Source organism: Moschus berezovskii, chromosome 12 (assembly GCF_049115385.1).
Source record: "Moschus berezovskii isolate FMDL1 chromosome 12, NW_MosBer_1.0, whole genome shotgun sequence".
Classification (NCBI taxonomy): domain Eukaryota; kingdom Metazoa; phylum Chordata; class Mammalia; order Artiodactyla; family Moschidae; genus Moschus; species Moschus berezovskii.
Genome location: NC_142471.1, coordinates 15565408 through 15687303, shown reverse-complemented (window position 1 = coordinate 15687303; position 121896 = coordinate 15565408). Strand labels below are relative to the sequence as shown.

General features: G+C 41.6%; 1 protein-coding gene and 1 pseudogene across 5 annotated transcripts; one reads left to right on the top strand and one right to left on the bottom strand.

Annotated features, from left to right (window-relative positions):
• The first annotated feature begins 4783 nt into the window (after positions 1 to 4783).
• On the top strand, positions 4784 to 85207 carry SLC16A9 (solute carrier family 16 member 9). 5 transcript variants are annotated; one of them, XM_055425673.2, is made up of 7 exons: positions 4784 to 5353; positions 11606 to 11797; positions 38324 to 38556; positions 55318 to 55461; positions 76111 to 76206; positions 81519 to 82436; positions 83082 to 85207. In XM_055425673.2, exons 3-7 carry the CDS (start codon positions 38361 to 38363, stop codon positions 83267 to 83269), a joined length of 1542 nt encoding a protein of 513 aa, XP_055281648.2. In that variant the 5' UTR covers positions 4784 to 5353; positions 11606 to 11797; positions 38324 to 38360; the 3' UTR covers positions 83270 to 85207. The 5 variants fall into 5 exon arrangements, with proteins under 5 accessions (XP_055281648.2, XP_055281650.2, XP_055281646.2 ...); XM_055425671.2 differs by lacking the exon at positions 11606 to 11797 and having other exon boundaries at positions 4785 to 5353; XM_055425672.2 differs by lacking the exon at positions 4784 to 5353 and having other exon boundaries at positions 5362 to 11797.
• A 15344-nt stretch (positions 85208 to 100551) lies between these two features.
• Positions 100552 to 101602, bottom strand: LOC129563339 (large ribosomal subunit protein uL18 pseudogene; annotated as a pseudogene).
• Positions 101603 to 121896: the final 20294 nt, after the last annotated feature.

The following is a 121896-nucleotide window of genomic DNA, read 5'->3' as shown; positions in this document are numbered from 1 at the left end:
GTGGTAAATAATCCACCTGCAATGCAGGAGCTGCAGGAGATGTGGGTTTGATCCCCAGTCTCGAAGATCCCCTGGAGGAGGGGATGGCAACCCACTCTAGTATTCTTGCCTGGAGAATCCCAAGGACAGAGGAGCCTGGTGGGTTACAGTCCATAGGGTCACAAAGAGTCAGACATGACTGAAGTGACTGAGGACTCACACATGCACTACCTATCATTAACTGTGTGATTGGGGGCAAGTTATTTAACTGCTCTCTAGTTCATTTTGATCATGGAGAAAATGTGGGTAATAATAAGAGCACTTCCTTTTTAGGTTTATTGTGAGCCTCAGATGAGTTATTAGCATTGAGAAGGCAGTCCTCCATTAGCTCATCCAAGCCTTGATGCATTTTTCTAAGGTAGATTGAGGAGCGCACAGGCTTAACCATCAGCCAGACCAGGGCTTGAATCTGACTCCATCATTTACCTACTGAGTGAGACTCAGCAAGTAACTTAACAGCTCTGAATTCCAGTTTCCTCAGCTACAAAGTGAAGATAGTGATACAAGACTACAGTAGATTGCTTTGAGGCGTCACTGAGATAGCATAGTTCTTGACAATTACCAGGCACTTAAAGAACAGTATTCACCTCTCTTCCCTCCTTCCTCTAAGATTAAAAATTGTTTAAGACAGATAAAATGATAAAAGAAAAGGCAAGAAAAAGATGAAACAGTACTCTGGAGGATTGCAAGAAAAAAGTGACATAGTATGTTCTTCAGGTAATTTTTGACATTTGAAATTGTGTCCTTTTCTGTAAAAGCATGAGGGGAAGGATTTATCCACTTCTATCTATTCTTTTCTGATCTTTTATCAGTTAGAGCATCAGTCCTCAACCTTCTTGGCACCAGGGACCAGTTTCGTGGAAGACATTTTGTCTACAGACCCTGGGGTGGGGGCATGGTTTCGGGACCTGGTTTCCCAGATCATCAAGCATTAGATTAGATCCTGTTAGAGGGTGAGTGAGTGAAAGGGAATTAATAGAAAGATCTTTAGATCTCTGAGCTATAAAAACACTAAAGTCTATTTGTGTGAGTGTGTTATTTTTATGTCAAAGTGTAGTATCTATGTAGCTGTGCTAAGTTGCTCTGTCGTGTCTGACTCTTTGCGACCCTATGGACTGTAGCCTGCCAGGCTCCTCTGTCCATGGGATTCTCCAAGCAAGAATGCTGAAGTGGGTTCCGACCCAAGTATTGAAACCATGACCCTGTGTCTTTTACGTCTCCTGCGCTGGCATGCAGGTTCATTACAGCTAGCACCACCTGGGAAGCCCTTTGTAGCTGTGCTGTCATTCATAAATGGGGATGAACAAGACGTACAAAAGAGAAGAAACTTGCCCTAATGTATTAACATAAGTCAGTAATGGAAGTCCGGTCAGCCAGGCAGGCGGTAGACCTGAGTCTCAGGGGCTGCCCTTGTTCTAACCCTTCCCCACCCACTGATGCCTGCCTCTGCCCTTTGTATTTCCATCTCCCTTGCTGGGCTGATTTTAGGTTAATTTCTCTATCTTACCCTCCAAAGGCTTAAGGCAACAGATAGTCTAAGAACTGGGGAACTTAGAATATTACACCAACCACAGACTTCTTAACAAATGCTCCATAAGGACAGGACAAGACAACAAACGTCTTCCTTCAGGGTACCATCTCTGTATAATTTTTCCTTAAATGCTTTCCCTTAGGTCTCTTTCTTCCCAAGGGAGGCTCATTTAAATCCAATTTATTTCATGATGTGCCTTTTTCTCTCACTCCATCATGTTGAAAGTACATCAACTTCTAGGCCCAAGAGAGACTCAAAGGGCAGGGGCTACACAGAGCTGCAATATCGAACTTGTCTGACCCTCACCTCTCAAGCAGATCTTGCATCTTTACTTCACTGGGAATAAAAACTCTGGGTGGTCAGGAGGTCATTTTGGTCTTTACTGACTGAAAATTTTAGCAAGTAACATCATTTGTAAAATGGAGCTAACATACTCGACCACTTGAGATTGCTTTGAGGAGCAAAGGTGATAGCACTGTCTCTGTCTGCCAGACCTGGTCCCCACCCCACCACTCTGACCTGAGGTTGATCAGGAACTCATCCCTGGCTTCTCTGGGTCAAATTCCATTCATAGGCAAAGTGTCAGGTTTGGACTAGATTTTTGAGTTCTCCAGTATGTCTAAATGCTCTGCTGAGGTATGACTGAATAATAAACCTTCATCAGTGGCAATTTTCACATTCCAGCCAGGCAATAATCCCCTAAACCAGGTGGCTCCTCCTCCTCCCCCCCCGCACCCCCATCCCCTGGAGCCAGCTTCCATGCTCCCAGTCTGCATTCTGCCCACTTCATTCACAACATTATGAGTCTGGACCCTCAACCATTTGAGTTTTTGACTCCTGGGATTTGGTTCTTAGGTAATAGGTGTGGACTAGCTGAGCCGATAGGAGAATGCTGATTCCATCCTCCCTTTAAAAGAAATCTGGGAACTTGGTGAAGATGAGAACAGGGACAGGGCAACTTCAGAAGCCAGTTGGTGAACAAAGAAATATTTTTCAAGCAGAAAATAGAATTTTCAAATAGAATTTCATACACATTGATTGGGCTTCCCTGGTCGCCTAACAACAAAATACATTGATTGGTTCAACCAACTGTCAAGATGACATTTGCTCTAGTGGTTAGGGGGTATTTGAATCAAAGAAAATACTTTCTAAAAATACCTTTTATTGAAATGTATAGAGAAAAGTACAAAATTATCAGTGTACAGGTCAACACATTATTACAAAGTGAATGCACTTGAGTGTGGCTGCAAATCAGGTCAAAAATAGAAGAGGATGAGAAGTCCCTACTGGATCCCCTCTCCTTAGAAATAAATTTTTGATGGTGTTGACATCACCACCTGTCCATTTTTCCTTCCAGAAACTTTCTGGGACCACCTTCCTATTATTGTTGGTGTTACTCTCCCACTTCCCCCCTCAATCTTTCTTCATCTTTAAAGTGAAAGTGAAAGTCTCTCAGTCATGTCTGACTCATGGTGACCCCATAGACTGTAGCCCACCAGGCTCCTCTGTCCGTGGAATTCTCCAGGCAATAATACCGGTGTGGATAGCTGTTCCCTTCTCCAAGGGATCTTCCCCACCCAGAAATCAAACCCAGGCCTCCCACAATGCAGGTGGATTCTTTACCATCTAAGCCACCAGGGAAGCCCAAGAATACTGGAGTGGGTAGCCTATCCCTTTTCCAGGGGATCTTCCCGACCCAGGAATCAAACCAGGGTCTCCTGCATTGCAAGCTGATTCTTTACCAGCTGACCTACCAAGGAGGACAAAACAAAGTAATAATCAACCATTAACTACTAACTGGTCATTCTCTTCCCCATTGGGGCTTCCCTTGGTAGCTCGGCTGATAAAGAATCTGCCTGCAATGCATGAGACACAGAAGACCTGGGTTCCATCCCTGGATTTGGAAGATCCCCTGGAGGAGGCCATGGCAACCCACTCCAGTATTCCTGCTTGGAGAATCCCATGGATAGAAGAACCTGGCGGGCTACAGTCCATGGGGTCACAAAGAGTAGGACAGGACTGAAGCAACTTAGCAAGCAGGCATGCGCTCTTCTCCATGACCTGAATGAAAGTCAGTAAATTGCAGGGAAACCAATGGTGTGAGGCAAGTAGATGTACTACTATTTTCCTATCTGTAAGAACACTCAACAATGTGGCCAAGGTCCACAGGTTTTTTTGTTGGAACTTTCATCTCATATAGAATCCTTGATGTGGAAAAGATGAAACAGGGAGACTGAGAAAGCTTATGCAGCTTCATTTGGACTTCAGAAACCAACCCTTGGCAAGGTGTAGAGTCTTTGTCTGGGAGAAGGCAATGGCAACCCACTCCAGTACTCTTGCCTGGAAAATCCCATGGGTGGAGGAGCCTGGTAGGCTGTAGTCCATGGGGTCGCGAAGAGTCGGATACGACTGAGCGACTTCACTTTCACGCATTGGCGAAGGAAATGGCAGCCCACTCCAGTGTTCTTGCCTGGAGAATCCCAGAGACGGCGGAGCCTGGTGGGCTACCGTCTATGGGGTCGCACAGAGTCGGACATGACTGAAGTGACTTAGCAGCAGCAGCAGCAGAGTCTTTGTCTAGGTCAGAACTAGAGGAGGTTCAGTGTATAAAGGAAATTCGCATCTCAGTGTTGGATGGTCACAGCCCTCTTTGAGAAGCTAGTAGGATGTATGGTGTCCCTTCTCAAAACTACCCATATACACAGGAACACAAAAGTTGCATATCGCTTTAGGAGGTTGCCACACCTGATAAGCACTAGATACCTACCTATGGACCGGCCTCAGTCTGCTGCGGCGACTGTGGAAATCTCAGTGCCACGCCTGTTACCTTTTAACTGAAGACAGGAGTGTATCTTTAGAGCAGCGCACCTGCCTTAGAGACAGAACGTGCTCAGACGCAGCCTCTCTGCTTCAGCACACTTTGTGCACCACAGGGGCGCCTGCCCGCCTTTTCCCTGGAACTGTCACAAAGGACAGCACTTGGCATCCTCACTCCTCACTGCACAGGAGCAGCGACTCCTCAAACTTCTGGTGCCCGTTTCTCTGGGATGGCTGCCAGCTCCGGCTAGCAGGAGCCTGGGAGCCCCGGCGGGCACTCGCACTCATCTCCACACTCGGGTCGCTCCCAGCGCGCGCGGCCCTGGAGCGGCCGGCGCGGGCCCGCGGTGGGCGGCGGGGGCGCGCGGCGCCGGGGGTCGCGCGAGCGCGCGCAGCGGCCGGGCGCCTGGCCGGCGGCGCCCCGCTCTCCCGCGGCCTCAGTGCCTGCGGGCCGGGCCGGGGCCGCGGCCCCCACAGTGCCCTCCCTCCGGGAGCCGCGAGAGCAAGAGCAGCGCCCCTACCGCCCGCTTTTCCACCTCCATCGCCTCTGCCTCCTCCTCCTTCCCCCAGCCACCCGCTCAGTCACAACCGGTTCAGACTGGCCAGGGCGCCCCGCAAAAGAGAGAGCCCGGGGGGAACAACACGGGAAATAACTTCCCACGGAGAAGGAGGCCGAGAAGGTGGAGCCCACTGGAGGCGCCGGCTCCCTCCCTCCATGTGGCCGCCGCCGCCGCTGCCGCGGGGCTCGGCGCGGGCAGAGGGCGGCGGCTCCCGGGGCAGCCTGTAGCGGGACGAATTGCCCAATACTCCGGCAGGGGCCGGGGCCGGGCCCCCGGATAAATAGCCGCCCGGCAGGCCCGGAGCCGCCGGGGAGAGCGGCGGCCGCGGTTCTCCCCGCACCACCCGGCCGGGCAGTGCGCCCTGAGCTGCGCCCCGGAGACGCCGCTCGCTGCGGCCGGTGCCCAGGTAAAACGCTGGCGCTCGCGGGGAGGGTCCCGGGGTCGGCGGGCCCCCGTCTGCCTCCCGGAGGCTGGGAGAAACTCCTCGGTCTCCGAGCGGCCGGAGGAGGCGGGCGCGACGCTGTCATCCGCGGCCAAGCAGCTCGGAGCCGGTTTCGTGTTTGGAGCGTGTGCGGGGGAGCCGAGAGCGTCTTCGGGGTGTTCGCGCCCTCCGCGTGACAGCTCCCAACCCTTCGGTGGGGTGCTGCCCTGCAGTGGGCCAGTTTCCCCAGCGCTCTGAGGGCGGTATTGTGCACGGAGCTGGACGGGAGAGAGGGAGAAGGGAGGTGCTGGAGAGAGGACTGTGCCCTCGGATTGAGCTCGGGTTAGAGATCTGCGCCGGGACTGCCGGTGGCAGAACAGGATTGGGGTTGGGGGGGAAGCGACTCAGGTGAGCCCCCGTTTCCCAGAGGACACGAGGCCTCCAAGTGCCCTGGTTGGGAGCTGGTGCACGCAGGTGACCCCGGGAGGGTCGCACTGGGGCGCCCAAGGGTTCCAGGCGCGGCGCCAGCTTCAGCACCGCGGGGTCAACTCGGGCGAGCGCAGGAGGCACGGGCGCCTCGGCCGCCTGGACACAGAGCCGGAACTTGCGAGGACTTGGTGCTTCGCGCTCCATCTGTGGCTCCCTCTAGGTAGCCACCTCTAGCTTCAGGAGCTCCTAGAGGGTTCGGAAAGAAATAATACACGCTTAAAAACTTGGTCATCAGAAGTAGATCAATGCTTCTTAGGTTGCCGTGTCTAATCCAGCCCAAAGCAATCAATATATCCTGGAGGTTAGGTAGGATTTACACTAAATAGACATACTACTTACACAGTAAGTTATTTAATATCTTGTGTTTTTGGATCAGTGTCTTGGGGCACAGTTAGTTTGGATGTATTTTTTTAATCTTGAATTACCTGGATAGTAGCTCAGGTTGCAGGTGAGTTCCTCCCCTTCCCCGCGGAGTAGGATATTCAGTTCCAGCAAATCCTGTTAATTTGGTATGTCCTAACAGTTTCTCAGATTTGAGTTGGTTTCAGCTGTGAGAAATTGTTCTGGCAGGTTCAGGCAGAGGACTGAGGAAGCTAGACAAGATTCTGAAGTGAAAGCACCAATTATTCATTTGTAGGATTACACCTTCTTTTAAATACCTTGTGGATCATAACAGGGTTATCCATGTCATTGCTAGAAATCAATTTCTTTCTTTTCAGGCCTTAGGAAGTGGAAATTACATAATAAAATAGCTTAACCTGAAATTTTGCAATAACTCATACTTGTAGCAGCACTGACTGCCTAAGAACACACTTCTCTGTTTCTTCCCTTTTGTGTGTAGGCAAGAGGGGGTAACAAGGACCCTTTTTCTCTCTGGGATGCCTATAGGAAAAGACAAAAGATATGTAGCGGTAGATCAGGACACTGCGAAGTCTTCTCTAATTTCTGACTGAGACTCTGAAAAGATGGTGGTGATATGTACATTGATTGGTGTCTGAATCTGTATCAAGGCAGATCTTGGTGCTTTGGATGTGGTTCTGGTCATAAAACTAGAGCAAGAGAATAACAATTAGATGTAGTTAGCTTTTCAAGCTTTATTTTCTCACCTGATCTTTTGAGCCTGCAATTTTTTTAGTCTTTTTCTTGAGCAAGTCATTACTTGGAACTTATACAATGCAGTTGGGTATAGAAAGCCCGTGGGTAGATACAAAAGAAACAATGTCTTGCTTGTTTAATTATTGCTTTACAAGAAAGTATCACCTAATGACTTTACTTTTAATTAAAGTTGGCAGGAATGCATATATTTTGAGCTAGTTGGCCTTTTCTTTGGGAGGTTCTTTGTAGACATCCGAGTATTCCCTGCAGATAATGAGATTGAAGTGTGACGTAAAACTGAGTTCAAGGAAAGAACACATGACCCCTGCCTTCAAAGCGTTTAGTCTGGTGGGAAAGATAGGCATGTTTATAAATATCTATAATACATGATAGTAAAAATGTAATCATATGGCAGTGACATCAATAGTGTACGATTGAATGGCAGAGAGGTTCATTCAAGGTTAAGAAATGAGAAAAGTTATGTGGTGAGCGTAGCATCTGAGCCGAGACTTGAAGAAGGAAGAGGATTTCCTTGATGCAAATGAGGTCTGCTGGAACAAGCGTGTTGTGTGGAGGTGTACAAGTCTGGTGTGTTCAAAGGTAGCAGAGCAGTTTGGAGTGGCTGGAGTCTGGAATTGAAGATAGATAAGACTGGGAGGTAGGACGGGGCTAGATTATTTAGATGACAAGTCATGCTAAGAAATTAAAGTGTGACTGAGCATTATTATTGTATTTATACCAACAGTGTTAACATCCTTCACTGTAGTTTATTCCTTGAAGTTCAATTTTGTGAGCTTCCCCTAATAAATAAATGAATAAGATCGTAATAGCATTTACTTTCTATAAATGTGAAAGAGTAATGTGTTTTCAAGTAGATTTCAATGCTTTGTTCAAATCCAACAATTATTTCCCCTGAATTTGCAATCTTGTGATACAACAACTTTTAGTTTGATTAAAACTTTGGATAAGAAAATACCTCCACTTTCCTGGGTCAATATGCAGAGTAAAGTCACTTTCTGCTCACTGTTTCAATTATTGACAATAATAATAATTATTATTAGTCTTTATTAAACATATTAAGTGAGCTGCATACCTTCTTTTATCTAGGGAGGCATAATTTTAAACTTACTCTGAGAATTTCTTTGTGGCCTCATTGTACAGCATGTGGTATCTTAGTTTTTTGACCAGGGATCAGTCTGAAGCCCCTGGCATTGGAAGTGCAGAGTCTTAACCACTGGACCACCAGGGAAGTCACCTTGATCTCTTGATCTTGAGAATTTTAATAAGGTCACTCAACTAAGTAAATGGTAGAACCAAGTATTGAACCCAGGAAGTTTGTCTTGACAGCCCATTCTTTGGGCAGGGGCATAATATATGATAACTGTTATTCACAGTAATTAGAAATTGGGCCTTCTACCTGTAGAAGTTTTTCTCTGTTTTTCCTTTGCATCCTCATTTCTATCATTTTAATTTTATTTTTAATTTATATAATTGCCATATAAAATATTACATTTAGGTGTACAATATGATGATTCTAAATATATATATACTGCAAAATGGTGACACAGTAAGTTTAATTAACATGCACCACCATAGTTCTAATTTTTTCATGTGTCTGATGAGAACTTTAGGATTTCCCTGTAGCACAAATGGTAAAGAATCTGCCTGCCCAGGGTTTGATCCCTGGGTCGGAAAGATCCTCTGGAGACGGGAACGGCAATCCATTCCAGTGTTCTTGCCTGGAGAATCCCATGGACAGAGAAGCCTGGCGGTTTACAGTCCCCTCGAGGGGTTGCAAAGGGTTGGACACTGACACACACACAACACAATGAGAACTTTTAAAATCTACTCTTTTGGCGACTTTCAAATATATACCCCAGTATGTCACAGTCACCGTACTGTACATTATCTGATTATTTTTACTTTATGGGTTCAGTGATGACCTGTATTTCAGTGTTTTAACACATCTTCAAACTTGTTTCTTAAATTAATCAGTCTATTTTTGGCTGTGCTGGGTCTTCATTGCTGCGTGGGCTTTCTCTAGTTGGAGCAAGCAGGGACTACTCTCTCATTGCAGTGTGCAGGCTTCTCATTGTTGTGGCTTTTTTGTTTTTCCTTATTGCAGAGAAATGGGCAACAGGGGCTTCAGTAGTTGCAGCTTCCCAGGCTCTAGGGTACAGGCTCAATAGTTGTGGCGCATGGGCTTAGTTGCTCTGAAGCATGTGAGATCTTCCAGGATCAGGGATCAAACCTGTGTCTCCTGCATTGGCAGGCAGATTCTTTACCTCTGAGCCACCAAGGAAGCCTTATCTTCAAACTATTATATGATCTTGGGCTTTTATGACCCACTCAAAAGAAACTCTTAAGCTCTTTGAGAAGAGATGGGATATGAGATGAGAAAAACATCAGTGAATCTCACAGCCTTAAATACAAAGACTAGACCTCCCAGATTCCTTGGAAGAGCATCAATTTCATGTATTCTTTTCACTCTTCCCAGCAAATCCCCCACATGCACCAGACATTTTGGTATTTCAGCATCCCATATATATTACCATGTGTCTTCAGAGTTTTTACTATGAAAATTTTATAGGAAATCTACTAGTTTGTAGATGACATGCTAAAGTATGTATTCAGGCAAAAGACTGGATTCTATATAATCATGTGCAAGTTATACAAAACACATACTAAGCAAAATGACACACCATTGGAGACAGCGTCATCAGAGATTTCTTCACCAGAACTTCACTGCTACTGTTAATACTGGGACCCAGTTTTATGGGATATGGGTTGTATGGAATCAAGATAAGCTGAAACAAAAGCCTGGTAGCATAGGGAGCGTGATAAATGCCTGTGATAAATGAAATGATGGTACCAACTCACGTGTAAGTCTCTGGTCCTCACTTTGACTATAATGACTCTGTTAAATCTCTAGATCTATCTTTTTGTTTGTTCTCAGACTCTGAATGATTTATGAACTCTGCTATTTCCTCTTCTGTTCCTGAGAGCAGGACTGGAAATAGGTGGCTTTTCGCTGGATGGGTCTGTGAGGGGTCTTGAGATGCCTCTCTCTCCTAACAAAATATCTCTAAACCTCAGTTTCCTCGTGCTGTGCTGTGCTTAGTCGCTCAGTCGTTTCCAACTCTTTGCGACTCCGTGGACAGAGGAGCCTGGCTCCTGGATTCTCCAGGCAAGAATACTGGAGTGGGTTATCATGCCCTCTTCCAGAGGATCTCCCCAACCCAGGGATCAAACCCAGGTCTCCGGCGTTGCAGACGGATTCTTTACCTGCTGAGCTATCGGGAAGCCCCAGTTTCCTCATACAGAGGAGGAAATTGAGGAATTGTTAAGGATTGGGGGCAGTAAGTTCTGTAGGTTCGCCCAGGGCTGACTGGCCTCATAGAGCAGCAGACCGGGGTTGGAGGTGGGGAGAGCACAGGTGAAACTCCAAGGCAAGTCAGCCTTGGTCCTGTGAAAGGGAGAGGAGGCAGTGGAAGGAGCTGGGGAGAACATGCCCATTCACGAGGGCCAGAGTTGCTCAGTTCCAGCCAATTATTACGTAAGAACAAGAGCCCAGTGTTGCCAGATCTTCAAGAGAATCCGGAAATTCAGATTTTGATGGGAAAACATTGGCAATTCATTCAACATGGCTAAAAAGAAAATAAGAACTGGGCAGGCCAAATAAAACACCTCTAGGGATCAGATTTGGCTTTTTTGCCGCTAATTTGCTAGATGACTTCCAGGCTTTCTTCTGGCTTCAGATTTCCATGATCTTGCACTCAGTCCATCTGATCTCTAACCCACTTCTTTACTGACACATATTCCAGTACTCACGGGATCTAAAGCATGATAGCTTTGGAAGATCTCTTTGGCGAGTGCTGGACCATGATAGATTTATAAGGCCTTTAAGATCAAAGAATGCCCTTTTTCGATGGTCATGCTGTTGACATAATTCAGAGGCCCCAGCAGTTAATTGCTTGTGTTAATTATCCCTTTCAGGGACAGTTAGTTCGGTTTAATTCCAGGACCCAGAGCTGTTTCTCTAAATATTTTCCTTCCTGTTCTTTCTTCTCACTCAAATGTAAGAAGATAATGACAGCTGGAAAATAGATCCTGGTTTCCACTTGGACAAGGTGTATTTATAAGCTTAGTTCTTTGTTTGCTTTATTTTTTTGCCATGCTACTCAGCTTGCAGGATCTTAGTTCCCTGATTAGGGATGGAACCCAGATCCCTGGCCTTGGAAGCTTGAAGTCCAAACCACTGGATCGCCAGGGAATTCCCCATAGGCTTGTCTTACAGTGCTTAGACAAATCTTCATCATCTTTACCTGAGCAAGATTTTGCCCTGTAGTCTGTTTCTCTTCTTAATCTGGGGATGTTCTTCAGTTGCAACAAGGTGAATAAGTTAAGAGTTTGGCTCTTATGTGTTAATATGGAAGTTTAGGGGTGTTTTAAAAAGCATATTTAAAAAATAAAAATGAGAACAAAAGTAGTGGGCTTGCACGTGATTCCAATCTCCAGTTCTTTTGAATAACTCGTTCCTGGGGAACAGTACAGTTAAATTCCGTAATATAATATTTTTAAAGCAGAGTTTCATGAATGTGATGAGCTAGGATGTGTTCTTTGCTTTATGGTAATGAGCTATTTTACAAACAGGTGGGCCTGCTTCTACCTGAAAAGCTCAGAGCAGATATTGACAACAGGAAGGAGGCATCTGAGTAAATAAAAGAAGCGTGGAGTTTTCAGAGAAATCACAGACCTTACTGTGACTGAGCTGTCAGGGAGGACCAGTGGAAGGCTGTCAATGACAGTCCTGAGCTACGCGTTGCCCTTGTCCCTGCTCCAGCGGTGAGTTGACCCTCCCTTGCACCTATGGGACTTTGTCAGCCAACCCTGGATGTTTAACATTTAAAACAAACCTGAAAGAATCAGGTAATTGTCTGATCATTTAAGACATACCATTTGATCTTCTACTGGTAACAACTTTGAATTTAAAAAGTCAGCTCTGTGTTTACCCATGTATTTCAGCCTTTCAGGTTTAATGATGCAGGCAGGCTCTAAGCCCTTTGGAAGAAGGAACCGCTCACCTTCAGTCCACAGCACCTTCCAAATACATTCATTTTCTTCCAAATACACAAATACCTCCCAAATGTACTCAATTCTTTCTGCTGAATGAAAGCTATGTGGTTAATCATTTTGATATTCAGGAGATTTCGGTCAGTAGGCTTTCTGTGCATTCACTTATTCATTCATTTCATAAAGACCTGTTGAGTATTTACTATGTGCCAAGCGCAATTCTTAGTGCGAGGGATGCAGGATCATCTGATTCTTGTTGTTTAGATACCTTAAGGAATAATGACATATTGTGATAAATGTTGTAAGAATAAGATTGCCCAAATTATTGTGAGACCTTAGAGAGGGAATGACTAACTGTTGAAGGGTTTGGATGGCATCAAATAAGAGGAGACATTCAGGCCAAGTCAGGAATTGATGCTTTTGAACCGTGGCGTTGGAGAAGACTCTTGAGAGTCCCTTGGACTGCAAGGAGATCCAACCAGTCAATAAAGGAAATCAGTGCTGAATATTCATTGGAAGAACTGATGCTAAAACTGAAGCTCCAATACTTTGGCCTCCTGATGTGAAGAGCTGACTTATTGGAAAAGACCCTGATACTGGGAAAGATTAAAGGCAGGAGGAGAAGGGGATGACAGAGGATGAGATGGTTGCATGGCATCACCGACTCAATGGACATGAGTTTGAGCAAACTCTGGGAGATGGTGAAGGGCAGGGAAGCCTGATGTGCTGCAGTCCATGGGGTCGCAAAGAGTTGGACACACCTGAGCGACTGAACAGCAACTTGAAGCAGGAGTTGCAGAAAGAATTACAGCCTCTCCAGCAGCTGGTGGGGAGTGAAGAGTCTAAGGCGTGCAGGAGGAGAGGAGCATGGTTTAAGGGATGAATTGTGACAGTGGTTTGGAGAGCCCAGGTTTTGGTAATCCTGCAGAGGTAGTTGGGGCTGAATTGTTGCAAATCTTTAGAGAAAATAGAATCAGGTAGCTCGCTGGGTATTGAAAGATCTAAACACCAAATGTCATATGAACAAAATAAGGATTTGTAAAACCAGTTTTTATTTTTTATTTATAATTTTTTATAATTAACTTAAAATTTTTTATTTATTTATTTTTGGTTGTGCTGAGTCTTTGTTGCTGCATGGGCTTTTCTCTGCAACTATGCAGAGATCAGGGGCTACTCTCTAGTTGTGGTGTTCGGGCTTCTCATTGTGGTGGCTTCTCTTGATGCAGAGCGCAAGCTGTAGGGCACATGGGCTTCAGTAGCTCCGGCTCCCAGGCTCTAGGGCACAGGCTCGATAGTTATGGCACAAAGGATTAGTTGCTCCACGGCATGTGGGATCTTCCCAGATCAGGAATTGAACCTGTGTCTCCTGCATTGGCAGGTGGCTTCTTTACCACTGAGCCTCCGGGGAAACCCTATTTATCATTTTTGGATCACACTGTTCATTGATGCCTGGCTTGAATCTCCATGAGGGCAGGAATAATCATCTTTGATTTTCTTTTGCACTTAAAGATCATAGTAAGGACATTTTTCTTGTCTGGATGAATAGAAGCCAGAAAACATTGAGTTGAGGAATGATTAGGAAATGAGAAAGTGGAGGGGAGGGAGGTACTCATTCAAGTTTTTCTAAGAAAACCTTTAGAACATGCCACAGCAGCCTAACAGTATTGGTAAACATTTGCTCTTGTGCCAAGTATCAACACCTAGTATTCCATAGAGATTATTTCGTATGTTCCTCATAAAATTCTATGACGAAGGAGTTCTTCCTATCCTATTTTCATTTTATAGATGAAGAAACTGAGGTTTTTTAACTTGCTTAAATTCACATGACTAATGCTCTGCTATTAATTGTGGTCTCACCTCAACTGGGTACCCAGGTTGAACATGGACCCTTCTGGACTAGGGGCTTTCAGTGTTTTTGACTGTGACCCATAGTGAGATTTGTTTTACAGCCTGATCCTCCTAGCAAACACAGGCTCACATCCAAGTCTCTCAGAGTAACGCTCAACCCTTAGCAGTGTGCTGCTGCTGCTAAGTCGCGTCAGTCGTGTCCAACTCTGTGCGACCCCATAGATGGCAGCCCACCAGGCTCCCCCGTCCGTGGGATTCTCCAGTGTGCAGGAGGGCTTATATTTGCTACTCTAATCGATTTTATTATCTTCTAAGTTTCAGTTTTTAAACATTGCTGCTCACAATGTGTGATTGATTTGATGACCGACGATGTACCAGAGTTTGGACCATACCCCTCTAGCCTGCTAGCTACTTTACATTGCTCCCTGAACTATAGCTTAATATCTTTTTCTATTAATATCAGCAAACATTTATTCAGTGCCTGCTATATGCAGAGATGTGGAAGGAACATAAAGAACATATGGTATACCTTGACCCCAGGGAATTTTCAGTGTAGTGAAGGGAAAAACAAGTAATGGCTAATTATAATGCAGACCAGCAAAAAAAAAAAAAAAAAGAGGAGAGGCACAAGCCACGTAGAATGGCTTGTGGAACATAGGAATGGATCAGATACTGGTAGTGTTGAGTAGTTGTGTGTGTGTGTGAGCTGCAAGAATGTTAAAAGACTTTTATGAAATAAATAGAAATGTCTTTGGTAAAGACTTTTAGGACTTAGGGCCAAAGGAGATCTGAAGACCACAGTATTCTGTGTATTATTCTCAAAGGTCCTTGAAATGGTCAAGCTATCATTATTATTATGTAGACATTAGTTTGTCCACTATAAGCTCCTGAAGGATGCTAGCATGTTCAGTTATGTTAAAGAGTATCCATTAAAAAAAAGTTTAAGATAACTTCCCAAAGTAAAAGAATGCAAACCTGTGAACCATTTATGAACCTCCATTAGGTGATAAATCCTAGGGTTAAATGGAGAGAGAGAGCCCTAAGTAGAATCTAGCAAAAATTCTATGGACATTGGAGGTAGAAGGAGGGTTATTAGTACTTTTCTAATTTATCTTATGTAGATTAAAAAGATAACATTTGAAAATCCTGGCACTGTGTCTGATACATAGAAAGTGTTCAGTTCAGTTCAGTCGCTCAGTCGTGTCCGACTCTGTGACCCCATGAATCACAGCACGCCAGGCCTCCCTGTCCATCAACAACTCCCGGAGTTCACTCAAACTCATAGAAAGTGTTAGATCAGTTTAAATAACTAAAATCAGTCAAGTCTTTCAATTTAGGCTTGTCCGGCAAGAGGAGCAGTTATGTAAGCTAGTGCAGTGGTCCACTCCTTTCTGTTAGAAGCTTCACATTGAGATCACCTGGAGCCCTTTAACAATCTGGCCTCAAGCCCAGAGAAGTCTAGAGAAGTTTCCGGAGAAGGCAATGGCACCCCACTCCAGTACTCTTGCCTGGAAAATCCCATGGACAGAGGAGCCTGGTGGGCTGCAGTCCATGGGGTTGCTAAGAGTCGGACATGACTGAGCGACTTCACTTTCACTTTTCACTTTCATGCATTGGAGAAGGAAATGGCAGCCCACTCCAGTGTTCTTGCCTGGAGAATCCCAGGGACGGGGGAGCCTGGTGGGCTGCCGTCTATGGGGTCGCACAGAGTCGGACATGACTGAAGCGACTTAGCAGCAGCAGCAGAGAAGTCTCAGACATTGGTCATTTTTAAGCCCCTAAGGTACTTTGCCAACAAAGGTCCGTCTAGTCAAGGCTATGGTTTTTCCCATGGTCATGTGTGGATGTGAGAGTTGGACTGTGAAGAAAGCTGATCGCCGGAGAATTGATGCTTTTGAACTGTGGTGTTGGAGAAGGCTCTTGAGAGTCCCTTGTACTGCAAGGAGATCCAACCAGTCCATTCTAAGAGAGATCAATCCTGGGTGTTCATTGGAAGGACTGATGCTAAAGCTGAAACTGCAATACTTTGGCCAGCTCATGCGACGAGTTGACTCACTGGAAAAGACTCTATTGCTGGGAAAGGTTGGGGGCGGGAGGAGAAGGGGACGACCGAGAATGAGATGGCTGGATGGCATCACCGACTCTGTGGACATGAGTTTGAGTGTACTCCAGGAGTTGGTGATGGACAGGGAGGCCTGGCGTGCTGTGATTCATGGAGTCGCGGAGAGTTGGACACGACTGAGCGACTGAACTGAACTGAAGGTACAGCCAGGTTTGAAATGAAAAGTGTTAGTTGCTCAGTTGTGTCTGACTCTTTGTGACCCCATGGACTGTAGCCCACCAGGCTCCTCTGTTCTTGAGATTCTCCAGGCAAGAATACTGGAGTGGGTAGCCATTCCCTTCTCCAGGGGATCCTCCTGACCCAGGGATCAAACCCTGGTCTCCTGCATTGCAAGCAGATTCTTTACTGTCTGAGCCACAGCCAGGTTTGAAATCCCCTGAAAAGTATACGCTTTTATGTGTGTATCTCCACACATGTGTGGAGATACAACCTTAAAATTGGGTCCTTTGTTTGCTTTTTTGATGCCCACAGAGTCATTACCTTTTCTTAAGAACTAGTTTAGAAAACAAGATCTTAGCTATCTTTATGGTCACACCTCATGGCTTTCGGGATGTTAGTTCCCTGACTAGGAACTGAACCCTCACCCTTGGCAGTGAAAGTATGGAATCCTCACCACTGAACAACCAGGGTATCCTCAAGCTCTTTGGTATATTTGAAGTCAGGAAGGGGTATCTTTGAACTGGGGAAGAGTAGAAAACTGGGGTGTGAAGACTGTCAAGGCGAACTTGACTTCCTGTGGTGCTCAGGAGACAAAGGAATTGATTTTGTCCTATTATGTTTGAGGATTCATCTTCACCTCCATTCTGCCTACAAGTACCCTGGTAACTGTGGAGTAGCATGCGGCAAAGAGGCGTGCGTTAAGTTGCATAGCTCCCTGAGTTGAGAGGAAAAGGAAGGAAGGAAATGAAAGAAAGGAATGAAAGTAAGCCTCTCTTGGACTTCAGTGCCCCTTTGTTTTGTCTTCTTGGGGCTGTGGGTGACCTGATGGCTCTTTGGGGCCTAAGAGCAGACTGTCATTGTCACTGGGGTCTTTCCTAACTGAGACTTCTCTCTTCCCTTTTTTTTTTTAAGTTTATTTAATTGAAATATTGTGATGTACAGTGTTGTGTTCCTTTCTGTTATACAGCAAAGTGATTCAATTATACATATATATCTATTTTAATTTTGATTTTTGTATTGGTCCATGGAGTCACGAAGAGTCGTACATGACTGAGAATGTGCGCGCGCGCACACACACACACACACACACACATTTATTTTTGGCTGCACTGGGTCTTTGTTGTGGTGCTCGAGCTTCTCATGGTTGTGGCTTCTCTTGTTGCAGAGCCTGGGCTCTAGGCATGTGGGCTTCAGCAGTTGGGGCACAAAGGCTCAGTAGTTGCAGCTCCCAGGCTCTCCAGCACAGGCTCAGTAGTTGTGACACAATGGCTTAGTTGTTTCATGGCACGTGGGATCTTCCCGGGTCAGGGATTGAACCCGTGTCTCCTGCATTGGCAGGTGGATTCTTTACCACTGAGCTACCAGGGAAGCCCCTGCCTGGAAATTCTTGAAGCTGCTCCTCCCAGGTCTTTACCTGCACTGCTCTGCAGCAGCAGAATGGCATTATGGGTGGTGAAATGATGTGCTAGAGGCAGCGCACCCAGACTTGGCCCTCTGGGACAGTGGCAGAGATGGGAAAAGATTTTTCCCTCTTCTGTCTGGCACTGTGTGTGTTTGCCCTCTCTGGAGCCATCAGGATGAAATTGCTCCTTCTCTGGCCAGAAACTAGCCCACAGATTTTGGGCACTTGCCACATCAAAGGGTGGGGTTAATAGCATTGCCACCACCAGTGGGGACAGCACCAGATGTCACAAGTGAAAAGGGAGCAGGCAACCATCCATTCCTTTTTTTTTTTTTTCCTTCTTCTATACTCCAGGGGGCTTTAGAAAAATAACAGTCATGCTGTCCTGAGATGGTCCAATTATTCTGCTCTCTTGTTTGGTAAACTTTTGATTCTTTGGAGAGAGATGCTGACTTTTCTATAACCTTCAAATCACGTAGGTGCATTAGCATGGTAGAGGTGTTTATTTATTTTTTTGCATTGTTTGATATACTTTCTTTTACCACTTTCTCCTCTTTTCATTAAAAAAGCAGGTAAATGAATGTAATCATCTTTTAAATTTTGTATTATAGACAGTGATCCTCTTCTGCATTTTTTCTGCAAGCATTTATAGAAAATCAAGAAACTAACTTTTGCCGTGGTTATCACTGCTGTAAGAATTTTTGCTTTTGTTTCTATTTGAAACCAGCGTAGGTGTGGTGATCAGTAGAGATTTAGGTGTGGGGCTGAGTAAGCTTTGTCTTTGACAGGGTAAATGACAGAGTAGAGTCAAAGGACAGCCAAGTGCTGGCTGCTGCGTTGGGGTGGTGGGCTCCAGGCAGAGTTTCCACTTGCTCAGGTCACTATTGCCAACTGCTTATCTTCTTCTCTGCCTTCCTCACCTGTGTCGTTCTTCACTGGGGTGGAAGATGGGACAGTTGGTCAGAAGGTGCTATATCCTCTAGGCCAGTGATGCTCAGTCTAGCTACACATTAGAGTGTCTGGAAGTGTTAGGCTCTACCCCAGAGCAGGCTGGTGGTGGGACCTGGCATTGAAAGTGAAAATGAAGTCGCTCTTTGTGACCCCATGGACTGTAGTCTACTAGGCTCCTCTGTCCTTGGGATTTTCCAGGCAATAGTACTGGAGTGGATTGCCATTTCCTTCTCCAGGGGACCTGGCATTGGGGATATTTAAAAGCTTCCCAGATGATTCTAGTGCAGTCATGGTCGAGAATCACTGTGGTTGGGCAGCAGTTTTCAGAGTGCATCTGTGGATGATCTGTATCAGAATCATTGGGTGATTTTTTTTTTTTTTTGGCTGCGCTTCAAGGCTTGCAAGATCTTGGTTCCCTGTCCAGGAATTTAATCTGGGGCCATGGCTTTGAAAACTCTAAGTCCTAACCATTGGACTGCCTGGGAGTTCCCCATAGGCTGACTTTTTAAAAATGCAAATTCTGGAATTCCTAAACTTGAAACCAAATCAAGTTTTAACAGTAGTAAACACGAGTTAGAATCATTTTGTATGCAACATGCCAGTATCCAGATCTTGGTTTAAATGTCCTTAGTATTAAGAAATACTTCAAAAAGTCTTAGAAGCCCTAGAGTGAGAAATGATTCAGTAACTAGTTGATTTCGAATTCTGGTGTGAGTAACTAAGAACTACTTCTGAGAAAGTGGCTATCAAGTCCCCAGAAATCCTTTATAGGTATAAAATCATAGCTAATATTTAGTAAAATGTTTTATTGTGTGCCAGGAACTGAGATTTGAACTGAAAATTTTTTTTATTGGCATATAGTTGATTTAAAATGTTGTGTTAGTTTCAGGTGTTCAGTACGGTGAATCAGTTATACATGTAGCTACTCTTGTTTTAGATACTGTTCCCATATAGGCTATTACAGAGTATTGAGTAGAGTTCCCTGTGCTATATAATAGGTCCTTATTTTTTATCTGTTTTATATATAATATTGTCTATATGTCAATCCCAGTCTCCCAATTCATTCCTTCCCCTCTTCTCCCTGGTAACCTTAAGTTTATTTTCTACATCTGTAGCTCTATTTCTGTTTTGTGGATAAGTTCATTTTTACTCTTTTTTAACATTCCGCATATAAGTGAACTTTGTACTTTAAACTCATTATTTACCATTTTCAGTTCAGTCACTCAGTCGTGTCCAACTCTTTGCAACCCCATGGACTGCAGCACGCCAGGCCTCCCTGTCCATCACCAACTCCCGGAGTTTACTCAAACTCATGTCCATTGAGTCAATGATGCCATCCAACCATCTCATCCTCTGTCGTCCCCTTCTCCTCCCGCCTTTAGTCTTTCCCAGCATCAGGGTCTTTTCAGATGAGTCAGTTCTTTGAATCAGGTGGCCACAGTATTGGAGCTTCAGCTTCAGCATTTTGCAGATGGGGAAAACTGAGGCTTATAGACATTAAGTACTTAGCTCAAAAACATATGGTAAGTAGTGTAGACTGGATCAGAACCAGATATACATGTGATAACAAAGCTCATGTATGGCATCATGGATGACATCACCGATTCGAAGGACTTGAGTTTGAGCAAGCTCAGGGAGTTGGTGATGGACAAGGAAGCCTGGCGTGCTGCAGTCCATGGGGTCGCAAAGAGTTGAACACGACTGAGTGACTGAACTGAACTGAATAAAGCTCATGACCTTAACCATTACTCAGTTCCTTGTGCTGTGGAATCAGATACTGGCAAAACCTCTCTTCCTCTCTACCCCGTCTTTATGGTGAAACCAAGAGGAAAAAAAGGAAGCTATCAAACAACTGAAAGTATTAACTTGCTCCTTATCATTTTCCGTACATTCTTCTATACATATATAAAGCAGCCAGAGATCACGGGTGTTTGCTTTAGAAGCCCTGAACTTACATTTTATTTTCATTGCTTAGATTCTTCTTTTGTGATGTGTAATCATTCCTGCACTTGAACTGGAGCCTTGTTACTGCTTTATTTGAGGAGCTACAATGCAAACAGAATAAGCAAAGCATAATCTCCTGATTTATTGCCCTTGTTTAAACCTGTTCCTAGGTTAGCAATCTGGGTGTGATCAGGAGTGAACTTGATGCTCTGACTTAGGAGGTGACTGTGTCTGCATTAGTTCAGTTACATGAAAGAATCATGAACTGGAGGGGTCATTACAGAAAAAAGAAATCTGTGTGTGTGTGTGTTGGGAGGTGTGTGGGAGGGGAGGGAACCTCACATTTATGAAAGACCTTAAACAGATATTGTTGATTTTATCTCCAAATCAGGTCATAGAGCAGTCATTGGAACTGTATGTGTGTTTATAGCATTAATAATTTTTCTTTATAAAGTCAACTTTACTGAGGTATACTTTATGTACAATAAAATCCAACAGGTCTAAGTATACAATATGGTGAATTTTGATAAATATATTCAATTGGGGTTTGCATTAATTTTTTGACAGCTTTATTAAAACATAATTCACAAACCTTATAATTCACCTATTCAAAATGTACAATTTGATGGTTTTCAGTGTATTCACAGAAATGTACAACTATCACTATAATCAATTCTAAAATATTTTCATCAGCCCCCAAAAGGAACCTTATAACTGTCAGTAGTCATTTCTCTTCTTCTCCCAACTCTTTTAGCCCTAGGCAATGGCTCACCTACTTTCTGTAGACTTGCCTGTTCTGGAAGGTTCATAGAAATGGGAACCATGTAATATGTAGTCTTTGGCGATTGGCGGCTCTCCCTTAGTACTTAGTGCAGTGTTTTTAAGGTTCCTACATGTTGTGGCATGTGTAATACTTCATTCCCTTCTGTTGCTGAATAATATCATTGTGTGTGGAAGTATACTCACAGAAATGGAGAACTTGTGTTGCCAAGGGTAGGGATGGGGAAGGGATGGATTGGGAGTTTGGGCCTATCTGATGCAAACTATTATGCACAGGATGGTAAACAACAAGGTCCTATTGTATAGCATAGGGAACTATATTCAATACCCTGTAATAACAATAATGGCAAAGAGTATGAAAAAGAATTACATATATACAGAAATGCTTCATTGTAAAACACTTCATTGTACAATAGAAACACTTCATTGTAAACCAATGATAAATAAAAATGATAAAAAAGTCAATAAAATGATTTTTTTAAAGTGAAAGAATAAAGCAACCCACCTCCTCAGTTAACTTGGAGACCGAAAGCTAAATACAATTTATAATAAAGGAAAAGTTCCATTGTGTAGATATACCACATTTTATTTATTATCAGTTGTTGGATATTTGGGTTGTTTCTACTTTTTTGGCTGTTAGCATTGATTTCTTTTAAGATTTTTTTTTATAAGGACCATTTTTAAAGTCTGTTGTATTTGTTACAATATTCTTCTGCTTTATGTTTTGGTGTTTGGCCGCAAGGCATGTGGAATCTTAGCTCCTGACCAGGAATTGAACTCAGATTGTCTGCATTGGAAGATGAAGTCTAAATCACTAGACCATCAGGGAAGTCCCCTGGCAATGATTTTTAAAGAGTAATCTTTTAATAGATATGTTGATTTTTAAATCCTCATTTAGGCTTTTTTTTTTTTCTTCACTAATATGCCAGGAGCATAAAGTAGCTTGGACTTCCCAGGTGGTGCTTGTGTTGAAGAACCTGCCTGCCAATGCAGGACACACAGGGACCCCTGGGTTGGGAAAATCCCCCATGGCAACTCACTCCAGTATTCTTGTTTGGAGAATTCATGGATAGAGGAGCCCTGGCGGGCCACAGTCCATAGGGTCACAAAAAGATACAACCGAAGCAACTGAGCACGCACGCGTGAAGTGTCTTAGTTCTCCCTTGACTACTGAGACAGTCTGATTAAGGTCACAACAGCTGGATTTACAGTTGTACTAAAATCCTTGTTTGGAGTTAATTCTCCTTTATAGCTATTTAATATTGTGGAAAATGCATATAGAGTTGTAGATATGGAAACATACATACATATACATATGTATATATATGCATGTGCGTGCTCAGTCTCTCAGTTGTGTCTGACTCTGGGACCCTATGGATTGTAGCCCACCAGACTCCTCTGTCCATGGGCTTCTCCAGGCAAGAATACTACTCTAGGGGATTTTTCTACCCGGGGATCGAACCCATGTCTCCTTCGCCTTGCACTGCAGGCAGATTCTTTACTGCTGAGCCATCGGGGAAGCCCTAATATATATGTGTGTGTATATGTATAAAATAAGGATAACTCATATGGTTTTACAAGGAGTTTTAAAGTTAATTTACAAAGACAACATGTGGTTTCTTTTTCTTTTAAAAAATAACATTGATCTATAGCAAATTATTTTACTTTAGAAATCATAAACTGTGCTGGTTATGAAATGTCATTGGTAAGTATCAAAATTGATCCAATGACTATTACTTTTGAAGGATTAACATTGGTGTTCAGTTCAGTTGCTCAGTCATGTCCAACTCTTTGCGACCCCATGAATTGCAGCACGCTAGGCCTCCCTGTCCATCACCAACTCCCAGAGTCTACTCAAACTCATGTCCATCAAGTCGGTGATGCCATCCAGCCATCTCATCTTCTGTCGTCCCCTTCTCCTCCTGCCCCCAATCCCTCCTAGCATCAGGGTCTTTTTCAATGTGTCAATTCTTCACATGAGGTGGCCAAAGTATTGGAATTTCACCTTTAGCATCAGTCCTTCCAATGAACATAGGGTTATTCTATTCGAAAATATATAAGTCAATACATAGAAAGTTTACCTTTTTGACCCAGAAGAAACTTACATTATTTTAAAACTTTATGCTACTCATAAATTATCAAAAATCAGTCATAATAGTCTTGACACTCTTGTAACTGCAGATGTTACACCTCTCACCCCTAAAATACATCATAGAACTGAAATGCTTGAGAAATAGGAATCTGAAAGTTGATATGAAATGATGGGAGAAGTTAAGAACTAGGTACAAGCATCATTACTTACACATCTTTTTAAAAATTTTTAGCAAAATTTTTAAAAATGGAGACAGGGCAGAGATGATGAAGGACAGGGAAGCCTGGCATGCTGCAGTCCACATGGTTGCAAAGAGTTGGACACAACTGAACAACTGAACTACAGCAAATAGTTGATTTACAATGTTGTATTGGTTTCAGTTGTACAGAAAAATGATTCTGTTTTATACTGTATATATAATATATATGAATAAAATGTATATATATACACACATAAATATATATGGAGCATTCATAATCAACAAAAGAGTCTGAAATGCAGTGCTTGGGTACAATCTCAAAAACAACAGAATGATCTGGGTTCCTTTCCAAGGCAAACCCTTTATCATTATAGTAATCCAAGTCTATGCCCCAACCAGTAATGCTGAAGAAGCTGAAGTTGAACGTCTCTATGAAGACCTACAACACTTTCATGGACTAACACCAAAAAACAGTTGTCCATTTCATCATAGGGGATTAGAATGCAAAAGTAGGATGTCAAGAGATACCTGGAGTAAAAGGCAAGTTTGGCCTTGAAATACAAAATGAAGCATGACACAGGCTAACAGAGTTTTGTCAAGAGAACACACTGGTCATATCGAACACTGTCTCCCAACAACACAAGAAACGACTCTGCACATGGACATCACCAGATGGTCAATACCAAAATCAGATTGATTATATTTTTGCAGCCAATGATGGAGAAACTTTATACAGTCAGCAAAACACAAGACCCAGAACTGACTGTAACTCTGATCTTGACTCCTTAGCAAATTCAGGCTTAAATTGAAGGAGAGAAAGCCACTAGGCCATTCAGATATGACCTAAATCAGATCCCTTATGATTATACAGTGGAAGTGGCAAATAGATTCAAGGATTAGATCTTCTAGACAGAGTGCCTGAAGAACTAGTCAGGTGGCAGTGACAAAAACCATCCCAAGGAAAAAGAAATTCAAGAAGACAAAGTGGTTGTGTGAGGAGGCTTTACAAATAGCCAAGGAAAGAAGAGAAGTGAAAGGCATGGGGGAAAGGGAAAGATATGCCCAACTGAATGCAGAGTTCCAGAGAATAGCAAGAAGGGATAAGAAGGCCTTGTTAAATGAACAATGCAAAGAAATAGAGGAAAATAATAGAATGGAAAGACTAGAGATCTCTTCAATAAAATTGGCGATATCAAGGAAACATTTTCACGCGAGGATGGTCATGAAAATGGACAGAAATGGTGAAGACTTAACAGAAGCCGAGGAGATTAAGAAGTGGCAGGAATACACTGAAGAACTACAAAAAAGGTCTTAATGACCCAAGTAACCATGGACGAGTTGACTCACTGGAAAAGACTCTGATGCTGGGAAAGGTTGGGGGCGGGAGGAGAAGGGGACGACGGAGAATGAGATGGCTGGATGGCATCACCGACTCTGTGGACATGAGTTTGAGTGTACTCCGGGAGTTGGTGATGGACAGGGAGGCCTGGCGTGCTGTGATTCATGGGGTCGCGGAGAGTCGGACACGACTGAGCGACTGAACTGAACTGAACCATGATGGTGTGGTCACTTACCTAGAGCTGGATATCCTGGAGTGTGAAGTCAGGTGGGTCTTAGGAAACATTACTACGAACAAAGCTAGTGGAAGTGATGGAATTCCAGCTGAGCTATTTCAAGTCCTTAAAAATGATGTGTTGAAGTGCTGCACTCAATATGCCAGCAAATTTGGAAAACTCAGCAGTGGCCACTGTAAAAGATCAGTTTTCATTCCAGTCCCAAAGAAGGGCAATGCCAGAGAATGTTCCAACTATTGTACAATTGTGCTCATTTCACATGCTAGCAAGGTTATGCTCAAAATCCTTCAAGCTAGGCTTCAGCAGTATGTGAACTTAAAATTTCCAGGTATACAAGCTGGGTTTAGAAAAGGCAGAGACGCCAGAGATCAAATTACCAACATTGATTGGATCATGGAGAAAGCAAGGAAGTTCCGGAAAAACATTTATTTCTTCTTCATTGACTATGTGAAAGGCTTTGACTATGTAAATCATAGCAAATTGTGCAAAATTTTTAAAGGGACTGAAATAAAACCAGACCACCTTACCTGTCTCCTGAGAAACCTGTATTCAGGTCAAGAAGCAATGGTTAGAACCCCACATTGAACAACAGACTGGTTCAAAACTGGGAAAGGAGTATACATCAAGGCTATATATTGGCACCCTGCTTATTTAACTTATATGCAGAGTACATCATGCGAAATGCCAGGCAGAATGAATCCCAAGCTGGAATCAAGATTGCCACAAGAAATATCAACAACATCAGATATGCAGATGATGTCTCTCTGATATCTAAAAGTGAAAAGGAACTAAAGATCCTTTTGATGAAAGTGAAAAAGGAGATTGAAAAAGCTGGCTTAAACGTCAACATTCAAAAAATTAAGATGATGGCATCTAGTCCCATTTCTTCATGGCAAATTGATGGGGAAAAAGTGGAAGCAGTGACAGATTTTATTTTCTTGGCTCAAAAATCACTTTGGATGATGACTGCAGCCATGAAATTAAAAGATACTTGCTCTTTGGAAGGAAAACTATGATAAACCCAGATAGCATGTGACAAAGCAGAGACATCACTTTGCTGACAAATGTCCATCTAGTCAAAGCTATGGTTTTTCCAGTAGTCATGTATGGATGGAAAGTTGGGCCATAAAGAAGGCTGAGCATGGAGGAATGGATGCTTTAGAACTGTGGTGCTGGAGAAGACTCTTGAGAGTCCCTTGGACAGCAAGGCGATCAAACCAGTCAATCCTAAAGGAAATCAACCCTGAATATTCATTGGAAGGACTGATACTGAAGCTGAAGCTCCAATAGTTCGCCCAACTGATGGGAACAGCCAACGTATTGGAAAAGACACTGTTGTTGGGAAAGATTGAAGGCAAAAGGAGAAATATGAGATGTTTAGATAGCTTCACTGACTCTGTGGACATGCATTTGAGCAAACTCTGAGAGAGAGTGAAGGACAGGGTATCCTGATGTACTGCAGTCCATAGGGTCACAAAGAGTCGAACATGACTTAGTGACCGAACAACAACAATGAACTTTAGTGTGTATTAGTATATATTTCTTTATATTTTAATAAGCATAATTCACAATAATTCACAAAGAATTATTTGCTTACCTTCTTTTTTATCACAGCACCCAAAGACTGATTTGTTTACCTACAATTTTATTAGAATTCCCAGTTTTCAGAATCCCTTTCTCCCAAACTGTGGTAGCAGGCAATAAATGATGTATGTTTGGAGGGGCAAAGGCACAATGGGGAAAGAGCAATACTAACACGAGAACAGCTCTGGCAGAGCAGGTCTGCGCTTTAGTTTATGAAACTTGTTACCTGTATTGGAGTCAGAACTAAAACATAATTTCTAGGGACTTATAAAAATTTAATTTTTATTGGAGTGTGGTTGCTTTACAATGTTGTGTTAGTTTTTGCTGTGCAGCAAAATGAACCAGTTATACTCTGCTGCTGCTGCTAAGTCGCTTCAGCCCATCAGGCTTCCCTATCCCTAGGATTCTCCAGGCAGGAACACTGGAGTGGGCTGCCATTTCCTTCTCCAATGCATGAAAGTGAAAAGTGAAAGTGAAGTCGCTCAGTTGTGTCCGACTCATAGCGACCCCATGGACTGCAGCCAACCAGGCTCCTCTGTCCATGGGATTTTCCAGGCAAGAGTACTGGAGTGGGGTGCCATTGCCTTCTCCGAGTTATACGTAGGAGCTTTTGAATGTGTTTTCTTTTGACAGATAATATTCACATGTGATAAAATTCACCCACCTACTGTGTACTGTTGAGTGGATCTTATTCAAGAGTTGTGCATACTATACCAAAATCTAATTTTAAAACATTTAAAAATAATTGTAGGACTACGCTGGTGGTTCAGTGGTTAAGACTTTGAGCCCCAACTGTAGGGATACGGGTTTGATCCCCGGTCAGGGAAGTTCCACATGCTGAAAGGTTCAGCCAATGAATAAATAAAAATAATTTTGAAACATTTTCATCACTCCAAAGAAACCTTGTCCTTTTAACAGTCATTCTCCATTTCTACTCCTCCAACGTTACCAGAGTGGCCACTGCCTTTGCATCCCTACCAGCAACACGGAACCTCCTTGCCCATACTTAAGAGCTGCCCACATGACTATGGCATTAATGTGACTGAGGAAAGGTCATGAAACCCAGGCTGATTCAGACTTTTGACACTCCGCACGGATGGATGCCTCGATCAAGATAAAATCAACCTGGAAAAAACTGTTTTCCCCCTGGATGTAGCCCATGATTGTAGGCTCTCAATTAAAATAAAGTAATAATTCAACACCACATAATTTGGTAGTGATTGAGATTCAAATAAAAATTTGCTGTTTTTGCCTACTTTTGTATTTCAAGTAGAAAATGTATTTAGGAATCCTTAGAGAGGTAAGGATTAAAGGTAACATTAAAAAAGGAGTTACTCAAGAAAAATTACTGAGGCAGCTATGACTGAAAATAAGACCAAACAGTTGTAAATCGCTCTGTATTTGACAAAAAATAGTGTAGAACATTTGTATACATTTCAGGGACAGGACGCTTCTGTGTCAACGTTAAATGTTTATGAATGTCAAATACGCAATTCTGACATCCCATCCTATATCCGGGAGAATAGAAATTTTCAGCCAGTGTAGAGTTGAGGAAATAACAAAAACTTGGCATCACTTGAACAGAACTGAATGTCTTTTAAGATGTTAGAGCTTAAAAGTTTTCCCTACGTGTAACGTAGACTTTCATCAACAGTCCTTTTCATTTTCTGAAGGAAATGTCTTGAAATTTACCTAACTCTTCTTTTCCTTTAACAGAACAAATTGCAACTTTAGGAGTACATGCTATCCTTTATACTAATGATAATCTAATTTTGTTGAATAGTGCGACTTTATTATGGTTCATTTTATTTATTGTTCTTTCTTGTCCAGGGGAGATGTATAATAATATGTGGGATAGATATATTTTTAAATATTTTTTTACTTCATCAGGCATTTTATTTAAAATTTTAAAAAATCTCATATAATTTTTAAGGATACTTTACATTTACAGTTATTACAAAATATTGATTATATTCCCTGTGGTGTACAATACATCCTTGAGCCTATCTAATACCCAGTTGTTTGTTGCTCCTCTCCCCCACCCCTATATGGCCCTTCCTCCCCACTGGTAACCACTATTAATAGTTCTCTATAAGTCTGCTTCTTTTTGTTGTATTCACTAGGTGTATTTTTAGATTCCACATGTGAGTGGTATCATATAGTATTTTTCTTTCTCTGTCTGACTTATTTCACTAAAACATAACACCCTCCAAGTCTATTCATGTCACTGCAAATGGTAAAATTTGGCAGTTTTTCGTGGCTGGATAGTATCTCATTGTATATGTACTCCACATCTTCTTTATCCAATTATCTGTTGACGAATCTTAATTAGATTACTTTCATACCTTGGCAATTGTGAGTAACGCTGCTCTGAACGTTGGGATGCATGTATCTTTTCAAATTAGTGTTTTTGTCTTTTTTGGATATATACCCAATAGTAGAAATGCTGACTCACATGCTAATCTTATTTTTATTTTTTTGAGAAACCTCAATACTGTTTTCCACACTGTCTGCACCAATTTATGTTCCCACCAACAGTGTACAAGGTTTCCTTTTCTCCACATCCTTGTCAACATTGTTATTTGCGTTCTTTTTGATGACAGCTGTTCTGAGGTACATGAGGTGATGTTTAATTGTGGTTTTGATTTGCATTTCCCTGATGATTAACAATATTGAGCACCTCTTCATGTGCCTGTATTTCCTCTTTGGAAAAATATTTAGTCCTTCTATTTTTTAATTGGGTTGTTTTGTGTTTTTTGATGTTGAATTGTATGAGCTGTTTATATATGTTGAATACTAATCCCTGATCTGTCGTATCATTTGTAGATATCTTCTCCCATTCATAGGTTGATGGCTATCTTTAGTGTTATGTTTGGATTCCTTTTTCTTTTTTGTATGTATATCTATTACAGAGTTTTGGTTTGTGGTTACCAGGAAGTTTTTAATATAGAAGTCTGTATTTATATGTGCTGGTTTTAAGTTACTGATCTCTTAGTTTCAAATTCATTGTAAAAACCCTGCATTTTTACTCTCCTCTCTTTATAATTACTGTTTTTGATATCATATTTTACTTTTAATTTTTTGTGTATCCCTTAACTGTTTATTGTGAATATAGATGATTTTTTTACTACTTTTGTCTTTTAACCTCTCTTCTAGCTTGTAATGTGTAGATGATTTCCTGCCTTTACTGTGTATTTTCCTTCAGTGAGCTTTTTCATTTTGTAATTTTCTTGTTTCTAGTTGAGGCCTTTTCTTTTTCACCTAGAGAAGTTCTATGAACATATGTTGTAAAGCTGGTTTGGTGGTTCTACACTCTTCTAGCTTTTTCTTGTCTGTAAAATCTTTGATTTCCCTATCAAGTCTCTTCAAATTGTCTTTCAAAATAGCTTCTAATTTTGAGTTTTATAAGATATCTTGTCATGCAGAGTCTGAATTTAACACAGGTTAAAAGATTCCAAATTCTCAAGGAGTGTACTAGAATACACAATACATGTAGTATATAGAAGCATATTTTCATACAGTTATATGAACAAGGGTCCCAAACTTTGAATATACTCATGGACCACTAGTCCAAATAAAACAAAATGTTCTGGTACTTATTGATCTTTTTTTTTTTTTAATTTGGCTGCACTAAGTCTTAGTTGGGGCATGCAAGCTCTTAGTTGCAGCATGTAGGGTCTAGTTCCCTCACCAGGGATTGAACCCCAGGCTCCCTGCATTGGGAGTGGGGAGTCTTAGCCTCTGGGAGACTAGGTAAGTCTTGATCTTGCTATATTTTGGGGGGGAAAATCCACCTTTTAGCTTATATAATGGGTTATTAATGCCAGGATTTATTACAAAAAGTGTGATAAGAATCCTTTCTTGGGGCTATAAACTCAAGCTTCCTGGGATACGTTGCTCTTAAATTTCAGTGGAAACTGCTGTCTTTCTAATATTTTCCTCTGTGAGCCGTTGAAGATCCACCCTTTTCGCTTTACACCAGACTTGCTAAGCCTGTTCCTGATTCCAGACCCGTATTTGTCTTGATCCTCTTGCTGAGCCACCCTTTAATGAGTCTCTGCATTATTTTTTAAAACTGATCTGCTTTCAGACTTCCCTGGTTAAGACTCCACTGTCCAATGCAGGGAGTGCGGGTTTGATCCCTGGTCCAGAAACTAAATTCCCACATGCCATGCTTCACCCTATGCTGCTGCGGCTCAGTTGTATCCAACTCTTTGCGACCCCATGGACTGTAGCCCCCCAGGCTCCTCTGCCCATGGAATATTCCAGGAAAGAATACTGAAATGGGTTGCCATTTCCTACTCCAGGGGATCTTCCTGGCCTAGGGATTGAACCCACATCTCTTGCACCTCCTGCAGGTTGTTTTGGCAGGTGGGTTCTGTACCACTAGCGTCACCCTGTGGCCATGCCATGGAGTATGACCAAAAATTAAAAAAAGAACCAACCTGCTTCATGAGGCCTTCCACTCCTGCTTCTGCCTTGATTGCCTGCATTTCCCTGTGACTCCTAATCATTTACTTTCCACTCAACCTCTGTGGCACTTCACCACATACTGTTGTGCATTCATCTCACCTTCCTAATGGGATTATAAGCTCCTAGGTGGCAAGCGCTACGCCTTTTATTTCTTCTGAGGTCCCTTGGTATCTATTGCAATATAATTTAAATTGAAAGTGATCAAAAAGTTTCTGGAACGAGGATCCCATTTTTATAACACAGCAGTTCTGTAAATATTAGGATAAACAGGCTTAGTGGAAATTTCAGTTAATTAATTTTTGATTGCCTTTTTTTGGAATATAGTTGCTTTACAATGTTGTGATAGTTTCTGCTGTACAGCAAAGTGAATCCACCATATGTATACATAGATTCCCTCCTTTTTGGATTTTCTTCTCATTTAGTTGCTCCCAGAAAGCACTGAGTAGAGTTCCCTGAGCTATACCATGGGTTCTGATTAGTAATCTATTTTGTACATAGTAAAAATAGTGTATATATGACAGTCTCAATCTCCGAATTCATCCCACCTCCCCTTTCCCTCTCTTGATGGCCATATGTTTGTTCTGTATATCCATGTCTCTATTTCTGTTTTGCAAATAAAGTTCATCTATACCATTTTTCTAGGTTCCATATGTATGTGTTAATATATAATATTTCAATTAATTTAAGCTCTTTATTCACAAGAATACCAGGAAAGACATTTTATCATATTTTGGATCATAAGCTATGAAGAAGGAGAATTAATAAGATGAAATTTTCAGAAAAAAATGGTAACTCATCTGTATTTCCTTATTTTGTGGTCATAGACTGTACACTTAAGCTTAACCTTTGACCCAAACAGGATCAAGCTGGGTGTGGATAGTTAAAATAATCACTTGAAATTACTGCACACTCACAACATGTTTATTCTGTTGCACTTAAAAGAAACAAATGCCAGCTAACTTAAAATAATTTACTCGTTTAGTTCTGAGAATGAAATGGAAGACTGGAGGAACCAGGCCTGTGTATCCTTTGGGAGTCAAGATAGTAGGATTTGACAGAGGGTTTCTTTAATGCACTGCCACTGGGATCAATAAATCCCAAATATTTTTCTTTTATTAGAACATTGCACTCAAGTTCAGGATCCTGGGGATGAGGTCCTACTGGCCTTGCTTGGTTCAGGTTCTACTTTATAGGTCAAGATCAAAGACCTCTTGATTAACAGTCCCACCAACCATCTATCCGTGGGGAAAGACCCAAGTGCTCCAAAGAAAATTGGCTACCATTACAACAAGGAGGAAAGCCTAGTCTAGTTGTGAAGTCACCTTATGGAATATAGAAAATCAGAAAAAGCAGGAGAGAGACATCTAAAGGATAGCAGATTACAGGAGAAAGATGTTGCCCTGACAGAAAAAAAGAAATCACTAAATGGTATTTTTCACCATGTTCTGTTCAGACTACCTGTGTCTCAAATTCTGAAACAATGAAAGGTCAGAAGCTCTTAGCCAACTCTTTAAAAAAAAACTCGTCATTCTAGTCCCAGTTGATACATATGGGAGCTTTGTATTTCAAAGATTTGCTCTCCCAAACATTTACTGTGAGAAGAATTTCTCTGGCTCCTGTCCTATGTGTTGAAATGTCACTCAAGGCAAGGCAAAGCAAAGCAAGGCATGGCCAAAGGTATTTGCTGTATAAAGGCATTTCTGTCTACTTCAGTTTGAAAACTTGCAAGGGAGATACTCCTTACCTTTTCACTCCCCTTCCCTTTCCCTCCAGAAAACTCTGACGTTTTTTAAGATCGTGGTGCTTTGCCTTTGTAAATGTGTACTTTTCCTGGACAGCTATATTTTGAAGATTTAAATGAAGGATAATCTCTTATACATTAAAAAACTGTATTTATTTATTTATTTATGACTGTACTGGGTCTTCATGGCTGCATGTGCTTTTCTCTAGTTGCAGCCAGCGAGGACTACTCTCAAGTCGTAATGTGCAGGCTTCTCATTGCAGTGGCTTGTCTTGTTTTGGAGCAGGGGCTCTAGGCTGCATGGGCTTCAGTAGTTGTGGCTCCCAGGTCCAAGAGCACAGGCTCAGTACTTTTGGCCCACAGGTTTAGTTGTCCTTGGCACATGAAATCTTCCAGGATCAGGGATCAAACCTGTGTCTCCAGCATTGGCAGGCAGATTATTTACCACTGAGACGCCAGGGATGCCCTGCATTTGGTTTTTTATACAACCTTTTGGCCTCATTAGGTATTTGGGTATTGAAGTCATTCATTATCTGGTTTAGGGAATTAAGACTATCTTTTGTACTCTAAATAGGAATTGCAGAGTACCACATTGTTGTCTCTAGAAGGAACAGAATTTATTATTTACTTTTACAATAGAGTCGGTACTGGAGCGGAGAAGGCAATGGCAAGCTACTCCAGTACTCTTGCCTAGAAAATCTCATGGATGGAGGAGCCTGGTAGGCTGCAGTCCGTGGGGTCACTAGGGGTCAGACACAACTCAGCGACTTTACTTTCACTTTTCACTTTCACACATTGGAGAAGGAAATGGCAACCCACTCCAGTGTTCTTGCCTGGAGAATCCCAGGGACGGGGGAGCCTGGTGGGCTTCTGTCTATGGGGTCACACAGAGTCGGACACGACTGAAGTGACTTAGCAGCAGCAGCAGCAGCATGTACTGGAGAGAATAGACTTCTCAGGAAGGGCATATCTGAATACTTTAAAGCATTTTTATATTTGAAAGTATTCTGTCTGCTAACACAGTCATGTGGTCTGAGAGACTAAATTTTAGACTCTACAATTTTGTGCACAAATTGTAATATTTCTTGGCTTTCAGTTATGAAATATTGGAAGTTAATTTGTACAAAAAGCTGTGGCAGGTGGTGACACGATTTTGCCCAGTACTTTGAATGTCAAAGTGAAGAAGTTCACCGAGTCGCAGGTAAATGGATGGGTATAGCTATGGCTCTCTTGAAAAAGTGAAAGTGAAGTCGCTCAGTCGTGTCCGACTCTTTGCGACCCCATGGATTATAGCCTACCAGGCTCCTCTGTCCATAAGATTTTCCAGGCAAGAGTACTGGAGTGGGTTGCCATTTTCTTCTCCAGGGAATCTTCCTGACTCAGGGATCAAACCCAGTTCTCCTGCATTGTAGGCAGATGCTTTATTGTCTGAGCCACCAGGGAAGTCTCTCTTAAGGTAGCCAAATTCCTCACCATCTAATTAGGGACATGCATGAATGGAAGAATGATATTCCTACTCTCTTCACCTATTTTCTGATGAAACTGCAGCCAAGAGAATGGTTTGGCCAAATCTGTGGATGAAGAAGACTCTGCTGAACCCTGTGAGCCTGGCATGGTGGAGGGAGACAAGGTAAAGATGACTGGGAGGCCCTGTTGAGGGCAGGAAGTTCAGGCCTTGGGCCTCCAAATCCATTGCCATATAGACTGCTTCAGAATTTATAAAGAGTGAATGTTTTCAAATTCTTTTAAAATATCATTTTGATACCAAAACCCAGTCAAAATTAAAAACAAAAGAGACAAGAGACTGACATAATTAAAACAGCATGAACCAGGAAAGTTTTCGTCTACTAATTCAAGGATGATTCAATAGTAGAAAATAGAGATTTTATTAAATTTAAAAAGAGAAAAAAATCACAATCATCTCCATATGCACTGGAAATGCATTTGAGAAAAACATAATACACATTCTTTATAATAACACTTGAAAGTAGAAACTTTTGTCCTTAAGTTTGTGGAATATATCTATTTGAGCCTCAGAACCAATACCATGGCACTTAAAAGCTTTTCCATTAAAGTTAGAAACTAGACAAAGATATATACTCTGATTATTTAACATTATTCTGTATGCCTTGTCTCATACAAAGGCAAAAAAAAAGATTAGACATACGAGAATCCAAAGTAAGGGGTTTGTAAATGGCTATATGACTATATTGTATTATCAGTTGTATATAACCAAGAAAATCATCGAAGAGTCTAATTCAAACAAGAGATTTTATAGTAAGGTAGTAGAATCCAAAATTAACATATCATATTAATAGCTTTTATGCATACAAACAGAGGTAAAGAAATAAGCCTAATTATAATGTTAGCAAAAAGAATAAACTATGCTGGGATGAACCAGAGGGATGGGATGGGGAGGGAGGTGGGAAGGGGGTTCAAGATGAGGAACACATGTACACCTGGGGCAGATTCATGTCAATGTATGGCAGAACCAATACAATAATATAAAAAAATAAATAAAATAAAAAGAAACATCAAGGAAAACTTTAAACACCAGAACACAAAATAGATTGAACAAATGCAAAGATGTGAAATGGAAAGTAGACTCAACATCAAAAAAGGAATTTTCCTCATTAAATCAATTTATAATTTAACTCAGTCATAATGAAAGCACTATCAGATTTTAGAGTCAAACTGATTCAGAAGTTCATATAAAAAAGTGAACAAACAAGTGAAAATCACTCAGTCGTGTCCAACTCTTTGCAACCCCATAGACTATACAGTCCATGGAATTCTCCAGGCCAGAATACTAGATTGGGTAGCCTTTCTCTTCTCTAGGGGATCTTCCCAACTCAGGGATCAAACCCAGGTCTCCCGCATTGCAGGCAGATTCTCTACCAGCTGAGCCACAAGGGAAGGCCAAGAATACTGGAGTGGGTAGCCTATCTCTTCTCCAACAGATCTTCCTGACCCAGGAATCAAATTGGTGTCTCCTGGATTGCAGGCGGATTCTTTGCCAATTGAGCTATCAAGGAAGCCCAAACAAACAAGAAGAGCCAAGAAAATATTGAAAAGGTGTGCAGTGATAGAGAGGAAAGAAAGTATTTGCACTGAAACTTGAAATATATTAAAAATGCTTAAGGAATAATTCTCTGGTGGTCAAGTGGTTAATTCTTTGCACTGTTACTGCTGTGGGTGCGGGTTCAAGCCCTGGTCAGGAAACTAAGATCCTGCAAGCCACATGGGTTGTCCAAAAGAAAAAGAAATACTTAATAGTTAAATAAATTTGGTAATGATGGGTGACTAGACAGATCATTGGAACAGAAAGAAAAATCCAGAAACACCCATATATACCCAATAATTACATACGAATTACAAATGACTTTTCACCTATGAAACAACACATATCATTCAGAGAATGCTGAGAAATGCAAGTTAAAGCCAACAAATTGGCAAAAATCCAAAAGTTTCACAACACACCCAAAGTTGCTGGGGCTCAGATTGGTTTAATCCCTTGAAGTCAATTTGCTAATACTAATTACAATTACAAATGTATATTTGTAGTTGACTCAGCAATTCTTTTCAGGTATGTAGAAAGATATATGTGAATATGAGGTTATTCATTACAGCATTGTTTTTCATTGGGAGCAGTGGTTAAAGAATTAAGAATTACTGGAACACAATGTAGCCGAAAGAAAGGAGTGAGGATGGTTATTATGCATTGATGTGAAAGATCTTCAAGGTATTTTTCAAGTGAGAAAAAGCAAGACACATATCAATATATGTATAGCATGCTATTTTTTCATGTCTAAAAAAATTTAGAGGGAATCTGTATTTGAGTTAGGTTATGTATTTATAAGTTAATTCTGTGTGAGTGTGTGCTAAGTTGCTTCAGTTCTAGAAAGATACAAGAGAAACAAGAAGCGTTGGTTACCTTTGAAGGGTATGGCAATTAGACAGGAACTAGGTAGAGGGAGACTGTATATCTTTTGTCATTTTTTTTCCATTTTGAACCAAATGAATGTTTTGTTGAAAAAAGGATATCTAAGACTATTCGTTTGTTTTTGCTTGTTATATTCATAAAGAAACTCTTGAAGGGGACTTCCCTAGTAGTCTAGTGGTTAAGAATCCACCTGCCAACGCGGGGGACATGGATTCCATCCCTGATCTGGGAAGATCCCACATGCCGTGGAGCAACTATACCCGTGTGCCATAACTACTAAGCCTGTGCTCTAGAGCCCGGGAGAGGGAGCCACAATTACTGCAACCCAAGCCTCTAGCCTGTCCTCTGCAGCAAGAGAAGCCCCTGCGGTGAGAAGCGTGCACATAGCACAAGGAAGACCCAGTGCAAAAAAAAATATATTCTTTTGAAAAAAAAAAGAAACTCTTTTGAAAAAAAAAGAGATACTTGAGTTGGTGAACATTGTGACATGCTGCCTACCCTCCCTCCAGACCCCCTTTAGGAATGAAAGGGGTTTCTTGCCCCCCAAACTGAAGCTGAAGGGCTGCTGGCAGATGGCTTCAGGTAACAGCCCCAGGGGTAATGGTTGCCCCTTTTGAATAGAGTCACCTCACCCAAGGTCACACCCCCTTCCCGGGTGGGCTGCAATTGGTGTGTTATCAACATGGGGCTGTGAAGGGCCAGCTCCCTTTGCCCCACTCAGGGCAACTCTGAGGGGTCAGCCAGCTTTGGAAATCTCCTTAGCCCTTAACTCTGATGGTGGCTTGCCGTCTCTTGCTGCTGTCTGTTCTTTTCCAAGGAGAGCACTGTTAAGAAACCTGCTCTTGTTAAGAGTCTTCTTCATGGGGAACTCAAAATGCAACGAGAATCCAAAATAGTCATTTCCTGTGGTTGGCTTTGCGTGGGAACCTGGTGAATGGGGATAAATTTGGGAAGGAGACTTTTCACTCTATGCCTTTTTTAAAAAATTGGAAGTGTAGTTGATTTACACTGCCATGTTAGTTACTGGTGTACAGCACCGTGATTGAGTTGTACATGTATTATGTGTGTGTGTGTGTATACAACTATATATGTATATACATACACACATAGATATATATATTCTTTTTAGAGTCTTTCCCTTATAGGTTATTACAAAATATTGATTATAGTTCTCCATGCTATACAGTAGGTACCTGTTGGTTATCTGTTTTATATATAGTAGTGCATATATGTTAATTCCAAACTGCTAATGTATCCTCTTTATAATATAAAAAAACATTTTTTGGAAGCATGTGGATATAGTACTTAGTCAAATCAGAAATAAAAAATTTAAAGTTAACTCGATATGTCGGTGATCTCTTATCCTTTTCCTTGGGTATTTTTAGGGAACTTTTTAATATTTTAATTTAGGAGGGGCTATTTTAAATCTAGAATATCATGCTTTGTCATACTCTAAATATGTTTTTTCTTTTTCTTTTTTGCTTAGGACCCACTGAGAGACGCCTCCTTGACCTCACATTACAATGGAATTCAAAAAATCACCTGATGGTGGCTGGGGCTGGGTGATTGTGGTTGTCTCCTTCTTTACTCAGTTTTTGTGTTATGGATCGCCGTTAGCTGTTGGTGTCTTGTACATAGAATGGCTGGACGCCTTTGGGGAAGGGAAAGGGAAAACGGCCTGGATTGGATCCCTTGCAAGTGGAGTCGGCTTGCTTGCAAGTAAGTGGATAACTTTGTGCTTCTCCTCACTCATTAATCGTTTAATTGCATAATTGTTTCCTGCCTCATTAGCACTGAACAAGGCGTAGGAGGCTATAATTTTTTTTTTAAGTATAATACCTACTTTTCTGCTTTCACTGAGATTGTAAACCTCTCCTTCACTGTAATAGTGTGTCTGACAGTCATGTCTGACTTTTTGTGACTCTATGAACTGTAACCCACCAGGCTCCCCTGTCCATGGGAATTTCCAGGCCAGAATAGTACAGTGGGTTGCCATTTCCTTCTCCAGGAGATCTTCCTGACCCAGGGACCAAACCCAAGTCTCTCGCATTGCAGACAGGTTCTTTACCATCTGAGCTACCAGGGAAGCCCTCACTGTACTAAATCGTGTGAAAATACAGAAATTCCATAAGATATTGAAGAATTTATATCTTTATTCATTTATTTGCTGCTGTGTACTAGGCCTTGATGCTGGATATGAAAGGACGAATGGCTAACACATCATTTATTTCTGCCTTTAAGAGGTTCAGTCTAGTGAGACACAAATATTTCCACAAGTAAGAAAGATACAAGGGCATGAGGACAGTGGTCCACGTATGTCCGATGAATGCTGGTGACCAAAAGGCCAAATGTTTTGCATCAGTCCTGGAAACAGTTCCTCTGTGATTCATAGTTACTTCTCTCTGATTCAGATATACTGTGATCAAATTGCATGTCCTACGTTTGTGTCACCTTCTTAAGAAAAATTTGACGTGGCAAAGGGTAGTCCCCTCTCAAAACGATGCCATTAAGGATTTAAATGTAGTGTTATGTATGTGATGCGTTTTGTGTGACCTTTGTATAATGTATCCAGAAGTAATATTCTTGATTAGCACTTATCAAGTATGATATAGTAGTGATTCTTAACATCTTTAGAGAGCATAGTGGAGGGGCCTTTTTTTTTTTTAAGGATTATATGCACTTCAATTTCTAGAGTTGTAGTTTGAACTCTTCAGTATGTTTAGTGATTGTCAGTCTAACTTACTTGGAACTGGTTAAGAACAGACGTGCTAAAACATAGTCCTGGAGTCTCTTTCTGTGCTTTGAACTTGACATGATGATTCATTGAGCAAATCACAATCTCTGTTCTTATGGGAAAATAAGGACAATGCATGTGGTGATTTATAAGATCTTTTTGCAGCTCTAAAATGATTTCCAAAGAAAATGCAATGGCCATTCCTTCTTTTAAATTTGTTGTGTTTCCTGATCACTAAAGGGGACTTCTTAGAACAAAATAAAACATAAACAGTTGCTTCCAACTGATGCATTACCTTGTTAAATTAAAAACAAGACTTGAAAAACAATGCTGGATCATCTGGCTATGTCAGATAAGATAACTAAGCATAAGTAAACAAATGAAAATAACACTGGCATTATAAGCTTAAGAAAAACAGGAAACATTTGCCAAGATTTGTTTGAAAGAATTTTTCAAAATGTGGGCTGTTTATAAAGCTATCAGAGTACAAGTGAATGATGGTTGATATGTTTGAGAGTATAACTTTTAGAGAATGATCTGGTGAGAAGAGAATTTTTAAATGCTGTCCAATTAGTCATCATTTCTATTCGCAAATTCAAAGTTAAATAGGAATGCAATTGCTTGCCTTCCAGCAAGAGTCAAAGGGTAATTGAAATACTACCTCCATTAGCACATACCTGGAGAACAGAGCTCTTTTTCATGAAGTTTGTCCAGATAGGACTTGAGGGTTTGAGGGTTCAGGGAAGCTAAGATCATCTTAGGGATGGGTAGGGTGGTCAGAGCTGACGCAGAGACTCTCAACTGTGGCTCTCCACTTTCTGCAGGTTCCCAGGTGAATGTTTAGTTTGTCTCAGGGCCACAAGCAGCCCTCTTCACTTATAGGCAGAACCAGATATGTAATTTACAAGCTCATGTGCGAAATGAAAATGCAGGACCTTCTGTTAAAAAAGTTAAGAATTTCCAGATAGCAAGAGCAGGGCAGCAGACCAAGTGCATGCCCTTTTTTTAGAGCCAAGTCCTGTCCCGCTGGTTGGGCTGGACAGAGAGCATCCCGCTGAATGTCCAGGGAGTGAACAAGTATTGAGGGAAATGTTGGGCTGAAGTCAGAGTTAGTCTGAGCCCTGGCTCCACTACCCTGTAGCTGAGGGACCACTAGCAGGTCACTTATCTTCAGTGTCTACAGCTAGATGAGAAGACACTTAGACCAGCTAATCAAAACTTTTGAAGATAAGCATAGACTATGGAGACAGAGGGTTCCAGAATAAGGAAGCAGTGAGAAGAAAATGCTGACAGGAGACCTAAGACTTATGGGTGTGTGTGTGTGTGTGTGCGCGCGTGCGTGTGTGTATGTGTGTGTGCGCACGCGTGTGTGTGTGCGTGTGTGCATGCGCACGTGCCTGTGTGCACTTTACTTAGTGGCCACTGAATATCCGTGTGTTGTTGGCCTCTCTTGGCTCTTCATAGCATAAATTAGGGGACAAATCCTGGGAGCTGTGGTAATACAATGTTAGCAAGAGGTGTTGAGCAGTGTTTGAGCCACATTCAGCTTCTGCTTTGTCGACCACTTTGTCCTACACAGAAACAAACAGATCGGTACTACCTTGGAAACAGGAAAAGTACACCTCACGATGTTTATCAGTGATTCTTTTCCTTTTAACTCTGTTAACTGACTTACTCTTGGCTGTGCTGTGTCTTCGCTGCTGCACATGAGCTTTCTCTAGCTGGTGGAGAGTGGAGACTACTTTCTGACTTCCCATTGCAGTAGCTTCTCTTGTTGTGGAGCTCGGGCTCAGTAGCTGGGGTGCACGGGCTTAGTTGTCCCGTGGAATATGAGATCTTCCTGGAACGGGGATAGAACCCGTGTCCCTTGCCTTGGCAGATGGATTCTGGACCAGTGGACCGCCAGGGAAGTCCTATCAGTGATTCTAAAACAGGGAGATAATCAGAATCATTTGCAGAAAATTTCAGCATATAAATGCCTAGATTAGACCTTAGGTATTCTAATTCAGTTTATAATGGGGCCCACATACATGAATTTTTTTCAAGAAGCTTCCAAAGGGATTTTCAAGTTGGAACTACCACTGACTTAAGCCCTCTCTACTTAGATTTCATTCTGGCACTTTTTGATATTTTTCAAATGTATGATTGCTGTTGACTTGTTTAGAAAGAGAAATTCTGTAGGTTTCTGCTTGAACGTGTCACTGTGCTCAGTCTGTCTAAATCATGACAAATAAATTGTGTCCAGTGGCTCCAGTCTGGTGTTTGCATCCTTTCTGATAAAAACTAATATAATTTGTACATATATATATATATCTGTGTGTGCGTATATGTATTTATATAAGTACATCTTTGATCGTTGTTCTTCAATTTAGGAGTATATATGAATTACTTGAGCTTTACAAAGCCCATTTCTTACTCATCAGTGCTGTGAGGGTGGGGATGATCCCAAGAATCTTCATTTTTTTATCGTTAAAATTATATATATATATATATTTATTTATTTGGCTGTTCAAGTCTTAGTTGTGGCACGCTGGATCTCTGATCTTTGTTGCTACACGTGGGATCTGGTTCCCTGACCAGGGATCAGGCCCAGGCTCCCTACATTGGGAGTGCACAGTCTTAACCACTAGACCACTAGGGAAGTCCTAGGAATCTTCATTTTAACTAGCTCCCCAGATGATTCTTCTGCAGCAAGCTATATCTTAGCCGAGAAACACGAGTTGTTGTCTTTTCCTAGTTTTGTCCAGAGAAGGTCGGGTAGGTGTCATCCTTGACCAATTTTGTGATCCAACCTCTGGAGATTGATAGCTGAGCAAGTATATCTACACACAGACATCACCAGATGGCCAACACTGAAATCAGACTGATTATATTCTTTGTAGTCAAACATGGAGAAGCTCTATACAGTCAGCAAAAACAAGACCGGGAGCTGACTGTGGCTCAGATCATGAACTCTTTATTACCAAATTCAGACTGAAATTGAAGAAAGTGGGGAAAACCACTAGACCATTCAGGTATGACCTAAATCAAATCCCTTATGACTATACAGTGGAAGTGAGAAATAGATTTAAGGGACTAGATCTGATAGAGTGCCTGATGAACTATGGACAGAGGTTCGTGACATTGTACAGGAGACAGGGATCAAGACCATCCCCAAGAAAAAGAAATGCAAAAAAGCAAAATGGCTGTCTGAGAAGGCATTACAAATAGCTGTCAAAAGAAGAGAAGTGAAAAGCAAAGGAGAAAAGGAAAGATATAAGCATCTGAATGCAGAGTTCCAAAGAATACCAAGATAAGACAGCCTTCCTCGGTGATCAATGCAAAGAAATAGAGGAAAACAATAGAATGGGAAACACTAGAGATCTCTTCAAGAAAATTAGAGATACCAAGGGAACATTTAATGCATAGATGGACTCAGTAAAGGACAGAAATGGTATGGACCTAACAGAAGCAGAAGATATTAAGAAGAGGTGGCAAGAATACACAGGAGAACTGTACAAAAAAATCATCATGACCCAGGTAATCATGGTGCTGTGATCACTCACCTAGAGCCAGACATCCAGAATGTGAAGTCAAGTGGGCCTTAGGAAGCATCACTACAAACAAAGGTAGTGGAGGTGATGGAATTCCAGTTGAGCTGTTTCAAATCCTAAAAGATGATGCTGTGAAAGTGCTGCACTCAATATGCCAGCAAATTTGGAAAACTCAGCAGTGGCCACAGGACTGGAAAAGGTCAGTTTTCATTCCAATCCCAAAGAAAGGCAATGCCAAGAATGCTCTATCGCATAATTGCACTCATCTCACATGCTAGTAAAATGATGCTCAAAATTCTCCAAGCCAGGCTTCAGCAATACATGAACTGTGAACTTCCAGATGTTCAAGCTGGTTTTAGAAAAGGCAGAGGAACCAGAGATCAAATTGCTAAAATCCACTGGATCATGGAAAAAGCAAGAGAGTTCCAGAAAAACATCTATTTCTGCTTTATTGACTATGCCAAAGCCTTTGTCTGTGTGGATCACAATAAACTGTGGAAAATTCTCTAAGAGATGGGAATCCCAGACCACCTGACCTGCCTCTTGAGAAACCTGTATGTAGTTCAGGAAGCAACAGTTAGAACTGGACATGGAACAACAGACTGGTTCCAAATAGGAAAAGGAGTCTGTCAAGGCTGTATATTGTCACCCTGCTTATTGAACTTATACGCAGAGTACATCATGAGAAATGCTGGGCTGGAGGAAGCACAAGCTGGGATCAGGATTGCGTGAGAAAAATCAATAACCTCAGATATGCAGATGACACCACCCTTATGGCAGAAAGTGAAGAGGAACTAAAGAGCCTGTTGATGAAAGTGAAAGAGGAGAGTGAAAAAGTTGGCTTAAAGCTCAACATTCAGAAAACTAAGATCATAGCATCCGGTCCCATCACTTCATGGCAAATAGATGGGAAAACAGTGGAAACAGTGGCTGATTTTATTTTTTGGGGCTCCAAAATCACTGCAGATGGTGACTGCAGCCATGAAATTAAAAGCCGCTTCTTCCTTGGAAGGAAAGTTATGACCAACCTAGACAGCATATTAAAAAGCAGAGACATTACTTTGTCAAGAAAGGTCTATCTAGTCAAGGCTATGGTTTTTCTAGTAGTCATGTATGGATGTGAGATTTGGACTATAAAGAAAGCTGACCACCGAAGAATTGATACTTTTGAGCTGTGGTGTTGGAGAAGACTCTTGAGAGTCCCTTGGACTGCAAGAAGATCCAACCAGTTAATCCTAAAGATCAGTCCTGGGTGTTTATTGGACGGACTGATGTTGAAGCTGAAGCTCCAATACTTTGGCCAGCTGATGCTAAGAGCTGACTCCTTTTAAAAGACCCTGATGCTGGGAAAGATTGAGGGCAGGAGGAGAAGGGGATGACAGAGGATGAGATGGTTGGATGGCATCACTGACTCAATGGACATGGATTTGGGTGGACTCTGGGAGTTGATGATGAACAGGGAGGCCTGGCGTGCTGTGATTCATGGGATCACAAAGAGTCGGACACGACTGAGCAACTGAACTGAACTAAACTGAAGTATAGCAAGAGTACCTTTGCCAAGAAACATACAAATTCTACTTTTTAAAAAATATTTGTTTAACTGTGTTTATCTGGCTGCACCGAGTGTTAACAGTGGCATGTGGAATCTTTAGTTGTAGCATGTGAACTCTTAGCTTGGCATGTGGGATCTAGTTCCATCACCAAGGATCAAACCTTGGCCCCCCAGTATTGGGAGCATGGAGTCTTAGCCACTGAACCACCAGGGAAGTCCCACAAATTTTGTTTTTCATCTGTTTGTCACTTTAGTTTGAAAAGTGTCGCTTGTGTGTCTGGCAGTCACCTTTGGTTACTTGATCCTCATAACAATACAGTGTGTGTGTGTGTGTGTAAAAGTTGCTCAGTCATGTCTGACTCTTTGTGACCCCATGGACTATACAGTCCATGGGATTCTCTAGGCCAGAATACTGGAGTGGGTAGCCTTCGCCTTCTCCAGGGGATCTTCCCAGCCCAGGGATCGAACCCAGGTACAATACAATGAAGTAGGCGTTATTGTCCTTAGGGTTTAGTGACCTGCCCAAGATGAAGTACACTGTCTAAGGGTTTTTTCTGACCTGTTAAGTCTGTTTCTTCATCTTTAAATGGGAGATAATGAAAGTACCTACTTCATAGGATTGCTTTGTAGAAAAACAGAGATGGTGCTTGGCATATGGTAAGTACTCAACACTATTACTAAGTAGAGAACAGCAGTTCCCCAGAAATAAAATTACTCTCCCAGGCAGTTCCAACCATGCTATAGAATCTGCAAAAGAAAGGGAACATTCAGTATGAAAGATAAAGACACATCTAGGGCAATGGGCAGGCGGGAGAGCTGTCAAGATTGTACCTGCCTGTGAGCTAAGTTGTTTCAGTTGTGTCTGACTCTTTCCAACCCTGAGGACTGTTAGCCTGCCAGGCTCCTCTGTCCATGGGATTCTCCAGGCAAGAATACTGGAGTGGGTTGCCATTTCGTTCTCCAGGGTATCTTCCCGACCCAAGGATCAGACCTGGGTCTCTTATGTCTCCTGCATTAACAGGCAGGTTCTTCACCACTAGCACTAGCTGGGAAGCCTGAAGATTGTACCTAAGCATATGGAATTTAAAGCACACCAATTTTCTTTAAGAAACCTAGATTTGACCAGTAGCTCAGAATAGTGGAAAGACATGCAATTCTTATCTTCACACTGTTTATAATCTTAATTCTTTCCCTTTGAAACTTGAGTAACTAAGAAATACTAAGAAGTAGACCTCGCATCTGGATTGTTTTTCCAGATGATCTTTGGAATGAATAAAGCTGAACATTAAGGATTTGGTCTCCCTAGGTTACACATCGTCATTACAGACACTTAGAGAGCCTGGTCTCTATGTTAGGGATGCCCAGATAGACGACATCTTCTCTGCTATGAGTAGTTTATAATCTCAGGAAAGAGACAGGGAAAAAGGGTAGTGATCTTTTGAGACATCACTGCAAATACCAAGAATAGCAAGAACAAGGCAGTCTGTATGGGCTGGGCAAGGCCGATGGGCAGGGAGAGGGCAGTCCATGCAGAGTCCATGTATGCAGAGCCCTGGTGTCTGCCCTGCAGGTGATGTGGTCCGGTAGAGTAAATTTGGCTGGAGAAGGAGAGAGTGTGTTAGATGTGACACAGGTGTGTTAGGTATATAACATTGTGTTCGGTATAGCCAACAGGTGTGCCAGTTGGTGTCAACTTGGCTAGGCTACATTCTATGGCTACACTCATGGAGGTGTGGCTGTGAAGGTGTTTTATAGATGTGCTCTAAGTCCATAGTCAGTTGACTCTTAAGTCAGACAGATTATCCTGAATAAACTAGATGGATCTGATTCAATTTGTTGAAAGACTTTATGAGCAGAAGGGAGCTTTTCAGAAGAAGAAATTCTGCCTGCGGGCTGTGGCTTCATCCTGTGGGAGAGAGTCCCAACCTGCCCTTACTGATGCCTGCCAAGCCCCACAACCGCATAAGCCAGTTCCTTGCAGTAAACCTCCTAAGGTACGTCTACTTCTGGTTCAGTATCTTTGGTCAGAATCTGAAGGATACAGAAGGAATGGAAGGTCACTGAACTAAAGGGCCATCATGGTCTTGTGTATACATATTTTGTTGTTCTTGTTGCACTGGATCTTCATTGCTGCACACAGGCTTTCTCTAGTTGTGGAGACTGGGGCTACTCTAGTCGCCGTGCATAGGCTTCTCACTGCAGTGACTTCTTTCGCTGTGGAGCAAAGGCTCTAGGCGTGTGGGCTTCAATAGTTGTGGTTCGTGGGCTCTAGAGCTCAAGGGCTCCAGTAGTTGTGGCGCATGGACTTCGTTGCTGCACCGTGTGTGGAATGTTCCCAGACCAGGGATCAACCCTGTGTCCGCTGCATTGGCAGGCTAATTCTTATCCACTGTACCACTGGGGAGGAAGCCCCTTTATTAATTTTTATTGGAGTATATTTGTGTTACAATATTGTGTTAATTTCTGCTCTACGTATATACAGTGGAATATTACTCAATCTTTTATTAAATTGAGAGAAAGCACTCTTTGGTTAGATGTACTTCTTCAAATTCAAGGAGAAGGGTGGGGCCATTTTTCCAACAACAGAGATGCTGATGGAGCAGAGAGATCTTTTGTCCTGCAGTTTTGTACTCCAGATAGATTGAATAGTTCCTTCCCTCTCATGTTTTGTCCTTAATTCCTTTAAAGGTCTTCAAATCGCTAAGGAATCAGTACATCTATCCCTGGGTTATATGAGTCAGTATAGCCAACAGATTTGCTGCCTGAGTTGCAAGTGCTGGCAGAACTGAGTTTGAGTGTATCCATACAATTTGACCCACAAGTACCGTAGACTCCTTTGTGTAGGGCTGAATTTCTGCCTCCTGTCACATTGGCCTGCTCCCAGTGTGCTAGGTGTGTCTACAGTTGATTGGTGCGAATCACGTAGGTTTTGCTAACTTGAAGAAAGCAAATGTGTGTAATATGCCACACCAACCCACAAGCAAAGGTGATCAGTATACTTGAGAGCAAGGATTTGAGTGGGTGCAGCTCCATAGTGCCTTTCTCTTCCTCAGGAAGATAAACTTAAAATTTCTGGATTCAGCAAGAGTGAGGAATGGGGAACCTGCATTGTTGGGCTCCCTGCATTGTAAGTGGAGGGATGGGAGTCCTGAACCCAATCAGTCTACTCTGTTAGGGAACCTTTACAGCACTGTGAGCACACAGCCTGATTATAATTTCATTACACACACACACAATGTGTATGCTCAGTTGATTCAGTCGTGTTCCACTTGTTGTGATCCCATGGACTGTAGCCTGCCAGGCTTCTTTGTCCATGGTATTTTCCTGGCAAGAATACTGGAGTGGATTGCCATGCCCTCCTGCAGGGGATCCTCCTGACCTAGGAATCGAATCCACATCTCCTCCGTTGTAGGCAGATTCTTTATTGCTGAGCTACCCAGGGAGCTCCATGTATATGTATGTCAAATTTCAACCTGCTATAATTTCATTCTTTTTTTTAAGATTCTTTTTTGATGTGGATCATTTTAAAAGTCTTTACTGAATTTGTTTCTGTTGTTTGTTGAAGCAAGAATAATATTGCTTCTGTTGTTTATGTTCTGGATTTTTAGCCTGGAGGCCTGGGGATCTTAGCTCTCTAACCAGGGATCAAGCCTTCACCCCCTGCATTGGAAGCACAGAACCTTAACCACTGGACCACCAGGGAAGGCCCTATAATTTATTTCTCCCTCTAATATGAATAGAGTGAGATATTCTACACCCTGCGGCAGGCCAGGCCATCCTACCACTCTGGGGACTCTCTGAATCTTTTTGGGAGAGAGAAGTGCATGGAAGTTGATTTATTTTTCAAAGGAGATAATTTCTTTCCCAAAGCTTTCTTACAAAATTTATAAATTGGAAAACTGCATTATGGTTCTGTTGCCTCCATTGAGAATGTTTCTCATTCCCTTTGTCAATATAACCGTACTTCACAGCCCAGTTCAAGGCTCAGTTCTTTGGCCCATGATGATTTCCCTTTTCTGAAATTCCCAAACACATGATCTGAACCTCTCTTTTGGGACTTAATCACCCATGGCCTTAGGTTTGGACCTTTGTTTGTTTTGCCTTTTGGCCTAGCTTGGAAACTGTGTGTGTTCTTCTCTGTGTCCTTTTCTACCATGATACGAGACCAGGTGCCATGAGACCACACACCAGGGCTGTGTGGTCCAGAACAATAACTAGCCATATGTGGCTGTTGGGTACTTAAAATGTGGTTATTTCAAGATGAGATGTGATATAAGTGTCACAAATACATACTGGATTCCAAAGACTTAGTACAAAATAAAGGAGTATAAAATATCTCTAATGATATTGAAATGTTGAAGTGATAATGTTTTCGATACAGTCAGTTAGGTAAAATGTATTATTGACATCAATTTTACCTCTTTTTCTTTTTCTCATGGAGCTACTAGAAACTTTAACATTCCATGTGTGACTTCTTATTTTTCTGTTTTGCAGCAGTGCTTCTCTAACGGATGCTTGGTAAATAGTGGGAGAATGTTAATGGTCAAATATTCACTTTTTTGTTTGCTTAATGCAGACTTAAATTTATGTTACTATTCATAGCAAAATTTTAAATTTTAATCGGTGTATTCTTCCTCCTTGCTAATCTCAACCACCAGCAAAAACTTAATACTCTTTCTTCCCACATCACCCTGAGGGGCTAAAGGAAACATTTTCATCCCTTACTAGTACTTCATTCTGACTTCCTTAAAACAACCCATCCTTCTCATTTTCTAATTTAGCCTTGATCATAACAAAACACTTTTTCCACTGGAGTTTTCATTTTCATTTCCCTCATTAACTGAGAATAATATCAATCAGTCTGATTTGCAGATGGCTATGAACAAATGGTTTTATATTTTTGTTTCATTTTGTATTTAAGAGGTTGTAGGGCTTCCCTTTCATGCATTGGAGAAGGAAATGGCAACCCACTCCAGTATTCTTGCCTGGAGAATCCCAGGGATGGGGGAGCCTGGTGGGCTGCCGTCTATGGGGTCACACAGAGTCAGACACGACTGAAGCCACTTAGCAGCAGCAGCAGGGCTTCCCTGGTGGCTTAGATGGTAAAGAATCTCCCCACAATGCAGGAGACCTGGGTTTGATTCCTGGGTTGGGAAGATCCCCTGGAGGACGACGTGGCAACCCACTCCAGTTTTCTTGCCTGGAGAATCCCATGGACAGAGGAGCCTGGCGGGCCACAGTCCATGGGGTCACAAAGAGTTAGACATGACTGAGTGACTAAGCACAGCTGTCTTAAAACTCATCTGTATCCTTCTTTCATTCTTCATTGCTCACTTTGGTTTATAGGGTTACTCCCTAACATGTAAGTTCTTACCTCTTTTGATAAATTTATTTATTTTTCAGTTCAGTCGCTCAGTCGTGTCCGACTCTCCGCGACCCCATGAATCACAGCACGCCAGGCCTCCCTGTCCATCACCAACTCCCGGAGTACACCCAAACTCATGTCCACAGAGTCGGTGATGCCATCCAGCCATCTCATTCTCTGTCGTCCCCGTCTCCTCCCGCCCCCAACCTTTCCCAGCATCAGAGTCTTTTCCAGTGAGTCAACTCGTTGCATGAGGTGGCCAAAGTATTGCAGTTTCAGCTTTAGCATCAGTCCTTCCAATGAACATCCAGGATTGATCTCCTTTAGAATGGACTGGTTGGATCTCCTTGCAGTATAAGGGACTCTCAAGAGTCTTCTCCAACACCACAGTTCAAAAGCATCGATTCTTCGGCGATCAGCTTTCTTCACAGTCCAACTCTCACATCCATACATGACCACAGGAAAAACCATTGCCTTGACTAGACGGACCTTGGTTGGCAAAGTAATGTCTCTGCTTTTTAATATACTATCAAGGTTGGTCATAACTTTCCTTCCAAGGAGCAAGCGTCTTTTAATTTCATGGCTGCAATCAGCATCTGCAGTGATTTTGGAGCCCAAAAAAACAAAGTCTGACACTGTTTCCACTGTTTCTCCATCTATTTCCCATGAAGTGATGGGACCAGATGCCATGATCTTTGTTTTCTGAATGTTGAGCTTCAAACCAACCTTTTCACTCTCCTCTTTCACTTAATTAGAGGATAATCGCTTTACAATATTGCGTTGGTTTCTGCCATACATCAGCATGAATCAACCAAAGGCATACACATGTCCCCTTCCTTTTGAACCTTTTCCCCACCTGCCACCCCTCTAAGTAGTCACAGAGCCCTGGTTTTGAGCTCCCTCTGTCATACAGCAAATTCTTACCTTTTTTGGAGGGAAAGTGTCAGCATTGTGCCAAAGATGTTGCCAGACCACTATGCAGAAAAGTGGAATGTCTTTTAGGACCCTGCCTACTTCTTACCAAGGAAGACATGGAAACCCACTGCAGTATTCTTGCTTGGAGAATCCCATGGACAGAGGAGCCTGGTGGGCTACAGTCCATGGGGTTGCAGAGTCAGACACGACTAAACAACTGGGCATGCATACATGCATACCTCTTACCGCCCCGCCTGTCACCTGCTATCCTCAAACCATTCCTCTGTGCTGACTGCCAGCCCTGCTACTGAGCATTTTCAGTTCATCTAAAAATCAAGATTAATTACCCAAACAGAAGGTAGTAATAGTAATAATGGCTCCTAAACCCCAATACACATAAAACTATGAGTTCAAGAAAACTTTTCATGGGGTCTTCCATAGTGGCCCAGTGGTTAGACTCTGAGCTTCCAATGCAAGAGGCATGGGTTTGATCCTTGGTAGAAGGCAATGGCAAGCCACTCCAGTACTCTTGCCTAGAAAATCCCATGGATGGAGGAGCCTGGTAGGCTGCAGTCCGTGGGGTCGCTAAGGGTCAGACACCACTGAGCGACTTTACTTTCACTTTTCACTTTCACACATTGGAGAAGGAAATGGCAACTCACTCCAGTGTTCTTGCCTGGAGAATCCCAGGGAAGGGGGAGCCTGGTGCGCTTCTGTCTATGGGGTCACACAGAGTCAGACACGACTGAAGTGACTTAGCAGCAGCAGCAGGGAAACTAAGATCCCATATGCTACACAGTGGCCAAAAACAAAAAACAAAACCGAAAAAAGAAAACTTTTCACAAAAGACAAAACGAATATGAAGACAGTGATACATTGTATGTGTGTGTGTTTCCCACTATCGTACTGGCTTCCATTTTACTCTGAAATTATATCCTTCTCACTATTTCCTTATTAAAATATTCCTTCTTCTGCTTTAAAGAAGAGGCAATGAAAATAGATGGTTATTACATTTAAAAAATGTTTTTATTTGTCAAAGTAAAAAAATCAACAACCCAATGATGATGTTCCTCCCTCCCTTTTTTCTAAAATTTTACAGATCCCACGCAGTGGAGTCACTGGTTCACATTACAAGTTAACCAACTTTTGTTCCAAAGATTCCTTCTGCAAAATAAAACACCTGAAGCCTCATCAATCTCCCCTGAGAGTAGTCGTTTGATTTATTTAGTCTCTTGAATAGAAACTAGTCCAATGCTGAGGAGTAATCTATGGTTTATCGTTTGATTTATTTAGTCTCTTGAATAGAAACTAGTCCAATGCTGAGGAGTAATCTATGGTTTATCGTTTGATTTATTTAGTCTCTTGAATAGAAACTAGTCCAATGCTGAGGAGTAATCTATGGTTTATCGTTTGATTTATTTAGTCTCTTGAATAGAAACTAGTCCAATGCTGAGGAGTAATCTATGGTTTATCATCTTGGAGAACTTGCCTGTTACTGTTAAGAGCCGAACGTGTAAATATGTCAGGTTTTGTGGATGTGACTTACTGGTCGCTTCCAGTTGTACTTTGCCCTAATTGTTATTGATGAAACCTGGGGCTGTTGTGGTTTAAAGCTATGTAAATCAAGTCTAGAAATACCCTGGTTCTGAGAATGAGAATAAAATAATTTGTTCTAAACCTTTAAGCACCAAAATGAGCATAAATATCATGTTTTCATCTTCCATAAATTCATTAAACTACTTAAACTGTGAGATAATACAAAAGTATGTAGGTGTTTTTTAAACATATTTCTAGGAAAACATTAAGGTGCCATTGGAAACACTTCTCAGTTGGGAAGAATGTTGGGCTGACTTTGGCCTTAGCTCTGTCATTGATTAGCTATGGATTCTTGGTCAAATTACATGATCCTTCTAAGCTCTAATTTCATCATTTCACCTTTGGACTCTTTCCAAGGCCTCTTTCAGCTCTAAAATTCTTTGTCTTTAACCTCTGACATCAAGATTTTTTTCACTTCAGTTAGCAGCAGTTGATGGTGTGAAAGTAGAGAATTTTTTTTCTGCTAGTTTTATTCAGGAATAATTGACATAAAGTGCTGTATAAGTTTAAGGTGTATAGCATAATGATTTAACTTACATGTATCATGAAACGATTACCACAGTAAGTTTAGTGAACATCCATCGTTTCATATACGCACAGCATTAAAGAGATAGAAAACATTTTTCCCCCTATCATTATGTTTTAGTTCAGTGAACATTCAACATTTTATATATGGACAGCTTTAAAGAAGTAGAAAAAATTTTTTCCTTGTGATGCGAACTGTGAGGATTTACTCTCTTAACAACTTTCATATATAAATACAACAGTGTTAATTATATTTATCATGTTGTACATTTCAACCCTAGTGCTTATTTATCTTATAACTGAAAGTTTGGACCTTTTGACCACTGTCCTCCAGTTCTTCCTCCCTCTACCCTCTACCTCTGGTAACCGCATTCTTGATTTCTTTTCCTATGAGCTTTTTTGTTGACTTGTTTTTGAAGCATAACCGACTTACAGCACCATGTTAGTTCTAATACACAGCATAGTGATTTGATATTTCAGTGTGTTTTTAAGTGAGCTTCCCTGGTGGCTCAGACAGTAAAGAATCCACCTACAATGCAGGAGACCTGGGTTTGATCCCTGGGTTGGGGCGATCCTCTGGAGGAGGGCATGGCAACCCACTCCAGTATTCTTGCCTGGAGAATCCCCATGGACGGAGGAGCCTGGTGGGTCACAATGCATGAGGTCTGAAAGAGTAGGATACAACTGAGCAACTAAGCACAGCACAGCACATGTTTTTAAATGATCGCCATACTAAGTGTAATTAAAGACTCTGATGCTGGGAGGGATTGGGGGCGGGAGGAGACGGGGGCGACAGAGAATGAGATGGCTGGATGGCATCACCAGCTCGATGGACATGAGTTTGAGTGAACTCCGGGAGTTGGTGATGGACAGGGAGGCCTGGCGTGCTGTGATTCATGGAGTCGCAGAGAGTCGGACATGACTGAGCGACTGAACTGAACTGAACTGAATGGATGTTCCGCTTCAGAAGATCTGTCAGCACTCTGGGAGCTGTGATTGCTCTACATTCTTGCTGATACTTACCGTTGTTTATAGTAAGCCATCCCGATGAGTCTGTGTTTTAAAAATTGGGGATAGTAGGTTGTACCTTGAAAGGTTGTTGTGAATTCAGTTAAGGTGTTTCTCTTTGCTATCCAATATTGGACTCTTTCTTTGAACCATGGCCACGGACAGCCCTTCTGGGCTTCAGTTACCTTGAGTGTAAATGAGACTATTGAGCTATAAATAAGCCTTCATGTCCTTTTATTTCTAATAGTGCTAAGCTCCTTAGTTGTAGATACTTTGAAGGTACGGCACTAGTGAGAACAGATTTCACTGTCACTTAAATCTTAGTACATGAGCAGTTGCCCACCCCTGCATAGGATTGGTCCAAGTGATGATCCCCTTGCCTGTCAGTGAACAGTGCACTTCCTCCCCAAATACCAGGTTGCACGTGGTATGTAGGACATGGTACTGACAAACTCATGCCTGGGTGAGTAGGGTCGAAGCATTGCCACCCGCCCCCCTACCCAACCCCTGCCAGAATAATCTCTAGGAAGGGAGTAACCTCACTCCTCACTTCGTCTCTCTATAGGGTTGCTATTGACTGCATTGAATCAATCATCAGGTTTATTTTTGTCATCAGTTATATGACTGGTCTTGTGCTGGATAGGAGCTTTGGATAGAAAAGATGTATGGCCTGTCTAGGAGACCAAAATCCTCAGAAGAGTGTGATGGTTAAGATGATGGGCTCAAGGGACTTCCCTGGTGGTCCAGTGGTTAAGACTCTGTGCTCCCAGTGAGGGGGCGCAGGTTGGATCCCTGGTCAGGGAACTAAGATCTCACATGCCATATGGCATGCTACAAAGAAAAAAACAAAAACTGGTGGACTCAAAGAGTCAGTCTGGGTTTTTATTTCTTTATTGCTACTCTGTGGCTGCTGCTGTTACCCTCATTGAGAGTTTAATAAAGTCTGACTCCAGAACCCCAATTTCTTAACTATGTGACCTTACTCTTCTGCAAGTTTAATTTCCTTATCCAAAAAAAAAAAAAAAAGAAAAAATGAGGATAACAAAAACATCTAGCTCCCAGGAATGCAGTGAAGTGAGATTGTTTATGTGAAGTAGCAGGGTGTCCAACCCATAGTGAATATGCAGTGGCTTATTGTTATTTTGTTGTTTTACGATGGAAAGAATCATTTTAAACTTCCCATGGGATGGATAATAGGACTGTGGAGAGGAGGTTGCTGTTAAATAAGTGAAGGTTTCATTTATGATTTTAGGTCCTGTCTGCAGCGTGTGTGTCTCATCTTTTGGAGCGAGAGCCGTGACAATCTTCAGTGGCTTCCTGGTGGCAGGAGGCCTGATGTTGAGCAGTTTTGCCCCCAATATCTACTTTCTGTTTTTTTCCTATGGCATTGTTGTAGGTAAGAAATCTGGTCACTATGATGCTTTTCTAAGCTTTGAGAGTTAAATGTCGTTTTAATGAATGACGTTAATGTAAGGAGTGAAAATGCTCAGGAATAATTCACTTTCAACCACCACTTCACCAAAAATTGTTGCTTTAATGAAATGCCCACCCAGTGAATTACAGTATTTCAAGGGATAAGTGTGTTTTAACAACGCACATTATGTTTTCTTGCAAGGCATGGGTAGGGTTTTTTTAATTTTAGTACTTGTCTCTCAAGGAAAAGGGAAAGGGAAGAGTGAAACTTAGATATCACTGACACCTGCCACTTCTCACTGATGTAGGAAGTGGTCCCTTTCATATCGGTTGGTTGAACAGGGCTGTGTTGAACCATTTGTGTTCTAAACATCCTGCTGTTCTGCAGTAGCTGTCACCAGGGCCTCAATCACAAGGTCATAGCAGAAGCAAAAAGTAGATTTTAAAGCACATCATAATAATGGTTGTTTTTGTGAAAGATAAGGCATGAACAGACAAAACTGAGTGGTTAATGATGATCTTGGTTATAGGAGAGGAAAGGGTACAGGACTCAGGGCCTGAGAACACTGATAGTTTTGGGGGGAATACTTTCGTGATGTATTGTACTTGTTGTATTCTGTGTTAAACATCACCAGACTCATGATTCCTAGGAGCTGTTGGCAGGGAAATTTTTTAAAACACCAGCTTTCAAAGTTTCTTCTGAATGTCTGAAAGACTTAATTATTTTTCCTTCTAAATATTAAAAATGTATTTCGTAAATCAGATAGTCACTTTCAAATGTGTCGTCTCTGTAAATTCAAATGTTCAGCTATTAGATTTTTTAGAAACAATACACCAGTGTTATATAAATTGGAGGGGAATCACAGTTGAAATAAAGTGTAGGCAGAAGTTGTTCTAGTTTTTCATATGCAGTTTGAACAAATAGAAATGTGTATTAGTCACGTAGAAATATTTTATTGTTCATTTATTTCTTATTTTTGGCCACGCCACTCAGCCTTCAGGTTCTTAGTCTCCTGACCAGGGATGGAACCTGGGTTCTCACCAGAGAAAGCACAGAGTCCCAACCACTGGACCACCAGGGAATTCCTTAAATATTATATTTTAGATTGTAAAAATATTGTGCCCACTCTTATTATCTAGTAAAATGTAATTGAATATTTGTTTAAGTAATGAAATGGTCAAGAAATAATTTGAGTTATAATCAGAGGAACATAAGTTGTTTATCTGTAGGAAGATTGACATTTTCCAAATGAAATTCCAATAAAAGGCTGCTGCTGCTGTTGCTGCTGCTAAGTTGCTTCAGTCGTGTCCGACTCTGTGCGACCCCATAGACGGCAGCCCACCAGGCTCCCCCGTCCCTGGGATTTTCCAGGCAAGAATACTGGAGTGGGTTGCCATTTCCTTCTCCAATACATGAAAGTGAAAAGTGAAAGTGAAGTTGCTCAGTCGTGTCCGACTCTTGCGACCCCATGGATTGTAGCCCACCAGGCTCCTCCGTCCATGGGATTTTCCAGGCAAGAGTACTGGAGTGGGGTGCCATTGCCTTCTCTGAATAAAAGGCTAAACAACCTCAAACATTTGATGTAAAGAATGGGTTATTCCTGATTAACATGTTTTTGCTTTACTGTCAGAAAAGTTACGACACATTTGATAAATGTATGTTGAAAGCCTATTTTCTAGACAGGAGATCTGTAGTACCATCTATATGACTTTGGTTCAGAAGTGGTGCCAGAATTCTTAGAACACAGCATATTTGGGTGGAGGAAGACGTGCTGCCAATGCTGACACAGCTAATTAATAGGAGGAGAGACTGCAAGGGAATAGACTGGAACAGGGGGAAGATCTCATCACTGCATGTGGCAGCAGAGGAAAGAACACAGCTGAGCCGGACATGGCCCAGACAGGGACTATAGTTAAGGATTTTGGTGTTTAAAGACTTCAGAGACAAACTCCAGCAAAATGGCTGGTTTGAGTCAAACCTGAAAGAACCTAATTCTGTTGACCACCAATATCCTTCTTTTTCACATAGGACTATTTCCCTAATAATAAATGATGGAAATAATCACCTCTAATGTTTGAGTTCATACTGTGTGTTCAGCTTTGTGCTTTATATGCTTCCCTGGTGACTCAGTGGTAATGAATCTGCCTGCCAGCAGGAGATAGGGTTAGATCCCTGGGTCAGGAAGATGCCCTGGAGAAGGAAATGGCAACCCACTCCAGTATTCTTGCCTGGGAAATCCCATGAACAGAGGAACCTGGCAGGCTCCATGGGGTCACAGAGAGTCAGACATGACTTAGTGACAAACAACAACACCAAGAACTGTACACTAAGCTCTGTGCTTTATATGATCTCTTTCAGTCTTCATATGAACACATTTTACAGAGAGGGAAAGTGAAGCTCAATGAAGTGAGATTACTAACTAAAGCTACAAAGCTGGGAGACTTGGGGTTAAATCCATTCAGTCTGACATGAGGTCCTGACCTCTTTTGCTGCTGCTGCTGCTAAGTCACTTCAGTCATGTCTGACTCTGTGCGACCCCATAGATGGCAGCCCACCAGGCTCCCCCGTCCCTGGGATTCCAGGCAAGAACACTGGAGTGGGTTGCCATTTCCTTCTCCAATGCATGAAAGTGAACAGTGAAAGTGAAGTAGCTCAGTCATGTCCGACCCTCAGTGACCCCATGGACTGCAGCCTTCCAGGCTCCTCCATCCATGGGATTTTCCAGGCAAGAGTACTGGAGTGGGGTGCCATTGCCTTATCCGTGACCTCTTTCACGTGTTTATAATTGTTTTTAATGCTTTTAGAACTCTTAAAGTTTAATTTGGATTTAACTCCATACTCAGATTCTACTCAGATCATAATCTAAATAAGCAGGTTAATTGTTAGTTCTTTGAGAACAGGTTATATATGTGATATTTTATATTACCTATTCACTATAGTGTTTATTCGGAGAAGTTGTTGGCACCCCACTCCAGTACTCTTGCCTGGAAAATCCCATGGGTGGAGGAGCCTGGTGGGCTGCAGTCCATGGGGTCGCGAAGAGTCGGACACGACTGAGCAACTTCACTTTCACTTTTCACTTTCATGTATTGGAGAAGGAAATGGCAACCCACTCCAGTGTTCTTGCCTGAAGAATCCCAGGGACGGGGGATCCTGGTGGGCTGCCGTCTATGGGGTCGCACAGAGTCGGACACGACTGAAGCGACTTAGCAGCAGCAGCAGCATAGTGTTTATTACAGTTTAAACCTGTACATGCAAATATGATCATCTCTAATGTAAAATTTGAAAGTATTCATTGAATAGTCATCTTGAATTCTTTTCTAAAATCATGAAAATAAAAATATTGCTATTTGTGCATGAACATTAGATTACTCCTTGTAGGACAAACCCTTTTAACATAGAAAATCAAATCATTATGTTATTGGTATGATTTGGGCATTTTCTCCAAAATTTTGGACTAAGCGTTTAAAATTTCGTGGGGTTTTACTGTCTCACATGATTTCAGAGTTAAGGTATAGCCTTTTGTGAGTACATATCCAAAGTTGTCACTGACTTAAAAAATGATCTAAAGTGGGTGATACCACAGTATTTGTATTACCATAGATAAAAATGAATTTTTAAAAAGAAAAAATGTGAGTGTAGGTTGTCCAAGATTCTATGTGCATTATATTGTTGGAAGCACATCTAAGGGTATATAGAAAGACAGAGACAAAATTAACTAACCCCTATAATTAAATTTCAAATTTTCTGTGGCAATGGAAAGGGCTTTATCAGCCAGTACAACTGATTTTGATTTGGCTAATGGTGTTGTAACCTTTCACTAGCTAATCCTGTCCCCTCTTCTCTGTGAATCCATGATATTCTATTCATTCGATAGGATTTGATACTTTTCTTGATTTACTCTGGGATTCTCGGGTGGCTCAGACGGTAAAGAGTCTGTCTGTAATGCAGGAGACCCAGGTTTGATCGCTAAGTCAGGAAGATCCCTTGGAGAAGGAAGTGGCATCCCACTCCAGTATTCTTGCCTGGAAAATCCCATGGACAGAGCAGCCTGGCCAACTACAGTCCATGGGTCGCAAAGAGTCGGACACGACTGAGCGACTCACTTTCACTTTTTGATTTACTCTACTGGCTGCTGCTGGTGGTGGAGTTGCAGATCTTCCACGTGGCTTTCTCCACTATGGTAACTTTTATTCCCCTGGGCAAAGAGCAATGTAGAAAGAAGGTTATGCCAAATATCATGTACATGGGCTTCTCACATGGCACCAGTGGCAAAGGGCCACCTGCCAATGCGGGAAACACGAGAGACTCAGTTTTGATCCCTGGGTCAGGAAGTTCCCCCAGAGTAGGAAATGGCAACCCACTCCAGTATTCTTGCCTGGAGAATTCCAGTGACAGAGGAGCTTGGCGGGCTGCAGTTCATAGGCTTGCAGAGTCAAACATGACTGAGCACCCTCAAGTGCTCACACTGCTGTTGAACCTGTAAGCACCTTAGTGCTCCAATTAAATATTAAGAACTGGGTAAATAACTGTATGATGTGCCCATGGACTCAGTGGACTCACTGTGAGCAAGACCAGCCCCATGTTCCCATATATTCCCTGGCTCCCATGAGATCCCACTCTAAGGGGAGGCCATGTAAGTGTCTCAGGCCCCTGGCTAACAGTGCCAGTTCATTTCCTGTGTCCTACCCTGCTCAAAGGCATCCCACTTTCTCTAGTGTATGATATCTAAATAAGTGATTGTAGTTCTCTTCGGGGAATGATCCAAGATGTTATTATCTATATATTTGTCATAGTGTTTTTTGCAGTGTCTTTCCTTCTGGAATCCTGGCCTCTCCTTCACATCATGGAACCTGGGGCAGAAAACAGGTTTATGGGGACTTCTCTGGCACTTCAGGGGTTAAGACTCTGCGCTTCCATTGCAGAAGTACAGAGTTCAATCCCTGGTCGGGAAACTAAGATCCTACATGCAGCATGGTCAAAACATAAAAATATAGTCACAATTCTGATTAAAACAAGAGCAGAACAAGCTATGTCTGGAGATTGCATATGACTCTGATTTGGCAACAGATTCCGAATCTCTGTGGCTAGGAGAAAATTATAAGTTCAGGGAGAGAGCACTGAGCTTCGGGTCAGGAGATACAGGTTCTGTGCATTTGTGCAAAGCCCTTGATCTCCAATGGTGACTGTCTCCTCATCTGTGAAGGCAAACTAAGAAACCTACATCACACAGGTCTTGTAAGGACTAGGTGAAATCAAGCAAAATAAAAATAAGATATATAAGAGTGTTGAGTTGGATTTCAACAGCAAAAAGTCAGTTGAATTTTCATTTCAATAATTATTTTGTAATTTCCAATCATTTTAAATAATTAAATTTTTTTCAAGTTTTAATTTCAATAATTAAAAAGTCACCCACTGTACTAATAATTGGACCTCTTTGCTAGCAGATTATTAACAGTTCTTATCATGGTTGACTTCTTTGTGGTTTTGTCAGTAGGCTCAGAGTATAGGGCTCATAGAATATTCGTGGGATAAAGAAATGGGAATTTAATGAACAATGACAGTTTGATCTGTTCCCATTGAAAGCAGAGTATCCAGTTGAAAAGGAAGTGACAGGAAATTATAACACAGTCTAAACTTACAAGTTGAGACTGTGTATTATGAACTCCTTTTAAAAAAAACAAGAAAGATTCAGTCTAACGATAACATATATTGAGCACCCATTCTGTGCAGTATTCTAAGCATTTTCCTTCACCTGGAATGAACTAGATGGTCTCTTAAGAAAGGCAGTGTGGCATACACAGGAGCAAGCACTAACAAGCAGGCTCTGGGGTTGGACCATGTGGATTAATCTTATCTTACTCACTTGCTAGCCGCATGGACTACAGACAACTTACATACTGTTTTCTCATTTTTTGAACTGAACATACCAATGGTATCTACCTTAGAAGGTTTTCTGGATGGATGAGTATTTTGCTGAAAGTTTTCACTTTTGTCTCCGGTTCAAAGGATTTGTTAACAAATAAGCTACTCGTTATATACAAATAAATAATACAAATATTTATTAGAATTATCAAGCTTACTTTCAATATTCTAACATTAAAAGAAAAGAGGAATAGAGCAGAGGATACATCACCAAATTTAGTTTTGACCAACATCCAGAGTTAATCCGTGCTGAGAAGTCCCGTGTCACCGCACATCTGGAATCCCACTGGGAAAGGGTCCCAGGCAGTGCATCCACTTCGTGGTTAAGACTTCAAAGACTGCATTTCAGGCTTCCTGCTTATAATCCCAGGATGGTAGCAAACTGATATCATCGTCAATCTGTGACCAAATTGGAGCTCTGGTTTCCTGTTAATGCTGTTTGTTTTGCTGTGTGAAACTTGGAATGTAGGTGAGCCTGGGGCTTGGCTGGCCAGGCCCTCTCCAGGGGCTCAACAAGCACAAGATTCCTCCCCATCTTATCTAGTGCTGCAAGTCTTGCAGTCACAGCAGGCAGTCACTCACAGTCACTCCCAGGTAGGACAGTGTCCAGGCAGGTTAGAAGCAAGGTCAGAGGCCTGCTCTGCTTTGTCTCTGAAACCTAAACAAGACTATTTTTTAAATTTCCCTAACAATGAGTTAATGAAATAAGTATTGGTTAGCATAACCATCATTGTCAGTTTTGTGACCTTAGAAAATTATTTAACCTCTCTGTGTGGTTCCATTTTTATTTCTTAAGAAATGAGACTAGTAAGACTTCACGGAGATATTGTGACTATTCATGAAATAAGGTGTGTGGAGAGACAAAAAGGTGTTTAATTCTTACTTGTTCCCTTCTCCTTATATTCCTTTCTAGGGAAAGACCTTTCTTAGACCTCTTAGTTTAAGACCACAGCAGTAGCTTTTTGCAACTGAAGAAGCTCTGTTGAATCAGAACTATTTGTATAACAGATTAAATAATATGAAGAAATTAAAGTTATGTAGTATGTTTATAATGTAAAACATCAAAAATAATACTGATGTGTATTAGTTGGCATAATTCTGTTTCACCGTTTTAAAAAAATACCATTTTGAAAATAGAAGATTATCTTGTTTGGTGTTTGTAGCTGGAATAAAATAACAGCTTTCTTAGTTTTCAAGTAGGTCTGTGTCACACTGCCAACAAACCCAGTAATTCAGGCTCCTGCTTTCTCAATAACTTTCCTAAAATCAGGAAAATCAGGGACTTCCTGGAGGCACTCCATGCTTCCAGCGCAGGGGATGCAGGTTCCATCCGTGGCTGGGGAGCTAAGATCCCACAGGCCGTGCAGCCAAAAAACATAAAACAGAAGCAGTACTGTAAGAAATTCATTTAAGACTTTAAAAATGGTCCACATTAAAAAAAAATTAGAAAAAAGAAAGTGTGTGGGAGATGGGGAGGAGTGGGAGCAGGGACTGCAATATTCCATTAATGAATTGTTCAAGCTTCTTCCTAATTACTTTTCATTGCTTTTCTGAAAAGCATAACTCAAAAAATCAATTTCTTGAGTCTCTTTTCTTCATATTATACTGATACTTGGCTATCCGATTACTGTTTTCTTAATAATGGCTTCTCGATTTTGGAAAAATTCCATTTTCTCTTCCTTCATTTTCTTGGTCGTATCTTCATAGTCCATTGAGCTTGAGGAGGGCGTAGCCCACATTCGTAGACAATCTCATTCTCCTCTAGTAATGGCAAATTAGGTAAAGGTCATTTTCTGGATATTCACTTTAGCAGAGTTTTATAAGCCTTTTTTGGTTTGTTTGTAATGGTTATGCCATTAAAGATCTCCTTTTGTCGCTCATGGATATTCAGTTATAATAAGAAACTCTGATTTTCTAACTAGTCTGAAGCTGTATAGCTATGTATTTCCATAATACTCAGGTGAAAACTGAAAAAATAAATCAGCATAATGTCTATTTCAGGATACTTTATTATAGTCCAAACTAAAATATTTTACATTTTTTAAATGTCTCTTAATCTTTGCAACTATCCTGTGAGATTGTTTTAAAAATAAGGAAACTGAAAGTCACAGCCAGTAAGTGTTAAGAGTTGAGATTTGAATCCATACCTGCTTGATCTCAAACCTGTGCTTTTGACCAGCTAATGTTATGTTCAGAGTACTTGTAAAATTTGTGCTTTAATCAAGCCAGTGTCAAAATGATATGCCTGTATAAAACCATGCCAGTCAGAAAGCTAGCCAGTTGCTTAAACTTTTAAACTTTTTCCATGCAGATGTTTTAGGCTAGAAGCAAAACCAGTAATTGCATTTGGATGCTCTAAATTTATTTATCTTTTTTAGCATCTGAAGTTCCATTCTCACAAATTCATTTCTAGAAGTACGTATTTCTGGAATACTATATGCAATTGCCTACCTTAACCTTTGATCAAGATGATAAATCCTACTGGCTCAGCTATTTTAAGAGGTGCTCAAATGCTTGTTTCAGAACATGGAGAGGGGGCATTCTCCCAAATGACCAAGAGACAAGTCCTTACACATGGTGACCATCTGTTCTAGTTTGCCAAGGATGAAGGGTTTTCCAGGGTATCAGACTTCTAGTGGTCAAACTGAGAAAGTCCTAGGTGCTACCCCTGACCCTTATTTCACACGTAGAATCCGGATTCTGTAACTTGACCCTCATCACTTTTGAAGGTTGCTGTATTAAAATGAACTATTACTAAACCATTTCCTTTTTGTAAAGATAATACTGCAGGGAGAAATTTTCATATGTAAATACAGGGGCTTGATAGATGTCCGTTAAGTTGGGTATATACAAAGATATGTATATAATGAAAGAATATTTTAAAATAATTCATAGACAATTTTCAAAATGTGTGCACAGTTTCCAATATTTTGTTGCTTGTCCTCCTAAAATAAATGAAAATTCCGTTCAGTTATATAGTCTTCTGATATACATATCTCTTATCAGTTTAATTGGTCTGGGTGTTTTTTAGTTGTAGATAAGGACTAAGAAAACTGAAGGGGACTTCCCTGGTGGTGCAGTGGGCAAGACTCTGTGCTCCCAATGCAAGGAGACAAGATTTGATCCCTGGTCAAAGATCTAGATCCTAAGTGCTGCAACTAAGACCCAGCACAACTAAATAAATAAAGATAAACTTTTTTTAATTTAAGAAAAATGAGAAAATGAGGCTGTTTAGTATGATTTGCCCAGACCATCACCCCATAATGCATGCAAATTGTAAATTCTTTTTTCAAACCATATAATTCTAATTCTATATTTCTAATGATTCTATCCTGTTACATGAATTATTGTGAAATAAAATTATCTTTAATATTTTTGAAGCTAAGATGTATTTTCTGGCCTAACTTTAGAAAATCAGCACGATTTAGTTGGAAAGCAAACATAAGATACTTTTTAAAATATATATATTCACACACAAGCATGCATGTATGTAGTTTGTGTATGTTTGTTATATGAATAGAGAAAATGAGACAAAGAGAGGAAGAGAAAAATGCAAGAAAGACTCACAGCCAGAGTAAGAATAGATAGAAATGGTTGAAATTAGCCAGTGTGACTTCAAATTGGGAATTCAAATGAAGTTGATGGGAAAAAGAAGAAGAATAACTTTAACACTCTGTGCCAGGGTCAGCCCTGGAACCAGGATGCTCAAATAAATAAGACACAGACTGCCCTCAGGTAGTGGCTTGGCTCATTGTCTAGTTAGGGGAAGAGGCTTGTAAATATGTAACTTGTAACACAGTAAAATAAGTGCAGTAATAAAAGCAACATTCAGTGCAGATATAGTACGTCAGGGGGTGGGGGCATGGAAGAAGGCTTCATGCAGGAATTGGTGCTTGAGCTAAGTCTTCAAGGGCAGGTGGGATGTGATAAGGTGGGCACAGGTTGGAGGAGTGAGGATGGTGGGAGGACATTCCAGGAGCTCAAATGCTCAGGGGCATGAGACATAGTGGATAATAGGGCTCTTTTTCCGGATATTTGTTTAAGGAACACACAAATCATGAGTGGACTTGCAAATATGTCAAAGCTTTGTTTGCTTTATAAATAAGATCGTCTATACCAATTTTTTCAGATTCCATATAGATCCATTAATATACAGTATTTGTATTTCCCTTTCTGACTTTAGTCTGTATGACAATATCGAGGTCTATCCACATCTCTTCAAATGACAGAAATAAAGAGACAGACATAACGAACAAGCATAGAGATACCAAAGTGGGAAGGGGGAGTGGGGTGAATTGAGAGACTGGGATTGACATATATACATTACTATGAATAAAATAGGTAGCAAATGGGAACCTACTTTATAGCACGGGAAGCTCTACTCATTGCTTTGTGGTGACCTAAATGGGAAGGAAATCCAAAAAAGAGGGGATATATGTATATGTATAGCTGATTCACTTTGCTATACAGCAGAAACTAACGCAGGCTTCCCTGGTGGCTTAAACAGTAAAGAATCTGCCTGCAGTGCTGGAGACATTGGTTCAATCCCTGGGTCCGGAAGATCCCCTGGAGAATATTCCAATTCTAAAACATAAAATCTAAAATAAAAATCTAAAAAATAAATTAAGAAAAAGCTTGATTTGCAACAGACACCTGATGATGAAGGGTCTTAATGCAGGAAAGTGATGTGATAAGAACTGTATGATAATTAGAAGATAGATTGATGGACAAAGTACTGGAGGCTGAGACAGCAATGAGGAGGCCATTTGTTCAGAACAGAAAAGATCTGGAGGAGATGAATTGAGGCAGTGGCAGTCCACAGAGTGGCAGGTTGATAATTTAGGCAGTGGGTGTGATAAAGAGCTTGATGTCTGGGGAGGAGATGAAGGAAAAAAGGCCTCTGAGGTTATGGCCTACCCAGAAATATGTGAAATGAAACATAAGGTATGGAAAAGAAATGTAAGAACATGTAAATATGTTTCAGTTCAGTTCAGTTCAGTCACTCGGTTGTGTCCGACTCTTTGCAGCCCCATGGACTACAGCACACTAGGCTTCCCTGTCTATCACCAACTCCTAGAACTTGCTCACACTCATGCACATCGAGTCGGTGATGCCATCCAACCATCTCATCCTCTTTCATCCCCTTCTCCTCCTGCCTTAAATCTTTCCCAGCATCAGGGTCTTCTCCAAGGAGTCTGTTTTTCACATCAGGTGGCCAAAGTATTGGAGCTTCAGCTTCAGCATCAGTCCTTCCAGTGAATATTCAGGACTGATTTCCTTTATGATTGACTGGTTGGATCTCCTTGCAGTGCATGGGACTCTCAAGAGTCTTCTCCAACACTGCAGTTCAAAAGCATCAATTCTTTTGTTCTCAGCTTGCTTTATGGTCCAACTCTCACATCCATCCGTGACTACTGGAAAAACCATGGCTTTGACTAGATGGACTTTTGTTGGCAAAGTAATGTCTCTGCTTTTTAATATGCTGTCTAGGTTGGTCATAGCTTTTCTTCCAAGGAGCAAGCGTCTTTTAATTTCATGTCTGCAGTCACCATCTGCAGTGATTTTGGAGCCCCCCAAAATAAAGTCTCTCACTGTTTCCATTGTTTCCCCATCTATTTGCCATGAAGTGATGGGACTGGATGTCATGATCTTAGTTTTCTGAATGTTGAGTTTTAAACCTACTTTTCCTCTCTCCTCTTTCACTTTGATCAAGAGGCTCTTTAGTTCTTCTTCACTTTCTGCCGTAGGGGTGGTATAATCTGCATATCTGAAGTTATTGATATTTTCCCTGGCAGTCTTGATTCCAGCTTGTGCTTCATCCAGCCTGCCATTTCGCATGATGTACTCTGCGTATAAGTTAAATAAGCAGGGTGACAATATACAGCCTTGATGTACTCCTTTCCCAATTTGGAACCAGTGTGTTGTTTCATGTCGGGTTCTAACTGTGGTTTCTTGACCTGCAGACAGATTTCTCAGGAGGCAGGTAAGATGGTTTGGTATTCCCATCTCTTGAAGAATTTTCCACAGTTTTTTGTGATCCACACAGTCAAAGGCTTTGGCATAGTGAATAAAGCAGAAGTAGGTGTTTTTGTAGAACTCTCTTGCTTTTTTGACGATCCAACAGATGTTGGCATTTTGATCCCTGGTTCCTCTGCCTTTTTAAAATCCAGCTTGAACATCTAGAAGTTCATGGTTCATGGACTGTTGAAACCTTGCTTGGAGAATTTGAGCATTATTTTGCTAGCATGTGAGATGAGTGCAATTGAGCAATAGTTTGAACATTCTTTGCCATTGCCTTTCTTTGGGTTTGGAATGAAAACTGACCTTTCCAGTCCTGTGGCCACTGCTGAGTTTTCCGAATTTGCTGGCATATTAAATGCAGGGTTTTAATAGCATCATCTTTTAGGATCTGAAATAGCTCAACTGGAGCTATTCCATCACTTCCTCTACCTTTGTTCATAGTGATGCTTCCTAAGGCCCACTTGACTTCACCTGGGTTATGAAGATCATTTTTGTATAGTTCTTCTGTGTGTACTTGCCACCTATGTGTATGGTTAGTTTCACCTATATAAGTAATAGATAGCAATTATATTTTACTAATGATTATGCTTTGAATTGTTAGTAGTATAGATATTTCATTAAAAAAATTATTATGGTATACTGGAGGTTGATGTTCAAAATTTTTTCACTGGTCGCAGTCTAATCAGAAATGATTTGAGGCCAAAAAAGGCTTTATCTTTATGTATTTACTCTTTTCATTAGCGTATAGTTGATTTATAATGTTGTGTTAGTTTCAGATATACAGCAAAGTGAATCAGTTATACATATACATATATCCACTCTTTTTTAGATTCTGTTCCCATATAGGCCATTACAGAATACTGAGTAGTGTTCCCTGTGCTATACAGGAGATCCTTATAAGTTATCTATTTTATATATAGTAGTGTGTATATGTCAATATTGATTTCCCAATTTATCCCTCACTCCCCAAGGAAAGCTTTACGTCAGTGGTTTCCAAATTTTCTATTCTTCAGACTCTTTACATTCTTTTATTTAGAACCCCAGATCAGTTCAGTTCAGTTCAGTCGCTCAGTCACGTCTGACTCTTTGCAACCCCATGAACCACAGCACGCCAGGCCTCCCTGTCCATCACCAACTGCCGGAGTCTACCCAAACCCAAGGAACCTTTAATTATGTGGATTATACTTATTTAGACTTACTTTTTTACTGTATTAACAGTTGAGAAATTTAAAAGTATTTGTTTAGTAATTCAATTAAAGATAATAATAACAAATCCAGTACATTTTAGCATAAATAACATGTGCTATGCTATGTTCAGTCGCTTCAGTCATGTCTGACTCTTTGTGACCTTATGGACTATAGCTTGCCAGGTTCCCTTGTCCATGGAATTCTCCAGGCAAGAATGCTGGAGTGGGTTGCCATGCCCTCTTCCAGGGGATCTTTCCTACCCGGGGACTGAACCCGCATTGCCTGTGTCTCCTGCATTGCAAGTGGATTCTTTATTCACTGGGAATTCTTTACCTGGGAAAAGTGAGGTTCTTTACCTGGGAAAGGCAGATTCTTTACCTGGGAAAGGCATTAATAACATACTTATTACGAAAACCAATTCTATTTTCCAAAACAAAACAAAGTTTAATGAGGAGAATGGCATTGTTTTACATTTTTGCAAATATCTTTAACATCTGGTTTCATGGAAGGAATCTGGATGGATTCTCTGATCTGTTCAGTACTCAAAGCTGTTGTAATATGTTTTGTTTTGTTTTTTTTGATTGAAGTGTGTGAAGAAAATCTCACACAAAGGTGTAATTGGAAAAGGGAGAGGTTTATAATACTCTCCTCACATCACTGTAGATACTTTTCTTTGATCCTATTCAAAAACTTGATATATGATAGTTTTCCAAAGGTTAATTACAATATGGAAATTGAAACCACATCAGTATACTTTTCATGCTCTGTAATATTAAATCAATTTTTTAAATCTGTAACTTTGACTAGGTCAGCATTCAAGTCTGATTTTGTAACCTTGTGAATTGGATATGTGAAAAATATTGGTTCTCTGAGTTAGGCGGGAACTTTAAAATGTTGACACATTTTATTAAACAACAGCTAAAAAAATCACTTCTGTTGGTATCACCAATAGGCTTGTCAGGCAAGTGTATGCTCCTCGGTTCTGTCTCGTCACAACAAAGATTTGGAGTGATGGACATTAAAGCCCTCGACGTGTCACAGCTCTAGGGTCTTGGACAGACCATGTTATAGCTCTCAGGTCTCGAATGGACCATGTTATAGCTCTTAGACAAATCAGTGTTACAGCTCTATTTTATTTAGATAATAGCAGGGAAATCCATCCTCCAGGCGTGAGGGCATGTCTACCCAAAGACTCGAAGAAAAGAGCGCCCCAGCACGTGGGAGAGAGAGAGACCCCCAGCCCTTTGGCTCATCTTTTTATATGTTTTTTCTGCCCCTGGGCCTGCCCTATGTAAATTGGGCTAGCCAGGAGTGTTGTTTGTTCTACCTGAGGTCCTCACTCCAGTCCTCGGATTTTCCTTTGTTCTATTTTCGCGGGCTTTTCTCTTCCTTGTCTTTTAGCCACTGCCATTCTGGACTCCTGTTTCCTATTCTAACTACCTAACAGGCTCATCAGAAAATATTTATGTTTTGGGAAACTGTCAAATCATGGTGTTGGATACAAGTTTCCAAAAATTCTAATTTTTACTGGAAAACTCTTAATTTTGTCATTGGTAATCATTATTGTCAGTTATTTTCCTTGCTTGTTTTCAAGAAAATGTCTGCCCAACATATAAGTCTGAGTAACCATAGTTTGTCTGTCAGACATTCTTTCAAATACATGCAGGGTTCTGTGGAAAATTTGACTACTTTAGCTGGCTACTAAAACAGTTGAGTAAGTGCTTTTTCTTGCCTCAAGTGTTGCAATTCAGATGAAGCATTTAAAAAAAATTTATTTGTTTTTACTGTGAATGAGTGGTAATGAAGCATATAAGATAAAAAGCTGGCTGCTGAAACTCCAATACTTTGGCCACCTCATGAGACGAGTTGACTCACTGGAAAAGACTCTGATGCTGGGAAAGGTTGGGGGCGGGAGGAGAAGGGGACGACGGAGAATGAGATGGCTGGATGGCATCACCGATTCTGTGGACATGAGTTTGAGTGAACTCCGGGAGTTGGTGATGGACAGGGAGGCCTGGCGTGCTGTGATTCATGGGGTCGCGGAGAGTCGGACACGACTGAGCGACTGAACTGACTGACTGACTGACCAATACCTCGATTTGTATTAAGGCTCTTCCAGTTTTACTCACCATCTCTTTTGTACCAATAGCATAAATGTGAACAGAGTGAAAAAAAAGCCAAAAATATGTTAGTATCATTATGAAAATAGTTCTGACTTAATACACTCCAAGAAAGACCTTTAGGGCTATCTTCTTAATAACTGATGGTTTAAGGTCATCCTAATACTGATCTGGGAAAGTGTCATGTCACCTTCTGTGTTTTGAAAAGTTTAGAGAAAAAGCATTTAAAATTTCTGCTACATTTAAAAAAAAGTGAGGTGATCTTATCTGAAACCCATGCCCTTGAAATAATTTTTTAAAATTTCTTTCTTTTTAGTCTAAAGGAAAACATTTAAAAGTTACTGTTTTAACTTTTCTGGCATTGGCAAACAGAAATGTCCTTTTTATGGAACCCTGACAATCAAATTACCCAAAAGTAAATTCATTCCGTCTCCAAAACTTTTTGAATTACAATTTTAATTAAGGGTGGCATTTTTTTGGTTTCACAAAATTGACTGTTCAGGAACAGGTCTTATTTTATTGAAGTATATTATATGTGGTAATGATAAGTATATAAGTCAATCCAACTCATGTTTTAGTTTATGAGATATAGTATCTCTTCCCTTAAATCATACAAAAGGGTGCTGTATTTGAAATATTTAATAATATTTAAAGTGTAATTATTTTAATCTACCTTGTTTCTTTAAGAGTACTTTTTAATACAATCACGGATGATCATCTGAGTCTTGAGTTGTCTTAAGTGCTAATTTCGTAAAATGTTTATGCAGCATATTTGTTAAACCCATGTATTCTAATCATAGTCCAGGTGGCAATTGAAAGTAATGAAAATGATTTTAATAACTCACCTAATGAGTCATGGGCTTCCCTGGTGGCTCAGATGGTAAAGCGTGAGAAGGGAATGGCAAACCACTTCAGTATACTTGCCTTGAGAACCCCATGAACAGTATCAAAAGGCAAAATGATAGGATACTGAATGAGGAATTCCCCAGGTCGGTAGGTGCCCAGTATGCTACTGGAGATCAGTGGAGAAAGAACTCCAGAAAGAATGAAGGGATGGAGCCAAAGCGAAACAAATACCCAGTTGTGGATGTGACTGGTGATAGAAGCAAGGTCCGATGCTGTAAAGAGTAATATTGCATAGGAACCTGTAATGTTAGGTCCATGAATCAAGGCAAATTGGAAGTGGTCAAACAGGAGATGGCAAGAGTGAACGTAGACATTCTACGAATCAGTGAACTAAATTGGACTGGAATGGGTGAATTTAACTCAGATGACCATTATATCTACTACTGTGGGCAGGAATCCCTTAGAAGAAATGGAGTAGGAATCATGGTCAACAAAAGAGTCCGAAATGCAGTTCTTGGATGCAATCTTAAAAACGACAGAATGATTTCTGTTTGTTTCCAAGGCAAACCATTCAGTATTACAGTAATCCAAGCCTATGCCCCAACCAGTAATGCTGAAGAAGCCGAAGTTGAACGGTTCTATGAGGACCTACAAGACCTTTTAGAACTAACACCCCACAAAGATGTCCTTTTCATTATAGGGGACTGGGATGCAAAAGTAGGAAGTCAAGAAACACCTGGAGTAACAGGCAAATTTGGCCTTGGAGCATGAAATGAAGCAGGGCAAAGGCTAATAGAGTTTTCCCAAGAGAATGAACTGGTCATAGCAAACACCCTCTTCCAACAACACAAGAGAAGACTCTACACATGGACATCACCAGATGGTCAACACCGAAATCAGATTGATTATATTCTTTGCAGCCAAAGATGGAGAAGCTGTATACAGTTAGCAAAAACAAGACCAGGAGCTGACTGTGGCTCAGATCATGAACTCCTTATTGCCAAATTCAGACTGAAATTGAAGAAAGTAGGGAAAACCACTAGACCTTTCAGATATGATCTAAATCAAATTCCTTATGATTATTCAGTGGAAGTGAGAAATAGATTTAAAGGACTAGGTCTGATCGATAGAGTGCCTGATGAACTCTGGATGGAGGTTCGTGACATTGTACAGGAGACAGGGACCAAGACCATCCCCACAGAAAAGAAATGCAAAAAAGCAAAATGGCTGTCTGAGGAGGCCTTACAAATAGCTGTGAAAAGAAGAGAAGAGAAAAGCAAAGGAGAAAAGGAAAGATATAAGCATCTGAATGCAGAGTCCCAAAGAATACCAAGGAGAGATAAGAAAGCCTTCCTCAGCGATCAATGCAAAGAAATAGAGGAAAACAACAGAATAGGAAAAACAAGAGATCTTTTCAAGAAAATTAAAGATATCAAGGGAACATTTCATGCAAAGATGGGCTCAATAAAGGACAGAAATGGTATGAACCTAACAGAAGCAGAAGATATTAAGAGGTGGCAAGAATACACAGAAGAACTGTACAAAAAAGATTTTCATGACGAAGATAATCACGATGGTGTGATCACTCACCTGGAGCCAGACATCTTGGAATGTGAAGTCAAGTGGGCCTTAGAGAGCATCACGACGAACAAAGCTAGTGGAGGTGATGGAATTCCAATTGAGCTATTTCAAATTCTGAAAGATGATGCTGTGAAAGTGCTGCACTCAATATGCCAGCAAATTTGGAAAACTCAGCAATGGCCACAAGACTGGAAAAGGTCAGTCTTCATCCCAATCCCAAAGAAAGGCAATGCCAAAGAATGCTCAAATTACCGCACAATTGCACTCATCTCACATGCTAGTAAAGTCATGCTCAAAATTCTCCAAGCCAGGCTTCAGCAATATGTGAACCGTGAACTTCCAGATGTTCAAGCAGGTTTTAGAAAAGGTAGAGGCACCAGAGATCAAATGGCCAACATCTGCTGGATCATGGAGAAAGCAAGAGAGTTCCAGAAAAACATCTATTTCTGCTTCATTGACTATGCCAAAGCCTTTGACTGTGTGGATCACAATAAACTGTGGAACATTCTGAAAGAGATGGGAATCCCAGACCACCTGACCTGCCTCTTGAGAAACCTGTATGCAGGTCAGGAAGCAACAGTTAGAACTGGTCATGGAACCACAGACTGGTTCCAAATAGGAAAAGGAGTATGTCAAGGTTATATATTGTCACCCTGCTTATTTTACCTGTATGCAGAGTACATCATGAGGAACACTGGGCTGGAAGAAGCACAAGCTGGAATCAAGATTGCCGGGAGAAATATCAATAACCTCAGATATGCAGATGACACCACCCTTATGGCAGAAAGTGAAGAGGAACTCAAAGGCCTCTTGATGAAAGTGAAAGAGAAGAGTGAAAAGGTTGGCTTGAAGCTCAACATTCAGAAAACGAAGATCAGGGCATCTGGTCCTATCACTTCTTGGGAAATAGATGGAGAAACAGTGGAAACAGTGTCAGACTATTTTTGGGGGCTCCAAAATCACTGCAGATGCTGATTGCAGCCATGAAATTAAAAGACACTTACTCCTTGGAAGGAAAGTTATGACCAACCTGGATGACATATTGAAAAGCAGAGACATTACTTTGCCAACCAAGGTCCGTCTAGTCAAGGCAATGGTTTTTCCCGTGGTCATGTATGGATGTGCGAGTTGGACTGTGAAGAAAGCTGATCACCGAAGAATTGATGCTCTTGAACTGTGGTGTTGGAGAAGACTCTTGAGAGTCCCTTGGACTGCAAGGAGATCCAACCAGTCCATTCTAAAGGAGATCAATCCTGGGTGTTCATTGGAAGGACTGATGCTAAAGCTGAACTCCAATACTTTGGCCACCTCATGCGACGAGTTGACTCACTGGAAAAGACTCTGATGCTGAGAGGGATTGGGGGTGGGAAGAGACAGGGACGACACAATATGAGACAGCTGGATGGCATCACCGACTCGATGGAGATGAGTTTGAGTGAACTCTGGGAGTTGGTGATAGACAGGGAGGCCTGGCGTGCTGTGATTCATGGGGTTGCAGGGAGTCGGACACGACTGAGCGACTAAACTGAACTGAATGAGTCATGGTTTAAATTAATTTTTAGACAGTGGCTTTTATGTTGTTTATAGAGTGATCCTCAAGAACAGATGATATTGCAGAAATAGGGCACATGTTATAAGTTAGAAGTCAGAGGAAAACTTTATGGAAACAAAAACTGGGGTTATTAGATCCTTAATAGGGAGAAAAAGATTAAGCTAACAGACCAGAGCCTTAAATATTGCCCTGGGGTCTAAAGAAAGGGATATTGGGTATTTTTTTCCTAATCATAAAAGAATTTCAAATTCACAGAGAAATAATAGTATAGCAAGCAACCATAGGATCACTACTTAAAATGTAACTGTTGTTAATATATTATTATATTTTCTTCCTCTTTTTTCAAAGAGATTTTAAACTAAAGACATGACATTTTATTCCTATATAAAACAATTTACATCTGTAAAAGATTAAAACTTACAAATACACATTTTATTGTGATGGGATGATCTGAGAGCCCCAGAAGGCCTTTGTTTTGTAGACTGGATGTGCCAGGCTGTGAAGTCTAGCGAAAGAGTTTGGAATGATGAAGGGGATTTTATAAAATTGTTTAGAGGACTTAGAGGAGTAAGAACACTGAGCTGAGGGTAAATATGTGGAAGAGAGCCAGAGAGAGATAGTTAATGGAGAATTTTGGTTAAATTTTGCTATTTGGTGTGTGATTTAACCATTTTCTCTGTCTCTCCATAATATCTTAATTTAAATTTACATTACTCCTCTGTGCTGTAGAAATTGGATATTTTTTTGACCCTGACCTTAAGGGTAGGTGGGAGTGAAAACCAAGGCTGGCCAAAATGTGTTCACTGGAGCTGCACCACTACCGTCAGAGGGATCTAGGAACACATACTTCGAAGAGTTTTAGCCAATCAGTAACAGAATGTCCTATTAGAGTTATTTATTTATTTTACAAATACATTTTTTTATTGGAGTATAATTGCTTTACAATGTTGTATTAGTTTTTGCTATACAACAGTGTGAGTCAGCTGTATGTATACATCCCCCCTCACTTAAGATATATATAATTACATATATATATATCTCCTCCTCTTAAGCCTCCCCGCCACCCCCACATCCTACCCATCATCGCAGAACACTGAGCTGAGCTCCTGTGCTATGTAACAGCTTCCCATTAGCTATCTATTGGTAGTGTATATACATCAATACTGATCTATCCATTTATCCCACCCTCCCACCCCTTGTCCACAGGTCTGTTCTTTACATCTCCATCCCTTTTCCCTCCCTGCACATTGGTTCATCGGTACCAATTTTCTAGATTCCATATATATGCGTTAATGTACAATGCTCGTTTCTCTCAGAGTTATTTAATTACCCCTCTTTGTTTCTTGCATTGAAATAATATCATCTGCCTTAATTTATGCAATGTCTTCTTGTGTGTAGGTCTCGGATGTGGTTTATTATACACTGCAACGGTGACCATCACGTGCCAGTATTTTGACAGCCGTCGTGGCCTTGCCCTTGGCCTGATTTCAACAGGTACATTTTCAATGTAAATACAGCACTGCCACTCCTCAGCCTTATAATCAAAGTTAAAAGCTACCAAGCACAGATAGGTTTAACCAACCACCCCCCAGCTACCACTCAGGAACACAGCATTTTTTGGTTTTTTTTTTTTACTCTGATCCTAGAAGGAAATTATTTTCCACTGTAAATATGGGTGTAGCTTTCAAAACACCCTAAAGATACATGTATAAAAAAAGCTGGGGCATTAGATGTCCAATATAACATAGAAAAATAAAACTTATGGGTCCAATAATTTGAGAATCACATCCTGGTGAGAGCCTTGCTAAAAGAAGCAGAGAGCACTTAAGTAAAGCACCTGAACCCTGAGAAAGACAGGAGAAATGAAAGGAAAATGGAGATCCTTCAGGCCACTGTCAAGAAGAAGACCAATGCTGATACCTCTCCGACTCCATTTATTGTGGAACTGAGTTTTTCTGAAGTACTGATTTATGAATACATCTGACTAGTGTGTGTGCATCTCCAAATGACAGACTCTTTATCCTTATTATTCCTCTAATAAGGAAGACCATCACTGGGCAGGGGGCAGAGTGTAAGTATAAAACCTTTTGGACTTCAAGTCTCTGATATTTTTAAGTGGTGTTTTATTTTTCAGATGTATTTTTTTCCTAAGCTATTTAGAGAACTTATCAAAATTTCCGTGGCCAATATTTTATGAATTTGTTCAGGAGATAAAGTGTCCAGGCTTACTGAAACGTGTGCGTTTACATTGCTACTTGCTAATGGGTGGCTATTCCTGAGAGGTCAGACTTTCCGATAAGCTGAATTACTTTAGTAGTGTATCTGGCAGCAGGATCCAAACTAATGTTTTGTTCCTGAGGCCAGTGCAGCACAGTGACTCCAGATCAGATTAAATTAAGCTGGATATTTACCTGAGGTGGTTTAAGAAAGCTTTACCAGGTAAGAAACGTGAATCATGGCCCAGGAGGAGAGAGGACCAGGGTCTGAGGGCATGGTTAAGGTAGAACTGAGAGAAGAAAGAGAAAAAACAAAAAGATGGAGAATCCAGAGCAGTTCAGTAGCAGTTTAAAGAACTGACAGCATCTTCCACAAGTGTGGGAAGGACTGTGAGACAGGCATTGCAACTTAAAGGACAATAGGTCTTACGTATACTGTATTTTTTTTTTGGCCATGCAGCATGCGGGATCTTTCCTAACTAGGGATCAAACCTGTGCCCCCCAGCATTGGGAGTTTGGACTCTTAACCACTGGACCACCAGGGAAGTCCCTCCCACCTATACTGTGTTTTTCTTTTTTTTTTTTGTAAAGCCACTGTAATGTAGTGACAAACCCAGACTCTGAAGCCATATCACCTGGATTTGAATCCTCTGTCACTTAGTAGCTGCCTGTTGACAGACAAGTTACCTAACTGTTCTGTGAAATTAACTGATAATCCTCTAAAGTGAGGATAATAGTTCCCATCTATTGGACTCCACCCTGTACAGCCTGTATTTGCCCAGCTTCATGACTGAAGAAAGAACCCAGTGACGTGTGAGTAGATATAAGTGAAGCAGGCACTGGTCAAGCAAGGGATGTGCAGAGAGCAAGAGAACAGCCACTTTGAGTGACCTGAGCATACACCATCCCACTGGGGTATTGGGACTATTAAAGGAACATATGCATAAGGCACATGGCCAGGGCTGTAAAAGTGCTAGCTGTTAAAACTGTCACCTAGGTTTCCCTTGACATCCAGATTTATCTGGGATGAAGGTGTTAGAAATTGTATGCTGAGAGAGTTGCTCCTGCTTTCCATTCAGTTTAAAGAGGAAACCATAAGGGCCTGGACCTTGGCACACTGAACCAAAATGGACTGGTTGTGGACAGTCCAGATTTGGCAGAATCAGGGAATTTTCAGTTGCAACACACAGGAAGCCAGGTGAGGCAGAAATCAGGGAGCAGTATGAATCCACTGTCTTGGTCTGTTCAGGCTGCTCTAAAGTATCTTAGACTGAGTGGTTTATAGACAACAGAAATGTGTGTCTCAGAGTTGAGACTGGCAGTCTGAGATCAGGGTGTCATGGTTAGCTGGGTTGGGTTCTGGTGAGAGCCTTCTCCTAAGTTGCAGACTGTTATCTTCCTTTGTCCTCATATTACAGAACAGAAGAGGAAGCTCTCTGGGGTTCTCTTTAATAAGTGCATTTTTTCCATTCATGGGGGCTCCCCCTTTGACCTAATCACCTCCAAAAGGCCATACCTACTAATTCCATCATGTTGGGGGTTAAGATTTCAACTTACAAATTTTGGAGAGACACAAACATTCAGTCTATAGTATCTACCATCAGGGAAAGAGGTGACAAGAAAAATAAAACTCACAGTGGAAATTTTTAAAAATTGAAAAAGAACCCAAAATCAAAATAACTGGTAATGTGACTTAGTTTAAATATTGTGACCGAGATGAAAGAAAGAAACATGGGCATAAAATGGAAGTTTTGGGAATAGTCTTGCTCCCTGGTGAACAGGGATTGATAAACTAATGCCCATGGACCCAGTCTGATCTACTAAGTGTCTTTTGGACAGCTCATGCATAAAGAATGGTTTTTACATTTTTGATTCGTTGACAAAAATCAAAAGAATATTTCATGGCACATGAAAATTATGTAAAATTAAAATTTCAGTGTCTATAAATAAAGCTTTATTGAAACACAGTCATACTCATTCCTTCATGATTCTTCTCTGGCTGCTTTCATGTTTCAAGGGCAGAGTTGAGCATTTGTGACAGAGCTTGGATGGCCCACTGTGAGTTAATTATTTCCTCTCTAACCCTTTTATAGAAAAAGTCTATTGACCCTTGGTCTTGAAGAAGAGTTCATCAAGATGACCGTGTATATCTTACCATTTCAGGTTCCCTGAACATCAAATTCATGTTTGCCCTCTTTGTGATCATGTATATTATAGACATGCATGGAAGCATAAGTAGTGCTTTATTTCACTTTTTCCTTTACATTGATGACTTTAAACTTGGGATTTTCTTTTTAAAGATTAAAAATCTTTTACAGTTTACACAGTTCCACAAGAGACCTCTAATTACTCTTCATTGCCCTGAAAGAATTTCTGCATTTTGTTTTTTGGCTGTGCCACATGGCTTGTGAGATCTTAGTTCCCCGACGAAGGATTGAATCCAGGCCCTTGGCAGTGAGAGCATGGAGTCCTAACCACTGGACCACCAGAGTATTCCCTGCCATATCTTCCTAAGCCATGACTACATTCTCATGGCATGTGGGCTGAAAACACTAGTATCCAAAGTGGAATTTTATTTTGGTGCCCTGTCATACACTTAGCATATCATAGGTTTTTGATAAACCACCTATTGAAGTGACTTGATATGTTTCCCTTAATATTTCATAATGTTGATAGATAAACTTAGTTGGTGAGCAATGGGGAATTGTTTACTTTCTCAGGATCAAAATATTTAACTTTCAAGACATCGAGAATATTTTAAAGTAATTATATGACACTTTGTTAGAACTTCTACAAAGAAATGGTGTTAGAGAAAATATGAATTAATAGTAAATGGATGCTAATGCTCTATGGAAGTGCATGAAATATAGTCCTCTTCAGTTCTTTCCATTTGTTTTCTGAAGTGCTTTTAACTTTTGAAGTATGTGCCACTTTTAAAAAGATAAGGAAGGATTTGGCTTGTCTACTTTTATTACTTAATAGTCAGCACGGGGATACTTCCTAAGTAGCCACAAAAAGATACTGTATTAACCGCCATTACACTAATGTGAACTATTGATTAATGTTTGTAAGCAAAGTTATTTTCTTTGGGGATAAAAGAGTTAATTTTAAATATGTTAGGAAGGGACAACTGTGGTACCAATATTTTTTTTTTTTAATAATTCTAAGAGTCATTTGGTTATTTGTAATTTTTACAATAAGCTTGACATCCTGTTGGGATTATGATGTAATTTGGTATAGACCATTTAAAAAGTATGATTAACCTCTTTAGACTATTTTTTTAAAATTACAGAGCACTTTCTTTTCTACTTTTTTTTGAGTTGACATTTCTCAATGATATTTAAATTTTAAAATACTCAATTAACAACTTGAAATCCGAACGAGATAAGGACACTTCAAATTAGTTGGGCTGATGTAATTTGCCATTCCAGTGTGGTTCGTGTGATCTACTAAAAAATGGTATATTTACAGTGTTGCACAAATGTGCAAGCAGGCATACTTTGTAATTTTAATATCCTATCAAAGTTCACTTTACTTTCTCATAGTTTATTAATAATATCAATCATTCATTCTGATGATTAGCAATGGATTTGAGCTTTCCTTGTGTCTCAGATGGTAAAGAATTAGTCTGCAATGCAGGAGACCCAGGTTTGATCCCTGGGTTGGGAAGATCCCTTCGAGAAGGAAATGGCAACCCACTCCAGTATTCTTGCCTCAAGAATGCCATGGACAGAGGAGCCTGGCAGGCTGCAGTCCACGGGTTCGCAAAGAGTCAGACACGACTGAGTGACTAACACACTTGAGTTATCAAACCACTATAAATATCCTACAACTAAAATATTAATATATTCTTCATCTCAAAAAATAAAATATGAAAACTTTTCTTTTCCAAAAGGAATACATATAAAGCATGGAGCCTGTAAGTACTAAAAATGTAGTTGTGTAAGGTATTTGTTAAGAACATAGGTTCCTGGGTGGGAACTGAATGTGAATCCTACTTATGCCACTTGTAGCTTTCTGATCTGTGGCAAATTTCTCAACCTTTCTAGCCCTCGGTCACTTCAAGTGTACACTGGGAATAATAATAGGACATACCCAATAGGAGGGGCTTCCCAGGTGGCGCTGGAGGTAAAGAACCCACCTGACAGTGCGGGAGACACAGGAGATGTGGGTTTGATCCCTGGGTGGGAAGATCCCCTGGAGAAGGAAATGACAACCCACTCCAGTATTCTTGGCTGAAAACTTCCATGGACAGAAGAGCCTGACTACAGTTTATAGTCACAGAGAGTCAGACGTGACTGAGCAAGCACACGCACTCACATGCACGCAATAGGATTATTGTAAGGAAACATTATTGTGCCATGTAAAGTAACTAACACAGTGTCTGAACTGCAGATGCTAATTTTAAAAATAGATCTATCCGTGTTACTGTTGTTGAGGTCATCATTGTCATCATCTTTAGTTTCCTTGTTGTGATTTTAATATGAATGCCAGTGTGAAAAAGAGATTGAACTGTAGTACTAATAATGCTTGTTCGGAGAGTCCTAATGGTAAGAGGTTAAGATTAAACAGTTCCCATTTCCTTTTTAGGTTCAAGTGTTGGACTTTTTATATATGCTGCTTTGCAGAGACTGTTGATTGAGTTCTATGGACTGGATGGATGCCTGCTGATTGTGGGTGCTCTAGCTTTAAATATATTAGCCTGTGGCAGTCTGATGAGACCCCTCCAGTCCTCTGATTTCCCTTTACCTGAGAAAACAGCTCTGGAAAATGTACCAGATAGGTACTCGTTTTACAAAGAAAAAGAAAAGGACCCAGAAGAAAACATAAACATGCTTGAAAAGAGCTACAGTGGGGAGGAAACATGCAAGAGCACCTTAGCCAACGGTGACTGGAAATCAGAGAGTCTGCTTCGTAAAAACCCAACAACAACGGCACACACAACAGAGACCGAAACGTACAAGAAGAAAGTTGCAGAACGGACATATTTTTGCAAACAGCTTGCCAAGAGGAAATGGCAGTTATATAAAAACTATTGTGGAGAAACTGTGGCTCTTTTTAAAAACAAAGTATTTTCAGCACTCTTCATCGCCATCTTTCTCTTTGACATTGGAGGGTTTCCACCTTCGTTACTTATGGAAGATGTGGCAAGAAGTTCAAATGTGAAAGAAGAGGAGTTTATTATGCCTCTTATTTCTATTATTGGCATTATGACAGCAGTTGGTAAACTCATTTTAGGGATACTGGCTGACTTCAAGTGGATTAATACCTTATATCTTTATGTAGCTACCTTAATAATCATGAGCCTGGCCTTGTGTGCAATTCCATTTGCCAAAAGTTATGTTACGTTGGCACTACTTTCTGGGATCCTAGGGTTTCTCACTGGTAATTGGTCCATCTTTCCTTATGTGACCACGAAGACAGTGGGAATTGAAAAATTAGCCCATGCCTATGGGATATTAATGTTCTTTGCTGGACTTGGAAATAGCCTTGGACCACCAATTGTTGGTAAGATATTTATCTTATAGTAAGCCCATTTTACTGTTCTTCTTTGCAATGCTGAATACAGGAATTGCTTTTGTAATAATAGCACAGATTTATACAAAATAAATCTGCTTGGAATGCCTCTTGATCATGATTTATTCAGAATCACTTTGCTATAGTTGGAAAAGCCAATACACTTGCTCAGGAATTTGTGTTAATTCTTCATTTGGGAGAAACCCGAAATGCCTGCTTAGTCTTGTCCAATTATTTAAGAAATTCTCCTCCAACTCCCATTAGGCCACTTTGGAAGTAGAACTGGGTAATTTATATCCTAATCCAAATTGTATATAGATTTTTTAATTAACTTTTTTATTAGGTTATAGTTGATTTACAGTGTTGTGTTAGTTTCTGCTGTACAGCAGAGTGAGTCAGTTATACATATATATACATATATCTACTTCTTTTTTAGATTCTTTTCCCATGTAAGTCATTACAGAGTATTGAATAGAGTTCCCTGTGCTATTAAGTAGGTTCTTATTAGGTATCTGTTCTACATATATAGTAGTGTGTATGTGTCAGTTCCACGAACTGTATATAAACTGATGAGATTAGAGTATTCCTATACATACTATGTCTATCAAACTCACTTTTTTCTTACTTTCTTTTCAGGTTGGTTTTATGACTGGACCCAGACCTATGACATTGCATTTTATTTTAGTGGCCTCTGCGTCCTCCTGGGAGGTTTTATTCTGCTGCTGGCAGCCTTGCCTTCCTGGGATACATGCAAAAAGCAACTCCCTAAGCCAGCTCCGACAACCTTTTTATACAAAGTTGCCTCTAATTCCTCTAATGTTTAGAGGAATATTGGAAGGCGCTAAAGACTGTTTTCACACAGCGAAATGTCACTGTGTCCAATCTGAATGATTTTTTTTACATATCCTTTTATGTACTGTATATGTAGACTCGATCTATATTTTTTCCTCCCCCTCCTTTTCCAAAAAGTTGGACTACTCTGTTTTACTATTATTCATGAGTTCTGGACATTGTGAACATTTTGGCCAGCCTCAGAAGGCTTTCTCTGTGTAAAGAAATATCATTTCTCTGCCGACTCCATTAGTTTCCTTACAGGGCAGCCAGAGGAGACTCTGGCTATTTTAAAACTGATGCAAGCAGCATGATGAGTTATGTGTGAAGGCCGCCAGGGACTAAACCACTCTCTTCTCTCTGTTAGACTCACTAGTACATAGAAGACTTCGAGCCAGTCAGGAAATGAAAGTGGTTCGTAAAACAGCGTTAAGAATTGCCATGACACAAACTGGTGATTTTTTAAAAACATGATTTTTAAATTACCATCCCCCATTTTCATGATTCTGTTTACCTTGATGAAGCACCCGCATGTTTGGTGCCCACCAAGGACACATCCTTTCAATTCCTAAGGTGTTTGCTGAGATCCAGGCAGTCACCAAACAAAGGGATAGTCACCATCGCCTTTCTTCCTGGTTGGTCGCTGGAACCTCGCTCACTTTTGTCAGCATTTACTCAGTCATGTTTCCCAAGAAGTGCTGACTTTACCTGTTTCCAAATTGGAGATGCATATTTAAAGCATTCCATTCTGGCAAATGGGAAACATCCATTTGCTTCGGGCACAGTGGGGATGAATTGCCAGTCTTTGCATATCTTCTCAGTGAAGCATTTATTTGCAACTATCAGATTTTACTGCTATCCTATTTTAATCCAAGGGCAGAACTAAAAAGCGTGTGGGTGGTGTGTGTGCGCATGCACGTGAGCATTCTGCTCTGTGTCTGTGTGCTCTATGGAAAGGGAAAGGGGCGATAAGAAATTGATGCCCTCACCCAACCTTATTCAACTGTAAGAAAAATATTCTAGGAAGAAAATCAACATTTAATGAATTGACTTTTTTCTAAAGAAATGTTTTTTTTTTTTTTGCTATGCATCTGAGTCTTCTATAGATCCTTTTTAAAATGTAGTTGTCTGAGTACCACTGGTAGAGATTTTAATTATGGACATCTAGGCTGTGGGCTAAGCATCTATATTTTTAATGAACTCTTCAAGTGATTCTAAGAGCACAGCCTGAATTGAGAATGACTGTTATAAGACTGGCAATAGAGAAACATTTTTTTCTCTTAAAAAAATAAAACCAATAAACCACTGAGGTGAGGGTTTTTTTAATAAACAGCCAAGTTTGGTTCTTTAAATAGGAGGCACTCTCCCACTGTGCCAAAATTGTGTTTTCATTTCTTTTGAAATAGGTAAGGTTATTTTATACGTCTGTGTTGCCTTTCTTCGAAGGCGCCTGAAGCACTTTATGAGCTTGAATCCCCACAAAACCTCAGTGAGGTCGGTAAATAGTGCTTTTCTAGGCAGGAAACCTGGAGTTGTGGGGAACTTCATACCTGAGTGAATCCTACTCAGTAACCCAATCTTTGGGCTCCAAAGCGCCTTGGACTTCTGCTCCATATTCCGACTTCTGGAAAGTTTTCTGTACCTCATTCTTTCATCACTGTCAGGGTAGTAAGTAAAATAAGCAACATTCAAAAAAAAATTAACTGAAATGTTTTTGTGATAAAAGTTCTTTTTTGCCAATATCATGTTCAGGAAATCCTATAACCTTTTTTTATTTTTTTAAACTTTTATGCCGTCCCCACATTCATCAATGTTGATACCTGTCCAAATGCATCTTCACCGTGTCTACTAATATCATCCAAGGTATGCATTATCCATTGTCTTGGGAATAAATTTTAAGTTACAATAAAATTTTTTTTGTTTGTTTTTCATCAGTGTGGTTGCTTTTTCTCTTCTTAGCCGCCATACCCCCAGCACTGAATTACAGTCACACTTTACTTGAATGTAAAAATATGAATTCTCTGATATCACTTCGGATCCAGAATCTGGTGATTTAGACATTAGCATATTCAAAATCACTTCATGGCTAATAGATGGGGAAAAAGTTGAAACAGTGCAGACTTTATTTTCATGAGCTCCAAAATCACTGCGGACAGTGACTGCAGCCATGAGATTAAAAGATGCTTGCTCCTTGGAAGAAAAGCTATGACAAACCTAGACAGTGTATCAAAAAGCAGAGAGGTCACTTTGCCAAAAATGGTCCGTCTAGTCAAAGCATGATTTTTCCAGTAGTCATGTACAGATATGAGATTTGGACCATAAAGAAGGGTGTGTGCTGAAGAATTGATGCTTTTGAACTGTGGTTCTAGAGAAGACTCTTGAGAGTCCCTTGGACTGCAAGGAGATCAAACTAGTCAATCCTAAAGGACATCAACGCTGAATATTCATTGCAAGGACTGATGCTGAAGCTGAAGCTCCAGTACTCTGGCCACCTGATGGGAAGAGCTGACTCATTGGAAAAGATCCTGATGCTAGGGAAGACTGAGGGCAGGAGAAGAAGGGGATACAGAGGATGAGATGGTTGGATGGCATCACTGACTCAGTGGACATGAGTTTGAGCAAACTCCAGGAGTAGTAAAGGACAAGGAAGCCTGGCGTGCTGCAGTCCATGGGGTTGCAAAGAGCTGGACATGATTTAGCAACTGAACAACAAAATTATTTTGACCATTAGTTTCCAAAAAAGCTAAAATGTCATTCATACAGAATCCTTTTGAGGAAAGGGGGATGGACTCCCCTTTGGAATTCTTAATATTGATCTTGCTAATCCTTAATGGAATTCTTTATGTTCCAAGCACATTATGTTATTCATCCCTCATAATACCCCTGTGAGATGAGGATTCTGACCCTCTTTGTATGGTATAAAACATAGTTGTCATGGTACAAACAATGTACAGAAGTCATTTCCAAAAGCAAAATGAGAAATATTTCTAGCAAGCCCTTTGATTTCTAATATGGCTAGGAAATAGGACCTAGCTGGGAAGATTGCTGCAAAGCCCGTCCTGTAGTGAATAGACGAATCATGTTTATGAAGATAATTATTCATGACTTGCCTATTTCCCAAGTATTTAAAAACACCATTTAATAAAATTTTATTGATTAGAATATGATCTTTTGTGACTCAGAAGATATTTCCTGACATTCCAAGTGCCGAGGGTTGATTTTGGGAAATGTACGAAATAAGAAAGTTTGTTAGGGACCCTCTTCCCTGACTTGAACAGCTCCTCATTCTCCTTTCTGCTTTCTGCCTCTCTCCCTCTCTCTCATGAGCCTCCTAGGAGCCCGTTGGTGATCTAATTTTCTCTGGGGTGACTATGTCTTCAGAGGAAAGTTTCAGCCACCAACTTTTAAAGGCCTCATGAGGAACAAGCCCAAGAATCAGGAGTTCCTGCTCTGGGAGGTCATGATCGAGCAGGATGGCAGTTTTCTTGTGCTGGCTGAAAAGTCCTGTGACCTGAGATAGCCTCAACTTCTAGCAATCATCATAGGATTATCTCAACCCAGGATGTTACGGGAAATGAAGAACTTTGTTTTGAATAAAAGAATGGCTCCTTTTTTCTTTGACTTGGACAGAGTATTACATTGAACACGTAAAATACACAATTTACATGAATAGTGCTGTACAATTTCTCTTTTGTTAGTAACAATCTTGGGACCTTTTATGCTACTGTCAATTGTGTCTGAAGAATGTCAGTTAGTAAGATGCCTCTTTGAGTAAAGAGTTTAACCACAATCAGGTAAAGATCTGAGATCTATGGATAATATTTGGAAAGATGATGTACATACTTATTAAGGTTGTGATTCCAGTTCCTGTGGCTGGGTGATTCTGAGCAAATTATTTAACTTCTGAAAGCCCATCTCCTCATTTGTCATACACATCATAGATCTATTGTGGAAATTAAATAAAATAACCTATATGTGTAACTGGCCTATGTTCATAAATATTAGCTATTATTATTTTTGTTATAGTCCTTACTCTTGAGTGTGTGGGTTCTAAGTACTGGGGCAAGTATCAAGTATTCCCAGGCATAGGAATGGGGTAAATGTTTGTATCGAAGGGTCTCTTTTAGGAGAATAAGCCTTCTGTTATCTACAACTTGTACAACTGTCACAGTTCTTGCCCTCCCTCAAGCATGTTCTTAAAATCTTTCATCCTTAGGGATTCATGACTCAGCACATTTTTGTGAAATTGCCATTCAGAAGCTTTGACACAAAACAGAACAAAACACACGCTGTTCTTGCACAAATCACATAGAATCCACTTTGTAAACTGGGAATTTGAACTTTTTTTTTCCCTTAAGAACTCATCACCCAAGCTGCTTGGAAGGCGGGACTGAAATTGGGCAGAAAGCAAAAGGCTCCCGTTTGTTTATTGAGCACTAATTGGCTTCAGCTCAGGGCCTTCACCTCGCTGCCTGCCCAGGATGCCTTTGAGATTCGCCCTTGAGGGAGTGTAATTCCTTGCCAGGTCCTCTGGGATTCTGTTCCTAGCAGGTCCCAATCTCATTAGTAGCTTTTGCTACATACATTCCTTGTTTCATAAAATTATTTACTTTTGTCTCCCTTCAAAAATAAACGTACTTTTAAAAATTTTGTCAGTTTTCTCTAAGTGATAGTCTAAAACTTTTGGTTAACAGCACGTTTTCAAAAACGAATAATGAACTGTGGTTAAAGTGTTGAACTGTCGTCAGTTCAGTTCAGTTCAGTCGCTCAGTTGTGTCTCTTTGCGACCCCATGAATCGCAGCACGCCAGGCCTCCCTGTCCATCACCAACTCCCAGAGTTCACTCAAACTCATGTCCATCGAGTTGGTGATGCCATCCAGCCATCTCATTCTCTGTCGTCCCCGTCTCCTCCCACCCCCAACCTTTCCCAACATCAGAGTCTTTTCCAGTGAGTCAACTCGTCGCATGAGGTGGCCAAAGTATTGAAGTTTCAGCTTTAGCATCAGTCCTTCCAATGAACACCCAGGATCGATCTCTCTTAGAATGGACTGGTTGGATCTCCTTGCAGTCCAAGGGACTCTCAAGAGTCTTCTCCAACACCACAGTTCAAAAGCATCAATTCTTCGGCGATCAGCTTCCTTCACAGTCCAACTCTCACATCCATACATGACCACGGGAAAAACCATAGCCTTGACTAGACGGACCTTGGTTGGCAAAGTAATGTCTCTGCTTTTTAATATACTATCAAGGTTGGTCATAACTTTCCTTCCAAGGAGTAAGCGTCTTTTAATTTCATGGCTGCAATCAGCATCCATGGAGCCCCAAAAAATAAAGTCTGACACTGTTTCCACTGTTTTTCCATCTATTTCCCATGAAGTGATGGGACCAGAGGCCATGATCTTTGTTTTCTGAATGTTGAGCTTCAAGCCAATCTTTTCACTCTCCTCTTTCACTTTCATCAAGAGGCTTTTGAGTTCCTCTTCACTTTTTGCCATAAGGGTAGTGTCATCTGCATATCTGAGGTGATTGATATTTCTCCCGGCAATCTTGATTCCAGCTTGTGCTTCTTCCAGCCCAGCGTTCCTCATGATGTACTCTGCATAGAAGTTAAATAAGCAAGGTGACAATATACAGCCTTGACGTACTCCTTTTCCTATTTGGAACCAGTCTGTTGTTCCATGTACAGTTCTGACTGTTGCTTCCTGACCTGCATATAGGTTTCTCAAGAGGCAGGTCAGGTGGTCTGATATTCCCATCTCTTTCAGAATGCTCCACAGTTTATTGTGATCCACACAGTCAAAGGCTTTGGCATAGTCAATGAAGCAGAAATAGATGTTTTTCTGGAACTCTCTTGCTTTCTCCATGATCCAGCGGATGTTGGCAATTTGATCTCTGATGCCTCTGCCTTTTCTAAAACCTGTTTGAACATCTGGGAGTTCGCGGTTCACATATTGCTGAAGCCTGGCTTAGAGAATTTTGAGCATGTCTTTACTAGCGTGTGAGATGAGTGTGATTGTGCGGTAGTTTGAGCATTCTTTGGCATTGCCTTTCTTTGGGATTGGAATGAAGACTGACCTTTGCCAGTCCTGTGGCCACTGCTGAGTTTTCCAAATTTGCTGGCATATTGAGTGCAGCACTTTCACAGCATCATCTTTCAAGATTTGAAATAGCTCAACTGTAGGTCACCTTAAAACTACATAGCCACAGAGCTATGTCTGCTTTTTCCTTCCTGGGAATCATTCCCAATATGATAAGACGATTTATTATTTGTCCGGCTTCGATCTGGACTCCCAAACATGTACAGTTTTCAGAGGCTGTTTCTAAGACTAGCCCAGATAACTAACACCTAAGGGGACCAGGTGGGACTGGTTAGATCAATCTCCAAGGAAGGATGAAAACACTGTCAGCAACTCATTTGCAAATTGCCACTAAGGCTGCTGGGAAGCTGCCATTTTGAAGTCCTGGGAAAGGTTAAGCGAGAATAAGAACCAGGTTCAGTTCAGTTCAGTTCAGTTCAGTCGCTCAGTCGTGTCCGACTCTCCACGACCCCATGAATCATAGCACGCCAGGCCTCCCTGTCCATCACCAACTCCCGGAGTTCACTCAAACTCATGTCCACAGGGTCGGTGATGCCATCCAGCCATCTCATTCTCCGTCGTCCCCTTCTCCTCCCTCCCCCAACCTTTCCCAGCATCAGAGTCTTTTCCAGTGAGTCAACTCGTCGCATGAGGTGGCCAAAGTATTGCAGTTTCAGCTTTAGCATCAGTCCCTCCAATGAACATCCAGGATTGATCTCCTTTAGGATGGACTGGTTGGATCTCCTTGCAGTATAAGGGACTCTCAAGAGTCTTCTCCAACACCACAGTTCAAAAGCATCGATTCTTCGGCGATCAGCTTTCTTCACAATCCAACTCTCACATCCATACATGACCACGGGAAAAACCATTGCCTTGACTAGACGGACCTTGGTTGGCAAAGTAATGTCTCTGCTTTTTAATATACTATCAAGGTTGGTCATAACTTTCCTTCCAAGGAGCAAGCGTCTTTTAATTTCATGGCTGCAATCAGCGTCTGCAGTGACTTTGGAGCCCAAAAAAATAAAGTCTGACACTGTTTTCACTGTTTTTCCATCTATTTCCCATGAAGTGATGGGACCAGATGCCATGATCTTTGTTTTCTGAATGTTGAGCTTCAAGCCAACCTTTTCACTCTCCTCTTTCACTTTCATCAAGAGGCTTTTGAGTTCCTATTCACTTTCTGCCATAAGGGTAGTGTCATCTGCATATCTGAGGTTATTGATATTTCTCCCAGCAATCTTGATTCCAGCTTGTGTTTCTTCCAGCCCAGCGTTCCTCATGATGTACTCTGCATATAAGTTAAATCAGCAAGGTGACAATATACAACCTTGACGTACACCTTTTCCTATTTGGAACCAGTCTGTTGTTCCATGTCCAGTTCTAACTGTTGTAGAGGAGTCATTTGAAACCAGTGAGAGGGCCATGGTACACACAGAGCCAGGATGAGCTCAGGTTCCTGGATAGAACTGTAAGTAGAGTATATAGGTTTGTTCCAGGAAATGGGAACGTTCACTCTCCAAGACTGAAAACAGCTGTAACTTCCGAGGGGCATTTTAGCAGTCACCAGTAGAGCGGAATAAGAGGAAAAGAGCTCCGTCTCTGCCTTGTTCTCAGAGTCCTGGGAAGCGGTGTGAACCAAGGAAAGGTAAACAGAAGCAGCAAAGAACCTGAGCAGTCAGCTTTGACAGGACTAGGTACGGATGTGCCTAAAGAAGGTGAGAGAAAGCGGGTGTGTGTATACCTACGCAGGCACGCATGCGCATGTGTGTGTGTATGTGTATATGTGCTTGCGCGCATGCGTGTGTGCGTGTGGTGCGTGTGTGCGTGCGTGCGTGAAAGAGAGGTTGAGAGAGACGGGGAGTGCTGGGTCTTCATTACCTCAGCCCACAGCCCACCATGAAATTTCTCAGGAAGGCCTCGTTTCAGGATCTGGAGCCTCCCAGTCTTTCCAGAAAGACCTGAACATTGAAGACCTCTGCGTTGTTTCTAGGCAAGAGGAAGATTCTTTTTAGCTGGGCTTCTTCAGGAAGTTCAAGGTATTGATAGATTTTCTCTGTGGGTCATTGACTTTGCCTCAGGAGGAGTTGCCTAACCCCGCTCAGGGGGTCTTCAGGAAGGCATGGGTTCTGGGTAACAGCAGAGAGTGGCTCAGTGCCTAGTGAGCTAGGACTGCTCTGTGAGTAGGCGCATCCTCCCAGGGCATCTGCTGAAACGCTGATGGCAGTGGTAACTCCCAGGGTCCTGGTAAGCTAACCATTGGAGATAGGTGGTAATAAGAAAATAGCTTGGCATGGGGGAGGAAGCATGGGATCTGGAGTCCAGCAGAGCAGGCTTTTACTTCCCAGCTCCTCCAGTTACTAACTCTCTAGATGGGTACTCTTTGGTTTGTTAAGCTTTCTGAGCTCAGCTTTTGTTACTGGTGAACTGAACTCTCGGAACGTTTAGAGATAATAGATGCAAAATGTCCAGTGTGTAATTGTTTATAAAAAAGACATTATTTTAAATCCTTGCCCCCACTTTTCTCTTAAAGGAAACCTCAGTATCATAAAAATAAGTATATGGTAAAGTAGTAGATACACAATATACAGTAGATTGAATTCTTGTCTCACTGAGCATGTTATCAAGCGATTGTTCTGCGAAACAGTTTTATGTGTGATGGTGGGGCCATCCTTTTCGTAGTAGTAGGGGACAGTGTATTACTACTAGGTTTTGCCCTAGATGCTGCTGCTGCTGCTGCTAAGTCGCTTCAGTCGTGTCTGACTCTTTGTGACCCCAGAGACGGCAGCCCACCAGGCTCCCCTGTCCCTGGGATTCTCTAGGCAGGAACAATGGAGTGGGTCGCCATTTCCTTCTCCAATGCATGAAAGTGAAAAGTGAAAGTGAAGTCTCTCAGTTGTGTCCGACTCTTTGCGAACCCCGGACTGCAACCTATCAGGTTCCTCCACCCATGGGACTTTCCAGGCAAGAGTACTGGAGTGGGGTGCCATCGCCTTCTCCATGCCTTAGATGTTAGAAATACAGGAATAATTAAGAAAGCCTTTTGCCCTTAGGAGTTAATGGTCTAATAGGAACAACTGATATCCAATTAAGTATAAATGCAGAAGTCACTTTTAAAAACTTATTAATTTATGTATCCATTCAAAAAATTTTTATTTAGGACTCATTGTGTGCTGAGTATGCAGGGCTTCCCCGGTGGTGCTAGTGGTAAAGAACCCGCCTGCCAATGCAGCTTAGACAGAGACCGTGGATTGATCTCTGAGTTGGGAAGATCCCCTGGAGAAAGGACTGGCAATCCACTCCAGTATTCTTCCCTGGAGAATCCCAAGGACAGAGGAATCTGGTGGGCTACAGTCCATAGACGACTGAAGCGACTTAACACAGCACAGCGTGCTGAGTATGCAGGCGTTGAGATAATGGTGAGGAACAAGACAGATGTAGCCTTGTGTTCACAATTATTTCTTAGAACACAAAGTAGATCCCAGGCCAACACAGTATTGTAAAGCAGTTATCCTTCAATTAAAAATAAATTGTAAGAAAAGTAGATTCCATGGTATCAATACTCTAACCAGTACTTGTGCTCGGGGGCAGTTCTCTCTCTGATATGTGTCTAGGGGAAGAAAAAGATCTCTGTGTTTGTTGTGCTGTGTCACTTCAGTATCTCTGCAGGACCTTGGCACTCATTGCCTTGGGGGCCAGGATTGGTTGCTAAGGGCCCACAGCTGAGTCGTGCTCTGGGCACTGCCTTCAGCTGAAGGAATTACCTCCCTCCTTAGGGGAAGCTGACTTCCCTGGTGACTCAGACAGTAAAGAGTCTGCCTACAAGGCAGGAGACCCGGGTTTGATCACTGGGTGGGGAAGATCCCTTGGAGAAGGAAATGACAATCCACTCCAGTACTCTTGCCTGGAAAATCCCATGGACAGAGGAGCCTGGGAAGCTACAGTCAATGGGGTCGCAAAGAGTCAGACGCGACTTCACTTTCACTTTAGGGGAAGCTGGACTCCAGTAACCCTGGCCTCAATGACTAATGAATGGCTTTATTGACTCTATTGGGATAACTCTGAAGTGCTAGCCTCTCTCTAGAGTTTTCTGTAAGAACTGACTCCTCTGTTGCAACTGCATCACAGCTCAACTTTTCCTACTGCCCAATCCTGTTTTCCCTATTCTCTGGAAGGTGCTGTTCTACATGCCAGTCAACATCCTGCATACAAACTCCATTGCATAGTCAGCTTTTCACCAGGAAACCTGACTGAAGACGCCTGTGATCCCACTACAGTGAGATAGTGCCCTGCTCACAGGGTCATCAGAGCAGAGAGAGAACGGAGACATCCTTCTTGGGGGCCTATATGTGCCTAGTATTGTTGCAGATACTTCACAACCAAGTTTTGACCTAAGTTCCTAGGACTTTGGCAAAGATCAAGTATTAGCAGGCAAAGCCTGCGGCTTTAACTATCAAGATGCCACAAAGATGCTTTTTGTTTTTCCTAATTTATGTATTTGGCTGCACTGGGTCTTAGTTTTGGCACACATGATCTTCATTTGCAGCATGTGAGCTCCTCGTTGGGGCATGTGGGGTCTAGTTCCTTGACCAGGGATTGAACCTGGGCCCTCTGTGTTGGGAGCACAGAGTCGGCCACTGGATCACCAGGGAAGTCCCAGCACAAGGATGCCTTTTAACTTGGTACATTGAGGGCCCATCTTTCTTGTGGCAGATTCAGATTCTTCATTTCTTATTTACCCAACCCACATTAACTGAACACCTACTGTGTGTCAGACACTCTCCCAGAGACCAAGGATGTAGCTGTGAGCAAGGTAGACAAAGTTCCCAACCTCTTTGAGCTTGTCAGAGCCCTGGAGCTAGTTGCAGCAGAAGCCTTAGGTGTTACGGGAATCTCTAGGTGGGATGGCTCTTTACCATTGTCCGATTTTAGTCAAGTCATCTCTGAGTTTCCTTAGATTCCCCAAACAATGGATATCGGGGCCAAAATGCCTTTTTATTAATTTGTATGAGAACTTTCCAGTTCACTTACTAGTCACCTTTTCCCGGTAGGTAAGTCCAGTGGGAAGCCAAGTACTAATCAGAAGGTGTTTGGGGTTCCTGGGATCAGGGCCATGGTGGCTCACTGAGTGACAGGTGTGTTTTTAAAGCATCATGAGAGGACAGCCTGATTCTGCTTTCACCTCTCTAAGCACTGCCTCTGGACAGTGCTTGTTGGGCACAGATACTATTTGCCTCCGTGGCAACAGCACCATGGCTGACCAATCAGTGTTCTCTCCTCTGATGTGTTAATACCGTTAGTCAGATTACAGCCAAGTGCTGCTGGTCAGAGCCACTGTGCAGTTGTCTGCTCAGAGGCATGATGTTTGATTCATGTTGCTCAGAGGACAGTCTACTTGGGCAGTACACAACTTTTGCTGAGGGAGCCACCATCACTAAGGACAGTTGCAGAAACCGAGGAATCAAGGGAATCAAGCCGGGTGCTTCAGGCAGAGGCCCAGCTCCTACCTATTGACAAAGGTGGGGAGGTGAGGGGACGTTCCGAAATGATCTGACCCACCCACCCCTCTGGCCTCATGAAAGAAAACACCACGGGCCAGAAAGAGACAGGGCCCCGAACGGAACTCTCCTTCCTCACTCTTTATACCTAGAAATTCATGACATCACTCCCTCCCCTTGAAAATAAACATGCAATTAATATGTAGCAAGCATGTCATGATTAGTAAGAACCTTTTTTGTTGTCCAATATGGTAGCCACTGGCGAATGTAGCTAGTCAGCTCTTGAGATGTGTGACAGTAAGGCACCAGTTAATAATTTAAAATATTGAATATATGTTTGATGATTATTTGATAATTATATAATATTTTGGCTATATTAGGTTAAATACATTATTAAATTAATTGCATCTGTTTCTTTACATTTTTAATGTGGCTGTGAGAAATTTTAAGATTACACATATGGCTCATATTATATATTTTTTGGGCAGTACCAGTCTAGATGCTATCATCTAAAAGCATATTTAACAGTTTTAAAGAAGATGGTAAATAATCTGCCTGCAATGCAGGAGACCCGGGTTTGATCCCTGGGTTGAGAAGATCCTCTGGAGAAGGGAATAGCAACCCTCTCCAGTATTCTTGACTGGAGAATTCCATGGACAGAGGAGCCTAGCAGGCTATGATCCATGGGGTCACAAACAACTGGGCGCAACTGAGTGACTAACAGTTTCACTTTTTTTCATCACATTATATTAAGCTGATATAAATCTTCAGTCTCTCTTAAGATTTTTCTTTGATTTATATATTTTGTTGCTATGAATCTTAAGATTTTTCTTCAATTATTTGGTAAATAAATCAGATTTATTTGGCCTGTGGAGTTTCCCATATTCTTGATCTTGTTGATTGCACCCTCCTTGTTTCATTTAATATATTCTTTTGTAGCTTGATACCTGGAAACTGGGAGTTATATCTAGAGGCTTCACATTGAGATTTGATTTTACTGGGAAGAAAACTTCACTGGTGGTGTGTTCAGTTCAGTTCAGTCGCTCAGTCGTGTCCGACTCTTTGCGAACCCATGAATCACAGCACGCCAGGCCTCCCTGTCCATCACCAACTCCCGGAGTTCACTCAAACTCATGTCCATCGAGTCGGTGATGCCATCCAGCCATCTCATTCTCTGTCGTCCCTGTCTCCTCCCACCCCCAATTCCTCCCAGCATCAGACTCTTTTCCATTGGTGGTGTGTACTTCTGTCTAAATATCTATCTGGTTGCCTAAATTTTTTGGTGTTAAGATTGAGCAGTGAGTTCAGCATGATTATCCATTGTACATTTCCCCATAATATTTTCTTCATATAATGGTTTTTGTACTTTTTTATGATCATTGCTTATGCTCATTATTTCTCTAGAGGTTGAAAAGTGGTGAATGTTCTTTCATTCCTTCGTTTGTTCGCTGACATCCCTCTATAAAGAGATGATTCCCCTTGTCAAATTATTGACTTTCTCAAGGAGCAGCAGATACAAGAAAGGTAAGATACATACTTGATTCTTTGTCTTTATTTATCAGTTGCAGAAAAGTAGGTTGGCTTTCTGGAATCCTCCAAATGTTCCCAGTGAGTTCCTCTGCCCTGTCTTGAGGGAAGACTGCATTATGAACTTATAGATTTAAAATTTCAGGGGTAGTAGATTTCCAGCAGTTGCAGAGTTTTCTTTTTTGATGCTCAAATTTTCTTATCAAGTTGCCTCCTGAGTCCCACTGATAAAAAATTCAGTAGTCTTCATTAGTTTCTTTACTTTTTGACATGCCACAATCCTCCAAGGAGTCCTGTGGGATGGTTTTCAGACTACAGACTTGGCAGTAGGAATGTTCATCAATAGTGGGTTGAAAGTTGTTTATACAAAATAATATATTTAGTTTTCAATAGAAAGTGCATCATGAGTTAATAATAATTCTTACTTAAATTGAGGATCAAATATTTTTGCCCGATTTCATTGATTTTATTTTTTTATTGAATTGTAGTTAGTTTCCAATGTTTAATTTCTGCTGTACAGCAAAGTGATTCAGTTATATACATATCTACATTCTTTTTAAAATATTCTTTTCCAGTATGGTTTGTCATAGGATATTGAATATAGTTTTCTGTACTATAGAGTAGGACCTTGTTTATCCATTCTGTGTATAAAAGCTTACTTCTGCTAATCCCAACATCCCAATCCACCCCTCCCCCAATTCCTTCTGTTCTGTTCTGTTCAGTCGCTCAGTCGTGTCCGACTCTTTGCGACCCCGTGGACTGTAGCCTACCAGGCTTCTCCATCCATGGGATTCTCCAGGCAAGAACACTGAAGTGGGTTACCATTTCCTTCTCCAGGGGATCTTCCTGACCCAGGGATCGAACCCGGGTCTCCCGCATTGGAGGCAGACGCGTAAACCTCTGAGCCACCAGGGAAGCCCTACCTTGCTAACCGCAAGTCTGTGCTCTGTGTCCGTCATTCTGTTTCTGCTTCTGCTTCATAGATAGGTTCATTTGTGGTTTAGATTTCACATATAAGTGATATCATATGATATTTATCTTTCTCACTTCACTTAGTATGATAATCTCTAGTTGTATCCATGTTGCTCAAATGGCATTATTTTATTCCTTTTTATGGCTGAGAAGTGAAAATTCTGACTTTCTAATGATGGTATTTGTTATATCTTAGCATGTATATATTATTTTAAAAATAATGATAAAACTATCGTTGTGAATTACGTGATTACTGAAAACACTTTAAGATTGCTCTGTAGCTCTTTTTGTCCTTAAGGTAACCTAATCGGGATGTGAAATCAGATTGCTGTGTTTTAGTCCCTTGAGATAATCCCTCTCCATGTGATTAAGTGACAACTAGTTACTAGGTTTGTGCAGTACTATTAATAATGAGTATTCCTCCTATTGTGAGTGAAGTTGAACATCTTTTCATATGTGTAGGAGACATTTGAATTTCTTTGTAAACTCCGTTTTCCTATAGAGTTACTGGCCTTTTTATTCTTTATTTTTTGAAACCTTTTATATTTGAGGGCTATTTGCAGTTTGTACTGTAAGCTGAAAGTGATTTTTCCCCAGTTTGATATTTGTCTCCTTACTTTGTTCATGACACCTTTGCTATGTTGAAGCTTTTAAATGTTTGTGTTTGATTCATTTTTTATTGGATATTGTCAAATTGATTTTAATTAAGAATTTGTATGTTTTAGATATTAGCTATATGCATGTTTTAGATTTACTTATTTTTGTAATTATAATATAAAGCTTACTGTCATGGCGTGAATATTATGAATATTTCTGTTTATGCCTTATGAGTTTTGTGTTATGCTTAGGAAGGCCTTCTCAACTTCAAGATGATTTTTAAAAATGTATCAGAATATTTTTGACTGTAGGCTGTAGAATGTCAAATTAAAGGTTGTGCATGTATGAAGAATATTTATTTTGCATAGCACAATAAAGATTTGGCACTAGGAAAGTCAAAGCATTAATTTTGTAGCCCAACAGTGTCATCAGGGACTTAGTCTCTTTACATCTTTTTGTTTTGCAATCTTGAGCACAATAGTTTATCCTCATAGGCTGAATTTTCTGGTCTCAGAGAGCCACCACTGTTCCAGGTATCACATGCAAACAATTACAGACATAGGGAAAGGAGGTACTTCCTCAGATTTCAGGTTTTGAGAATAGGAAAATCATTCTCAAGAAGCCCTGTGGTGAGTCTTAAGTCTGAATTGTGTCCTATGCACATTTCCAGTGTAATCACTGGCATTGGAATTTAAATTGGCAAAATGACTTAATGAAGATTTAACCCTGGGACTTGAGAAAAGCCTAAGGCAAATGATCATGAGCAAGAAAGAAGGAAGGAATCACTTGTGTGGTTTTGCAGATTTACTTCTAACATATAAATCTTTGATCCACCTAAAATATATGTTGGTATAAATGAGCTAGGATTAAACTTATTATTTTTTCCTTGAACAACTAGTTAAGTGTCTTACTTGTTAAATAATTTATCTTTTTAATCAGCTATCTTTTGACAGTTTCTAAGAGGAAACATTGAGGAAAATCTGCTGACACTATGAGAATTTGGGGTCAAGGATTTTCAGTCCACGATCTCATATAAAACTTCGTGAGACAGCACTTTCAAATCACTTTCTCACACGTACCAAATCCATGGTGTAGGAATCCTATTTATGAAATTCTGTCTCCATCTAAAATCTAGATAGAATATGTAATACAACTTAAAAATCTGAAATTGTCTGCTAAGAAGTCACATGATATGCTAGCTTCAAAATAATCGAATGCTTAAATGTGTGTGTGTTAGGTTGCTTCAGTCGTGTCTGACTCTTTGCGACCCTATGGACTGTAGCCTGCCAGGCTCCTCTGCCCAAGGGATTCTCTTCTTTATTATAAAAAAACTAAATGGCCACTATGTGTCTGCCATATGCCATGTTGTACACATACAGTGGAAACAAGAGCAAGAGGGATGAGAGTGTTTTTAAATACAGTTGTTAGGGAAGATGCCACTAGGAGGTGACATTTGAGTAGAGGCATGAGGCAGAACAAGCTGTATGGCTATCTAGGGAGAAAACAGCCTGGGTGAAGGAACAAAGTGCCGAGGCCCTTAGGCAGGACTCTTCTTAGGACTGATGGGTGGAATAGGGGAATCGAAGAGGAGATGAGATCAAAGAAGTGAAGTCGCTTACAGGCTTTCTTCTAGGGCCTTATAGACTGTTAAAGGAGGTTGGCTTCTCATATTTTCTTCTAGTACGTGACATGCCTTCTCATTCTCTTAGCAGTGTGTTCCAAGAACAGAAGATTTAATTTTAATAAAAATCACTTTTTTCTCTTCAAAAAAGGGTATTGGCTTCTTGTCTCAGTAAGGTTGAGACAACTCTAGTGATGAGGGAGAGAAAGGGAGAAAGGAAAGAAAGGGAGGGAAGAAGGGAGGGAAGAAGGTAGGGAAGAAGGAAGGGATAAATCTGAACAATGTTTTCAGAGGATCATTCTGGTTCCTGCGCTGAGAATGGACTGTGGGGAGTCGAGGGCAGGAAGCCAAGAGATGAGGTAGGGAGCTGTGGTAGTGATGCAGTTGAGGAGTGACGTGGAACAGATGAGAGGTGTTGCGAAGGAACCAGATTCTGGTTATACTTTGAAGGCAGAGCTAAGAAGATCTGTTGCTGGGTTTGGTACGAGGTGTGATAGGAAGAGAGAGGCAAGGATGATGTCAAGGCTTTTGGCTTCAGCAGCTGAAAGGATGGAGTTACTGTTTGCTCGGCTGTGAAATAAGCATTCTGCTCTGGACGTGTCAGGCTTGAGAAAGCTACTCTGCACTCATGTGGAGCTGCTGAGCAGGCAGTTGGATGGAAAGGCACAAAGTTTAGGGTCATGTTTGTGCATTTGGAGTAAAGCCATGAGTCACGAGGAGATTTTTAGGGGATGCGTGTAGATAGAGCAAGGAGTGGGTCTGGATATTCCATGATTTAAAAATTTGGAAGATAAGATGGAACCAACAAAGGAGCAATTGAAAAGGAGCAATTTCTGTAAAACAGGAGGTTTTACAGAAGAGAGAATAATGTCCCCTAAACTAGGATGTGATTTAAGGAGGAGGGAGTGATCAACTGTGTTAAATGATGCTGATGCATTGTTTGCTTGAGTGGCATGGAGATCCTTTGGTGGTCTTTTTATTTTTTTATTTTTTATTTTTTTTTTTGCTTGTTCAATAAGTTTATTATTGTCTTATCTGAAAAATCTTGATAGAAAATTGTGGTTTGGTTTAACTCTCGGCAGTTCGTTCCTGAGCTCTAAGGAAGCTTGCCTTCTTCTGAGCTACCCGATCTTTCTTCTGGGCAAGTGACATTTTGGGACGGTTCCACCTCTTCTTTTTAACTTCTTTCTTAGGCTTCTTCTCATACACTGGATTCTCTCGTATTGCAGCATGAGCTTTCTTATACATCTCCTCCATCATGTCTGGAGTTACGTTGTTCTTTATGTACTGAGAGAACTGTTTCTTGTACGCATCTTCATCTTCTTCAATCAGGTAGCGCATGTATGTAATCTGCAACGTTTTGCCCCATGATGTGCTTTCGGTGTACCTCAGCACTGAATTCTTTGCTTTCTGAATCATAACCAGGGAACCGTTTGGTACTGTGAGGGATAGACAAACTTCCATCGACAGCTCCCTTTAGGGCCCCAAAAACTTTATTCCCGGTGGTAGTTCTGGCAAGTCCTGCATCCAAGTAACAGGTGAAGGCACCAGGTTGACCATCAATGCTTTCCACATTGTATTCATCTCCAGTCACCTCAACTTGGCCTTCATAAATTTTGTCCATACCAAACCTATTAAGAAGCCTGCGGGCCAGCAGCAGGCCAGTACAATACGCTGCAGCATAATTTGTCAGGCCAACCTTCACACCATATTTTGGGAGTTCATGAGCATAAGCTGCACAAACTATCATATCTCCTTCTATACGGGCATAAGCAATCTGACAAATGATATCTCTGTTCGTTACACGAACAATCATTCTGTATTTAGGTGTGTTGTACTTATTTTTATCTTGGATTACCAAACGTTTCCGAGCATAGTAGTCAGTTTTGCCCTCTCGCCGTCTTCTGAATTTCACTTGGTATCTCTTGAAGTAGGCCTTGTTCTTGACAACTTTAACAAACCCCATCCTGCGGAACAAAACCCCGACTCCGCGGCTTGCCACAGAGCTGCAGAACCAGCACGGCTCCGGGGGGGAAAGAGCTGGTGGTCTTTTTAAAAAAAATTATTTTATTGGAGTATAGTTGACTTGAGACATTGTGTTAGTTTCTGCTACACAGCAGAGCGATTCAGTTATATATTCGTTTTCACATTTTTTCCATTATGGTTTATCATAGGATATTGAATATAGTTCTCTGTGCTGTACAGTAGGACTTTGTTGTTTATCCATCCTATATATGATAGTTTGCATCTGCTGCTGCTGCTCCTGAGTCGCTTCAGTCGTGTCAGCCTCTGTGTGACCCCATAGACAGCAGCCCACCAGGCTCCCCTGTCCCTGGGGTTCTCCAGGCAGGAACACTGGAGTGGGCTGCCATTGCCTTCTCCATCTGCTAATCCCAAACTCCCAACCTGCCCCCTCCCCCTCCCTCTCCCTTGGCAACCACAAGTCTGCTCTGTATGTCTGTGATTGTATCTCTGTTTTGTGGGTAAGTTCATCTGTGTCATATTTTAGATTCCACATATACGTGATATCATATGGTATTTGTATTTCTCTTTTTGACTTGTTTCACTTAGTACGATAATCTCTGGGTCCATCTGTGTTGCTGCAGATGGCGTTATTTCATTCTCTTTTATGACCAAGTAGCATTCCACTGTGGAGAAGGAAATGGCAACCCACTCCAGTGTTCTTGCCTGGAGAATCCCAGGGACGGGGGAGCCTGGTGGGCTTCCGTCTATGGGGTCACACAGAGTCGGACACGACTGAAGTGACTTAGCAGCAGCAGCAGCAGCATTCCACTGTAGGTATGTACCACATCTCCTTTTCCATTTATGGATGTTTAGGTGGTTTCCATGTCCTGGCTATTATAAGTAGTGCTGCAATGAACATAGGGGTGTATGTATCTTTTCAAATTATAATTTTGTCCAGATACATGCCCAGGAGTGGGATTGCTGGACCATATGGCAGTTCTATTTTTAGTTTTCTGAGGAACCTCCATACTGTTTTCCATAGTGGCTGCACCAATTTGCATTCCCAGACCCTTTGGTGGACTTGATAACTCATTTGGAGAAGCAGTCAGTACAGAAGGGTCTTATTAAAGCCGGTTCAAAAGAGAATGGGTGATGGGAGATCATGAGTATAAGTGACTCTTAAGGAGATTTATTCTTGTGTATAATGAATAATCTTTGTGATCCCATGGACTGTAGCCCACCACGCTCCTCTGTCCCTGGAATTATCCAGGCAGGAATACTAGAGTGGGTTGCCATTCCCTTCTTCAGGGGAACTTCCCAGCCCTGGGTCTTCTGCATTGCAGGCAGATTCTTTCCCAACTGAGCCACCAAGGAAGCCTGAAGTGACTTGGGCCTGGTGTTAATTAGCCCCAAATTACTGTTTTTGTCCCTCTGTGAGCCTTCAAGACAGGGCCAATTAGTTTTGCTTTGTTTTGTGGCCAAAAACAAATTCCTGACTTTGATCATGCATGTTAATCACCTCTGGGGATAACCTGAGAGAGCTGTACACAAACCATTACAAACTCATCCACAGTTCTGGAGAATCAGCTTGAAGTGTTTGTCTGACTAACGAGTGGCTGCTGGCCTTCTCTGCTCTGAAAGTTCTCTCTACAATGTGAAGTAAACTGGGGCAAATCATTCTGACTGGGCCTGCTGAATGGCAGGTGCCCTGGATGAGGGTAGAAAATAGTAGTCCCCTTTGATGGTACAGCACTGCCTGGTTTACAGACTGCTTTCCTATCCAGTATCTCATTGGATCCTCATAAAAGCCATGTGATGTCACCCAGGCAGATGATGCTCTCAGCATCTTACAGAGGAGGAAACGGAGGACTCCAGTTACTGAGGCTTTGCTTTAGAGCATAGAGCTGGGAGTAGCACCTAGGACTTCTGACTGTTCTATTCAGTCAGATTCCACTGGCCAAATCAGCACTATTGTACTTAGTTGAAGTGATCAGAACCTAGATCTGCTTCCCTGTGTCATGTGTTCCTGGTAAGAGGAAGGGAGAGAAGGGCAGCACTTAGCTCTTACTGTGGTCCTTGAACAGCCTGAGGCTTCCCTGCCCTGCCTTGGTTTCTGAAAGTCATCAACTCTAAGCTCTGCTCTCTTCTCTTGGGCTCTTATAGGTTAGATTGTCTGTTTTTCACTGGTTGTGTCTCAGCGTTTGATGGGCTTTGACAAGCCTCTCAGATTGTGCTGGATGATTCCACTTCTGTTGAAATCAAACATAGCTCCTTTTAAAACCAAGAGATTAAAGCATTAGATAAAATGACAGGAGGCCCTTCATTTTATGTTCCTGAAATTATATAACTTTTCTTCCATTTTCCAAGAATGTTCCAGAACTAATTTTAGAGAGTGTGATTTACATATCAGTGTCCCTAGTCAAAACAAATGAAATGCAGCTATATGTTATGCTTGGATAGGAGGGCATTAAAGGGGAAATTTGGAGCTGAGGTGGTGGAATTGATGAAGCTGAATTTTTTCTGCCATGGATCATGCCTCCTTTAAGATGTTGTTATTTAAAAAGGCATCATTGTGAGATTGCTGGTATCCTCAAGCAGCAAACCCATACAGGGTGTGTGAGAATGTAGAATGTCGGGCACTGGTCTGATCACTAATTACACAATATGGTGCATTTACGCATGCCAGGTTTCATTATTCCAGGTGAATTTCCGGTTTTCTGGCTCTGGACACTTGATGAAACTACTAAGTGGATCTGAACTCTGAGAGGAGAGAGAACAGATGGAAATTCCCTCACTTATCATACTTGACATGTGGCCTTGAGGCCACAGTCAGCATCACAGGTCAGTCTACATGAAGGATGCTGGGAAAAATGGCTGGCAAATCCGTGCTTGTTTTACTGGGTTCTCCCTGCAGGCCAGTAATAAGGATATATCCAAAAAAGTCATGTGGGGCAGGTGAGGAAGGAGACGGGTAAGAGGTGGATGTACTTGGGAGATCTCAGATCCAGCCGGCTGCCTTGAAAGTAGTGAACACATGTGGTACTGATATAACCACTTGCCTATACTCACAATAACAGATAATGAAGTAAACTATTCATGGAGGCAATATCTATCACAATTAAAAGGTACATACTCTTTGATCCAGTCGTTTCACTATGAGGTATTTGTCCTTTTCTTGTTTATGTGTACAAAAGCTTATTGCAGAATTGTTTTCAAGAGCAAAGCTGGAATTAGCCTCGGTGTCTAAGAAGTTGGTAATTGCATTATATTCTGTTGAAGCAGTGAATCACAGTGCAGCCATTTGATAATTATAGACTGAGATGGAATGTGTTTCAAGGCATGTTAAATGAACGAGTGAGTCTGTGTGTGTGAGTAGAGGCAGGAGTTTCATGTATTGTAGGTGTGTTGGTCCAGATCCCATCGGGAAACAAAATTTTCCCCAGCTGGTTCAGATGTTGAGACTGTAACGAACGGACTGTGTATAGAGGTATGGGCAGAGGCACTTAGACAAGCACCAGTGGGAGAAGCCACTGCCTCCTTATAATGGAAACGGAGGCTCTCCACCCAGGTCTCCTTTCTAGGGCTGATGCACCTGTTCCCAGGGGCTGGGAATATCAACTGCTGTTGGCTCACAGCTGTCCGCTCACTTGGTTGCCTTCAGCCATCATAAGGGACAGCTTCTTTCAGGTTACACTTTCCCCTGGGGATGGCCATGGCCGATGACTATCTGATGCAGGCCTACAAAAGCCCAACCCCTTTTTCTCAATTTGGGACATTTCTGAAGGACCACCACAGTTCCAGAGCTCCCTGTAGGAGGTCTCATTGAACTGTATTTCATGTTAACTTCTTCTGGCCAGTCCTGCTTTCTTCCTTTCCTTACAGTTAGGTCTCCTGAGATGCTCCTCATTAAGCTGTGCGCATGTGCCTCTCCATCTCAATCTGTTTCCAGGAAACGTAGATCAAGGTACATCCTTGGAGCTAAGGGGGCTGAATGCTGGAGCCTGGAGTGTGGGTTGCATGTTGGAGCTTTAGGTGTGGAGGTGTGCAGCTACCATCAGGCCCAGGGGCCAGAACAGGGGAAGAAGTGATACCCAAACCTCTCTCTTTCCATCCTAGCTTCCTTCCTTCTGTGCCAGTCATTGGAGACTCAACTGGAAACCAGCCAGCAGGGGAGACTGAGTAATGAAGTACGTGGGGACCACCTCCTGGGGGCAGACAGGACGTAAAATGGATTGAGAATGGGAGTGGCAAATGGAGAAGAAGTAGCACAGTTGTTTAGTCACCAAGTTGTGTCCGATTTTTGTGACCCCATGGACTGGAGCCTACCAGGCTCCTCTGTCCATGGGATTTCCCAGTCAAGAATACTGGAGTGGGTTTCCATTTCCTTCTCCAGGGGATCTTCCCAACCCAGGGATTGAACCCATGTCTCCCGCATTGGCAGACAGATTCTTAAATGCTGAGACACCTGGGAATCCCAAGTAGCACAGTATCTTCCATTTATAGAAACGGGAGGAATATGTAGATATATACATCTATGCAGGAATGTATGTATTCATACTATATATGCATATAATTCATGTATATACATACGATATGCTTGCTTATGCATACATTTCTGGAATGATCTAGAATAAGATGTAGTGACTATTTCTGAAGGTTAGGGCAACTGTGCAACTAGGATGTGAAGGAGACTTGTCCTTCATTCTTTTCTGACCATTTGAAAATCTTTTGTGTGTGTGCACGTGTGTTTAATACTGTATTTGAAAAAAGTTTTAAGTTAAAGTATTGAACTTGGTTGTAATGGTTACTAGGTGCTTTATATTTATTGCATGCGTGAATTCAGAGAGGCGAGGTCTTTGCCCTCCAGCACTTTACAGCCTAGGGTAGTGTAGATGATGACAGTAATGCGGTGGTGCTGCCAAAAGGGGACCCCTTCTAGGGACCAAGAGTGGGCTCTTGTCTAACACTGGAAAATGAGTTGTCTGAGGAGACACATACTGACAAGGCAAAAGACTTTATTGGGAGGGAGTGCAGGGTCATGTGGTTTGAGAAAGGTCTCTAGAGCAGCCACCTGTTACTTGGGATATTGTGTCCTGGGTTGGATCCTTTGTTTGCTTCTTACCATGTGAACAATTACAAAGTCAACGTCTCTGGGCCTCTGTGTTGTGAAGGTTAGATTGAAGTGATGTGTATATGTACCCTGATAACGCTTTCTTTTTCTTCCCTTCTGTACCTTTCACCAGTAGGTGACCATAACTGTCTTTCTCATTCACAGTTGATTGGCAGGTATCATGCTCATCAAACAGCCCCCCAGTCAGCCACATGAATTCAAAGAAGAGTCGTCAGGTGTTAACTTGACCCCACACCTGCAAGGTGGTACCCTTCCCCTCCTTCAGCGCAGAGTCTCATCCCCTCCACATCACTTGTGTAGAGAGATGCTGCTGAGACTTACCTTTCTGCCAGGCATAGTTTTGTGTAGTTGCTTCTTGGCTAATCCATACCTCCCATGAATGAGGAGTAGCATTTTGTAGTGATTAAGAACATAGACTTTGAATTTCAGTACACCTCAGCACTGATTTGCTGTGTGGGAGTGTCTGTTTCTTCCTTTGTAAAGTAGGGATAAATAAAAGTACTCATCTCTTTGGAATGATGATTGAGGTAAGGTTTGGAAATACCTTTGCAGGGATCTTGGGACCTCAAGAGCACTCGATAAAGGGTAGTAACTGTGAGGCTGGCCACAGTTGGGGTCCTATCTGGAAGGCACGATGTTCCTCTTTAGTCACGGCCACCCTGCTTTTGTTACTGTGGGCTCACATCTGCTGCTTCTGCCTCATCCAGTAGAAGCCCTGGGAGTCTGGGGGATCACTTCAAGTGCTGTGCACTTCGATGGGCAAGCCATTTCCTCCATACCCTCTGTCAGCTCCACAGCAGCTATGACTGGAGGGCTGAGAGAGAGCCCTGGGAGAGTTCTTTCCCTCCACAGTCTGAAAGCCTCACTGCACTTGCCAGGTGTGGGGCCTCTGATTCTCTGAGAGGTGCAGACATGCTTCCTTCTCCCCCAGGGGACACAGTAATCCAGTCTTTTCAAGCTGACAAGGGATTCATCACTGGGGAGCAAGGGCAGAATCTCTGTTCTTCTTTCAAAGATCTAGGTTAACATGGCTTCATTTCTAAGATCTTTTGCTGCAAGGATTATTTCAAATTTACAGTCTGAGAAGTGAAAGTGTAACTGTCCTGTGTCCTGGAAATATTGAGTCCAGTGACAGCTTGGAGATATTACCAAACTGGACTTGGGTCCTTTGGCTGACATGCAGCAAAGCCAGTCTGCTGACAGCAGGTGTGGGGATGGAAAGTACAGTGTTTATTGCATGTGCCAAGTGAGGGGGTGGGAGATGAGCCTCAGGTCTACTCCACTTGATCTTGGAGTGAGGAGTTGTTTTTTTTTTTTTAAGGGAGAAGAATTTGGAGGCTGGGATTAATCATTGTGACGTTTCTGTGACATTTCTTAATCGTGGTTTCAGGAGTCAGGATGTCTCTGGTTTAGGATTCTCTGGCTAGGTGGTCCATCACTCGTGGGCCTGTTAGCTCGTCTTGCCCTGTAGAAGGGTCCTGAGTTTGTTTGTTAATGATGATGTCTGTAATAGCAACTTCAGTACATTAATGATGTTATCGGCAACCAACAATTTCAGTCTTCTCATTTCTGACTTTCACCAACATATATGCAAAGAACATACGTGTAACATATATCTATGCATTTACTCTGTGAACACGGAATAAAAGGCTGGTTAAGATTTGCCCTGCCACCCATGAGCTCACGTTCTACTTAGGGAAATCAGCATATAAACAGAGTGCATATTGAGAAAAATCACGATGGAGCTAAGTGCAAGCTTTATAGGTGTGGGTGAGATGCAAAATGTTTGACAGGCAGAGTCATTGTGAAGTCTGCATTTCTCACCAACAGCCAAGGCAGGATGACTAAGTGGAGTCCAGATGGACACAGGGCATTTGTCTGCAGGGTGCTAGCACCACCCTCAGGAGTGTCAACTCTCTTGTGGATCCAGGGTCGATCTGGGATTGCTGGGATGGACACAAAGAAATGAGGGGCTTACCACGAGCTGGCTGGGTGGCAGGCACTGCAAGCCTGAGGGACTTGAGCAGCCAAGGCAGTGAGAACTCAAGGAGGAATTGGGGGACAAGGGCAGGGTTACCATTCCACTGATATTTCAGTATTTTACAAACAATACGGTTGTACCAGTGCCTTGCTCCTAGTGTGTGTTAATTGCTTGGTGGTATCTGACCCTTTGCAACCTCATGGACTGTAACCTGCCAGGCTCCTCTGTCCATGGAATTCTCCAGGCAAGAATACTGGAGTGGGTTGCCATTTCCTTCTCCAGGGGATTTTCCTGACCCGGGTATGGAACCCGGGTCTCCTGCATTGCAGGCATATTCTTTACCATCTGAGCCACTAGGGAAGCTCTTGCTTCTAGAGTAGCAATATGCAGTAGAAATACAATGAGAGGCACATTTGTAATTTACAGTTTTTTAGGAACTAAATAAATGGGAAATTAATTTTAGTATTTGATTTCACTCAGTGGATCCAAAATGCTATCATTTCAACATGTGACTAGTACACAGTGTGATTAATGAGATAGTTTGCATTCTTTTGAAATCTAGTGTATATTTGGAAATTACAGCCCTTCTCAGTTCAGAAAGTACCCAGAGGGCACATGTGGGTACTATATGACAGCACAGGTCTAGAAAGACTGTGGAGAAAGCTGTTTTCTTTCTCTCTCTCTGATTCCTGGATTTTGGGGGAAGTGACCTCCCAGTTGTCTATGATTTTCTGCAGGGTCTTCCCACGGTTTTCGCCCCCACTATTCAGCTCACCTTATATATGTGCACACATCCCTTAACAGGTGTAGAATTTATGACAAGAGACTTGGTGGCTTTTTCAGCTCGGAGCTCAATTACATTAATTACCTGCCCCATTGCTTAGTGCTGGCTTCATTAACAAACCAGAGCATGACTTAATTGCTCTTTAAGCTTTGCATTTTCAGATGTAATTTACCTGCAGCCTGAAACTTAGGCACCTGTGGATTTAGAAGTCTAACTGGGAATTTGCTGCATGCTGAGACCTTTCTTGCTAGGCCTCCTGAGCTGGTGTCCTTCTTTTCAATTCAGCCACTTCAGATGAGTTGTTTGCTTTCCTTTTTTCCCCCACTGCTCCTAGCAGGTGACGCCCAAAGCTTCAGAAGCATTTCCTGTGTTTCAGCGCCACCTTGTGGTTTAGAGGAAAAAGTCCTGAAGTAGGCTGCATCCATCTTGGGATCCTTGAGCATAATTAACAGCCTTGAAGGGCCATCTGGCTTTTGTTGTCTCCTTGAGTCAGAAAGGAAATGAGATTTGTTATTGGATGTGGAACATCTCCTACAGGCTAACTACCTGCTGAGAAATCAGGCAGTGCAGTGGGTCCAATTTGAACTGAGCAGAGAGTCACACAGAAACATAAATCCGGGCTGCTACTGTTCTATTATTTAAATTGAATTGTGTCCACATTTCACAGATGACTTGGCTTAGCCAGGGAACTTGGCATCTCCAGCTGCTGTTACTGTAAAAATGTTGAGCTCATGTTTTCAGTTGCTCCAAGTCAGGAATTAGACCCTGGCCGTTGGTGATACACCCTGGAAACTGCATTCACTCGACCTGCAGATGAATTTTACTAAGAAGACTTGTGGGTTTGGCCAGGACTGGTTGAAAATAAATGGCATTAGAAAACAGAAAGAAGGGGCAGAAGCCTAACCTCCATAACCTCACTTATTCCCTATTATCTGGCACCCATACTCCTTTATCCCTGTATCATTTACTTCTGGCAGAAAGGTATGACCATTCGCAATTTCCTTACTGGTTCAGAGAGAGACAGTTGATTGCCTGTGGTCACACCATTAGTCTCTGGCAGACTCTTCCTGAGTAACTTACCACTCTTAATGATTGACTGCTTCATCCCACAGATTTCTGTTAAAAATAAGTCCTCAGATTTTTTTTTTTTTTTGCAGAGATATGCTCATACTAAAGAGCAATAAATAGAGTCGGTATACAGAGGCCCCAGCCTCCAAACACCAAAGCCTTAGGGGACATGTTTAACTGTTGTCACCCATTCAAATCCAAACTCTATTCTTCATTAGCTATGTAATGTGGGCAGAATGTTTAGTGGTGAGATTTCTATGCCTCAATTTCCTCTTCCCATTAAATGAATTTATGAACATGTAAAGGCCTTTACTTGGACCTGCTAAGAATTCACTGATGTTGGTAACTAGGGCTAGGACTGAGATGAGATAAGTGACGTGCAAAATGAGTCTGAAAGTGGGTGCCTGATGATGATGATGAAGCTGATACTGACATGGTGTTTGCCTTAGTCAGTCTGGGCCGCTGGATCTAAGGACCATAGTCTGTGTGGTTTATAAACAAGAAAAAATTATTTTTTGTGGTTCTGGAGACTGGAAGTCTGAGATCAGGGTGCCAGCACAATTGGGTTCTGGCCAGGACTGTCTGGTTTGTGGATGTCTTGTATCCTTTCATGGCAGGGAGGGAGAGATGGCTGTCCTTCTTTTAGTTCAGTTCAGTTCAGTCCCTCAGTCGTGTCCGACTCTCTGCGACCACATAAATTACAGCACGCCAGGCCTCCCTGTCCATCACCAACTCCGAGAGTTCACTCAAACTCATGTCCATAGAGTCGGTGATGCCATCCAGCCATCTCATTCTCTGTCGTCTCCTCCCGCTCCCAATCCTTCCCAGCATCAGAGTCGTTTCCAGTGAGTTAACTCATCACATGAGGTGGCCAAAGTATTGGAGTTTCAGCTTTTGCATCAGTCCTTCCAATGAACACCCAGGATTGATCTCCTTTAGAATGGACTAGTTGGATCTCCTTGCAGTCCAAGGGACTCTCAAGAGTCTTCTCCAGCACCACAATTCAAGAGCATCAATTCTTCGGCGATCAGCATTCTTCACAGTCCAACTCTCACATCCATACATGACCACGGGAAAAACCATAGCCTTGACTAGATGGACCTTTGTTGGCAAAGTAATGTCTCTGCTTTTTAATATACGATCTAGGTTGGTCATAACTTACCTTCCAAGGAGTAAGCGTCTTTTAATTTCATGGCTGCAATCAGCATCCGCAGTGATTTTAGAGGCCCCCAAAATAAAGTCTGACACTGTTTCCACTGTTTTTCCATCTATTTCCCATGAAGTGATGGGACCAGATGCCATGATCTTTGTTTTCTGAATGTTGAGCTTCAAGCCAACCTTTTCACTTTCATCAAGAGGCTTTTTAGTTCCTCTTCACTTTCTGCCATAAGGGTGGTGTCATCTGCATATCTGAGGTGATTGATATTTCTCCCAGCAATCTTGATTCCAACTTGTGCTTCTTCCAGCCCAGCGTTCCTCATGATGTACTCTGCATATAAGTGAAATAAGCAAGGTGACAATATATAGCCTTGATGTACTCCTTTTCCTATTTGGAACCAGTCCGTTGTTCCATGTACAGTTCTAACTGTTGCTTCCTGACCTGCATACAGGTTTCTCAAGAGTCAGGACAGGTGGTCTTGTATTCCCATCTCTTGCAGAATGTTCCACAGTTTATTGTGATCCACACAGTCAAAGGCTTTGGCATAGTCAATGAAGCAGAAATAGATGTTTTTCTGGAACTCTCTTGCTTTCTCCATGATCCAGCGGATGTTGGCCATTTGATCTCTGGTGCCTCTGCCTTTTCTAAAACCTGCTTGAACATCTGGAAGTTCACGGTTCACATATTGCTGAAGCCTGGCTTGGAGAATTTTGAGCATGATTTTACTAGCGTGCGAGATGAGTGCAATTGTGCGGTAGTTGGAGCATTCTTTGGCATTGCCTTTCTTTGGGATTGGAATGAAGACTGACCTTTTCCAGTCCTGTGGCCACTGCTGAGTTTTCCAAATTTGCTGGCATATTGAGTGCAGCACTTTCATGGCATCATCTTTCAAGATTTGAAGTAGTTCAACTGGGATTCCATCACCTCCACTAGCTTTGTTCGTAGTGATGCTCTCTAAGGCCAACTTGACTTCACATTCCAAGATGTCTGGCTCTAGGTCAGTGATCATGTCATCGTGGTTATCTTGGTCGTGAAGATCTTTTTTGTACAGTTCTTCTGTGTATTCTTGCCACCTCTTCTTAATATCTTCTGCTTCTGTTATGTCCATAGCATTTCTGTCCTTTATTGAGCCCATCTTTGCATGAAATGTTCCCTTGGTATCTCTAATTTTCTTGAAGAGATCTCTTGTTTTTCCTATTCTGTTGTTTTCCTCTATTTCTTTGCATTGATCACTGAGGAAGCCTTTCTTATCTCCTTGCTATTCTTTGGAACTCTGCATTCAGATGTTTATATCTTTCCTTTTCTCCTTTGCTTTTCGCTTCTTTTCTTTTCACAGCTATTTGTAAGGCCTCCTCAGATAGCCATTTTGCTTTTTTGCATTTCTTTTCCATGGGGATGGTCTTGGTCCCTGTCTCCTGCACAATGTCACGAACCTCCATCTAGAGTTCATCAGGCACTCTATCTATCAGATCTAGTCCCTTAAATCTATTTCTCACTTCCACTGTATAATCATAAGGGATTTGATTTAGGTCATATCTGAATGGTCTAGTGGTTTTCCCTACTTTCTTCAATTTCAGTCTGAATTTGGCAATAAGGAGTTCATGATCTGAGCCACAGTCAGCTCCTGGTCTTGTTTTTGCTAACTGTATACAGCTTCTCCATCTTTGGCTGCAAAGACTATAATCAATCTGATTTCAGTGTTGACCATCTGGTGATGTCCATGTGTAGAGTCTTCTCTTGTGTTGTTGGAAGTGGGTGTTTGCTATGACCAGTGCGTTCTCTTGACAAAACTCTATTAGCCTTTGCCCTGCTTCATTCCGTGCTCCAAGGCCAAATTTGCCTGTTACTCCAGGTGTTTCTTGACTTCCTACTTTTGCATTACAGTCCCCTATGATGAAAAGACATCTTTTTTGGGTGTTAGTTCTAAAAGGTCTTGTAAGTCTTCATAGAATCGTTCAACTTCAGCTTCTTCAGCGAAAGACGCGAGAGACGCCGGCCCCGGCGCAACCGACCACGCAAAGAGGCACAGCCGAGAGGAGCTACCCCACGCCTGAGACCATGGCCCATGGCCAAGAGGAGCTACCCCATGTCCAATAGTTGGTGGCTGTGCGGGTGCAAGAGCCGAGAGGAGCTACTCCACATTCAAGGTTAGGAGGGGCGGCCTTGAGGAGATACCCCTCGTCCAAGGTAAAGTGCAGCGGCTGTGCTTTCTTGGAGCAGCTGTGAAGAGATATCCCACAACCAAGGTAAGAGAAACCCAAATAAGACGGTAGGTATTGTGAGGGGTCATCAGAGGGCAGACACACTGAAATCATAATCACGGGAAACTAGTCGATCTGATCACATGGACCACAGCCGAATGTGGTTCACTGGAGAAGGGAATGGCAAACCACTTCAGTATACTTGCCTTGAGAACCCCAAGAACAGTATCAAAGGGCAAAATGCTAGGATACTGAATGAGGAATTCCCCAGGTCGGTAGGTGCCCAGTATGCTACTGGAGATCAGTGGAGAAATAACTCTAGAAGGAATGAAGGGATGGAGCCAAAGCAAAACCAATACCCAGTTGTGGATGTGACCGGTGATAGAAGCAAGGTCCGGTGCTGTAAAGAGCAATATTGCATAGGAACCTGGAATGTTAGGTCCATGAATCAAGGCAAATTGGAAGTGGTCAAACAGGAGATGGCAAGAGTGAACATAGACATTCTAGGAATCAGTGAACTAAAATGGACTGGAATGGGTGAATTTAACTCAGATGACCATTATATTTGCTACCTGGGCAGGAATCCCTTAGAAGAAATGGAGTAGCCATCATGGTCAACAAAAGAGTCCGAAATGCAGTTCTTGGATGCAATCTTAAAAACGACAGAATGATTTCTGTTTGTCCTTCTTTATGTGGACATTAATTCCAACATGGAGGTTCCACCGTCACGACCCAGTCACCTCCCAAAGGCCCCACCTCCTCACACCATCACATTGGGGGTTAGGATTTCAGCATATGGATCTGGGGGAGACATGCTCAGAGGAAGGCATAAACTGCTCAGCACAGTGTGAGGCCAGACCGTCAGTATGCTAATCAGGGGATCAGACTTAGCACCATTCATGTCATGCCAAGATATTACCAGCCTGCTGATGTACCTTGGATCTGTTCAGCCCTTCAGACTGTGCCTCTATTGTACAGAGACAGGTGAACAGCAGCGTAAGACAGCAACAAAGACAGATCCCAATCCAGAAGGGGGGGCATTTCCCAGGGTATTTGGGGCCATCTATTTAAGGTAAACGAGACTGAAGGGAAAAGGAAAAGATGCAGCACATCATCCTGGGTTAGATATTGGTTTGAAAAAACTGGCTGAAGGAAATTTTGGGGTCAGTTCAGAAAATTTGAATGTTATCTGGGTATTAGCTGATATAATAAAGATCGTTCACTGAAAAGGTAGGTAATAGTGTATAGTCTCATGTCAGCTAAAACATGCACACAAATATATGTAGAAAATATCCCCAAACGATTTGCCCTATGGTGTAATAAAGCTGATCTCTGCATGGTAAAAATGTAATGTTTTTAAGTTTTTCTTGTTTGCTTTTTATTGTTTTCCACTATGCAGAGGTCATATTTCTGTAAATAACAAGTTGTTTTTAAAAATTATTAAATCAAATTGTTAAAAGAAGAATTTTTAAAATTCTTTAAGGCAAAACCAGAATTAAAAAAAATTTAATAATAAGTCCTTTAAGAGAATGAAAAAGCCTTGCCTATTTAATTCTTGATTTTGCTGAAATCTGGCTTGATCTGGAAAAATAGCTATGAAAACTAGCTGTATTGTTTATTCTCACTCCCCTTTTCCCTTTAGGAGCAATCATTGAAGCTGCTGGAAGTGGCCGCCCTAAATATTTTCTGTGACTGTCACGCAGTTGTAATCAATCTGGCTACTTCCACCCAGCAAAGGCATTTTCTCAGTAGGGTTCTTGGAAAATATTTTAAAGCTTAAGAACATCCAGGGCAAGGTATGTTGAATGCTTTTGCTTTTAACAGCTGGAAAGAACTGCTTCTCCATATCCCTGACCGAGAAAAACTGAGATCCTGATTAAGGAAATGATTACTCCAGGACAGACAACTGGTTAGAGGACGGGCACACAGGCCTCCTGATGCCTGAGCCTCGGTTTCTTTCTCCCAGTAATTTGTTTGTCGTGTATTTACTTATCATCTCTTCTTTGTGGGTGTGAGGGGTGCAGTGAAGCAGGTGCCACTCCTGCCCACAGTCCTGAGCCCCTCTTAGTGCTTTGTTTCTTGGGGGAATGCCCTCCTCTGGTTCAAAAGATCCTTGTCTTTTGGGTAATGAACTGAAAATCCAAATGTGCTTGTATGAATTTTCATGTGAGCAATAAGAGATTCTTACTTCAACAGCAAAATTCAATGGCAGGGGCAAAAATTTTGCCCCTTCCTCCGTAATCTGATGGTTATAGGTGAGAGAATAGATGAGAACGAGTTCTTTGCAAAATCAGGACCTTTGTCAGAACCACAGTGTATCTGCCAGAAAACGTTCTCTACCACCTTCTCTGATACTCAGATGGTGCTCTAAGAGATTTAGGGACTCATTCTTCTGTCGACTGGTCATTTTGCAAGTATTTCTTAAATGACTCCTTCAGGCAGAAGCCACAAGTCAGGTGTGGCTGGAATGAGAAAGGTTGGACTCAGCATTTAAATTTGGATCTTTTCTATTTTTCATAGTGAGAGAACCATCCCCAGAGGGATGAAGCTGGTCATGGAAACAGATTGTTCCAAAAAGCAACATTCACTGTTTCAGCATCAGAGGCAGGACCTGAATTCTCACTGCTATTTTCCTCGGGAAGACTGCATTTTATCGCTTTGTTAGAGTGCATTCCCCTGTTTATTTACAATAAATATCCATGAGTTCATACTGATCTGAGTGAAGGATTGAATAAATTAAGATATGAGGGCAAAGAGGCAAATCTCCTCTGCAGAAGGATTCCAGATAGTCTATAGAGATTGCTGTTGATGTTGTTTAGTGGCTAAGTAGTGTCTGACTTTTTTGTGACCCCATGGTTTTTCCAGTGGTCATGTATGGATGTGAGAATTGAAATGTGAAGAAAGCTGATCGCCGAAGAATTGATGCTTTTGAACTGTGGTGCTGGAGAAGACTCTTGAGAGTCCCTTGGGCTGCAAGGAGATCCAACCAGTCCATTCCAAAGGAGATCAATCCTGGGTGTTCATTGGATGGACTGATGCTAAAGCTGAAACTCCAATACTTTGGCCACCTCATGTGACGAGTTGACTCACTGGAAAAGACTCTGATGCTGGGAAGGTTGGGGGCGGGAGGAGACGACAGAGAATGAGATGACTGGATGGCATCACCGACTCTATGGACATGAGTTTGAGTGAACTCCGGGAGTTGGTGACAGACAGGGAGGCCTGGCGTGCTGTGATTCATGGGGTCACAAAGAGTCGGACAGGACTGAGCGACTGAACTGAACATGGACCTCTGTCAGGCTCCTCTGTCCATGGAAATCCCAGACAAGAATACTGGACTGGGAAGCCATTTCCTTCTCCAGGGGATCTTCCTGACCCAGGGATCAAACCCTCATCTCCTGTATTGGCAGGTGGGTTCTTTACTGTGGAGCCACCTGGGAAGCCTGATTTATGGAGATACTCCACCCTCAGTGAGGTGAAGTCTAGCATTCCCCTCATTAACTGCAGACTGTGTATAGTAACTTCCTTACAAAGGGAACAGTATGGAAAGAGAGAGGGAAAGAAAAGAGTAATTGTACAGTGGAGAAACCTAACAAATACTACTCATTTATCCAGATGATCAAATCAACATCAGTAGTTATATGTCATGCTAATACTTTGTACCTGTGATACAGTGTAATTAAAATGTTACTTTACTTCTGAGATCCTCCTCAGTCAAACCCCATAACCCTAGTTGAATCATGAGAAAAACATACAAATTCCAATAGTGGGACATCCTACAACATAACCTGACCATTACTCCTCAAAACTGACAAGGTCATCAAAACTAAGGAAATTCTAAAAAATTGTCACAACCTAGAGGAGCCTAAGGAGATACACTGTAATTTGGTATCTTGGATGTGATCCTGGAAAAGAAAAAGAACATTAGATAAAAACCTAAGGAAGTCTGAATATACTGTATCCTAAAGGAAATCAACCCTGAATATTCATTCAAAGGATGATGGTAAAGTTGAAGCTCCAATGCTTTGTCCATCTGATGTGGAGAGCCAACTTATTGGAAAAGACCCTGATGCTGGGAAGGATTGAGAGCAAGAGGAGAAGGGGGCAACAGAGGATTAGATAGTTGGGTGGCATCACTGACTCAGTGAACATGAATTTGAAGAAGCTCCGGAAGATAGTGAAGGACAGGGAAGCCTGGAATGCTGCAGTCCATGGGTTCACAAAGAGTTGGATATGACTTAGCAACTGAACAACAGCAACAATAATGTCTCAATATTGGTTTATCAATTGTAACAAATGTAACTACCCTAATGTTCAGTTCAGTTCAGTTGCTCAGTCGTGTCCAACTCTTTGTGACCCCATGAATCACAGCACACCAGGCCTCCCTGTCCATCACCAACTCCCAGAGTTTACTCAAACTCATGTCCATCGAGTTGGTGATGCCATCCAGCCATCTCATTCTCTGTCGTCCCCTTCTCCTCCTTCCCCCAATCCCTCCCAGCATCAGAGTCTTTTCCAGTGAGTCAACTCGTTGCATGAAGTGGCCAAAGTATTGGAGTTTCAGCTTTAGCATCAGTCCATCCAATGAACACCCAGGATTGATCTCCTTTAGAATGGAGTGGTTGGATCTCCTTGCAGTCCAAGGGACTCTCAAGAGTCTTCTCCAGCACAAAGTGTTTATAGGGTTTGTGAGAACTCTCTGTATTATTATTGTTTCAATTTTTTCCTTTTTTGGTAAATTTGAAACTACTGAAAAAAAACTTTAAAACAAAAATACATTCTCTACCAAGTAGGTTTGGGGAGATCTTGTATTAGACCTTATAGGTGAACAAGCGTTCTGGGGTAGACACTAAATACTTTGGTGGCCCCAGAACACTGTGTATGGCAGCACAGTGACTTTTTAATGGTTCTTTCTTCAGAAGATTAGCTTTATGGATGAAATACACATAATCTGAATAGTGCATATGAAAACAATGTGCTTATGTGTAGTTTATTTTTAAAGTTTTTTCTAATTGCAAAGGTAATATATATTTATCTTAGAAAATATGAAAAATATAAAAAAGCTCAAACTGCATTAAAGAATTTTGATACCTGCAAGAGCTGCAGCTCTTTCCATGGGTGATTGCCCACTGAAGTAGCTGCTCCATGAGTCTTTTCTCGAAGGATGGGGCTGATGGCCCTCCAGCAGAGGAGGTCCCAGTGCCCTCTGTCCTCTTACCTTCCTTCATTGTCACACCCCCAGATCAGGGGGAAATCGCTCATTAAATTGTCTGCAGTTAATTTCACTCCAGAGCCGAGAAGGTCAGGAATTAACAACATGATTGGCATTTGCCCTATCTAGCAAGTAGAGTGTGTGAAAATTATAGTAAATCAATTATTATCACACATTGTGCTAGAGCCCTGTGCTTATTTGGATACTTTTTTTAAAAGGTAGTCTCTCATTCAGAGTTCTTGTAGGAAAACCAGAGAGTATATTGAGAGATTTAAAACCCACTCCAGTACTCTTGCCTGAAAAATCCCATGGACAGAGGAGTCTGGTAGGCTGCAGTCCATGGGATCACTAGGAGTCAGACATGACTGAGCGACTTCACTTTCACTTTCATGCATTGGAGAAGGAAATGGCAACCCACTCCAGTCTTTTTGCCTGGAGAATCCCAGGGACGGGGGAGCCTGGTGGGCTGCCGTCTATGGGGTCGCACAGAGTTGGACACAACTGAAGTGACTTAGCAGCAGCAGCAGCATGGATAGGAAAGGAGCTTTAAAAAAATTCAATGTGAAGGATGCATTCCTTTCTCTTTTCTTATTTTTACTACCTCTATCAGGGGTCTTGTGATAAGAATCAGATAGTATATAGTTTAGGCTTTGAGAGCCATGTGGTTTTGTGGCACGAGATCGCTCTTAGACAATACAAATGAACATGGCGGGTTTCCAGTTAAACTTTATTGATAAAAACAGATGTTGGGCCAGATTTGGACAGAGGGTCATAGTTTGCCTGGTCCTGATGGGCACACTTAGGGCCTGATCTGTATCCAGCTTTGTGTGCTTTTCTGGACAAATCGGGTTTGGTGGCTGTAACGCATGGGATGATGCCAGATGTGGTGAATGGGCTCAGATATGGTATGGACATGGAGATGGCAATGTCATTATCACTCAAGTGATTGGGGAAACAAACCAGAGCCTCAAGACTGCTCTGTAAGAGGATGTCTTTGTGAGGTGGCTGTCAGGCACACAAGACTCCAGCTCTTCCCAAAGCCTGACTTTCCTCTCAGGATCTCTTCCAACTCCCACTGCTGTCACCATGTTCTCCGTCTTCTTTTTAGAATTCCAGGCCACTGTGGACAACTGATCCTTCTGTTTATTTTCTCACAATACCTGCAAGGTGTAGCTGGGACAGTCAGAAGACTTCTCTAGAGGCTGAGGGGTAACAAGGGAGAAGCATGCTACAGAGAGCACTTTGAGATCTGGACCCTACAGCATGCCTACTTGGTGCTTAGCCACGGGCATTTCTGCACAGTTCTAACCTGGGGGCTCCAGCAAAAGAAATCCAGGAAATGATTTTCTTTTATTTCTTCACCCAGTTCTTCTTCTGCTTTTATTTGTTTTGAAATTGTCATTTTGACATAATGGTAAGGGGAGTGGTGGCTGCAGTGATGAGGGAGATTAGGCAAGAATCATCGGATGTGTATATATACATCCAAATCTCCCCAGTTAACACCATCATGTCTGCTTTTCACCCCATGAAGTCCTAGCACTGAGGCCCTCAGGAAGCTGGTGCCAAGGAAGGAATAATCTGCAACAGGCTTTGACTTATTATTACTTGGGAGGGGTCAGTGGCATAGAAACATGTGTATTTATTTATTTGCTTATCTATTTTTATGGATGAATAACCTTTTAATATGATGGTAAGTATTTGCTACTTACTGTTTGACAAAGATATCTGAAGTTCTTTTCTTTTTTTCTTTTGTACCATCTGCTTCAAAATTTTAGACCCATTACAGGCATTATCAAAAAAATAAGAAAAAAGGAAAAAAAATTATAGATCTTTAGAGACCCTGTATGGTGACCTACAGGTTTGATTCCCTTTGTGATAGTCATTTAAAATGTTGCCCGTTTATATGGTTATGCAAATTTTTGTCCTGTTTTGAACTTTAGAATTTATTTTAAAGATCGTGTTATATCTATTGTCTCTTGCCTTGTAAGTTTCTAAGCTTTTCTTACCCTAAAATATTTGCTAAAAACTATTTTAATCAAAACCTCTTGGAAGAATAATCTAAAAGGATTTCTACCAGATTCTCTTTTCATTGCTTGGGGATAGCCTTCCCCTTTTCCAAAATTCCTTTAAAACCTACCTGTTTTAAAGGTATAAGCAAGAGGTACTGGGAATCAAGGTCCCCATGTTATAAGGTATCCCCCAAGGTTCCAAACATTGTGACTCAGGGTTCAAGAGAGAAGAAATTAGTATCAGCCAGCCATGGCTCAGAATGTGAACACAGCAACATTAATTGCAAGATAAAGCCACGGTTTGGCATTTTTTAAGCTCATAACCTTTTTGTCCAGTTAAAAACCAAAGATGAAGAAAAACACTGAGACCATTTCAGCATGTGCTTCCTTGGCTTTGTAATTCATGCTGTGCTCTTGTTGAAAGTAGAGTTAATACAACGCATCCAGCAAGCAAATGTTCCTCTAATGATACAGTCATTGGGAATGAATTCAAGTTTTATTTTGACTGAAGAGGGAGGGTGTTCCTGGGAAAAGTCTGCTCTCCTAGGATGTCAGTGTTGTGTGTGAGGGATGAAATCTGCTTGGAGATCTGAGAGGCTCTGGCATTGGGATATTTTGCTATTTAAACAGATGTCTAAAGCTTCATAAGTGTGATTGAGGTCCTCCATCTATTTGTTAAAAAGAAAGGTTGGATCATGGCATATGAATTCAGTAGGAGAAATATGAGAAAAATTTTTCTTGCCTGCTGTAAAGTTAAATAAGATATTTAATTTTAAGGATATTCAGTAAGGAGGGGCATTCTAAATACTGATGTTTTAAA

Excerpts from the sequence above, each read along its gene's own strand:
- SLC16A9 (XM_055425673.2), top strand. The coding sequence starts at position 38,361 with ATGGAATTCAAAAAATCACCTGATGGTGGCTGGGGCTGGGTGATTGTG. Across the intron at positions 76,207-81,518 it reads CCTTGGCCTGATTTCAACAG|GTTCAAGTGTTGGACTTTTT; the intron begins GTACATTTTCAA and ends TTTCCTTTTTAG. Across the intron at positions 82,437-83,081 it reads CCTTGGACCACCAATTGTTG|GTTGGTTTTATGACTGGACC; the intron begins GTAAGATATTTA and ends CTTTCTTTTCAG.